The 144,179-nt window shown below is 38.2% G+C and overlaps 1 pseudogene; it reads left to right on the plus strand.

The window, feature by feature from the left end:
- Positions 1–36,705: 36,705 nt before the first annotated feature.
- Positions 36,706–119,600, plus strand: LOC149142179 (uracil phosphoribosyltransferase pseudogene; annotated as a pseudogene).
- Positions 119,601–144,179: the final 24,579 nt, after the last annotated feature.

Below are 144,179 nucleotides of genomic sequence, written 5' to 3' on the forward strand. Positions count from 1 at the left end.
TTTCATATTTTACGAGTCAGATGAAAAGAGCTTAAAGAAGACTCGTCTTTTGAGGAACGAGTGATAAAATGGGTAGCAGCTGATTCCAGGTAAGGGTTGGAATTTTCCAATCTCGGCAGTGTCACAAGGATGGCTAGTGAAATCACTCTTCGCAGCTGTTCCTCAAAATGGGTAAACAATCCAATGGAGGTGGATGATCGGCCAATGGAAAAGTGGAGGTGACGGTGCAAACACGACCAAGGCTTTAATGGCTGAAATCTTCATTCACGGTGGTTATTTACCGGAGGATAGTTCATTTTTTAACGAGCTTAAACGTGGATTGAAACATTTTCTCGGTCTTATGTTTATTTTTTAACGAGCATGAACTATGTGCTAAAAATTCTCGATAATTCAGTCATATGATAAGAATGTCTCATATAAGATGCCATTTTGTATGGAGCTTGCGCCTTATAAAGCTTTGCCCCGAATCCTTTCTTTATGCAAGTTAGGAAACGACTAATCCAAAAAACCGATAAATAACCGCTCTTTGCTTGCACTCCAAAAGGTTTGCATGCCCCCAGGTATAAAGTATGATTTCAAGGTTACCCCTCAATTTGCAGACAAAACATTTGTTCTATCAGGAAAGGCCTACCTCTTTCAGGTTACCAAAGATTGTCTCATTCGCGTAGCAAACAAGACACTTCTCCGGCGATGTTTACCAAGATAAACAAAGGTGAGTGACAACGAGCGCCAAACACATAACTTTGACAAGAGAATCTTATTCTAGAATAACCCCTATCTCAATCACGGACGGGGTACAGACTAGTCATATTCTCCCGCGGAAATCTACCCTATACCCGAAGTTTTCCTGCCGAAGCAGACCAGGACGCATGCCCCCTAGGTTCCAGTCATATCCCTCTGAATTACTCACGCTCATCAGGAGGACGGACCGTGGGTTGAGACATTTCTTGCGTGAAGAGACCATTTAGGGATGGTATATGACTATTTGCGATGCGTGATCCGGGAAATGTAAGCTGGTCCACGAGCTTGACCACTCTTCCTTCGTGCGGAAAACACATTACTCTAAAGAGTGAGGAGACGATGGCTCCCATGCAATAAATATAGTCTCGTCCAAGGAGTACGTTATAATCCAAGGGTCCTTGAATGACCATTACGTTCATTTGAACTGTCTTCCCTTTCAATGTTATGGGCACATTGGGGAGGATCCCTAAAGGTCGACTGGTTCCTTTATCAAAGCCTGTCAGATTTCTCATCTCAGGCAAAAGCAATGGCGAACCAAGCACTTTCCAAGTAGTAGAGGAAAGGATACTCACAGAAGCCCCCTCATCTATGATGGTACCAGCCATGACCATTCTATATATTTGGACGATAATTCTGAATGGTATGCTTGCTGGTAAACGGGGTCTGCCTAGTTGATTCCAGTCGAAGGAGACAACTAGGTTGCTTGGAGGTGGGACCGAGTAGACGGCCGGGTACGGCTCTGACGAACTTCCTTCCTGCGATAAAGGAATGGGTAGGTTGCCCCCGTGTTCGTCGGAGTCTGTGTTGATGAAGAGAATTTGGATGGTGTCATCCTTGTTCTCTCCAGTGACTGTGTCATTCGAAGATAAAACCTCTGAAGGCAAGACCGGGTCAACTGCCGCCTCGACCTTTTGACTTTCATCGGGTATGGATTCAGCTGGTTCATCTTCAATGACCGACGCTTCAGCTGACCACTTGAGCGGGCCAGCTAGATTCTCAAGTAACGAAGGACTTGGCAAGAGTTTTTTATATCCAGGAGGAAGTCGCAACAGTGAAACCGGACGATCATCCAAAACTCTTTTAGCTTCGTCTAAGAAGGGACAATGGTGGATGGTGTGATCACCTTCGCACAGTTTACAAGGAGATCTAGCTCTCCCTTTTTGTCCTGGGACTTCACTCTCGCTAGTTGATGGTGTGCTTTCAACATGGCTATCAGAGGTTGACGCCACCGGATTGTGCAAACGGGGAGACCAGTCCTTTAGTATCCGAGGGATGCAAGGACAATCTCTGTGAAAGTGGTCTCCCTTGCAAATGACACATGGCGATTTAGGCCTTGTCAGTGCAGTGTGTGGATTTTCGTTAGACGACACTCGTTTGCCCCCATTCGCTTTTGGCTCCTTCTTCTTCTTCTCTTTCTTCTTCTTTTCCTTCTTCTCCTTAGGAACTTGACTTTTGGCTTTTCCAGCCCCATCAAGCGAAGAGGAAGGAGGAGAGGAAGAATTAGAGGAAGTAGAAGGTTGGTGGGTAACTCTGGACTGGTCTAACTGCTAATTTGATTGTTCAGGAATAGTGGTGTTCTGAATGACATTGGTTGAGAAGAGCCAGACTGGCAAGCCAATTGTCAGTCCTGGAAGCGACAATGTGGCCATATGGGGTGCACCAACATCTCCCCAAGAGGAGAAGGGACTAGGATTTCCACCAAGGGGAATTCCTTGGTTGGTAGACTCCATTTTCTCAACCTAAGATCAATGTAGGAAAAGGGTATGAATATTCCGTTTAAAATAAATTTTACGACGCTTGGACACAACTTGTTTTTTCAATTTTAAAGAGTCGAGAAAAAACAAAAGATGACTCTAGTCTCCTTCGATTTTTAATGAGCCTGAAGTGACAAGTGCTCAGATGGACCTTTTCCGTTAAGGAGTCTGAAAAGGAATGAAAGGGACTGCTCTGGAGATCTAGGTAGAGGGTGTGCCAAACCAATCACAAAACTGTAGAATACATTTTACGGTACGGCAGTCAATCTTCTCGAATGATGTGTTCGGTGCATTGCGATCAGTAGGGCGGCCGACACGGCTTCCTATGGATAAAAGGTTTTAAGCCTATAGGGGTCTCCCAATATATACTCCATGGTACGTGGGAGCACAATCCGTACTGGCACTTATCGTCTCATAGTGGAGGAATCACCCAACCATCAGTGAGGACAACAGTTACCAGGCTTTACGATGCCGGAACACATCTCTAGCCTAGACCTCTATGTTGTGCGTTAAGTTCCAAAGCGTTGTTAGATTCATTCAATTTATTTTAAGTTGATCTTTCTTAGAAGTCTGCCTTTTTGGATCACCACGAGATGTATATGTAATTCCTAAATGCAATCTAAAGATGATAAGCAAGCTTTTATCTCTTTTCAACAATGAAAATCCTAGCTACAAGGGGAAAAGAAAGACACAATCTTTTCTCAAAGAGCAAAGAGCACACTGTAAATGCACTTTTCCTAAATCAAACCATACAAACTATCAATATGCAAATGCACAAATGCATGTATTTGTTTTCACTTTCTTAATATTTATCCCTAAAAAGAAAGTTGATGTACAAATTTGAATTTGCTTTCAAGTAATAAACACAAACAAGCTTCTTTTTTGAAATCAAAAGGGTAGAGAAGATTACGACACTTTATGATTTTGAAATAAACACTCGTTTCGACACTAGAAAGAGACAAATTCAAACCAAAGCAAAAGTAAAAAGTATAATCAACTTTCAATAGTAAAGAAACTTTCTCCTAAGATCAAAATCAACACTTACGACAGATCTAAATCTAAGGACGACAGTATGACTATTTTACTTTTCAATGGAAAACTGTAAATGATGTAACAAACACACAAAGAACACCTACAGTATTTTTGTACAAATGAGGCAGAATTAAGGCAAAGAAAAGGGGTTTTTAGACAGGTACACACACTGATAACGGGCTGCAAAAATCAGAGATAAAACTGAACAAAATGAAGCAAAGAACCTCAGCTGCACAGGGCAAGGGCTGATCAGCGCACCTGTTGCACAGAGAAACTGAATTGTAGCGCAGGTATCCCTCTCAGGACCTGCGTTGAAATGCAAAACCTCTTCACAGAGCCGGCGCTGGGGCAGAAATGAGACTTCTATCCGGGTTCTGGGTCACGGTTTGCAGTTTAATCTATGGATTTTGGCCGAGTAAAAGCAATCAGTAAGGTACAATCAGAGGGATGATTTAAAGGAGGACTAAGAGCTGTCACAAAGGGTAATTAGAGCATTTGTGGATCAGCTATTCAAATCATAAACAAATCCAGTGAGTGGATTGAAGTAGCAGCTACTTTGCATTTGATAATGGCAAATGCAGTTCAATTGCTACTTCTGTGTTTATGAAGCAAACAACAAGAGAAACACAAACAAACTAACTAGACACGCTCCCCAGCGGAGTCGCCATTTTTTTGTTGGGAAAAGTATCTATTCAGAACGCCCCTATCCCACTCTAAGGTGTGACAGTGCCTTAGCAACAAACAAGGAAAACTACTTGTGTATTCTTCTTTATGAAATGTAAACGAAGAGGAAGGATAAACTAACCTGTGTCTTGCGCTAGTTTGTTGATCCAATCGCTCTCCTCTTCGACAGCTTCCAACTACCTGCTCCCTTACTGGCCCAGCTTCACCAAGTTCCTGCAAGATCACAAAAGAGAGAAACTACACAAAGACATAGATTTACATTCATAAATAGCTTAGGATCAGATTTAAGCTAAACATGCAAATATAACAAAACATCACTGATACACAAGCATGTAGGAGAAACTCAAATAGTTTTATTGATATGATAAGAAGATCCAGGAGGAGATACAACCAAGTGAGTCCCGATCCAGCATCTACCTCCCAGCAAAGGAATCCCTTCCTCACCTCCAACAAAGCATAAATCACCCAATGCACTAATCTCAATCTCAAAACCAACAACAATTCTCTGCAAAGTACAAAATTCCAGCCTCTGGATCTCTGGGATGAGGGATCCATATATAGATGTAAGCAGAGAGGATGATTCAGCTTATGTTTTGACTTGTGGCTTCTCTCTGTCAGTTCTTGCTTCCACTTGGAGACTGAGAGCCTCTTACTCATCACTGGTCAAATTCAGTGAGGCAAGTGTCATTGGAGAAGATTCTGGAAGCTTCCATTGTCTCTCCACCTCATTGAATGACTCTGCCACTTGTCATTTCCCGCTCAACGCACCTGGGTAGTGCATTCAAGTGCATTGCAATGCACCTAGCCAGTGTATTTGGGTGCTCTGCAACGCAGCCAGCTAGTGGAGCATCTGAATTGATCCTGATTTGACTAGTTTTGAGCAGTTTCTGGTGGAGAACTTCTGGGAGAAGCTGTCATTGGTTGACCTTGTTTCTTTAGGAGCTGGAACAACATCTTTAGGGACTTAGGATCCCTTGGTTTATGGACATTTCATGCTTATAGCTGTAAGGCACAAAAATGTCTATAACACCCGACCAGTAGATGGAGGGTGTCTAAAAGATCTTCCTGAATTCCCCTGAGCAAGATCATCTTCAGAGACTCAGGGTCAAGTGTACACCTGACCCTTTTTTAACTGAGATGGAACCTCTCCTCATAGTCTTCCAGGGACTCATCACTTCCTATAGTCATTTGGAAAATTTCTTCTTTAGTATCTTTTGACCTACAATAGTCTCGATACTTGTTGTTAAAAGGTTGCTGCATCTGAGCCCAAGTTGTGATACTATTTCCAGGTAATCCCATGAACTAGTGCAATGCTACATCCTTGAGAGTAGAAGGGAATAGTTTCAACTTTTGCTCATCTTCTGCATAGTCATAGGTTCGACAAATAACAACAAACTCAAACAAGAAGATGTTAAGATCTTCTGTATTCAGACCATGGAAATGAGGTAGGGAAGAAGGGCTTATATTCTTCATTTTAGTTTCCCCCTTCGTCTCCCGAATGGGAAAGGTACCCTCTATTCTTTCTCCATTCCCCCTAGCTTTTCTGTGTTCAGCCATTGGTTCCAAAGGAATGTTTTCTTCTTCTTCTTCTCCTATAGGTTCTTCAAATACATTTGGCTATTCACCTAAGGGCTCTTCTTGATCACAGCCACCGAAGAAGAGAGAAGGTTGGATGTGTGAAGCAGTGGGGGTGTTGGGCCAAAATTTACCTGAATTATCTCTATTCCTATGAGGCATGAAAGGAAATATTTTTGGGTGGTTTTTGTTTCTTTTTCCCCACACTGATAGTACTTGCAAAACTAAAATTGATTGAACAAACAAATTGCAACTAACTGAAATGAACTTGCTGAAATGAAATGCAGAACTAAAGAGGAAATAAAATGAAATGCAGAACTAAAAGCAAGGAAGTTACTAATCTACTTTTACTGAAATGGAAATTGCAGAATTGACGAGGACAACAAGGAATTGCAGAATTGAAAGAAAGGAAATGACTAATATACTTCTGCTGAAATAAACTATTAGCAGAATGTTGCAAGAGAAAAATAGAAGAAAGCAGTAATCACAGAATACTTTGATGCTTCCCTGAAAACGGTGCCAAAAATATGGTGAGCACCAGTATTGCAGCAATAATGCTGCAACTCTTGGGATTCCTACTTTACTTTTATCAACTTGGTAGTTTGTAACAAACTTGGAAGTGACGGTGATGTATGCAAAAGTACTAGTTCTTGTTGCAGGTTGTCACTTGGTCAACCAGCGCAAGATCACTAGGAGCTCAAGAAAAATTCTATGGATTCCAGAAGAAGCTATATATGATGAAAGGAAAAAAAGAGAGATTACTCTATTGATGTTATTCTACTTTCAGAAAGGAAGACTGAAATGTAAAGCAAACCAAGGAAATCCTAGTTAACCACTAATCCTACTTTTGCAGAAAACACTATGAAAACCATGAAAAGAAAATCCATTATCTACTCAAGGAAGTAAACACCATCTAACTAAGCTATTTCTAGAAGGAAATAAGAAAAAAACATATTTTTGGATTTTTATGTATTTTTATGTGAATTTGTCATGCATGTAATTTATTTGTTTGTGAATGTGGAAGTGGATAGGTGGCGATGGAGGGTGGTTTTGGGGATGTGATAGGATGTAGGATGGTGTGGATGGGTCCTAGGAGGTCTCAGATGGCCTTCTATAGGCTTTTCTCACAATCATCCTTCAAAAGGAAGCCTACAGGAAAATATACAGGAGGACACAAGAAATCTACAGGAGGAAAAACAACATTCTACAAGAGGCCTACAGGAGGAGACCGAGCGCAGTTTTCACTATTTTGAAGGTGTGAGAGTGGTTCAAAAAGGTAGATGAATGTTGGAATGAAGTGTTAGGGCACCTAGGGTCTACCAAGAATCATTAGGAGAGAGAAAGATGATTGGATTTGCTCAAGGAGAGAGAGGAAAGTCCATGGAAAATGCAGGAAACTAAGGCAGAATTGAGGGGAGACTTGGGCGACCTGTAGGGCATAGATTATATGGAATATGGAGTGGCTGATAGGCTAGACTGCTTCTAGAAGATATCTGCTGCATAAAAAACTGACAGTCAACCAATGAGATTAAGCAAGCAAGGAAATAAGTGCATCTAAAAAACAGAGTTTTTGCATCAAAGTAAACTATGATCTATGGAAGAAAATGTTGATAACCATTGCATGAAAGAAGACTATTGCAAATAAGGAAATGAACATGATGAAGAAGTTCTAAAGCAAAGCAAACTAAACTATGAACAAATTGGAGAGCTGCAAACACTAGAAGTCTTATGAAGGAGGAAAATCTATGTTTTTGGGGTAGCAAGAGGGTCTTTGCCTCAGATCATTGTCCCAAAGGGAGGAAGAGAGGCCAAGGCATTGCTACTATTCTTTTGGATCTTTTCTTTATCACTGCTTAACCTGCTATTGAAAACACAAATGGAAGAAAACTACTGAATCATCAAAAACAACCTATTCTTAACCATAAAAGAAATACATCTAACAACAACCTAATCTACAAACTGAAATGAAACATAAAAATACAAGAAAAGAGGAGCTTGGCTGCTTGGATTGGGCTCTAACCCAAGAGCTTTAGCCCTCTGAGGTAACTCAGTGCTAACTCAAAAAGGATTCCATTTTTATTCTCAAAACAATAATAAGATTACATGACAAATGGTATCCCATGTGATTTTCGCCGAAAAATCTCTCTAAATTGATATGGATCACAGAAGCCTGAACTCTATTAAGGTTACATGAACTGTCAAAATAATAAGCTCGAAGTTGAGAAGAGTTTAGAAAACTACAACAACAATTCAAAAAAAATTCGACCAACTCCCTAGTGAGGTCCTAGGCCTCTCTACTTATACAAATCAAGCTCCCAACAGCTTCCTCAAAATCAGGGAGGCTTAGCTCCCAAAACTAGAGATAAACATCAGTTATCCTCCACTTTGCTTGGTTGCCTGCTAATGCATGACTTGGCTACTTGTACTCTGAGCTGAATGAAGGCAAATTCGAAGTGGGGAGTAATAAATTAAGGGGATTTGCTCCTATAAGTCCTCTCCTTTGTCCACTTCGAGTTATTGTTGCCATTTTTCCACTAGATCCTTGACTTTGACCACAAAAATCATCAATAATATGCATTAAACACATATTAAACCTCATGGTATCATAATTAACTCAACTCACTCTATAAGCATAAATATAATTTTAAAATCATGCAATAAGCTAAGAGAATGGTTGATTTGACTAGGTTAGGAGGTAAAATGAGCCCATATAATTACCGATTTATGAGGATCATCAACTGCTATTGTATGTTACATTGCTCCATATGAATATCGGATGTATCATATCTTAGCATGAATTCAAAAAAAAAAAATTCAATTACTTCGCATTAATACTCATTATTTTTGACTTGCTTCGAATCCCCAACCATTTTTATAGCAATATTATAATTGAGTCTTATTGCCACCACATGCTGTGAAATGATGTTGTGAAATGATATGGCTGCAAAACAATGTGATTGTTGCAAAATGTGGGATAAGAATAAGATATGCTGCATAGTTTGATTATTAATCCTCTAGGGTGGTCATAATGATCATGATAAATGAGCTTAGGTGGGGGTATTGTAACAAATTAATACCAATGTCAAAATATAATAAAATATATTATGTTAGGCATAAGTAATTTGGTAGATAATAGGGTATGGAGAGTGATATGTTAAACAGGGTTATTTGATTTAAAAGTGGAATAGGTAAAATAAATCAATTAGGTGGATAGGAGGGTAGGAGAAGGATTAGGACATGAGATAGATTAATAATATGTTATTTAAGTAGAATAGCCACACATTATGGTCAATGTTAGGTATAGTCATTACATGTCATTAGTTCCTACAAACGTTAAGAAAGAGAACTAAGAAATAGTCAAGAGTACCTAGCTCGTGGATTTAAGAATTCCTTAATTTTTTCTCTTTTTGTATTCATAGAAAAATCCATTCTTGAACGATAGTCTGAGAAAATTGATATCCATATATTCCTACAAAATTAATGGTATTGATGTCAAGCAGTGCCAAAAACCATGTCAATAATATTTCTTTTATTATTATTATTCTTTTTCTATTATTTTTTTCAACTCTTCTAGCCGAAATCTTGGTTTTCTAGTGAAAGCTCATCTAATTGTGCCTGCAAGAGTTTTCACAACTGGAAATATTCACTCTAGTGATGCGAGACAAAATATGGTTTTCTCACACTACTAGTGTTGATAGCATATGGAAACCAAGTTTTCCCCTTTATATCTTTTTTCTTTTTCCTTTTCTTTTTAATTGATGAACCAAAAAATCAAGGAGTAATGGATGAGAGTGGGACATCCACTCATTCTATCACTTTCATGTTGAATTGAACTACCAACCCCTGAATGAATTATTCTTTTGATTGAGTTTTTGACACAACCTAAATCGATGCCCATTTTCCATTAATGGAGATCGTGCCTCTCCAATGATATGGAGTCATATGAACCTATTCTAAAAAATAGTCTCAATCTCGTAAGACCCCAACCAACATGTGTAGAATTTACCTTTAAAATAATTGTATCTTGAGTCGAATAAAGGAGCCCAATCCCCTTCTTCAAATTTCTTTTTCTTTATAAACTTTTCATGCCATTTTGCATGTTGTTGTTGCACAACTATCATCTGGTGAATGGAATCCTATCAAATCTCATTGATCTCATTAAGTTGATCTAGTCAATGTTGTTGTGCTTCAAAAATATCCATTCCCACTTGCAAAGTAGTCTTCAATGTTTTTATATCAAATTCAATAGAGAGAATAACTTCCTTTCCATACACAAGATCGTATGGAATGAAACCCATAGTGTTCCTCCATGTGATTCTATAATTCCACAAGGCTTCTGGGATATTTTCAACCCAATCTTTATGATTTTTGTATACAGTTTTAGTTAGGAAATTTTCCAATACCTAATTAGAGCTTTAACATGTCCATTTTCCTGCGGATGGTAAGGGATTGACATTCGGTGCTTAATCCTGAACTTTTTGGTGAGATTTTGAATACCTTTGGAGGTGAATTGAGTTCCTTGGCCCGTTAAAATTTCTAGAGGTATTCTAAATTGAACAAATATTTCCTCATACAGAAAATTATCCACTTCTTGTTTTGTTGCTTTTGATAAGGCCTTTTCCTCCACCCACTTAGTTACACAGTTCATACATATGAAGATGGAAATATTCTATCTTGATGGTGGATTAATTGGCCTCACAATGTCGAGGGAAAACTTCTCAAAGGGTTTCAACATAATCTAAGGTCACAATGGCATCTCATTAGACTATACTTGATGACCCATCCTTTGATACTTGTCGTAAGTCCTAACATATTTCTTGGCATCCCTAAAAATGGTCAACCAATAGCACCCTTGTTATAGAAATTTGTTTGCGACCCTTTTATATGCAAAGTTCCCTATGACAAACGATTAAAATTTCATAAATTTTATCCTCCCGGACACATCGCCTGATCTCCTTTTTTCCCCTTGGAAAAATCGTAATTTTCATTAGTATAGGAAAATTACATATCGTAGATGTGATTCGCATATGCTGTATGTAAGGCTGAGTGTCTATCAAGTAAGAGAATATAAAAATAGCTTAGTGATCTCCACGTAGGAAGGCTCGATCTTCAATATTTTTCATAATATAGATAATCAAAAAGACTCCTCACAGGGAGTAAGTATGTATGTCATATATATACATCTGATAATTTAAAGAAAAATACTATAAACATGTGCAAAAAATAGGCTCCCGTTGAGCCAGTTAATCTATATAATCCATATATGGATGGTGTTAATACTGAACATGGACACCGTCCCTCTGCTCCTAAATCAACCATGTGCCATGAGGCTGGATCACAGCTTCCTTGGATAGCTGGTCGACAGATTGGTTGCATTCCCTATAGATATGACGACAAAAAAATAGATCAAAATGTGTAACGAGTCTATGTGCCTCCGCCGGTATAGGTCTCAGCGTGTAAGTAGAAAAATTTGTTGTTTTGTTAAGCCAGTTGCGGACAATTTTTTAGTCCCCAAATATTTGAATATTCCTGCAGTTTTTTTCCAAAGCAAATTTAATGAGATGTTTTAGAGTGATCAACTCTGCAAAGTTTTTGGTGCCCCTTCCCAGTCCCATTTGAATTTTATAGTGGTGGGAGTCAGATAGGTATATAATTTCTCCTCCCCTACACCCAGCATCTTGTGTTGAGCCATCAAAAAATTCCCAGTGATGTTCTCGGTTGATTTCTTCAAGACCAATGTACCTTGGGGGGGTTATCATCATCTTCAAGTATGGATTCATACTCTGTGATGTAGGAGCATTCAGGCCTAGTCAACAATGTGATGGCATGATCACATGTTGTGACTAGCAAAGGGTTGGAAGACAAGAGTTTAGTTAATTTTATTTATTTAAATGTGTGAGAGTGTTTATTTATTGTCAAAAATGATTAAAAAGGGTATAGTGGAAAATTGATCCTCCCTATGTGGAGATCAAGCCAAACAGTTAGATTTATTTGGTTTGAATAGAATATGAGGGATTTGAAAGCTTAATTTACCGTTTGGTTTAGAAAAGAATGGAGTTGAAGAGATTCTTTAGGAGAGAGTGAGATATTTCTGGATCTGAACCAATTTTGGTTCATGAATCAACTTTTGTATAAATTGTGATCTTTTTGTATAATTGAGGGGTTAGATAAGTTAGCGAGAGAGAAGCTAGAGAGGTTAGATAGGTTAGTTAGAGGTTCGAGAGAAACTAGAGAGGAGAGAGCGAGGGTTTCAAGATTGAAACAAGACTTTTTATTTATGTAATCGAGCTAGAGAGGCAAGACCCTGTAAATTCATTATATTGAATAAATGATTGCGTGTGTGTGTAAATGGGCCATTTTTATTGAAATCCTTTGCTTGTATCTATATTGTTTGCCTGCGGAATAACTGAGGCATTATGCTCTGTTTGTTTTATGCATAAGTCATGCGTCGCAACGGTCAATGGTAACTGGAGCTTTATTGTGGTAACAGTGTTTGAGCCGCTTAAAATCCATTCATCGCTTCAAAAAATATCATAGTTATCCGTCGTATGGAGTAATAACAATGTAAAATAGAGTTTGGCAGAGAATGTGTTTATAACACAAAACCTATTAAAACAACCGAATTCAAGAAAAGGAGAAATATATGAGAGAAGGAATGGTGGTCGTTGGATCTATAACATCAACGGACGAGATCTAATCGGGTCGAGTAGGACACTTTATCGCATCGACAGAAGCCTTTGTGGATGGATCGGGCCTGTTAGCCTCGCTGGCAAAAGTCCTAAAAATGGATCCATATATGCTCTTAAAGTCTCCAAATTTGCTTAAAATTATGCCAATGGATCCAAAAATGCTCTTGAAATCTTCAAGATTTGCTCAAAGATCATCCAATGATTAAAATCAGCGCAATAGGAGAGCCCTTGTAAGGGCGTAAATACACTATAGGGAGGCAAAAACGCTTGAAAACCATAAAAAAGCCACAATCCTAGGCTTAAATAGAGGAATTAACAACAATTGTTAGATTTTTCCGATCAACGACCTAGATCTAAGCTGCTAATCGCAATTGGCCGAGTAGAAAGGACAACTTAAAGTTGGGCGCATGACATTGCCTATCAGCGATCACCAATGATCGGATCGGCGAGGTATCGGTGATTTAAATAAAGCCCCAGGCATTGAGCAATTAGCAATTGTGATTTATTGCATCACTATATCGCATCAGCACTATACCATGGGGTGGGACCTAGGCACAGGCAGGTGTCTGACCCGATGATCCGGACCCGACGACATTATATATGATATTTGATAAATTTTCAGGTCCTTGAAAAGGTTGGTTTTAATGCACTTTCCATGTATTTCATTATATCACGAAATACAAAGGGAAACAGGGGTAGTGCGATAGCGATGGATCCTGGACCCGATGGGTTTCTGGGAAGCGAAATATATATAATCTGAAGTCCGCCAAAGCCATTTTTTCATACATTTTCACTGTTTTTCACGTATTTCATAAAACAAGGAAAATACACAAGAGAAGGATTTTTTACGACTTGCGATGGCAACAAGGGCGGAATCGAGAGATTAATAAACTATATTTGAGGACTTTTGAAGTACGAAATACATAGAGAAGGTGGGATTTATCAGTGATTGCAGCGTTTTATATATAAAAACAGAAAAAAGTAATTGGAAACATTTAAAGGGATTTCATAGGCCTGAAGAGCCATTTCACCACGGAGCAGAGGCCGAATCAATCCAAAGTAATCGTGGAGCCACAGCAAGCTAGCGCAAAATAGAAATATGATGGAGCATTACAGTGCATTAATAGCCCAGCACAGCTCATCAAAACAAACATTATGGGGCATCTCTGGCACGAGAGAGCTCCCAAGCAGCTCAGCAAGCTACCCAAAATATTTGAATGCGGTTATTCTTCTGTCAGAAGAAGGAACTTCCGAGCCATGCTGCCTAGTCAGAGATCAAACAGTTAAACAAGACAAAGGGATAGATTAAGACCTCTCAAGCCTCAAAAGGCTCAGGATAATTGTAAAGAGCCATAAATAGCTGAAAACTAAATATAACAAGGGTTCAAATTCTGGAGATTGTTCCTCCTATGTTCCTTCAAGCTTCTCATCTTCATTCTAGCAATATAAGCTTCTTTTGCTACTATATGTTCAATGTCCATTCTCTTTGTTGTTCTATGCTTGCACTTGAATAGGTTATTCAAGTTTCTATTGTGTCTAATGCCAGATAACTATCATCTTATCTCTGCATTGATAAATTAGATTTGCAAGTCTCATTTACTTCCTATAGTTGGCCATTCATATGTGTTTATGTATGCAATCTGCTAGTATGGTTAGTATTCTCCATCTATCCCTTGAATTTATAAATTATTGAGCATTAGTGGTCTAAAGCCTTGTATTGGTGAGAGTGTTCATGCATGTCTTGAGTGAGAATAGAGCTGAAATGGTTATCTAACTAGATCCAAACCATCATCCCTTCCAATAGTTCTGAGAACAATATTGAAGATTATATGTTACCAGGCATCTCCGAGCTATAACCTAGGAGAGCTTCCTAGAGTCCTAACATAATTGGCGCCATTACCGGGGAGAGGAAATTGAAGCTCAGCTTCCCTGGGAAATGACACAGATCCAACTTTGATGATAGATAAAGTCTGGGCACATTTATGGTTGTAATCATCTATCTAGCGACTCCACTTCACAGTTCTGGCTCAGTTTGTGAGGCATACTCAAAGAAATCCTCAGAAGCTGCAAGCTGACCCAGTACCTGACCCTAAAAAAATAATCAAAGAGAGAAAGGTGTTGCAGAAAGGAGCATCAGGTTCAGGTAAACCTAAACAAGCTTCTATATCTCTTCAAGAAAATCCTACAATAGAACAAATACATGTTGAGAGTATAACATCTAATACTAGCAATGAAGAAAAACTCTCATAGATTCATAAAGCCCCTTATTCTTTAGGTTCTCCTTTTGTTGTAAGCTCAAAGGAAACCTCACCTCCTAGCCATCATACTCCTTTAGTCTTGTCAGTCACCCCTTAGCTCCCTATCATTCAGAATGCCAGTACTCTTATAGCCACCACAGCTATGGCAGGACCACAAGAACCCACCAAAATAGAAAGAATCATAGCTGCTAGGTATAGATCTCTAATATTTCCCACTCCTTTGAATGCCATGCCTACTGGAGAGTATCAGAAATATAGGCCCCAGTTCACTGGAACTGAAGGTGTTACTGCTGAGGAACATCTTGAGTCATTCTATAGTTATGCTGATAACCTGGACATTAGTGAAGATGATGTATGGATGTGAGTCTTTGTCCAAAGCCTAGATGGAGAGGCTAGAAAATGGTTTAGAGAACTAACTCCAAGATCTACAGCAGATATTGAGGCTTTAGATGATGCATTTCTAAAGCAATGGGGAGATAAGAAGGATCTCCTCTACTACCACACTAAGTTTGGCAACTTAAAAAGAGAAAATGGTGAGTTGTTGTCTGATTTTAATAAGAGGTTTAACTGTATGTAAAACAAGATACCAACTGAAGTAAAACCCACTACTACCTCTGCTAAACTCACATATGCCAGTGCTTTTGATTCTAAATTCTACCTACTGTTGAGGGAGAGGCAATGTGCTACTTTGGCTGAAATGTAGGATGCAGCCTTGGAAGTGGAATCAAACATCATGGCTGCAAAGAAGCTCAAGGGAAATTTTGATAGAAGAAGACAGAGGGGCGAGTTCTCATCATCCTCTAATCCTAAGATAGATAAAATGACCAAAATGATAGAGTCATTAGCCTCTAAAATCTCCAAATTAAAGGTTGAGCAGCACCCTGGGAAAGGGAGAGTTCCTAATACCTTTTCCCCTAGAAATCCAAATCCAAATCCATATAGAAGAACAAATGAGTAGTTGCAAATTTTTCAAAGAAGCAAAGATGCCAATGAATAACAAAGGGTGAAGGCCCCTTTTCAAAATGCAGTCATGGAAGAAGAGCAGTTTGAAGAAGATGATGAGATCCATTGTCTGTAAGACAAAAGAAATACTTCCTTTTTGACCATCAGCTGCTTATGAAAAGTCATTATTCAATGACCAGGTCAGCCAAGAATGGGATGGTGAAGCTATTCTACAAACTGAAGATCAACAAAGATATAATCTAAGGTCAAAGATGAATAAGGCCAAGGAAGATCCTATTCAAAGAGTTGTTTTTCCTGTAGTACATCAAGCTAATAAGCAGAAGCAACCAACATTCAATCCTCTCATCCTCAAGGCTCTAGCTCATGAGGGAAGAGGTCTTGACAAGTCTCATTCTCCTTTTAGTTTTCAATCAGAAATTCATAAACTAAGAATACCTATGCCTCTAATTGAACTAGTGAAGAATGAGTCCTTCAAAAGATCCATCCTAGAAACCCTTGAGCCTAAATCCATCCAAGCCTCCATTGACTATGTAAAAGATGACAAGCCAACTGTTATTATCAGCCCAATGATTGAAAATTATGAGGACAACTCCCCATCATTCTATGTCTCTATGACCATTCATGATAAAATCCTTCATAACTTCCTTCTAGACACTGGATCCAGCCATAATCTAATGCCCAAGGCAGTCATGGATGAGCTGGGTCTTGAGATTACCAAGCCTTATCATGACCTATTTTCTTTTGACTCTAGAAAAGTGAAATGTGTGGGATTAATAAAGGACCTAGCCATCACTTTGTCTTAGCTACCCATGAAGAGCATGATGATGGATATTGTGGTAGCAGATGTATCCCACAAGTTTGGCATGTTACTTTCTAGAGGCTAGATCAAGAGATCAGGTGGATCATTACAAAATGATCTATCCTATGCTATTGTCCCAGTTTTCAGAGGTGATAGAAAGAGGTTATACAGAGAAACTCAGTTGGCTTACATCACCAGTGATGAAATGAATCCCACTAACCATCCCATCTATGCTGTTGACATTGATTTTGGAGCATGTATTCTTCACATTGAAGAACCCCAGTTGGCCTCCACGCAGCTTAAAAAACCAGTTTTCTAGATCGCTGAGGAAGAAGACCCACAGATTTGGGACATGTTCTTTGATGGGGCTTGCTCTAAGGAAGCTGTAGGAGCAGGTTATGTCCTTGTGTCCCCAACACAGGAATACATTCATTTATCTTTAAAATTAACCTTTCAGGTCACAAACAACATAGCAGAGTATGAATCTTTGATTCTAGGCTTAAGCACTACTAAAGAAATGGGCATCAAAGGCCTGAAAGTGTTTGGAGATGCAGACCTCATTATTCAGCAGGTAAATAAAACTTTCCAAGATAAGCATCAAGGCTGAAGGCATACAGAGATGAGGTATGGAGGCTCAAGGACTCTTTTAATAATTTCAGCATTTCTTACATTCCAAGAAAAAAGAATCATCTTGCCGACTCCCTTGTTGTGTCTGCTAGCGTGTTTATTCCTCCTTTTCCTACTAAATTGATGTATGAAGTTTAGGTGAAATATAGACCGTCCCTTCCTGACAATATCAAATACTGGAGAGTTTTTGAAGACGATGATGAAATTGATAGGTTTTTGCAAATCGTTGAGGAATTTTCTGAAATGCACATCGATCAAGAAAATGAAACCATGGAAGAATGCGGCCAGTCCAAGTTAAAAAATGAGATCGGCCGAGGAAGCATCATCCAGCTGCCTAGTAACCATATACCAAAGGGATTTGTGCATCTAGAGAAACTGTTCAATCATAAGGGTGTGCCTTATAAGCCTGCCGAAATAGAAAATGAGTCTATTATTCGTAAAATAATATAGGGAGCCCATCCCATCCGAAATACATAAATCTGTCCACTCATTTGTCCTCTAGCCAGAATTCTGAGTATTGCACCCTCATGAAGCAATTCACTGATATTTTTTCCTAGGAATACAGTGATCTTAAAACCTATGACACAGACATCATTCAGCATAAGGTTCCACTGGAAAAGAACACCCTCCCTTTTAAGTAGAAATTAAGACCTATCAACCCTATCTTATTGCCTTTGTTTGAAAAAGAAATCAAGAAGCTGTTCGATGCAAAAATCATAGTTCCCCTAAGGTATTCAAAGGGGATAGCTAACCTTTTGGTAGTAAGAAAGAAAAATGGAGAAATCAAGCTTTGTGTTGACTTCAGAAATCTAAACAAGTGCTCTAAAAAAGATAACTATCCGTTGCCTAAGATGGAACACTTGCTGCAAAGAGTTTCAGGGGCTAGAGTCATGTCTTTCTTATATGGATTTTCAGGTTACAATCAAATTGATGTACATCCTGGAGATCAGGAAAAGACTATATTCACTACTCCTTGGGGCACTTTCATGTACTCCAAGATGCCTTTCAGACTAATGAATGTTGGGGCTACTTTTCAGAGGGCCATGGACATAACTTTTGTGGGAGAGAAGGACAAGTTTGTCCTTATTTATCTTGATGACATAATAGTCTTCTCTAGCAGCCATAAAGACCATTTACAACATTTGAAGAAGGTATTCCTAAAGAGCAGACAGTTTTGAATTTTAGTGAACCCAAAGAAGTCACGGTTTTCTCTAGAAGAAGGAAAACTTCTGGGACATATTGTTTCTATTGAAGGTGAAAAAATTGATCCAGCAAGGGTTCAAGCCATTCAGACATTGTCCATCCCAAGGTCAAAAAGGGACATTCAATCCTTCCTAGGTAAGATTAACTTTTTAAGGAGATTCATTCCAAACTTTGTAGAGTTAGTAAAGCACATCACTTCCATGTTGAAGAAAGGATTAGAAATAAAATGGACAGATGCTTCAAGAAGCTCTTTTGAGGCAATCAAGCAAGCTATCATGGAAGCGCTCCCACTCTAATCATCCCAGATTACACTAAGGAGTATTGTATCTTCTCTTTTGCCTCTTATGATACACTTGTAGCAGTTCTGTTGTAGAAAAATGATGAAGGCATAGAGCACCCCGTGGCCTTTTTCAGAAAAACTCTAAGGGATGCTTAATTAAGGTATGACCTTATTGAAAAACAAGCTTATGCTCTCATAAAAATATTTAAAGGCATTCAGAATTTATATTTTTCATTCCAAAGTAGTTGCATATGTACCTTCAGCATCAGTAAAAGATGTCTTAACTCAGCCAGATATTGATGGAAAGAGAGTTAAATGGATTGCAAAATTCATAGAGTTTAACATAGAGGTGAAACCCACCAAGCTTGTCAAAGGCCAGGGCTTGGCTAAACTTGTGGCTAAAGAAAATTGCAGCTTGTTAGACATAAATTCCATTGGTCTAAATTCAGATGATGAGTAGACAGAGGGAGCAGCAGAAGAACAAAAGCAGAATCAGTCTCTGGCTAACAATCTAGCCACATGTGTATGGTATTCTAGCATAGTTCATTTTTTGCAAAATCTAGAAGTCCCTCCAGGGCTTAGCTCAAGTCAAGCCCGAGCCATTAAACTCAAATCATCCAAATTATGCATAAATAAAAACTTGCTTTATTGGAAAGACCCATCGGGAATCCTCTCGAGATGTCTAGATAAAGAACAAGATGTGGAAGGCATACACCAATTCCATTCTAGCATCTGTGGAGGGCATCATTATTGGAGGACCGCAACCCACAAAATCCTAAGGGCCGGATATTATTGGCCTACTCTATTCTCTGATGTGTTTTCTTTTGTGAAAGCTTGTGACAAGTGTCAGAGGTTTGCATGAAGACAACATCTAAAATCTCTGCCCTTGACCCTAGTACATGTCAATGGTCCCTTCCAGTAGTGGGGCTTGGACTTTATAGGTGAGATAAACCCACATTCCAGTGGCCAACACAAATGGATCTTAGTAGCCACTGATTATTTCACCAAGTGGATTGAGGCTATACCCACTAAGAATGCCAATCATCAAGTTGTCATAAAGTTCTTGAATGAGAATATTTCACTAGATTTGGTTGCCCAACCAAACTAGTCACTGATAATGCAACAACTTTCAAGGAAAACGAATTGGTGGACATGACTAAATCCATGGGCATTCAAGTGGTGCATTCTACGTCATATTATCCTCAAGGCAATGGCCTGGTAGAATCATCTAACAAGAGTCTAGTAAGGGTAATCAAAAAATTGTTAGAGGACAACAAAAAGAGCTGAGATTCCAAGGTGAAGTTTGCACTATGGGTTGACAAAGTTACCATAAAAAATTCCATAGGGAATTCTCCATTTAAACTAGTTTACGGCATTGATGTTTTTTTCCCTATCCAGTTGATTCTCCCTGTGGCTAAATTCTTGAAAGAAGAACAAGATGAAGAGAATGACATAGTAAGAAGAATGAATAATCTAGTTGAACTACATCAGATCAGAGAGCAGCTAGTTGAGAAGTCAACAGCTCATCAGATGAAAATCAAAGAAACCTTTGACAGGAAGGCAAAAGTGGAAAATTTCCAAGTTGGCGATTGGGTGCTTAAATGGGATGCATTTAAGGAAAAGAAAGGTAATCATGGAAATTTTGACTCCTTATGGACAGGTTCGTTTGCCATCGATCAAATTTAGCAGAACAATACATTCATTCTACATAGTCTGGAAGGAGGAGATACTTTTGGTAGCCCAATAAATGGGTTATTCTTGAAACTTTATTTCATTTAAGATTTTAAAGCCTTGTCATTGTAAATATGTTTTTCCAGTTTTTATTTTCATTACAAAATAGGCTCCATTCCCAAGGGAACATTAGAAGGAAGATTTGATTTTGTTTTTTCAGGAAAGGCATTGATCTATGATCCTTGAAACCTCACAGGGAGGATTTCATCCCTAGAAGGAGCCAGTGTTAGCCTCACTGGCAAAAGGCCCAAAAATGGATCCATATATGCCCTTAAAGTCTCCAAATTTTCTTAAAATCATGCCAATGGATCCAAAAATTCTCTTGAAATCTTCAAGATTTTCTCAAAGATCATCCAATGATCAAAAGCAATGCAAGAGGAGAGCCCTTGGAATAGTGGAAATAAACTATCGGGAGGAAAAAATGCTTGAAAACCATGAAAAACCCACAATCGCAGGCTTAAACAGAGGAATGAATAATAGCCATTAGATATGGCTAATCAACAGCCCAGGTCCAAGCTACTAATCACATTCGACTGAGCAGAAAGGACAACTTAAAGTTGAGTGCATGACACTACCAATCAGCGATTGTCGATGATCGGATTGGCGAGTTGTATTGGTGAGGTATCGATGATTTAAATAAAGGCCCATGCATTGAGCGATTAGCGTTTGTGATTTATCGCATCGCTATATCACATCGGCACTATACCATGGGACGGGGCCTAGGCACAGGCAAGTGTGCGACCAGATGAGCTAGACTTGATGGCATTATATACGATATTTGATAAATTTTCAGGTCTGTAGAAAGGCTAGTTTTAATGCAGTTTCCATGTATTTCATTATATCATGACACACAAAGGGAAAAAAGGGCAGTGTGATAGCGATGGAACTCGAACCTGATGGGTTTCCGGGAAGTGAAATATATATAATCTGAAGTCTACCAAAGCCATTTTTTCATACATTTTCAGTGTTTTTCGCTCATTTCATAAAACGAGGAAAATACACATGAGCTAGCTTTTTTGTGACTTGTGATGGCAACAAGGGTGGACCCAAGAGATTAATAAACTATTTTTGAGGACTTTTGAAGTCTGAAATACACAGAGAAGGCAGGATTTATTAGTGATTGCAGCGTTTTTTGTATAAAAAAAGAAAACAGTCATTGGAAACATTTAAAGGGATTTCATAGGCCCAAAGATCCATTTCACCACAGAGCAGAGGCCAAATCAACCCAAAGCAATAATGGATTCACAACAAGCTAGCCCAGAACAAAAATATCATGGAGAAGCACATCGCATCAATAGCCCAGCACAACTCACCAAAACAAACATTATGGCACATATTTGGCATAAGAGAGCTCCCAGGCAGCTCAGCAAGCTACCCAAAATATCTGAATGCAATTATTCTTCTGTCAGAAGAAGAAACCTCTGAGCCATGCTGCCTAGTCAGAGATCAAACAATTAAACAAGACAGAGGGATAGATTAAGACCTCTCAAGCCTCAAAAGGCTCAGGATCATTGTAAAGAGCTATAAATAGCTGAAAACTAAAGGTAACGAGGGTTCAACTTCCGGAGATTGTTCCTCCTCTGTTCCTTCAAGCTTCTCATCTTCATTCTACCAATATAAGCTTCTTTTGCTATTATATGTTCAATGTCCATTCTCGTTGTTGTTTTGTGCTTGCACTTGAATAGTTTATTCAGGTTTCTTCTGTGTCTAATGCCAAATAACTGTCATCTTATCTCTGCATTGATAAATTAGATTTGCAAGTCTCATTTACTTCCTGTAGTTGGCCATTCATATGTGTTTATGTATGCAATCTGCTGGTATAGTCATTATTCTCCATCTATCCCTTGAATTTATAAATTATTAAGCATTAGTGGTCTAAAGCCTTGTATTGGTGAGAGTGTTCATGCATGTCTTGAGTGAGAATTTAGCTGAAATGGTTATCTGACTTGATCCAAACCATCATCCCTTCCAATAGTTCTGAGAAAAATATTGAATATTATATGTTACCAGGCATCTCCGAGCTACAACCTAGGAGAGTTTCCAGGAGTCCTAACAGGGTCGTAACCCTTTGTAAACTCTGATAGTGACATAGCAATGAAACATGGACCGTTGGATCATACACTTGATCAACGACAGAGATAAGGTGCGCACATTTACTAGAGAACGGTTTCCAAATGGTGGTAAGTGGTTATCAGGTGGCCTCAAAAGCCGTAAGAGGTTTTCCCAAATCGGACCCGATGAGGTAATGAACAGTAATTTAGTTAATTTGAAATCCGAGCATGATCGGACCATCCGTCAAATTGAAAATCGGACAGATTTCAGGTGCGAATAAGTGCGGAAGTTAATTTCCAATCCGGACCCGATGGGATTATACAGCGAATTGGAATTCCACTTGAAGTTCGGGTTATGTGATCGGAAATCAGGAAATATAAAGGAAAGTGTTGTGGAGTGACTAAAGGGTGCGGACCCAACGATATATATAGTTCCGGCTGTATAAGTTTTGAGTTCCAGCTTTTGAGTTTTGGAGCAAGTTTTTCCCCGCATTTCCTTTGTAATTCAATAAAGTTGTATAGGCCGGGTTTTAAAGGAAAGAAACAATAATGCTTCCAACAAAGATGTGTGAACATAATTAATAATCCAATTTTCTGATAGTTTTATATATCGAGGGATTTGCCTTATGAGTGGGTTTCCTGCGTCATTTGTGGTATCAAAGCTAGCTCAATGCTCTGTAAAGATTGGTTTGGAAAGTGAAATTTAATCTCGGCATAGGTATAATTGCACTGAAGAGAATTTGATATAGATGGGGATCAGACTACAAAGGACACTGAGATCAGAATGGGGAAGCAGTGAACTTCTGAGGAAGGTCTGGTAAGAATGTTTATTTTGATAATTTTGCAGAGATGTGTTTTGAATGTCTAAAGAGCAACAAAGGATTGAAATTTTAAAGGAGAAGATGTTTCCTTTTAGGGAAATGAAAATTCCATGTAAGTTGATTGCATGATTGATTTGATTGAGATGAAAGGTAAATTGAAAAGAAATGTTTAGAAGTTAAAGTTAAATAGAAGAGTGGTTTGCTATGGCATTGAAGTCATTTAAATGATTTTAAGAATTTTGTGAACACTGAGAATGACTGAGGATTGTTTAAAGTATGGTTGAAGACAATCATATTGATAGATAAAGGAACAGTTAGACAGAAGGTTGGATTCAATAGATCTTAAAAGAGAGTCATTACAAGTAATGAGTTTTGGAATTTGTAGAAGCAAAACAGGATTTTATTACAAATAGGTTATTAGAAGGAATTGATAGTGTTTCCCATGAATTGGTAAAATAATTAAAATTCAGATCTAATCCTAATTAATCTTGAAAGCTGAAGAATCCATTGTGAAAAGTAAGAGGAAAAATAATTGTTGGCTGTATGGAGTCTTTTGAATGGAAAGTCTAAATTAAATAGTGAAGAGATGAATCCTTTGGCAAATATTTGACTGAATGAATGGGAATTAGTTTTAAGACATCTTTGAAGGAAATATTGCAGGTTTGAAAGGCACTTTGATGTATCTTGAGATAAGATTGTTCAGTTCAACAAAAGTAGTGGAATTGCTGAAAGATAGAATGAATTGTACCAGCATCATAGCATATGAGCTATGTTAAAGAAGATAGAGCAAGAATAATTCTCAGATGAGTAAAGGTGACAATACCCAACAGTAAATGAAATTAGTGAATGAAGAAGAAAGCGAGCAATTGAATATGCAAAGCCTAGAACAAGGAGTGTTCAAGAGAAGCTGAGAATAACTTCCAACTGTGGTTGGGTAGAAGTTGTTGAGGTAGATCCACAATTGTGATTGTGGATAGGAGATAACAATTCCACCAAGATGAGCAATAGGTAGAATCATTAGTCAGTGAAAGGTTCAAGGAAAGAACCAATAGGTGCCAAAAGGCTAAACTCGGGAAAGTTTGATGAGGCATGAAGGAGACTTGTTACAGTTGAAATGGAAAAGGCTAGTTGCAGCTCACTAGTGAACAAAGAAATTTCACTAGAGGAAGAAATGGAATTGACTATTGATAGTCATGACAGGGGTACAGAGGAAAGTATGAGACAGAGGAAAAATAGTGTTGAAGTAGTTGGACTCAAAGGAATTAGAGAAAACTGGAAACAAGGATTTTATGTCGGAAGAAGAGGTAAATGGCCTGTCAGAGAATTGCTTGCTGAGAAATTAATACTTTGAACAGTTGAGAATGAAGGAGTATAATACATCCATGAACCAGAAAAAGGATCTCTCCTTGGGGAAGGAGACTGTGAAGACAGTGATGACAGTGATGAAGAACTGATGTATGCATATCATAATGAGAGAAATGTGTTGGTGAAAGAGGAAAAGGCAAGACAAACACAAAAGGAGATGCATAAATACTTTCAAGACTTCAATAGATGGAGGAAATTAAAAGGTATGACTAAATGGTTGTGTCTTTTCTTAATGAAAACTTATTGGATCACATTTTAAGGAATTTTATCATGGATAGAAGACCAATGGGGAATGGAAACAAGAAAGGAAACAGATGCATTGCAGATTTGTGAAGTGAAAGAAAGAAAGATGACATAGAGAACTTAGCTGAAGAAGTTAAGCCAAGGAAATCTTTGAAATATCAAAGCCTTATCATAAAAAAGTAGGAGATATTGTTGTCTTATTTGGACAAACTGAGTGTTGGAAGAAATTGTGTAGAATAGGAAGGTATTCTACAAACTTATGATGAAGTTGCTAAGAATAGTCAAGAAGTTGCAGTCCCAGAAGTTTTCTTTGATGAGGAAGAAGTCAGAGATGTTGCGGAAGAATTTCCCAATAACTTAGTGAACTATCAAAATAGTTCAAAGAAGCATAAGGATCTGATCATTGGGGGTTCAAATGAAGAGACTTGTATTTTTGAAACTAACATGTTGTGTATGTTTTCAGGTTTGACAGGTGATGAACAACAATTAGACAATGTGCTTATGCATGTTGATGAAGAAGTGAGATTACTGGAAGAAATTGTTGAAACAGAAAGATATTTTGAGCATGTATTTAATAATCTTGAGAATGGTGGTATTGACATGGAAATTGTCATAATTAAAGAAGATGAAGATAAGCAAATGAAATTTTGTGATGATAACTAGGATGAAATATCTTCAGTAGAGAATCAAAATGAAAGTATTATGGAAAATATGAAGGAATATAAGATGATGTTGACAGATACAGAAGTTCAGGAATTTTGTGATTTTAAAGAGGATTATTTTTATGAATTTGTAAACCATGAAGAAGCTTTAGAAAACCAAAATTTTGTTTCTGATGTAGGAGAAGATGAAACAACATCATTTTGTTGCAATAGTATAAGTATAGAGGATGAAAAGATACTTCATAATGATATGCTCCAAGAAATCCTAGCTATTGAATTGTTGAATGATAATCTTGTGTTAGAACAAGGAACACTGTGTAATGCAGAGGAAAGTATTGGAATGAGAATTGATGACAATTTCATAACTTTTGCAGAAATACAGTATAAAGAGGATGGCAGAATCACCTATGAAGATTGAAAACCATAGTTATTTTGAATTTGACAATAGTGATGGAAATTATGTTTTATACAAGAAGGAGGAGTCATATGCAAATGACATGCTCATTGAATATGAAGGAATTTATATTTTTCTGGGAAGGTTATTAGATGAACCTGATAACATAGAGGAAAGGATTATCTTTGATGATAATGAAAGAGAAGATGTAGAGTACAAACAACAACTTGTAAATGGTATAGGTGAAGAAGAATTGGACAAAAATTTCATTATTTCTATGGTGGAGAGAAATGTACAGTAGGCAGATGTCAATGGAGTTCAGTTGAGAACAAATTCTAAAGAGGAAGTTGAGGAATTGTGGAAGATGAAATTAGATGAGAAGAGGTATAGAAAGGAAGAGAAATTAACAAGAGGAATTTGTATCAGAAAGGAAAGAGGACAACAGCAAAATAAGATTTGGAAATCTGGAAGAACAGAAGTGACAGTGGCAAAAGAATTGAATCAGCAGCATGATGAAAGTGATGACCAGTTACAAAGTAAAGTTTGGGATACTGGATGGACAGCAGAAGGAACACATGACCAGGAGGTCATGGAAACTTTCAACTTTGGGAGTCTGATGTAGGAGCATTCAGGCCTAGTCAACAATGTGATGGCATGATCACATGTTGTGACTAGCAAGGGGTTGGAAGACAAGAGTTTAGTTAATTTTATTTATTTAAATGTGTGAGAGTGTTTATTTATTGTCAAAAATGATTAAAAAGGGTATAGTGGCTAATTGATCCTCCATGTGTGGAGATTAGGCCAAATAGTTAGATTTATTTGGTTTGAATAGAATATGAGGGATTTGAAAGCTTAATTTAGCATTTGGTTTAGAAAAGAATGGAGTTGAAGAGATTCTTTAGGAGAGAGTGAGAGATTTCTGGATCTGAACCAATTTTGGTTCATGAATCCACTTTTGTATAAATTGTGATCTTTTTGTATAATTGAGGGGTTGGATAAGTTAGTGAGAGAGAATCTAGAGAGGTTAGATAGGTTGGTTAGAGGTTCGAGAGAAACCAAAGAGGAGAGAGCAAGGGTTTCAAGATTGAAACAAGACTTTTTATTTATGTAATCGAGCCAGAGAGGTGAGACCCTGTAAATTCATTATATTGAATAAATGATTACGCGTGTGTGTAAATGGGCCATTTCTATTGAAATCCTTCGGTTGTCTCTGTATTGTTTGTCTGCAAAATAACTGAGGCATTCTGCGCTATTTGTTTTATGCATAAGTCATGCGTTGCAATGATCAATGGTAATTGGAGCTTTATTTTTGGTAACAGTGTTTGAACTACTTAAAACCCATTCGTCACTTCAAAAAATATCATAGTTATCCATCATATGGAGTAATGATAGTGTAAAACAAAGTTTGGTGGAGAATGTATTTATAATGTAGAACCTATTAAAACAATCGAATTCAAGAAAAGGAGAAATAGATGAGAGAAGGAATGGTGGTCGTTGGATGTGTAAGATCAACAGACCAGATCTAATCAAGCCAAGCAGGACACTTTATCGTATCAGAAGAAGTCTTTGTAGATGGATCAGTCCCTAACCCTTTGTAAACTCTGATAGCGACATGGTGATGAAATGTGGACCGTTGGATCATACGCTTAATCAATGGTGGAGATAAGGTGTGCTCATTTACTAGAGAACAGTTTCCAAATGGTGGTAAGTGATTACGGGTGGCCTCAAAATCTGTAAGCGGTTTTCCAAAATCAGACCCGCTGAGGTAATGAACCACAATTTAGTTAATTTGAAATCCGGGCGTGATCGGACCATCTATCAAATGGACAATCGGATGGATTTTGGGTGCGAATAAGTGCGAAAGTTAATTTCCAATCCAAACCTGATGGGATTATACAGCGGATTGGAATTCCACTTGAAGTCCGGGTTATGTGATCGAAAATTAGAAAATATCAAGGAAAGTGTTGTGGAGTGACTAAAGGGTGCGGACCCGACGATATCTATAGTTCTGGCTGTATAAGTTTTGAGTTTCAGAGCAGGTTTTTCCCTATATTTCCTTTGTGTTTCAATAAAGTTGTATAGGCCGAGTTTAAAGAAAAGCAACAATAATTCTTCCGACAGAGATGTGTGAACATAACTAATAATCCAAGTTTCCGATAGTTTTATATATGGAGGGATTTGCCTTATGAGCAGGTTTCCTGCGTCACTCTACCAAAAGATGGGCAGTGATTGAAGGCCAATGAGGTATGGTGTCCTGAAAAACGCAGCAATTACAGGGAATCCAGATCGCCCAACAAATGAGGAGAGGAAGATTTCTAGCCTTGGTCAGGGTTGCGGTGGTCCACCATGTGGTCCAAGCTTCCATTATTGTCATGCCCTGCGATATGCATTGGGGGGTGCTTGTCGAAAGGATGGATTCCCAGAGGTCCTAAATGATCGAGTAGGTAAGAAAGAGATGATCTATTGATTCAAAGCTATTCTTACAAATTCAACACCAAGTAGGTCCATGTTGAGCTCTTTTGATTAGATTGTCTCCTGTGGGTGCCTTATTTCTTAGAACTATCCACATGAATAATCTAGTTCTGGGTGGCACCTTTAATTTCCACAGGTTTTTCCACTAGTGTTCGATAGCCTATGGTTTATGAACAGTAGCTAAGTAGAGATATCCCTCCTTAGGGGAGTATACCCCATTTTTAGCATGCACCTAGATTATCTCATCATCCCTTTCAACAATTCTGATGTGTGATTATGTCAGTGTTGTTATATAATCTTCCCATTTTTTATGCCAGATTTGTGGGATGTACAGGCTACGAGTAGATTTTCAGGCCTGATAAAATAAGGTGGTGTGCTCCAGGTCTACAATGTGACTAATATGTGTGATGCCCAAATTAGTAAGGTGTAGCATGAGATCTCAAGGTAGTATTTGGGCGTTACCGCATCCTATCCAAGGGTCTAATCCGATGTGAACTGATGTGCCAGATTGGATTTTCCAGGTGAGTCCTTCTTTGATAATAGGCATGGAGTTTATCACAACTTTCCAGATGATTGAGATCCCTATTTTGTTCCAGTTTGGCTGGTGGATCCAGTCCATCAGATTTAGGAGGGATATGTATTTTGAAAAATCCATCCAAGCAAAGATTCTCCCTAACTGATTGCCTTTCCAGAGGAAACTGCAATAGAGGTTTTGTATTCTGGAGAGAATACCTCGGGGGATCCATTCTAGTGACATCCAATAGACAAGGGTGGCTTCAAGAACAACTTTTATGAGTACTAGTCTCCCTACTCTAGAGAGGTACTTATGATACTAGATGTTGAGCCTTATTTCTAGCTTGGAGATTAACCATGTCCAATGTTCTATCTTGTCGCCAAGAGGTTTCAGTTTGTACCCTAGGTATCTAAGGCCATCCTCCATATGCGGAAGAGTGAATGGGAATCTATGGAGTGCATATTGTATCTCATGAGGGGTGCATCATGTGGCTATAATGGTGGATTTAGTGTTGTTGATGACCATACTTGTACCAATTTGAAATAATGATATGGTGTTCTGTAAGATGGCCAGATCCCCAATACCACCATTGAGGAAAATCAACACATCATCCATGAATAGTAAATGAGCCAAAATGCATCTGTCGATGATCCTGATTCCCTTAAATCTTCCCCTATTATGTTCTTCCCTAATAAGTCTGTTGAGCCCTTCCATGATAAGAAGAAATAATAATGGGGGCAGAGGACAACCCTGCTTGAGTCCTCTTTCTGAGTGGAAGAAATGTGATGCTGATCCATTGACAAGGACACTAAAAGATATATTTGTTATACAACACATGATCCATTTTATAAATTCAATGGGGAAGCCAAGATGTGTTAAGAGAATTCTGATGTATAACCAACTTGCTCGATCAAAGGCTTTTGGGAGGTCTACCTTGAGGATCATACCTTTCAGCTTCTTCGTTTGTATAGAGTGCATCACTTCTTGTGTTGTTCCAACAACTTCATGAATCTACCGATCTTGGAGGAAGGCAAATTGTTCTAATAATATGTGGGTGGATAGGATGGGTCGGAGGTGATTGGCTATGATTTTGGCAATGATTTTGTAGATGCAATTGCAAAGGGATATGGGGCGGAAGTCATCAAAGGAGACGGGGTTCTCTAATTTAGGGATAAGTGCAATGAAGGTGGAATTGAATGCCTCATACATCTTTCCAGTGATCTGACAATTTTCAATGACCTTAAGAAGATCTTCTCTAAGGATATCAAAGAAAGTAGTGTAGAACTCAACCGACTAGCCATCTGGTCCTGGGCTCTTGTCTCGCTCGAACCATTTCAAGGTAGCCTTGAGTTCCCCCATTGTGACCTCCTTGTTGAGATCCATGGCATTCTTCTAGTCCAAAAACCGAGGAAATAATTGTGCCACTCTAATGACTTCAACAAGTGTGACATTGGGGGGTGCCTTGTAGAGCTGCTTGAAGTGAGATGTGGCCAAGGAGGCTAATTGCTGGAAGGTATTCACTCTAATCCCCTGCTCATTTGCCCGTTTCCAAATGGAGTTGATGGATTTTCGGCCATTTTAATATTTGTGAAAGAATTTTGTGTTATCATCTACCTCAAGTAACCATATAGTTCTACTTCTCGGCCTCCAAGTTTCTTCCTTTTCCTTCAGAATTTTACTTCTCTTTGCTACTAAGGTAGTGATCTTCTCCTTCTTATCAGTAGTAGTGAATCCCCCCTGTGCTCATCTTCCAAGGAAAAAATCTCTGTTTCAGTGTCCCTTAGGGTTTGATCATCCAGTTCTCTCTTGTTCTGAGCCCAGATTTTTGATAATATCTTTAGCTCCTTTAGGTTATGTGCAAAACCTTCTGCTATATTCCCACCAGCAGTAGGAGGGTGAGTCTTCCAATAATCAGTTACCATTTGAATAAAGGTTGCATATTTCAACCAAGTAGAGTTTAACTTGAATGGAGCTTTGGGTTTGTTCATTCCACCTCTTATTTCAAGGTATATAGCCATGTGGTCTGATATACCCCCTGTTCCAACACATTGCTTGTAGTGATAGCCCATACCTAGCAGTCGCTCCTTGATGAGGAAGTAATCTAGCCTTCTAAGGAGGCTGTCCTCCCCAATTCTTTTGTTCCTCCAAGTAGGTTGTATCTTTTGCAAATGAAATATTGATGAGGCTATGATTCTCTAGGATGTTTTCAAATAAAGCATATAGGGGGTCGATTTGGGCATGATGTCCCCATGACTCTGAGAATCCAATAAAGAAATTTAGGTCTCCTCTAAGGATTATGTTGTCCTCTTATAGAAGGTTTGAGTTCAGTAAATTCTCCCAAAAATATCCAAAATTTTTGCATGGCTCATATTCATTGATAAGTCTGATGTCAGAGCCAAGTTCAGATGAGAAGATGTCTACCCTAATATGGCCAATGCCTCCCAAGATGTTACATAGTTTGATAGTCTGAGTGTTGAATCCCATTTCAATGCCTCTAGAGTGGCCATTAACATTAAGGGATTGAAATGTCCAACAAGGTAGCATGGATTATAGCAGGTGTGAGGTGACTTCTGCAAGACCTAGGGTTTCTTGTAGGAATATTACATCAACCAGTTCAGTCCAAAGAAGTCTACAGAAAGCTAGTATTTTCTCAGGGCTAGCTAACCCTGTACAATTATAGGATAGCAACTTCATAGGGGAGATGGATCTAGGGTTTTCTGTCCTTTAATAACCTAGTCAATAGCAAGTTGTTGGCCCAAAGCAATCTCCTCCCCTGCCTGCTACTTGGCTTTGGATAGGGAGGAGGGTCTACCTCTAGGTGGATTTGGGAGGATGGATGGAGATACCAATCCAATGCTAATGGATTTAGCAGGCTATGATCGAGAAAGGGATCGAAGCGGATAGCTGTGAGATAGAAACCCTTGTTCAGAGTCTGAGGATCTGGTGGATGGGGTCACCTCCGGAAAGGATGGGGGGGTGCTAGTGTAAATGGGCGGGGTTGCATAGTGTAGGCCATTGATATGGGGGGTGAAGTTATAAATGAAGAGCTCTGATGATCATCCAAGGATGTCACTATGATACAATATGAAGTAGAGAAATGTACAGAGCGACATACCCAAAGGTAGCACAGCTGCCACAACCGCCCTTGCCCTAGTCATAGGAGGAGAGGGGGGCCAATATGGTGCTTTGTCATGCTTCTTCGGATTCTCCTTAGTTGTTGTTGTCACTTTTTCTTTAGAGGAGGTGTGGTTATTAGGTTCCTTTGTAGCCTTTGTTGGGATTGTCTTTCCCTTTTCTACTGCTCTTGCTTTTCCATTCAGGGGACAGTCCCTAAATAAGTGCCCCACCTTATGGCACCTCCTGCATCTGAAAGGGACCCCCTCATAATCAAGGATTTGAATCCATGAGAAATGTCTCCAGAGTAGAGTGATATGCTCTTGCATCCCTTCCTTGGTGTCTAGATGAACCAGTATCCTTGCATATGCCATTATGCCTGTAGTGAGGTATGATTTATTGTGCTCCAGATATGTGCCCAGGGCATTTCTGATGCACTGAAAGTGTCATCAGACAAAAAATGGAGTGGCAGGCTTGGTATTCAAACCCACATTGGTCCAACACCTAATTTCTACCTCTCAGGGTAGAAGAGAGGGTTCCATCATCTCAGGAGCACGGGGGCTTGTTCAATGTGCTATAATGAAGATAGAACCCAATTGGTGTGCTCATCTCTGGCAAAGCGCAGTGAAAACCATCCCCGGACAAAGGTTTGTAAGAAAGGTAGCTCAGCCAAATGATGCCCACATATTTCTGTTGTCCATTTCTTAAGCCTTTCCGCAGAGTAACTCCTCTCGCGAACCCTACCTACCAAGACTCTATCTGCGGTATCCATGGTTTCACCCCATTGGATATCTTCGCCCAAATGGATTGCTACGTCTAATGTCCTGGATTTGACACACTTATGCTTCTTTCCCAGCCTATGGCCCTTGTTAGTGATGTCCTCCTGAGAGCCACTGAGATGAGGGTTTAAAGGGTTCAGACGAGGCCCATAAAGGTTAGCTTCCGAATATGGTGGTATGCAAATAAAGCTATCGAAGAGGGGAGTTGCTAATAGTGTCGTGAGAGGGGTATCATGAGGGAAGACCAAGGGTTCGCCAAGAGGGGTAGATGTAGGGAAGAATGATCTGGTGGACGAAGGGTATGGTGGGTAAGTCAAGGAGCTCATGGTGTGGTTAGGACCTATACATCGAGCCAAAAATTGTAGGGAGGTCAGCAGGGGGGAGGGGTTGTGGAAACCGGCCAAGTGGGGGGGTCCTCTGGTAGGGTAACAACCAGGCAGGAGGGTCTCAAAATCAATGGAAAAGGTGCAATGACATCCGACAAGTCATTACTGAAGGGGAGCATACCGTCCGTGTTCGAGGGGGGGATGTCCAGATGGAGAAATCCGCAAATGGGTCTTCTGAGTAATCAACCATATCCATCTCCATAACTGTCTTCCGAATACTACGCGCCACCTACCACCAGGAGTTGATAAACCATCATTGTTGTTGTAACTGACTACAAATAGGAAAATAGTGAGAGGCATGACAGAATCACGGGGAGGATAAAACATGAGGGTAGCAACCGGGGAACGAGAGCAAGTACAAATGGTGTCTAAGGGATACGACATCAAGGTGGTAATGGAGCTGGTCGAAATGGAGGGGTAGGTTCTTTAGATGCGTGGGGTCTGTAGTCAAACCCTAGCCCATATCAGGCACTATTCGTGGAGGTTTACGGGTCTCCATCTCCTTTTCCCACAAGTTGGAATTATTCTACTTAAGACTCTCCTTCTCAAAGAACCCAGACAAGTCAAAGTCACTAGAAATTTCTCTCAACTGAAAGGCATTGATGAAACCAAGTTGCTTATACTTTGACACCAAATTCTCCTTCCATCGTGTGCTCTCCTGATTAGGCCCAGTTCAAAATAAATATCCCTGAATCCAAGCATGTTTAGCACTATCTCTTACGAATTTCTATCGCTCTCTAGGAAACAAATGTTGTGGAAGCCTTCCTGCAGCCAAATAGTTACCAATATATGTGAACCAAGGTAATTTAGTAGACAAGGTGAACAAGTTCTCATCAGGAAAAACATCTTCTATAGAATCAGACTTATCTTCATTATAGATTCTTGATAAAAAGTCAACAACAACATTTGCTTTTCTAGGTTTATCAAAATTATTAGTGTGCACAAAAATAGGGGATCTATTAATGTAATGACAAAATTTGTTAATGGCGTAGACTACAATAAGGAATTCATTTTCAGGGACTGTATAGTTCAACTCTAGTGGGATTAGTTTCTTATTGATGTAGTAAATGACATACGATTTTTTATCTTATTTTTGTCCCAGTACAGCCCGAATGGTTGTGTGTGAAGCATAAGTGTGGATATGAAAAGGTAAAGACCAATTAAGACCTTGAAGGATGGAAGTAGTGGAAACTTTTTGTTTAAGTTAATCAAAATATTAATGGCATTGTTCATTCTAGGAAAATTTTGCAATCTTCGTCAAAAGATGGAAAAGGGGAGATGGTATCTTAATGAAGTTTTCTATAAACCTACGATAGTATTCGACGTATCCTAAGAAGTTGCGAACATCCTTTTGTGTAGTAGGGGTAATAAATATTCGAGATAGCTTCTAACTTGGTAGGGGTCCACTCTATTTCCTTCACACAAAATATGGTGTCCTAATACAATCCCCTAATTAAGAAGCATTTAGAACTTTGCATTACTAAGAGTGAGATTGGTTTCTTGACAATAGAGTAACTTTTTTTGTATATTTTCTAAGGCTTCTTTAAATGTGTCTCCATAGACAATAAATTTGTCCATATAAGTTTCAACACAATCATGGGTTAGATATGAAAATATACCAAGAATAATCATTGGAAGGTAACTGAAGCATTACACTACCGAAACAAAAGTACTCGGTATGCATATGCAACCCATGGGAAAGTGAAGGTAGTCCTTTCTTGGTCTTCAGGGGCCACTTGAATCTAATTGTAGTCACTGAAGCCATCTAGAAAAGAGAAAAAAATATTCCCAGCCAGGGTATCCAGAACCTGGTCAATAAAGGGTAATGGAAATTAATATTTCAAAGTAACCTAATTTAATTTGCGTTATTCTACACATATTCACCATTTTCCACTCTTCTTGGGAATAATAACCAAAGAGGAAACCCATTTACTATCAGAGATAGGATAGATAAATTTGGCATCCAACAATGTCCGTAACTCTTCTTTCACAATATCTTTTAGGGCAAGATTCATCCTTCTATAAGGTTGTCTAATAGGTCAGATATCCTCTTTTAGAAAAATATGATGAGTACAAAGGTCAGGAGAGATACCATTCATATCAATTTAGTTTAAGGAAAAATCATTGTTGTTTTTCCGAAGTACTTCCATCAATTTATTTTGTTGGGAAGGTTCTAAATGGGAATTGATATTAAGAGCTTTTCCAATATAGATTTCAATGGATTGGGTCTGATTATTAATGTCTGATGAGGCCAAGGAATATAACTATTTTACCAAGCCAGTGGGTGAAAACGTTTCCTGAAAAGGTTGTTCCAATATTTGACCATGGAAAAAGGAAATCATCACGAGGGTTGATTATGGTAGTGAAAATTAATTCATCCTCGATATCTTCCTTTAAAATTATAACGCGTTCAAGAGTCAGGACGGGTCAAGTAAGTTCCTCATCACTATCCTCAAACCATAAAGGGTTTTCAAATTCTGATGAAGGTTTGGCTGGTGGGTACAAGGTAAGCTTCTTAGTGGAGCCTCCATGTGAAATAGTCATATTTCCATACCTACAACTAATATAGGCATCTGTTGTAGATAACCAAGGTATCCATAGGATTAATGGATAACTCCCAAATTTTGTGTTTGGTTGGAGGATTATAAAATGAACTGGATACTCCCATGAATATATGGAGATGATTATATCTTCCACCACTCCTTCTGGTTTTATAGTAGAACAGTAAACCAGTTGGAGGACAGTGAGGGTTGATCTTAAGCCTGACAAACCAAGCTTCTCCATAGTTTCTTTGGTCATTACATTAATAGTTTCCCCTAGGTCAATAAAGGTATTTTATATAGGGATATTACTAATCTTAAATGTCACAATAGGGCTCACTGGGTCTCCATATTTTGCTGTAATCACCTTTCTAAACATCAAGTCAGATAGTTTTCCCATGACTTGAACAATATTAGGGTCCTTATTTTTCCTTATTTTCTTATTTAAACATAGCTCTTGTACTATTTTCACATATATAGGAACATCCTTAATGGCTTGAAGTAATGGTATTTTTACACACAAAATTTTCATTTCCCTAGAAAATCAAATTCGGGTTGTACACAAGGATTTTCTAGGCTTGGGAGTACAATATAAGAGCGCGAGCCTCTGAAGAGCAACGACAGGATTGAAACCCTGTAGAACCCTAAGCTTGGCTCGACAAGCTAGCCTACAACATTGACCATTACAAGACAGATCTGCAACAAAGCTCTCACCTAATTCGCTCCATGCACAACTCCGGGGGGGGGGGGGGGGGGGTTCGACCCCCCCTTCTTTTACGCCTTTCATTTTCGGCAGCATCCCTATGGAAACCCCCAAATTCCCTACCAGCTCCAGATCTGAGGGAATCAGCCACGAATCAGAGCCAAAAGGAACTGCATCAGCAGGGCACAATCCCAAGTGACACAGCGAGCAAGAATCGTCCCTATGAAAGCCCATCTCGAAGGAAATACCAAGACTAATCATTGAATATCCATGGATAGACGAATATAGAGACCACATGAGAAAACACGCCCTGATCTGCAGATTCATGGGGGTTCGACTGAACGAAAAGGCTCTATGCTGGTGGATAAACCAGAAATGGAAACCCAAAGGGGATTTCAAGCTCCAGCTGGGATCGAGAAGCTTTTTCACTGTCATCTTCGCCCACAGGGAAGACCGAGATCGTATCTTCGAAGGAGGACCATATTTCTACAACTCTGTCGGACTATACATCACGTACTGGAGGCCAAACTTTGCTCCAGAACAGGAGGATTTCAAAAAGGTTCTAGTATGGATTTGCCTTCACTCTATGCCTGTGGATTACTGGAACAAGCGAATCTTGGAGGCCATAGGAAACAAGTTGGGAATCTTCATCAAAGCCTCAGATCTAACATCACAAGGTAAGTACACTGCTTATGCTAGAATCTGTGTTTACTTGGATATTTCAGGAGCCCTCCCAGGCCATATGGAGCTGATCCACAGAGGAGTGCACTAGAAGCAAACCATTGATTATGAAAATATCCCATTCAGATGCCGAACCTGCCGCCAGCATGGACATCTCAGCCACGGATGCCCTGTCAATCAATCACAGCCCAAAGCACAACAGGAACAAGGGGAAACTCCAGCACCTGGCTTCACCCCAGCTTCAAGAAAGAATAAAGGGAAGAGAAGCAAAAAGGCTCCAAAACAACCCACCAACACTACCCCCACCAATAAGACCCCCACCCAGCAAAATAGCTTTGAAATTCTGGGAAATCTTGACTCATTGGAGCACCCAACAGCTCCTCAGGCCCCCACTGATCATAATCTAATAGATTCAAGCCAACCCATGCCTACCACCAAAGCCCTAAGCTCAATCTCTGACCCAACCCATGCCCAGGCACCGCAACACCATCAGGACTCCTCTTCCCTCCAGATTATCACCAACCAAACCTCAAAGAAAACCCAACAACGCATAGAAATGCATTTAGATCAACCCTCCACAACCCCCTCAAGCAATCCTCTAGAGGAGATCCTTGGTGATCTAGATCTTCAAAAGGTCAACGAGCAATGGTCCAAATTAGGATTTGATGCCATTCCTCAAGAACATTTGGAGAAGATAGAAATGTCCTACTTGCAGCTGGAATACATCAACCAGAATGTAGCCAAAAGACAATGGGGAAATAGCAGCCAAACAGGAATACAAGCCAACATGGATCTGGATCAATATAAACCACAGGGACCAAGCAGAAAAAGAGGGTGAAAATCCACAAGACAGTAGATACAAGAGCTGGGCAGATGCCTAATCAATGAGGGGAAAATCAGGGCATTGGTCCTTTCTACTCCAAAGACTTCTCAATGAAAATCACAACCTGGAACATCAGGGGGCTCAATGGTACCTCCAAAAGAAGGATCTTGAAAACCGCCTATTATCGCAGCACCCATACATTGTCCTACTGCAAGAATTCAAATGCTCTTCCAAGGGCACAGAAACTCTCAGAAAACTTGTTTCCAACAGTCATCAATGCATCAGCATAGATGCAATCGGGCAAGCAGGAGGGTTGATCACATTCTGGAACAAAAGAAAATTCATAGTAAAAAATGCTCTGTCCACCAAGCACTCTCTATCGGTGATTTTTAACATGCCAGATTTAGGGCAATCGATCTGCGTTACCAATGTATATGCACCCCAACGACTTCAGGAAAAGCTAGAGATGATGCTAGACCTGGATGAAGTCAGACAACACCATGGGGCAGATCACTGGATTTTAGGAGGAGACTATAAGATGATTACCAATCCAGCAGAGAAAAAGGGGGGACTACAAAGACTGGATAAGGACTCGGAAGCATTCAACACTTTTATTACTGCTTCCAAACTCATTGACATCTCCACCATCAATGGTCTACATACCTGGAACAATAAGAAAGGAGGAAACCGACAGATAGCTTCAAGGCTTGACATATTCCTCGTGTCAGAATCCATTCTGTTGCAAAACATAGACATGGAGGCCAGCATTTTGCCCATAGGAGGATCTGATCACTGGCCAGTGCAGATCCACTTCACCAATTTGGATAAAACCCAAAATAGACCTTTCCGATTTGAGGCCTTTTGGACAGAGCACCCATCATTCATGCAAAATATACAAAACTGGTGGACTCAAACCACCATAAGGAGCGACAACATCATGTACATAATCCAGTAGAAGCTCAAAACCATAAAGACCAACCTCAAACAATGGAACAAAGATACCTTTGGCGACATAATGCAAGCCAAAAAAGAACTTGAGGTAAAAATGGTGAACCTCCAGCAAACTTTGATCACAGAAGGGCCCAATGAGGAACGGAACACTCAAGAATTGATTCTGCAAAGGCAATGGGAAGAAAGACTAAAATAGGAAGAGCTACTGTGGAGAGAGAAATTGAGAGTGCAATGGTTAAAACAGGGCGAGCGCAACACCAACTTCTTTCACAAGTCTACCATCCAGAATAGAGCTTTTAATCACATCCTATCCCTCAAGACTGCAGACGGAAATCAAGTCTTCTCAAGGGATCACATCGGATCTGAGCTCAACTCCTATTTCACCTCTCTTCTCAGTAAACCCCTTCAAGATCGATCCCAAGCCATCAAGGAAATTTTGGGGGCCATACCCAGCTTAGTTACAGAGGATCAAAACGCCCTGCTTCTAAGAGAGTTTACTGAATAGAAAATTGAAGAAACCGTCTTCTCCATGTCCACGAACAAGGCCCTCGGACCTGACGATTTACAATTGAATTCTTCAAGGCATGCTGGCCCATTATTAAAGCTAACCTTCTTATTCTTGTAAGAAACTTTCACAGAAACAACAAAGTCCTTCCTACCATCAATGCCAATTTCCTTACCTTAATTCCCAAATTGAACCAAGCTGACTCCCCTGACAAGTTCTGCCCCATAGCCCTTTGCAATGTCCTCTATAAAATCCTTTCCAAATCGATGGCCGACAGACTTAAATCCATCCTCCCCTCAATCATTTCTCAAGAGAAAACTGGCTACGTTGAAGGAAGACATATCACTGACAGCATAATCCTCACCCAGGAAGTATTGCACTCTCTCAAAACAAACAGATCTCCAAGCATGTTAATCTAGCTTGATCTGTCCAAAGCCTTTGATAGAATCAGCTGGCAATAGATGAAAGCAATCCTCTAATCTTTTGGATTCAGTCAGCTATGGAAAAACTGGATAATGGAACTGGTTTCAAGTGCCTTCTTCTCTATTCTGCTAAATGGAGGACCGCTACAACCCTTCAGTCCATCTAGAGGTATCAGACAAGGAGACCCCCTATCTCCTTTTCTCTTCATCATAATGGCAGAATGGCTAGGAAGATCCTTAACCAAGGAAAAGCAGCAGAACCAACTCAAAGGCATCAAACCGGTACACCAAGGACCCACTATAACGCATCAACAATTCGTGGACGATACCATGCTCATGGGCGCCCCCACAGTACAGGAAGCTCGCACCATCAGCAAGGTGTTAAAACCCTTCTCGGAAGCCTCAGGTATGGAAATCTTTCTAACCAAATCCAAACTTCTTTTCTTCAACACATCCATTCATGTGCAGAGAAATCTCAGCAGAATTATGAATATTCAAAAGCACTCCCTTCCAACCAAATACCTTGGTATACCACTTTCGGAACATGCCTACAGATCGAGCAACTGGGAAGCCCTTCTCAACGAAATGAGAGCTAGGCTAAGCAACTGGACCCACCGGGCACTAAACATGGCCAACAAACTGATACTGATAAAGTCCATCCTTCAAACCATGTCAGCCTACATGTTCTTAGCACTTGCAGCCCCTAAGGTGGCTTACAAGACCATCTGAAACATTCAGCGCTCCTTTCTATGGAATGGACCCTCTAAGAAATCCAAATGGACCCTCCTTAAATGGACAAACATCTGCAAACCAAAAATGGAGGGAGGTTTGGGCCTCCGAGACCCTGAGATATTAAGCAAGGCCGTAGCAGCAAAAATCTAGTGGAGGTGGGTTGAAAATCCTGACTCCCTCTGGGGTTCCCTGTGGAAAGCGAAGTATACAACCCAAATCAGGGACAAAGACCTCATCCAGCTTACAGGCACCACTCAAGGATCCCCAATCTGGAACAAAGCTTGGGAAAATAGACATATTGTTCAGCAGCATAGCTTCTGGGAAGTACACCAAGGCAACACAGCCCTATTCTGGGAAGATGCCTGGCAGCCGCTTCCAACCTTGGAACACCTAGACTGGAACACTCTTAAAAGAGCCATGCAGGAGGAAGGTAAGATTATGGTAGCAGACTACTGGCAACTGGCAAGCGAAGCAGCCATATGGCAGAATTGGATTTACAGAGAACAATGGCATACCCCAGCAGGCCCAAGGAATGTAGACCTTTTTCTACAAGACTTGGACAAAAGAAGAATCCTCAGATCCAACAAAGAGGACATCCTAAGATGGGGAAGTAACCCCAAAGGCACGGTCAATCTCAAAGAAGCTTATAAGCTCTTGGCAGCCTCCCAAGATCAGCAATCAGACCACAAATGGAAAACCCTATGGAGCAGAGGAACTTGGCCAAAAATCACACTTTTCTCTTGGCTAGTCCTGCGTAACAGGGCTCTCACATGGGACAACCTTCAGAAACGAGGTTTTGTAGGCCCTTCTCGATGTATTCTCTACGAGAATGGTTTGGAAACGCTCAATCACCTGCTCAATACCTATCCCACGGCTTGCTCTCTGTGGGATGACATGGCCATGGTCTTCAAACAATCAGATAGAGACAGAAACTCCATCCAAATTTCACTAAGCCAGTGGAGATCTTCCATATCCTCCAATCCCCTGGTCAACAGTGCCTGGAATCTAGTTCCGGGCACATTAGTTTGGATCCTATGGAAAGAGAGAAATGCAAGAATATTCAAAAACATAGCCATAGGAGTTCATATACTGATAAAGGAAAGTTCGACAGCTAATCAAAGAAACAGTCAACGCCATGGGCATACAGAAGATAGAGGGCAACGCATCTCCAAACAAGGCAAGAATAATACAGATCCTGCATCTTCAAACAAGGACCAACTCTGTTGGAAGGAACCAGACCTCAACAGGAACGACATAGGACAAATGGACCCTGCCCCCCTTTAACACATTCAAACTCAACTTCGACGGGGCTTCAAGACAAAACCCGGGCATGGCAGGCTATGGGGGAGCAGTACGGGATCACACAGGAGCAATTCACCTCATCTATCACGACAATCTCGGAGTGAACACCAATAACGCAGCAGGACTAATCACTCTCCTCCAAGGCCTCACTCTAGTTGGTCGATACAAACTCATACCTCTGATAGTGGAGGGCGATTCAGAGATAATAATAAGGCTGATCAGGAAACTCCAGATGGGCACAGGTGCACAAAGTAACCCCAAGCTAGAGACTGTCAGCAATACTTAAAGATCTCTAAGGCCAACTCTGCAACATGAAAGGGATCACCTTCCAAGCCGTTCAAAGGAAAGCAAACAAGCTAGCTGATGCATTGGCAAATGAAGGGATCGACTCCAATCTGGCAGAGTACCACAACCTTTGGCAGGATTAGGAGGCAGGAGAACTCAGAGCCAACTGCCACAATATCCATCAATCGGATCTGCAAGCACAAGCCTAGGCCACAAGGGGTCCTCGTTACAGGAAACCATGGCAAACTCAATCAAGGCTCGATCGATTATGAGCAAGTCACGCCCAAGGGAGATCACAGCCAACAGGATTGGGCAAAATCAAGCAACATCCCTGTTTATATCCAGGAGGAAGAATGCATTTATTTATTTAGTTCATATCTGCATTCTTCCTCATCCCTGTTTTTCTCTAGGAGAATCAAGGGCCCTCATGTACTAGCAACTGTTACCAAAAATGCCCCTATTTTTTGTGCCGTATATGCAATAGCAAAGGGCGAGCTGATTTCGGTCTGCTCAGCTACATGTACAAAGAACAAAAATGACAATCTAGAGGATTCTAATGATCATCTCAATGACTTCTCAGACGTGATCAACTTCAGCTTTTCGAGGACAGGCGGGGTGGAGTCAGAAATTGAAACACCTGTTCAGCATTACTCTGAGCGCCTACCTTTGCAGAGAAATGAATCTCCTTCGAATATTAATGAAGTTATGAGAAGTCACGGAGTATTAAATTCAGCCATCGCAGTTTCAAATGTCGAGAATCGTAAATCCGGGTCACACCGGTCTCTGGAAACGAAAATCCACTTTGCAGAATGCTCGATCACAATCTTCAGACAGCGCAGCTCTGTGCTAACCAGACTTTCTAGAAGCACCAGAGCGTGTTGTGCTACAAGGACAGTTCTACTGGCCAAGCGACCTCAATATTCAGTGAATATATCCAATGGAAGCAATATCTCCGGGAGGTCACATTGACTCCCAGGAATCTATGTATTTTTATCCAACAAAACTAATATAATCTGTTTAACTTTAAAATAAAAAAAGGATCTTCCAGGCTTAATCTCTTAGGAAAAATAACAAGTTCCTTTTCAAGAGATTGTTTGGTGGTTTTATCCTGGATTGTAGGAGAACACAATCTTGTTTCCAGAGAGTTTTCCTCATCATCCTATTTTTAAATGATATGAGAGGTTTGTTTTTGGAGCACCTTCCCAGAACATAAATGAATATCTTCACAGTCCATCGATGACAACTTATAAGCAGGGAAAAAGGATAGCTCAACATTTTAGGTGTGAAAATTTCATTAGCACAACAACTGGAAATTATGTTTCTAATTGTCAATTTGTTTAACAATTTATCTACTGTTTGCTATGGAAAATATCAAATAATTCACATTGAGATTTTCAAAAATAAATTCCGGAAGAAAATAACTCTGGAAACTAAGAAAATATATCACACACACATAAAAATATGACAATTATTTTTGGACAAATTTCCTCGGAAAAACCCAACTTGGGAAAACTGGTGCAGCAACTAAGGGTTTTATTATTATGCAGTAGTGAAATATGAGTACAATCTATGGATGCCCAACTAGAAATGCAAACAACAAGTATCTAAGAAAAATAGTTAGAGAGAAAAAATTATCTCACTCCATAAGATATTCTGACACCTTCCTCGGTTCGAATGGGATCTAAAAAGTAACAAACTCTTTAGATTGGCTACAATAAACAACTAAAAAGGATGTTGATATTAATTCGTAACTAAAATGCCAATGCCCTAGAGAGATGTCTGTATGTTGCTTCGTCCTTTTAGCGCTATGTTTGCCCACATGTATCAAATTCAAATGATAATGCCTATAAAATATATGCCAACAGTATCGAACAATGAGAGCTAGAAACTCCATTTATTTCATAATATATACATACATATAACTTATAAATCAAGGACTCTTTAACTAATTTCTAACTTCTTCATAACAAAAAATAGAAAATCAATGAAAGATGTGTTATACCTTAATAACTTGTGATGGCCATAGGTTTAAGAACACAAAGGTGAGGAAAGGGAAAATAATTTTACAAAAAATTAAAAAAAGAGTTAATTTTGTAGCAAAAATGGTCCATTTTGTAGATTCAACAATATGCTCATAGGAAAAGTAGAAGAAATTTTGAATATCAATAGTGCTCCAATTATTCATTTCTTTAATTATGGTATAGTTGGATTCTCTATTTTCCTCAATTAACTGCATGCAGATTGCTAACAACAATGCTTCTCTAATACCTTGTGTATGAGGCATATCAAATATCTTGATGATGTCTAATTCATCATCCCAAACAATGTCACACCAATCAGAAGTGTTTGTGATCCAATCCTTAACAATACTATAATTAAATTTTCTTGATCTAAAGAAATTTTCATTAATTTTTTCTCCTTTTTAGAGAATTCCTCAAAGGATTTAGAATTTTCTCCCTTTTCCCACATTATAATTTTATCAAAAAAATCACTTAATACACTGTCATTTTCCATTAGAGCGTCAACCTAATCAGTGAAATAGATTAATTCATGGTGAAATTTATAGGTCTTGCTCAATTGTCTGAAAAAATTTAATTCAACATGTTTAGGTTGTTCATTTACAACAATGTCTTGATCTCCAAAAACTTTGATCTCTATGGATACTTTCTTAAGTTAATTTATATGTTCATCCATAGAAGTAATGTGTTCTCCAAACATTATAGAAACTATTTGAATATTCAACTCATATTCTTCTTTTAAAATATTGATTTCCTTTGCCTAATATTGTTGCAATTTTTTAATCTATTGAGCTTGTTGACTTTCCATTTCTTTCATCCTTTTTTTGGATTGTTCCTTTGTTTTATCTTTCTCATTTTTATGTTTCTCTTCAAACTGATTCATAGCCAAGGAAAATCCTTCTCTTAATATAGTGCTCTGAGACAAACACACTTTTTCACTAAAAACTAATCTATTTTCCAATTCAATTTGTAATTCTTTGATTTTGTTTTGCCTTTTTCCTAGTTCTTTAGATAATTCTTGTATAATACCTTGATTTCTAGAAGCAAAAGCCCATAGGGCTAATATTGTTTCTATGGCCCTTTCTTTTGGACCTCTTGTCTCTTGCCAAATCATTGTTGACGATGTTTCAATTGTAGATGAATCATTCTTTCTTTTTTTAGATATTATGATAATATATTTTAATTTAGAAATGTAAAAACAATCACTAACAGACACTTTTTTCTCTTCTATTTGCTCCACTTTAGTATGTTTGAAGAAAGAAAATAAAATTGGGACATTAGTTGCTAGAGGATTGATAGGGACTCCTAGGGAATTCACCTCTATTAATATGACAAATGAGACAAGGCTCCATAAAACTTCTTGAATTGGTTCTTTTTGGACAACCTATGGAATTTATTATGGTATAGGAATCATAACTACTTCATAAGAGGCTACCTCAGTTACTTGAATGGAAGAGACTAGGCTTTGTACAATTTCTTGGAATGGTTCTCTTATTAGAATTTATCTATCTTATTTTCCACGCTCTATCTATATTTCATCGATATTCTTTTGATCATCACACGTTTTCATCTGATCAGATGATCCTTCAACATATATTATTACATGATATTTCAAATTGATTCCTGGTATTTGAAATTATTCCATTTGAAAGAAAAGTTCATCAAGTTTCTCTATTTTCTTTGAAGGCTTTGATTTCTCTAATTCCTTATCTATTTCTTGTTGCTCCTTCTAAAACATTTGTTTATATTATGATGTTAAGATTGAATAAAATCTGAATGATCAATTTATTAACCATATTCCTCCTAAATAGATTGTTTTTGTGGTTTGGATTCATTTATGCCACCTATGAAAGAAACCTTTACCCCTTTTTCTATTTGTAATTTTTCAAGAGATGCACCAAAAACCCTACTTTGTTCAAGATAATAGAGATAGGTGTCTTGCATGTAATCTTGTAATTTTGTCTATCTTCAATGCTCATAAGATGTACTCTAGAAATAACTTGATCAAAGGAGTTCAAATTTATTAACAAAATCAAATGATAATTGTTGCTGGACATAATTCTTTGAATAATTTACCAATTTCAAATGAGAATTAGCAATGTTTTGAGGACTATATTTGTAAAATGGAAGAGAATGAAACCAAAATTCTTCTAGACCATTTTCCTCTAGTACTGCATTTCCTCTATCTTTTATAATTAATTTCCTAATTTTGATAGGAAAAGTGAGTCATAACATTTTTGAATTTTTATGTAAAAGGTTGATAATACCATGAACAATTGTTTAGATAGATATTTCCATAACTAGAAGCCTATTGGAATAAATCTTGGGAGAAAATGTGGGCCAACATCACATCCAAAAATCCTGAAATAGAAGAATTTTTCTTCTACAACTAGTCTCTAATATGCTATAATCTAGATTGAATCTCTTTGCTAATCCTAGGTGGAGATTTTCTAGAAAGAAGGTCAATAAGTAAAGCACGAAAATGTTGCAGATATCATTGAAAATCTCTTTTAACAGGAGCTCAAATCCATCAAGTGGCTGAATAAGCCCACATATCAATTTGGAAAATTACTACCCCAAACACTTGTAGAACTTCTTAAGGACTGCACTTGGATGATTTCCCTTTCCCCTCTTGTTTGAATTAACCTAAAATCCAATATTAAACTATAAATTCGTTAATAATTTGTTATATCATATATTTTCCCTTTTTAGTTTAGTTTTAATCATTTCTTTAGGATAGAGTAGCACAGGTAATCAAGCCTTTGTTTCGAAGAGTATCACCATACCAAACAAAAATGGGTCTAATTGGGACCTTGATCGAGTGATAACTTCCTTATTGCAGGAGGAATTTTTTCTCCTATAAACACACGCCTAGGCTTGAATAGATGTTTCTAAGTCTAGAAGAAGGAAGAAGAGGAATTCAATGGTGGTGTAGCAATTTTTTGCAGTTGAAATGTAATTTCAAATGAAGTTGTTTATGTGGCGTTTATTGATGAATAAAATATTAACTTGGGAAAAAATTACAAAAGAGGGTTAGGAAGGGCCTTGCAGATGTGCTTTTTTCAAATTGAGTGAGGAGACAAATTATCATTTGATCCAATTGTGACTATTCAAAATAGGGGTGGCTAGAAGTGGTGGTACTAATAGGATTGAAAAATGTATCGTCAGGGGATTACATTATGTTGAAAAATGCAGCAAGAAATTATCAACTTTATTTTTCCTTGATTAAATTGAGAAAAACCAAATTTGCACATTACCAGACAACCTGGATACAATTAAATTGTGTGACATGGCTTGTGTCGCCCAATTTACTCAGTAAATTAGATTTGGAGGAGTTAGAGTTTAGTTAAGCATCCGTGATTGCTAATTTTTAGCAATCAAATTTAGTTATCTCAAGTTGTTTTCAGTTAAACTAGTTTTGACTGTTGGAGGAACTAGTGGAAGGTTAGTTATGTAGTGCATGTAGAGAATTTGAGTTCCCCAGTTGTGGTGGATATTCCAAGGAAATGTAACATCAATTGTAGCAAGTATTGAGTGTAACGTTATTGCATGCAGTTTGATGATCAACCTTGGGAATTGCGCAATCCATTTTGGAGAATTCCTAAATAATAGGAGCCTGACTTCTCAAGGAATTGTGCAAGGAAATAGGGGCTCAAGCAGAGTTAAACATTGACTAATTTTGGGTCAAAGATTCTCAGTGGAAAGAGATATAGCTTATTCAGTTACATATTGTGCTCAGTTGAGAAAAGTAATTGTAATACATCTCTATTCATTAGATTAATGCAAGCAGGAATTGGGTTTTTCAGCAGATTGTTTTCCCTAAGAAATATACTATGTGAATCTGTGTTATTTATCATTGCATGTTTGTGTTTGATGTTCTAAATTGTGAATTGAATTCTACAAAGAAGTAAAGTAGGTTTGTGTCTTGTGATTTTGATTAAAAATTCATGAGCAGTTGCAAATCTACACCATAATTTCTACATGGTATTAGAGCGGGATTCACATTAGAGAAGTAATTTCAAAGTTGTTTCTCAGGAGGTTCAAATTTGCAGTTCAATGAAGTAGGATCTCTTCATATATAAGAAGATTAACTTCAATAGGTTGAGTCTAGAGTATGCCTTGGAAGGTATCTCTAATTTCATCACATGGAGGTAGTATTGGATGATAATGGATTGCTAGAATACATCAAGAGAGATGTTTCAAAACCAATAGAATATGATGTCCAAAATCTTGCTCAGTGGAAGAAAGATGTATCCAAGACCAGGAAAATAATATTGGAGAGACTACGGGACCACATTGTCACCAAAATCCATGGGAAAGAAACTCCTTATGAAATGTAGTAGGCACTGACATATCTGTTCCAGAATAGCAGCAACCATAGGAAATTGATGCTCAAGGATAAACTTTGAAATATCAAGATGTAGAAGAATGACATTATTCAACAGTATCTGAGTAGGTTCATACAAGTTTGTTATGAGCTTGCAATAGTTTGTATTATGATTTCAAATGATGATTTGGTAATCCCAACCCTTCTAGGTCTTCCCAAGGGATGGCATAACTACCAAGATTCGGTGAACGGGGGGGGAGAAAATACCAAATTAGGAATTCTTATGGTCTGATTTGGTATAGGAGGAAATAAGGTGGAATACCAGAGATGGGACTTCATCCAAGGGCAACAATGAAGAAAATCTTTCATTAGTTGGAAGGGGAAAAAAGGAAAAGGGAAGAAATACCAAACCAAACATGAATCTAGCAAAAGGAGAAAGAAGAAAGATTTGTCCAAAATTAAATGCTTCCATTGTCATGAATTCAGGCATTATGCCACGAAGTTTCTACACAAAAACGCAAGCAAGAAGACCTCAGGAGGAGTAGCAAGTGAAGCCTTGGCTTCATAGTTCGAGCTTGGCTTTACCCTTATCGCATGAATGGCCAGCACAATGATGGGGAGTGTGTGGTACTTGGACTTAGGTGCATCATTCTACATGAAAGGGTGTAGAGACCTTTTTAGTGACATGGAGGAGAAATATTTTTAGATTCACATCAAGCTAGGGGGTGATGGAAGGTACAATGTGACCAGGATGGGTACAATCACCTCCCCTCTCAAGCTCAAGGATGTCATGTTTGTTCCAGGCCGAAAGAAAAATCTCATCTTTGTTGCATTTTTAGAAGACCATGTTTATGATGTGATCTTCAACAAAGAAATATCATTCCTAAGACACATAGCCATGAAACAAGTGAAGTAGATCAGGGTTCGTGTGAAGAAACTATATAATCTAGATGTGGAATATTGTGTTGCATTAAGCACTAAGGTGGAGAGAGTGCGGGCCACAATGTCAATGGAATTTGGCACAAAATATTTAGCCATTTTAATCATGGTGCCTTGAAGATTATGTAAAAAATAACCACGGGCCTCCCCAAAGGAGCACTTGAGAAACAACATGTATGCAAAGGATGTACCTTGGGGAAGTACACAAAATCCAAATTCATCCAAATTCCATGATCAAGATAACAAAGCACATGTAGCCTTGGAAGGGATCCACTCTGATGTATATGGACCTTTCTCGATAGCCTCCACTGCCAGACACAAATATTGTTGTTATTTTTATTGATGATTTCTCCTGGAAGTGTTGTATCTTCTTCATGCAGAAGAAAGATGATACATTCTCCAAGTTCGTAGAATTCAAGGCACCGGTTGAGAATTAAATCGAAAAGAAGGTGAAGTCTCTATGGAGTGATAATGGAGGTGAGTACATCTCGGATGAATTCAATCATCTATGTTCAGAAGAAGGAATTTAATGAGAGTTTACAGCACCCCACAACCCACAACAAAATGGGGTGGCTAAGAGAAGGAACCGTAGCATTGTGGGAGCTGTGAGGGCTATGTTGCATGACCAAGGCCTACCACTGCATTTGTGGGAAGAGGCATGCAACATAATATTCTACTTGTAGAACCAGAGTCCTCATCAGATTCATGGTATGATTACACCGGAGGAGGCTTTCTTGGGGAGAAGTTGAATGTGTTGCACTTCATGATTTTTGAAGACTCTGTTTACTGCCATGTCTCCAAATAATCAAGGAAGAAGCTTAAGATGATAGAAGAACTAGGGGTATTTGTGGGTTACATAGAAACCCCCCACAACTACTGTGTGTAGTTTCCATCCCTCAAAATGATGGTTGTGTGAAGGGATGCAAATTTTGATGAGGAGAAAGTGATGTAGTGCTCTCTTGAGAGGGAGCTTTAGATCCTACCAGAGGAGGAGCTTTTAGCCCCAAAGGAGGATAATTAGGAAGTTGCAGAGAATCAACAAATTGAGGAGCAGAGAGTGGATACATCCACTCAAGCAAAACCATCTAGAGAAGGAAGAAAAAGAACCAAGGAATTTGATAGACTTGTGTAGGATGAAAGGGGGAATGTGGGAGCTCCTTCAAATTTGTGCAGGTAGAGATAGTCACTTCAATGGTACACTGGCTACATGTCTCCAATGACTAAGCTTGTAGATACTAAGCCATCCTCTTTTGAGGAAGAAGTAGAGAAACTTGTATGGGTTGATGCAATGGTGGAGGAATGCAAATCCATTGTAAAGAATAGTGTTTGGAAAGTGGTCCCAAGACCAACAGATAAATTAGTTGTGGGTTAGAGATGAATCTTCAAGGTTAAGAATCCAGCATATGGAAGCATAGAGAAGTATAAGGCCATATTTATGGCCAATGGATACTCTCAAGTTGAGGGAATTGACTATGAGGAGACCTTTGCTCTTGTGTCGAGGTACTCATCCATTAGATCAATTCTTGCACTGGCTGAGAAGATGGGATGGAAGATCTATTAGAAATTAATTAATGGAGAAATGAAATATATAAGATATTAAGGAAACACAAATACATAAATTGCATAAAAAAATAGAGACAAAAATATATGTGGTTCACCCAATTTGGGCTATGTCCATCGAGAAAAAACCAGTCCTTCCTTTTATATTATCTAGAAAAATGAAGAGATGCAACCTAAAACAAATCCATTGTAATTTCCTCTTCCCTCTCACACAACAACCTCTCTATCTCTCTCTCACTCAAAATCATAAGCCACAGTCGCAATACAATTCCCTCATATAAATTGAGGGTTTCCTTCTACAGAAAAGAAAAAAAAAAAAAAAAAAAAAAAAAAAAAAATCCTAAATTGACATAATTTCTACCATTAGATCATCGGCCTAATGAACATCCTAGATTGAATAAGAAATTATAATGTTTTACAAGGAAAATTTTCATCTATTTTTAGCTTTGGGGGTTCTGCCCCTGAACCCCCGCCGGGGGGGCTCATAAAATTCGTTATCCCCCCCCAAGGGAGATTAAACAGGTGGCGTTGTAGTCCCACTAGGAACAGGAATCCAATGCAGTTGAAATAAAAAACCTTTGAACAATTAGGAAGATAATTAGGCTCCAGACCCAACAATCTCCCACTTGGAGACAGATCATATAAACTCCATCATTGCTTCACTTATTAGACAATGAATCCACTTAGACTTGGTTGTTTATCACTTCACTATCATACTTGAAGACTAATTTAAACTTACCAGAGTCTCAGTTTCTCCCTCGTTACAACTTGTATTAACATAACTGCAGGATTTTGGCTAGTGTGTATCTTTTCTAGCTTCAACTATCCATCTTCCAACTATGACTGTATGAAATGGTACTTGAGTTGTATATGTTTAGTCTTGGAATGAAATTTTGAGTTCTTTGTAGGATGAATGACACTCTGGTTGTCATTATATAACTTGTCCATCTCTTGCTTCTTTCCCAATTCATCCATAAACCTTTGTAGCCAAATCATTTCTTTGCTAGACTCTATAGTAGCAACATACTTTGATTCCGTTGTTAAAAGTGCAACAAGGCTTAAAATTTTGAGACCTAAATGATAATTGTTCCACCTACAATAAACACATAACCTATGGTGCTCCTCTTGTTATCTCTAGCACTTGCCATATCTGCATCAACATATCTTTGAAGAGAAATGTTTGAACCACCAAAGCATAATTCTTGATTTGTGGTACCCCTCAAATACCTGAGAATCTGCTTCACTGATATCCAATGCTCTTTTCTAGGATTGTTCATATACCTACTTATAACTCCCAATGCACGTGAAATATCAAGCCTTGTGCATATCATTGCATACATTAAGCATCCAACTACTGATGCATATGGAACTTTACATATATTATCCATCTCTTCATGAGTCTTGGGACACATCTCCTTACTTAGTTTGAAATGTCTAGCCAAAGGTGTACTAACGTTTTTTCATTTTGCATATCAAATATTTCCAACACCTTTTCTATGTACTCACTATGAGACAATGTTAATTTATGATTTTCCTATCCCTAGTTATTCTCATACCAAGGATTTGTTTTGCAGCAACCAAATCCTTCATTGCAAATGAATTTGCCAATTTTCTTTTGAGTACATTTATTTCTTGAATGATATACCCTGCAACAAGCATGTCATCTACATATAGAAATATAATATAGTTGCTATCATTTTTTTAAGATAAACATAATAATCGGAGTCACATCTAGTATAACCTTGCTCAAACATAAACCTGTCCAATTTTAGATACCACTACCTTGGAGCCTGTTTTAAGCCATATAAGGTCTTCTTCAATTTTCACACTAATTTTTCCTCCCCTTTGACCTCATATCCTTGTGGCTGCTGCATATATATTTCTTCCTCCAAATACCTATGGAGAAAGGATGTCTTTACATATGACTGCTCAAGATGCAAATATTTTATTGCCACTACACTTAAAATAGTTCTGATTGAATTCATTTTAACAATAGGAGAAAAAATTTCATCAAAGTCTATACCTTTCTTTTGTGCAAACCCCTTCACCACAAGTCTAGCATTATAACTCTATTTACCTCCATCCTCTTCCTTCAACCTGTAAAGCCATTTATTCTGAAATGTTTTTTTACCTGCACGCAACTTAACTAAGTCCCAATTCTAGTTATGCATCAAGGAGTCCATCTCTTCTTCCATGACTTGCTCCCACGTCTCTGTGTTTTCTATGTGCATTGCTTCTTCATATATTTCTGGTTCACCGGAATTTGTCAATAATACATAATATAATAGAGGAGAGTGTTGTTCAAGGGGTCTACTTATCCTAGTAAACATAACTTTCAGGTGTTTGAGGTGCCTGTTGTTTTTTTGGTTGTTGTTGTTGTTTTTTTGTGGCTGTTGATCATTATGATTTTCATGCACCTTTAATTTTTATGTGAAATCATTAAGCACTGTATATTCTTTGTTTTCTTTGATCCTTATACAAGATCTTTTCATATATGACATCTCTATTCCTAATGATTTTTTTATTTTCATAATCATATAAGTGATAACTAAAACCATATACACCATATCCAATAAAGGTACACTTATTTTATTTTTCATCAAGCTTTGTTCTATTTTCTTTATTGATGTGGACAAAGGCTTCACAACCAAAAGTCTTTAAAAATGAGTAGTTTATCTTTTTACATGTCCATGCCTCCTTTGGAATACCACCATCCATGGAACTTGAAGGTCCTCTATTTATTAGATAAACAACAGTATCTACAACATTTTCCCAAAATTGTAAGGGCAATCTTTCATGCAATCTCATGCACCTTGTACACTCCATGATTGTCCTATTCATCCTTTCTAACACACCATTATCCTATGGTGTTCCTGGAACTATCTTCTCTTTTTGAATTCCATGCTATGAATAGTAGTTATCAAACTCGTTGTTATAGTATTCACCTCCATTTTTTGATCTAAGAAACTTCAATTTATTTCATATCTCATTCTCAACCAAAGCTTTCCATTTCTTGAAAGTATCAAATACATGATATTTATTCTAAATATAATAAATCCAGGTTTTCCTAGTTACATCATCAATAAAAGTAAAATAATAGCAAGAGCCACTGAGAGATGATACCTGAGAAGGTCCCCATACATTTGTATGCACAAGCCTTAATTTTTCACTTATACTTTCCTTCCCAACTCTTATAAAACGAACTCTCTTATGTCTACCATAAGCACAATTTTCACATAAATCCAAATCAACATGCTTCAAACCTGGCAAAAAATTTCTTGAGTGAAGAATTTTCATCCCCTTCTCACTCATGTGCCTGAGCCAATGATGCCAGAGTGTCATATTTGCTCATATGGATGTTAAAGAATTAACAAAATTAGAAATACTATTGCATAAATACAATGTACCAAACTTTTCTCCTTTTGTTATTACCAAGGCTCCTTTAGTGACCTTCTAGGTTTTGTCTGTAAAAGTAGTTACACAACCTTCACCTCCCAATTAACCTATTGAAATTAGATTTTTCTTCAAATATGGAACATGCCATACCTTCTTCAATAGTCATTGGTTTCCATTATATTGCTTTATAGAAACATTACCCATTCCAATGATTTTACAGGGTTTATCATCACCCAGATGAACCTGTCCAAAATATCCTTGAACATAGTCATGAAAATGTTTCCTATCAAGTGTGGCATGGAATGAGGCCCCTAAATCTACCACCCATGCATCAATAATATTATGCAATGAAAGAACCAAATCATCTTGCAATGCATCACCTGCAACATTCGATTCATGATTTTTCTCTTATTGTCCATTGGGCCTTCTTTTCCCTTCCAAGATTGGTTGATCCATATCTTTTACTTCATGGATGCATACATAATTGCATTTATAAGAGCACGTAACTAGCTAACTTATAAACATGAAAATAAGTAGAAATCAAATGAAAACATGAGATCAAAGGAACAATATGATTTGATTACAAGGTTCACCCAGTGTAGGCTATGTCTCCGGGCCCTACTCAATGTGGGGAGACCTCTTTCATTAAATGGCAGTAGAAATAAAATTACAATAAAATTATATAAATGACCCTTATACCTCCATTTTCCGGCATGTACGGAAAATGCAAAGCTTAGCTGCAGAAGTGGAAATAACCATTGGATTTGTGGCATGAAATCATTTCAAATGACTATAAACTTGACCACGTTATGACACCGATACTTCTACACCCCCAAGGAATATTTATCGGCATCAAAAGATACCGTTGTGTCAATGTTTTTCTCCTGGAAACTCACGTTAGGGTTCTACTGGTTGTATTTCTACCCTATTTGAAACCCTTCTCCCCTTCCTCCTCCTCGGTGCATTTTAATAGTTCTTATATAGTGGTAGCAATGACGTTTACAAAGGATGGGTTGTTGGTCCATTGGTTGGCAAAGTTGTATTAAGGCATGCGGTTTGGGGAGGTCACGGGTTCCATCTTGTGGGACATCCCATTATGGTTTCTCCACATTATATTTTTGGCAATAGTTTGTTGGTTCATAACAGGGCTTCCTGGTCAGCAGGCTGCCCACTAAGTTAGGCGGGTACAAACCCCATCGGCCCCTTGTCATAGTTGACACCTATTGGCAGGGTCCAGGTCACCTGAGGCCTGATCCATATGGTTCCAAACATATGTATTATATAGTTGGAGGGTGGTGGGGTTGATGGCCTGCCACCCTAATTTTAATATATATTTTGTTATATAGGTTGAGGGTGGCGGGGTTGGTGTTTCGCCACCCTATTTTTTTAATATTTTTTAATATATTTGGAACAAGGAGGTTAAAAAATCCATCTGCCAAAATTTGGGTCACCATAAAAATTAAAGAGGTAACAAATTCCCCTGTCCTGGTGGCTCGATTTCTTGTGGTGATCCTTTTCCAAATTTTTGCCTTGTTAGTGACTTCCACTTGGCCTAGTTTGACCAGAATTTTGACTAGCCATAACTTTCACCTATGAACCTGGATTGAGGTGTCGTTCATGTCATCACAAAGCTTACGTCTAGATATTTGATCTGACCCTAGTTCCACTGCAATATAATGACTTTTTTTATGAACTTTTTCAAAGCCACTTCTATTTCTAGAGCCACCTGGATCATTCCTTCCCACTAATGAGATTTTGGGCTACTAAAATCTTTATCAGTCAACTGAAAATTGAGGGAATTTCTCCCTCACTTTCTCCTTTTCAATCCATCAGGCCTTACTTGGATGCATTCCCTTGAAACCAACACGAAGGTACTCCACGTCTCCCCATCGTGAAGTCCTAGTCTTCATGTCAAGAATGATATCCTCTAGTATCTTGTCCAAGTATTTGAGTGTAAAGTTGTCCACTATAGGAACTTGTCCAACCTCTTCGGTGTTCATGATCAAAGAAGGCTCATAAAGCTTCAAGTTTTCAACATTCACCACTGAGTACATCTGCATATGTGCTGGAAAATCAAGGTGAAAATCATTTTTTCCAATCTTCTCTAATATGGTGAATGAACCATATCAGATTGGTCTCAACTTCTTTCCTTCCCCTTTCATTCTATCTTTATTAATGTCAAGCCACACTCTGTCTTGAACTTGGAATTGGTGATCGACATAGTGCTTGTCATGTCAAGATTTCTATTGGGCTTGAATTTTATCCAACTGATCCTATTGGTTATGGTTTGGTATGAACTAGGTTCGATCTATATTTCACACCAGCAAACCCTCAATCACTGGCCCTTTCAACAATGGCCTGCAAGCATATCGCAGTCTCACCCGAAGTGACCATGGGAGGATGCAGAACCAGGTTTCTACAGCCTTGAAGGATGATGCAATGTCGTGTTTTATATTATATTTTGTTATTAACATACATAAATTACTTCATTGCATTCATTTAGTCACTTAAACATGCCATATAAAGCCGTAAATCATCACTGTACGTAAATAAAGTGCAACTGTAATAAATTTCTATGCTACAATAGAAGGAAAGCAAATATACACATGAAGACACCAATTTTACCATGATTCAGCCCAATGTGGGGCTACGTCCACAAGAAATATTACTTATAATAAGAAATCTTGTACAAAAAATAGATCTTCACCTGTGCACTAAGTTGTAGGTCATCTACACACTCAGCTATAGACTTAGGCCTCTACACACTCAGCTGCAGTGCCTTGCCTTCTTTTACCAAACAATAGATCACAAAAGTTCAACCTTAACACAGACCTGGATCACAATATGATTTTCTTCTTATTAAATGACCATATATTATATACGATTACATCAAGGGTTACATCGTTACAATACCATGATTCAAATACCATGGACTCCCTAAAACAAGTAGCTAAGACTGTTGATCCTTTACATTATCACATGATTTTACAAAAAGGAGGGGCTTTGACCCACTTCGACACACTTATACCACATAGTATATTCCAATTTCTTCGTTGCACAGTCCACTGTGCGCTCCACTCCATAAAATGTGGAGCCTTTACCACAAACTAGGCCAAGTTAGGTTGCACCCAACAGGCCACCAACACTCACATGTGACTTGTCCCAAGTCACTTAGCTACTTTACCTCTTATTTTTGATGCAATACTATTTTAAGTTTGTTGAACTATTGTAGAGTCTCTGTGAATTTATTTTCTTCGTTGAGCACCTCTTCCAGTAGTTCTTCTGTCACATGTTTTGTAGCCTTTTGTACCATCATTGTCTCCCTCTGTCGAAGCTCTTGAAGCTTCTCATCTACTGCCTACGATAGTTGGAGAGCCTCATCCTGCCATGGATTATTCCTCTCTATTAAAACATGTTCTTCCTTCTTTAGTTCCTCAATCTTCTTCTAGAGGGTCTTCCCCTCATTGATTTTGGCGAGCTTCTGTGAGATTGGTAAGCTCTTTACAAATGCCTTAATATCTTCCCACCATTGTTTCTTCTGTTGAATCTCTTCCTGCAGTTTCTGTACATTTGGATCTTCCTGTAGTGAAGTCCAAATATGTAAACTTTTGTCTAAAAGTTTCCCACAGTCTGCCACTATTGCGGAGATTCTGGCCATTGCAACCTTTAGGTCAGTCTCCCTATGCTCCCCCACTTCCTATGGCGTGGTTGGTTGCAGCTTCATCTGTAGCTCACTGATATACATTCCATACTTAAATTGTACTGCAGTGATCTTTTCCTTATACCCCTTCACTACAAGGTCGAGCTTCATGACCTTGTCCTCTACTTGCTCTTCTTCTCGAACATCGAGGTATGGAACTTCTTTTCATGTGGCTTCGACTACTTCCTTGAGCTTATGTTTCTACTGGACTGCTTGATCCCTCTCGTGGATCATCTAGTTGAGCTTCTACTGAAGTGAAGCCCGCTCTTCCTCTACTTGAATATTCAACTGTGAGTTATGTTGTTCGTGAAGCTTCAACTCTTCTATTATTTCCATGTGCAACTCATGTAATCTTTGCAATGGTACTGCTGTGATGTTCACGTTGACATGCTTCCACCCTTTTTCTTGTTGTTTTACCTCGATGGAGTCAAACTATAGTGTTACAGCTGGTATTGGCACTAACCTTGCTACAAGTTTAGGCTATGTTTTCCTTTCTTCTCCGACCCTATCCACTACCTGCGCAGGTTATCTAACTATTTGTGCCAAAAATTTATGTTCTACAATCCGCTCCTGCACACCTATGAGAAGTGTGTCGTAGCAATCTTCCCACTTATTCCATGACTCTATTTTCACCTCCTGAATCCTATCCCCAATCTAATCAACATACCCATCAATAAGGACCATTAGCGTGATATCCTTTGTCTTATATGCCTTCTGCTTCTTCTTGATATCATGGAAAATTCACCTTGTGCCTTCCTCTATTTTGTGACAACTTGTGCTTTTTCTGTCTTTTAAAACTCCTTATTATGCTCATCTCCTTGAAGAGGATCCTAGAGAGCCTCATCATGTTTCTCCTCTTCCTCTTATTCATGCTCATCCTTATCTTTTTCCTTTCCACTTGCTTCACCATGCTGTGAGATGTCATCCTCTGTCGCGTTGTCTTCCGCATTTGCCTCTACATTTGATGCAATCATCCATTCTGAGGGCCACTATTGTCCTAGTGTGAGGATATCATTTTCTATGACTAGGTATGGAAGGGGATGTCATTTCCTCTTTGTTTCCTTGCGAACCTATATATAGACTTTGTGAAAATCATCATCGAACTTTTCAACAATGCTATATTGTTCATATAGGCTCGGCGAGAAGAAAGGGTGTTGGTTCACCAACATATGTAAATCCATGTGATATAACACGAAAAACATCGTGTTCTCCATTTCTCGTGATGGTTGGGAGGTATACCATAGTGAGGCATACCATGCAGCTTCATAAACATCTAAAGCTACTAGAGGGAACTGCGAATCCTCCGGCTCTCTCCATGCCAGCATTGCAATAATCAAAATTAACCATGCATAATGGAATGTTGTACCTTTCTCCCGGACCTTGCAGCAGTCATTCAGAAACTCTTTGCAAAGATATTCGGTCCAGTTTTACTGAACCCCATTGGCACACTATGTAGCTAATGCAACCACCATTGCATGGACTTCATTAGCCCGACACTTTCCCATTATCTTCCAAGCCAATATGTGTGTTGTGAAGTGAACTTCCTAGTCCCTGAATGGGTTTATATTATATCCCCTCTTTCGTTTTGTCAGACCAAACTTCTTCTTCATGTTCTCAGCTATGGCGCGGTCTTGATCTTTTCTAATGAATTCTTCCGAAGGGTTCCGCCCTTGATATGGAAGTTTGGTGATTCTCCATATCAATGTTGGATCTATGGGATATTATTTCCCATCCATAAGCATCCAACATGCACCAGCACAAGAAATTGTCACACACAATCCGTGCTCCCCAAACTTTTGCTGAAGTGTGGCACATTCAACATGTTCATTAGTGGTGACTACGCCAATCCATTTTCCTATTGCTACGGCTCTAACCTCATCACACCACTCTCTAAATAGTTTACCTGTTTTAGATACCTAGCTGGTCCGAACTATGGGTATTTCTTCCTGTCGTTGAAGTCGTAGTCTGTGAAATTCATCTGTGGTATTTTCCCAGGTAATTTCCCTGTAAATGGTACTTCCTTTGGAAATAGGGGTGTGAAGGTTCCAAACTTTGTATCCTTCGAGTCTTTTACAAGTTTGGCATTCGGTTTTCTTGGTGGAATATATGATGGAAAAGGTGATGGAAATGTTGCGACATCTATTTCCATCTTCTTTGTGTGCTCCACTTCTTCCTCATTGTCTCTAACTTTCTCAACTTCTTGTTGAGGTTCGACAAGTTTCTTATCTTGTTTCTTCTTTGTTCTCTCTTCCTTGGTTGCTTTATTCCGTGGAGATATTTGTTTTTTTTTGTGATGACGCTTTTGAAATCATACCAGTGGTTTTTTTGACTGCTTCCATGATTCGAGATAAACCATTCTCATGAAAATTATGAACAATTTCTTCCCAAGAATGCTCAGATGACATATGACAACGAGAATTTATGCAACTTCTTCATGTTATCAACACTCGAACTCTTAATTCAGCAAAGTTCCAAATATGGACGGGATGTGGCCTTTTATAGCAATTATAATATCTAAACCCATCAATAGCTTAGACTTTATCTAGATTGTGTTCAGATTCTGTTCGCTAATTGCACATCTACCTGTAGATCTTGCCAATCTATCCTCATAAATGCAACTTTCAGTGTGTTTTAACAGTCATAATTTTTTGGAAAACTTCGATGCATCCTATATTATAGTGAAAAACCCTTCTTATGTCATAAATCCTATGTACTTCGACATAATCTAGATTGTTGTGAAGCAACTCCCTACAATGAAGCTATCTGCAGCGTAATTTATAGTCCAATACCCACTTTCAACTGCAGATGGCACTAAGGATTTTTCTCATTTCTTCTTTAGAGTGAGGTTGTAGGGGTAGGGTTGTCCCTATACAGCTTTATCATGTTTCCATTTACTCTTCCTTGGATCAATTCTCCATTTAACTTCGCTAATTGAATTGTGCCTCCATTAGTAATATGCTTGATAATATATGGGCCCAACCAATGCATCTTGAATTTTCCTGTAAATTTCAAAAACTTACAGTCATAGAGGAGAACAAGGTCTCCTACCTAGAATTTCTTCTACTTAATATTTCTATCATGCCAAGAATTTTCTCTTTCTTTTTTTACCTGTTGATGGAATCTTGCTATAAATTTGTCTTCTTCCAAAGAAATCAACTACAACATTCTTTCCTCCATTATATTAGGGTCTACCATATCTGTAAAAGATGCAATCCTCAAGCTAGGGATGATGTACTCCATGGGCATCACAACTTCTTTCCCATAAACTAATCTGAAGGGTGTTTGACATGCCAACTTTTTACATGTGGTCCTATAATCCCATAAAGCTATTGGGATTCTAAGGTACCAATCATCTCTATTCACATTGCATACCTTAGTTAGTGCATTCTCCAAAATATTATTAAATGATTCTACTATTCCATTGGCTTGAGCGTGAAATGGGGTACTCATTTGATGATAAACTTCGAATTCTCAGTCAATGCTTCAATAGTTTTATTCAGGAAGTGGGAACCTATTGACAGTGTTGGACCTGCCAACATTCATGGAATCACCCAAATATGGAGTCCCAATTAGACCTCACGTCGTTTGGTGTGGGATTCCCATCTAGTATGATGGTCATGTTTCCATTGTCTTAAGGATTTGCCTCAACTCTTTCTTGTCAACATAGGAAAGTGGTCTGCTTTGTCTTCGAGAAGTGAGGTTTGAATGCTTGGTGAGTGTAATTGTCACTTGTGTCAATGTTTATTTCACTGTAGAGGGAGAGGGTGGGAGTGAGTCCCAAGTTGGTTGGGATGACGTCCCAACTCGGCTAGGAACACAAACACAAGAAGATGTGTAGAGCTTCCAGAGGAGAAGTCCACACAGACATGACAGTCACAACACACAAGGTAAGATAACACGTACAACACTCACCCGATGAGTCTGAATGAGTGCAACAATTGTTACAACAAGTTTTATGTGAAAGGCATGTCTGGTGTCCAGGAGAGTTGTCTACATGGGCGAGACACTGTTAACAGCATATACAACACATTTCCATTAGTAGATTATGTATTACAACAAGTGAAATGGTTCAGATGTAGAACACAGGTTAAAGCAACATGCATCACAAGTGTTAAAGATTAGTATTGCAACAATCACAATACATGTGTGAAAACGTGCTATCATGTTAGCAGACTTCTGAATTAAGCGAAAGTTCAAAGACACATCGTTACACCATATATCACTAACCCTGAGTACAAGGCGCTCGACCAATACTTACTCCTCAAAGAAAATATTACAGACTCTCTTTGCTTTGTGGGAGGAGCTGAGGTGAAAAGTCCTTGCATGTACAAATGAGGGGGTATTTATAGCCAAGGGTGAAACTAAACCTTGTGCTTGTTCGACTACCCTCATGATTGTTTGACTTCCATGACTTTTCAACTTTACATGAAACTTTGTACAACAAGTGGGTCTCTTGGACTTCCACATTACATTACATTGATTGAAAACATAGCCCATAGTAGAGGTGTGGGTGACATGACTTGACATGACAGTGTTGGTACATTCGTGCTGCTGCTAGAGTGCGTGTCAAGATACAGTGTTGTTGGGTGATGGATGTCTTCATGGTGTATCACAACTTTACCTCCACATGGAAAAGTGCACAAAGTATTCGATGGCCTTTGGTTCACTTGATGAAGCTTTGGCATGTTTTTCCTTGCTTGCATATTGGAAAGCTTGATAGGCTCATCTGTTTGCAAAAGGTGCATGTTTGTTCGTTCGTCCATCCATGAGCACATCTTGCATGTTTGCTCGTTCATTCATCCGTGAATACATATTTGCATGATCATCTGGTCATGATCACATCTCTTCGCATGCATCATTCATTCATCCATTGGTGAACTTTTCCTTCTGCATGTGCTCCCTTCGTTCATCCAATTCATCATCGCGCAATTTTTGTTGGTGTACCTGTACCTGTAGTCACTCATGACGAGATGACATCAAATCCAAAACCTCCTATTCAATCATGAAACATGATCATTATGGATTTAGGTGACCAGGAGAGGCATCAAGGTTGTGAAGTTGGATGATGGCTCCAGGCACTGCTGATGAAAATTGTGCAAGAGTCACTTAGTGATGGAGATGGGCAATCCAAGTCGACAATGACTGTTTGCGAGGTCTAGCTCGGCTAGAAGGAAAAATTGCACAAATTTTGGGAGGGACAGTCTAGGTTGTAGGAAGGCAAGGTAGGAAGGATCTGCAGAGTTTCTGAAATGAGTGGGAAGAAGGGGTTGGAAGGCCGAATTTACACAATTTTCTGGAGGAACAGGCTGGGCTGCAAGGAGGGTCAACAGCCAGAGATTCGCAGTTTTTGGGAGGAACTGTCCGGAAGCCTGGTAGCCAAAACTACGCAATTCCTAGAGGGAACTGGTAGTTGGTTATTCACTCACTGGTAGCGAAAACTATTCAATTACTAGAGGGAACTGTTAATTGGCTGCTGCGTCACTGGCAGCCAAAACTGTGCAATTCTTAGAGGGAACTGGAAGTTGGCTGTCGGGTCACTAGTAATAGAAATTGCGCAATTCGTGGGAGGAACTGGTAGTTTGCTGCTAGGAGCTGCTTGCGAGGGGGACTACACTAAGGCTAGGAGGCTGGCTTGCTGATCATCTCTGTGCAATTTTTGAGTTGAGCAGACAGCTGGGCAACAAAAGGCCTACTCATGAAAACTACGCAATTTCTTGGATGAGCAGCGAGTCAACTGTCGGGATGATTGACTGGGAAAAATGTGCAATTTTCTGAGGGATATAGGGATGAGCACTTGGTGTCTATCTGACTTGTCTGTGTAATTTCCTAAGTCAGTTGAGTGGGCAATTTCAATAGCCTCTACGCAATTTTGGAGGGGAGTCATTCCCGGGGTGACTGTCGGCTCCGACTGTCTAGGTGGCCAACATGAGATCTGATTGAATTTATTACAATCAATGCAACTTGGAAAAACTTGTTTATTGCTTCTACACTGATCTGTGTGACAGTCGATCGAGTCGATGATGAGGTGATGTTCCAACTGTCAGAGGAGATTCTAGTCATCAGAACTTCAGCAAAAAATGACTAAATGTGTGAACGGTTGAAAAATGCATAGGTGATCATGCAAACACACACTCACATGACTTGACAACGAGATGACTCAAACCATCCAGACACACATGTTCAACATGACGGACCGATGGTGCAAGTGGCAAGTGTGACAACCATGATTAATCGTTGATTAATTGTGACAGTGCTTGTGCGACAGTGAGTGTGACTCTATGTGTGAGTGTGACAGATGCTTTCATAGTGGACACAACAAGTACACACGAAGCAAAGACTTTGAGCATAACCAGAACATGGTGTCAAGCATGACTTAGACACCAACATGCAGAACTTGAATGAAATGCATAAGCAAGGTGGATGCAAAGGCTTACACGGGTTCACGAAGTGAACATGGGGTGTGTAGTCATCAAGCGAAACTCTCAAGGGAGGCTCCAAAATTAGGTGCAGGCCAAAATTTTGGAGGGTGGTTGTAGCCACTACAACAAAACCTTGGTCACTCATCAAAATCTTTAGACATACAAATCTAGACAATATATACTCAAAAATAAACTCTGCAATAGTATCTATGCTGCAGTCCCTTACTGGTTGTGCTTTAGCCCATCTTGTCAAGTAATTAGTTGTTGTAATTATTTACCTCGCACCATTCCTCTTTCTAGGTGGGTTGATGAGTCCAACAAAATTAATAGCCCACTTATCAAAGGCCTACAATGTAACATGTGGTAGCAATGGAATTTCATCTCTTCTTGGAGGTTTTCCTTCTCTTTGACACATATCACATGCTTTCCAATATTCCTTTGTATCTTTGTGTAGTGTAGCCCACCACAATCCTACTCTAAAAAGCTTTTGCACAGTAGATTTTCTTTCATAGTGTCCACCAATTGCGCCACCGTGAGATTCTGCTAGAATCATCTATCTTTCATGTTTGGGAACATATCTTTGCAATATTTCATCTGGTCCCATCTTATATAAGTGTCATGCTATTAGTGAAAAATTATCTACCTTAACCACTAATTATTTCTTTTGCTGTGTAGTATACTCTGAAGAGCTATCCTTGTGGTCAAAAATTAAATGATATCTACAAAATGGTCATCTGCAACTCTGATTGCAAATAATTGTGCATCAGAGAGATTATCCTCTATGCTAGTTGGTTCTTCCCCTGTTTCCAATCTTGATAGATGACCAGGTATTGCATTCAATATTCCAGTTTAACAATGATTTCAAAGACATATTCCTATAATAACAGTAACCATCTACAAATATTTTCTCCTAAGAGAGGCTTATTAATCAAATATTTCAGTGCAGAATGATCTGTAAACATTTTAAAGTGTGATCCTAGCAAATAATGTCTAAAGTTCTACAAAGCATACGCCTTGGCTATTCCTTCCCTTTCTATAGTAGTGTAATTATTTTATGCTTTAGATAACTTCCTACTTGCAAAAGCTATAGGATGGTCAATTTCGCCTACACCAAGTTGTGTCAACACTACCTCCAAATCTATACAAGAGGCATCCACATGGACATAGAATTCCTTATTTTGATCAAGGAACACTAATATAGGTGCAGTTACCATTCTTTCTTTCAATATGTCAAGGCTCCTCTGACATTCTTCATTCCACTGAAAAGTTACATCCTTATTTAAAAATTTCTCCACAGGAGCAGTGATCTGTGCATACCCCTTGATGATTTTTTTGTAATACCCAGTATGTCCCAATGTAGTGTGAAGCTGCCTTATTGTCTTAGGTGGAGGTAAATTCAAAATTAAAGAAATCTTAGCAGGGTCCACCATTAGTCCTTGCTTGCAAACAGTATGTCCCAACAATATGCTGAAGGGTATACAAAATATGGACTTCTTTAAGATCAAAGAGATCTGATATTGTCTACATGTATTGAGCATAAGTCTTAAACTTCCAATATGTTTGATTAGCAATCCAAATACTATCCAATCATCAAAATATACCTCTAAGCATTTGTGGATGTATTACTTAAAATTTGCAACCATCATTCTAGAAAATATAGATGGGTCATTCTTTAATCCAAAAGGCATTATTGTGTATTGATATGATCCCCATTCTATAGAAAATGTGGTCTTATGTCGATATTCAAGTGAAATCCTAATCTAATGATAACCTACAAATCCATCTGTAAATGAGTAAGCTTCCTGGCCTCCTACATTGTCTAACACTTCATTTGTGAAAGTGGTAGGGAAGGGATCATGTAAGTGTGCATCATTCAATTTCCTCATATCAACACAGATCCTATTGTGTCCTTGAGTCTTCTTCTCTTGCACCACCATAGGACTCACCCATTCTGATTCTTCCATGGGTTCAATAATTCTAGTTGATATCATCTTATCAAGCTCTATCTTTACTTTCTCTTTATACTTCGGTTCAACATATAAGGTCTTTGTTTGTTTGGATTCGCATCAGGCTTAAGGGAAATCTTCATGAATCCTATATCTCCTATTGATGAGCCCCAGAAATGGGTAATTATATGGGTTCATTTTACCTCTTAATTCGACTTAATCCACCATTCTCATTAGTTTATTGCATGTTTTTGATCATATTTATGCTAATAGAGTGAATTGGGTTAGTCATTATGCCAAAATGTCTAATGTGTGCTTTATGCAAAGTTTTGGTCAATTTTGAGACAAAATCAAATGTTTAATGAGAATTTGGTAGCCAAATTCATTAAAGAACAAGGGAGAGGATTTGTAGGAGGGTTTCCCCTTCATTTATGAGCCCTTACCTTGAATTCTCCATCAAAAACTTGGAGCACAAAGCCAAGGGGCAGCGAAGCAAGTCAAGTAGGATTGTTGTTATCTTTAGTTCCAGGAAGGCGAGTTCCTTGATTTTAGGAGGACATTTAGAGGTCCCCATTTGTATAAATAAGAAGGCTTAGGGACTTATTTTATTTAGTCATATTTTAGTTAGATGGTAGCCATTTGATAGTCTATTTTCGCACTTTAGTGCAGCCTTGTACTCAGCTCATTTCTGAGCTCCTTTTGCAGACAATTTTGTGATGTAACTATTATTTTTTGATCAATGAAGATGAATCCAGCTTTGAACCAGCTCTGAGCTTTCTTAGGAGGCTGCAGCTCTTGGGGTTGGGCCCAACCCAAGTGCCCAGTACCTTCTTTGTGTACTTTTATGTGTTTTTCTTGCATTCATAAAATAATTTTTGTTATTTAGGTTAAAATCTTGCTTTGTTACTTAGGTTGTTTCTGATGATTAGGATAGTTGTTCATGCTTCAGGTTGATTTGACAATTTGGTAACAGAAAAGATCCACAAAAAGGCTACCAAGCAGTCCTTGATCTCATTTCTCCCTCCTTGGGACCATGAATTGAGACCAAGGCACACTTGCTGCCACAAAAACACTGTTTTTGCCTTCCAATGCAATTGCTAGTGTTAGATTTTGAATTGGAAAAGTTGATATCAGTTGTGTTTTCATGCTTAGATCTATTCTTGCTCAGTTTCCATAGCTTTCTTGCATGATTTCCTATCTATAAACTAATGTTCATCATGTTTCTGGTTTCTAGGTCAAAATTGGGTCAAAATAGATAAATCTCTGTTTTTTAGTCTTTGCTTGGATCAATTTTGGAAAGTAGTGTGTAGAACACCTGTAAGACACTCCTACCTATCCTCCCTCCATCATACAACCTGCTCCAGCCCTCACTCAAGATTTCTTTCCCTCCTTCGCCATACTTTCCCAACTTACCCTAATTTCTACATTTTTGTGCAACATTGCTTTCTTCGTCCTTGAACAAATCCAACCATCTTCATCACTACTGAACTTCATTTACCAGGTCCTAGACCCCTTAACATCCCTATCCATCCTTCATTTCCACTTTCCCACTGGTTTTCCACCTTCAACCCTCTAAAAACCACTTTCGGCCTGTTCCTGTAGAATTTCTGTAGATCCCTTGCAGCCTCCTGTAGAAGTTCACACGAGCAATTTTTTGAGATCTGAGCACGGTATAAATCTCTAGAAGGGTGTTAGGGACCCCTTAGGTCCTCTCCACACCTTCCCAACCTCCTGCAAATGCCCACTCCACTTCCTTTCGCCAATAAACCTCTGCATAGTAAAAAATAGTTAAAACACATGCATAATAATTCTGCATAAAATTACTCAAAAAAAAAAAAATGATTTTTCCATATTTTCCTTTAGAAGTAGCTTAAACACATGCATTTTACCTTTACAATAGTCAATTTCATCCATTTCAGTAGCTTACATCTCTTTTCTTTCACAAGTAGGGTTAGTCGGTAAAACTAGGGTTTGCTAGGGTTTGCATTTCCTTTCAGCTTTCATCTTCTTTCTACAAGTAGACTAGCACCTTTTGAGTTAGCTTTCATCCATCATAGTTAAAAGATTCTTCTAAGAACTCATAGAAGTTGGCTTAATCTCTTAGCGAACTTGTGCCAGCTGATCAAGTGACAGCCTGCAGTAAGAGCTAGTACTTGTGCGTATAGCACCATCGCTTCCAAGTTTGTTATGAACTACCGGGTTGATAAAAGTAAAGTAGGGAGTCCCAGGAGTTGTAGCATCATTGCTGCAATACCGGAGCTCACCACCTATTATACCCTTGATCTCTGAAAACTTAGTGGGAAATGGTTCCTGGTATTAATGAAGTAACTTCGTAACTTTGCTGACTGTTTCTTCATCCCAATAGTCTTCTATTGTTGCAAACTTAGGTTCCTTCTCTGATCCTATATTCACCTTCTTGGTCTTTAGTGGCTTCGTTATATCTGGTATTTCTAACTCAGGTCAATTTACTTTGCGGTATCCTTCTGATTCTGCTATGTCGATGTTGCAAGGATCTTCTTCTTATTCTACAGTAAGGTTATATAATTCTAGTGCATTGTCTATATGTGCAACCCAATTAGGTTTTTTCCATGTCAATCAAGTTTCATTCTTAAATATCCTCTTCTTAACTATCTGAAGAGCCAAATCTATGTATGGAAAATCATCCTCAAAGCTAAATGTTAATACGAAGCCATCAACCATGTTTTCCCAGTTAATGTACCATGTTGGAGCTCTATTTCTAAGTATTATTTCTTAGGGGTTGTCTCTAATGTATAAATGAATACATGTACCCATTCTTGTTGTGGAATCTCCTTCCATGATATAGTGCTTAGCTGGATATTCTTCTAGGATTAGTTTCACCATCATATTTAATCTCTATTTCTATATCTATTTGTCCAAGCCTTATCCACATCAATCTTCAACATTCCTGCCAACCTTCTATATTATTTTTTTGTGGACCCCACCATGTAGCAAGGGTAGGTTTCAGGTCTATATCTAAGGCTAACAACCTTTGATTCTCTAGAACCTATTTTTCATAATCATCAAGAAAATTATTTACATCACCCAAGCCATCATAAGAAGGCATATTACATACCTCAGATATCATACAACGAACTAATTTGGTAATTCTTACACAGTGCTTTGTGGATATTTCATGCAGCCTATTCTGCCAGTTTTCCAATTCTTCTTTTGAGTATGAGGTACAAGAACTATCATGCTCCCAAGTCAACTTGCCTTCTACAGTAGGGTTAACCCAATCTTGTTCCTTTGTTGTCATTTGATAGATATTATCTATATCAGCTGCGCAATATTATTCTCTAACTAGTTTGGTATATCTTACCCTTCTGATGGATCCAAGGGAACAATTACTCTCATATTATTCCCTTCAAATATCATCTGTCCCTTCTTTAGATTAATTATAGCCATATTTTCGAAATTCCCAATCAAGTCCAAGAAATGCAAGATAGGGGTTACTCTCATCAATGATCTCTATTACTTTAAAACCAGTAGTACTGTGAAGTCCTTCAATGTCCACTATTACACCTGGTAGTCTTCCTAAGGGGGAGATCTTGCATTGATTTTCCATCCTTAACTGAATAGGTGACCACTATAGCTTCAACTTACCCATTAATTCCCACATCTGCTTCACTAAGACGTTAGCATCAAATGTCAAATATAGGATAACTTGATCCATCTCATATACTCCTCTATGTGCACTAAGCCTCATCTCTCTTCCAATTCTCTTTTATCGATGCAAATTATTGACTGCACGTATCTCAGTTCATAGTGATTCTTTGGATGCATAGGAATCTATCAACTCTTGAAGCCCTTATACAACCATTTGATCTCTTAATAATTTTATATGTCTACAAAAAATACTTTAAAATACCTTCTTGATTTGTTGAATCCCGATCTTGTGTCAGAGCTTGATCCTGTGTCGAAGCTATGTTCTGCATCGAAGCTTGATTATGTGTCGAAGTTGATGACACATTGCAACTAGTTTTTTGTTTTGGCTACATACTGGAGGTCAAAGATCTAACATCCATAAAGCTTTGTTTTTCTTCCATAAATACTTATTTTTCCTTGTGAATATAAAAAACAAGAACTTTCTCAACAATTTTTCTAACCCATGTACTTTCATATTCTTTCTTCTCATCTACTTTATCACTTTCGGTTGCAGCTCCACTTCTGGTGAAAATAATAATTCGAGGTTTTTCAATCCTCCTTTCAATAGTCATCATTTGAATATTTTGTGTTTCCTAGTGATTCATTTTTTCTTGCATATTTACCATAAGTACAAGGCATTCTTCAATTACATGGTTAAAGGATTTGCAATACTTAAATATCGGTGTAGGGTTCTGACAATCTCTCGTAAATTGACCTGCTTGGCCACAGTTATAGAAAATAATCTTTCCATGTCCTCAACCAGCTCCAACACCTCCACCTCTTCCTTGGTAGCCTTCTCGACCACCAAGATGTCCACTACTTTCATTTCCATGTTCTTCTAATTGCATTCTATATGTATCAACAATGTGCCCCATCATTAGTTTGTAAGCTCCACAATTATTCTCATCATGTCCTACTGATTTACATAATTTAAAATATAGGTTCCTTGGAGTCTGCACATATTTCAGTAATAGGTAACAATCTTTTGAGAGATTTCAGCATTCGTTCTTACATATCTCACACCACAGGTTGGATACTGCATTTAAATATTTCCTACAATGGAAGTATTTGTTGGTTATGGTTTGGGATGACCCGGGTTTGATCTATACTTCACACCAACAAAACCCTCAATCACTAGCCCTTTCGGCAACGACCTGCAAGAAAATCATAGTCTCACCCGAAGTGACTATGGGAGGATGAAGAACCAAGTTTTTGCAGCCTTTAAAGATGATGTGATGTGGTGTTTTATATTATCTTTTGTTCTTAACATACACAAAATACTTCGTCGCATTCCTTTAGTCACTTAAACATACCATATAAAACCATAAATCATCAGTGTACTGAAATAAAGTACAACTATAATAAACTACTATGCTACAATAGGTAGAAAGAAAATATACACATGAAGGCACAAATTTAACGTGGTTCACTCCAATGTGGGGTTACGTCCATAAGAACCTTTTCTTATAATAATAAATATTGTACAACAAACATTTATTGACCTACGCACTAAGCTGCAAGTCGTATGCACACTCAGATGCAGAATCAGACCTTTGTGCACTCATCTATAGAGCCTTGCCTTCTTTTCCCAAACAACAGATCACAAAATTTCAACCATAACACATATTTGTATTACAAGTTTATTTTCTTCTTAATATTTGACTCTATATATATTATTACATCAAGGGTTACATCATTACAATACCATGGTCCAAATACCATGGAATCCCTTAAAAAAATAGTGAAGACCATTGATCCTTTACATTATCACATGATTTTACAAAAAGGAGGGGCTTCAACCCACTCCAATGCCCTTATACTACGTGGTATATTCCAACTACTTCGTTGCGCAGTCCACTTCGCACTCCACTTCACAAAATGCTAAGTCTTTACCAAAAACTAGGCTAAGTTGGGTTGTGCCCAACACCTCCTGCACTGCCTGGTGAATCATCTGAATTTGTTGAATGAACGTTCATGCTTTGACCCTATCATGTTTCCCACTAGAATTTCAATCTCTCCTAAAGACCATTTCTAAGGGATCCTTTGGAAAATATCCAAAGCGTGTCTCAAACGGTGAGCTCTGAGTGGATGAATGCACTGCCCAGTTGTATGCATGTTGTACATAGGGAAGTTGTTTGTCCCACAACTTGGGATGCTTGCTACAATAGACTGGGAGTAAATGTATCATTGTGCGGTTGACAACCTTTGTTTTTTTGTCATTGTACGGATGAAATGAAGTTCTCCTCTTCAGCTTGGTGTCCATCTTTTTCCACAAACTCTTCCAAAACTCTCCAAGAAAGTGAGTTTCGATCAAACACAATGAATGTGGGCAGCCCAAAGTGGACCCATACAAATTGGAAGAAGAGATGAGCAATCTGCTCTGTAGTGACCTGCTTTTTACAAGGCATTAAGACACACATTTTTTAAATTGATCCACAATGACATCCAAATAGTCATGACCTCTCCTAGACAAAGGCAAACCACCAACAAAATCCATTGACACACTTTCCCATGGATGAATTAGAACAAGGAGTGGTGTGTAAAGCCCCAATTTTATATTAGTGGGCTTACTAACTAAACACAACAAACATCCATTTACATATCGAGTCACAATATTTTTCATGTGAGACCAATAACACAACCTCTGCAAACGACACAAAGTTTTACCTACACCAAAATGACATGAACCAAGACAGGTGTGTGCCTCTCTAATTACATGTATTCTCTCATTGGTGGGGAGACAATGTTTTCCAAGGTGGTACAACAATTTCCCCTAGAAATGGTAATTATTCGCTTGTGATCCACAAGTTAGCTTTGCATAAATATCCTTAAAAACATTGTCATCAACATAACTTTCAAAAGATAAAGAAGAATTTTTCAAAACTATAGATGTAGAAATATGAGGGAGAGAAAGCAAATCTACTACATTGTTGTTGGTGCCCTTCTTGTATTTTATTACCATGTGAAACTGTTGGAGGAATCCCATCCATATAAAATGATGTGCTTGTTGAAGCTTGGTTTGTGACTGGAGGTACTACAAGGGATGGTGATTTGTGTGAACAATGGTCTCCTTGCTAATTAAATAGTGCTTCCACTTCTTCACACTTTTAACCAGGCATACAACTCCTTGTCATATGTGGGATAGTTCACAACATCTTGGGAGAATGTATTTGAATGGTAACATACATGTTTCCTTTGCTACATCAACACTTCTCCCATGGCATACTCACTGGTATCTGTCTCGATCTCAAAAGGTTATAGAAGGTCAAGTAAGGCCAAAACTGGTGTGGTATTAATATTCTCTTTCAGTGTATTGAAGGATTTCTATTCCTTTCCTCCCCACTGAAAGGTTTGTTTCGCACTTGTCAATGCATTTAAGGAGGGTGCAATGACGAAGAAGTTGGCAATGAACATTTTCCAGTATTGTATTTCACCTAAAAATTGGTGGGTTTAGGCCACTTTACAATCACATCAATTTTAGAAGGATCTATTTTTAATTGTCCACCTTCGACAATGTGACCCAAGTAAACCAAAGAGGTCTTACCAAATTCATACTTAGACATTTTGACATACAAATTTTCTTTTTACAAAACATCAAAAAACTTTTTAAAATGACTTATGATCTTACCATGTTCTAATGAAAACAAGAATGTCATCAAGATACACAAGTACAAAACCATCAAGAAAATGTTTGAAAATATCATTCATCACCCTCATGAATGTGGTTGGAGAATTTCATAGTCCAAATGGCATCACCAATAATTCAAACAACCCCATTTTTTCTTGAATGCATTCTTCCATACAACTTGTTCTACAATCCTGATCTAATGATAGCCACTGCGCAAGTCCAATTTTGTGAAATAGACAACATTTTTTAGTTGATCTAACAAATCATTAATGTGAGGGAGAGGGTACCGATTCTTCATTTTTATTTTGTTTAGTGCTTTGTAGTTTGCACACATCCTCCATATGCCATCCTTCCTTGGAACAAACACAATAGGTGAACTACATGGAGAAGTACTTGGTCTTATGACCTCTTGGTTCAACATTTCATGCACATGCTTCTTTATCTCCTCCATATCAATGGATGACAACCTGTACATACCAATTTTGGGTAAATGAGCATCCTACTGCGAGTGAATCTCATGTTGGATCTCACATTTTGGAGGCAACCCACTTGGTTCCTGAAGAAACTCATTATAGTTAGAAAAAAATTCCTACAATTGTTTTTTATGAGTAGGATCACAATCTTGAAAAGCTTCAAATGTCTCTACATATTTTTCTCTCACAACCATGAACATGCACCCTTTGCTGGAATTGATCAATCTCTTCATCTGACCTGCACTTACAATATTGGCACTGATTTTGGCACAATGAACTCTAACAATGTATTCCACCTCATCTTTCGTGAGATGATACTTGTTTTCATGGTGAAAGAAAATTTCTTTCCTACCATACAAATATGGACTCCCCAACACAATAACATAGATATCCAAGGTACAACATCAAGATCAACCTCATCTACTAGTTTGGATGCAATCACAAATATAGCTCTACACTACTTGGTTACATGTAATTTGGCTTTATCACACACCCAACAAAGAGGGTAGGGTTTCGGATGAGGCCAAACAAGGTTTCCACTTTAGTGTGTTTCATTACAACTCTAATGTGGAATGATTCAATCCTCTTTCATTCATTAACAAGAGACTCATTTTAAGAGCTTGTACCTATATGGAATTCATAATTTTCATTAGCATTAAGAGAAAGAGTACCTTGTATGCCCAATTTTGTGATTTTTGTCTCATCACCGGAATTGGATCCAAGGTCTTGTTCTACGGTTGCCACCGTCTTTTTCTTGTTCTTTCCACCAAATTTCTTTGGTTTCAACTATGGACGTAACTTCCAAAAGTTTTCATCATTACGACCTTCCTTATTGCAATGTATACTAGATGGGTTTGCTCCTTCCTCCTTCTTGGTTGTAGTTTCCTTCTTGTCCTTTCCCTTTCCTTTTCCTTTGAACTTGCCATTATGAGGTTTGAAAGATGATTTCTTCGGTTTCTCTTCTTTGTCATTATTTCCCCTGCTTTCAAGGTGAATGGCCTTCACACTGGCTGCATCAACAGCTGTAGGCTTACATAGCAACAAGAATGCCTAATGTAACTATGTAAAGCACCAATATACTTTGTTACAATCTCTGGTGAATCAAGTGAAATACCCAAATTCAAAGCTTGTTTTCTAAACTCATTTGTGAAGCTTTGTATATTTTGAACCTTTCCTTGTCTCAAATATTTTCATTCCATTAAAGCCCTTTATCGATAACCTAAAGGATAAAACTGATGTTTTAATGTAGAAACAAAATTGGACCAAGAAGAAAGGAGATTACCCAAGTTTTTTCTGCCTTTCTGCAACTTGCTCTCCCACCAGATGAGAACGGTGCCACTTAGTGAAAGAGATGCTAATTGGATATTGGCCTCATCCTCCTTGATCTACTAAATCCATAAATAAACCTTGATCTATCTAATCCAATTATTTAATTTATTTGCATTACATTCTCCATTATATGTGGGCAAATAAAACTTTACATCTAACTTAAAAAATGGTTTCTTAAATGCCTTCCTATGATGTTTGTTAGAGTGATGAGAAGAGGAAGAATAAGAAATGTCACTAGAGGATGGAGAGGGTGGTTCAAGAAGCTCTCCTCTTCCACCTCCATGATCTACCAAGGCATGATCATCTGGTTCTTTTTTCTCAGGCTTGATTGTCTTCTCATACTCTGCAAACAACTTGTCAACTTTCTCTTCCATGGTGAAGAAATCTTGTGATAATTTCACCCTTCCTCCATTTGAGCTTCCTCATCTTCCATGTTTTGTCTGCGTGTTGCACGCCCTGCTTTGGGATCAAAGGATTTGAGTTTTCATTCTCTTCTTTAAAGCTTTCCTGGTTAGCATTCACTCATGTATCTCACTTCAAGAAGGCTTGCTCTGATACCAAACTTGATCCAAATATTTTACTTCATGGATGCATGCAAAATTTTAGTTAAAATAGCATGTAACCGGGTAACTTAAACACATGAAAAGAAGTGGAAATCAAAAGAAAACATGAGATAAAAGGCAGAAGATGATTTGATTACAGGTTTCACCTAATGTGGGATATGTCTTCGGGCCCTTCTCAATGTGGGGAGGCCTCTTTCATTAAATCATATCAAAAATTAAATTACAATCAAATTACATAAATGACCCTTATAACTCCATTTTCCAGCATGGACTGAAAATGTAAAGCTCAGCTGCAGAAACAGACATCACATTAGGGGAGTTTTGAGATCTAAAATGGGCCTCCTAAGGAAATTATAATATAATAGTGAAAATAATAAAATAAGATTAGATTACATCAACAAATTTTAGAGGGAAAAAAGAAAAAAACTAATTTTTCAACTCGTATTTTCAAATTATCTCCTTATGGGTTTACTCAAATTTCAAGAGGCAACACTTGTTGCATGTAGAATTTGATTCCTCATCAAAGGAGCACCCATGTTGCATACTTTCGATGGACCCTGCTGAATGAAAATGAGAAATACATGAATAACGTGATTGAACTCATGTTTTTCATGTATTTCTCATTTATTGTGTAGCAGGGTCCATTAAAAGTATGTAGCATGGGTACTTGTTAGATGAGGAATTAAATTTTTCTCCCAACGAGTACTCCCGCTCGAAATTTGAGTAAAACCTTAGGGAGATAATTTGAAAATATGAGTTGAAAAAGTAGATTTATTATTTTATTATTTTTTAATCTTTTTACTTTTTTATTCCAAAAATGTTGAATCATCCCCCATGGTTGACATCATCATCTTGAATCATATTAGTTCTTATAAAGTTTATTTTGGTTGTAAATTTGTCTTAGGAGGCCCATTTTAGGTCTCAAAATTCCCCTAATGCCATTGGATTCATGGCATGAAATCGTGTCAAACGACTATAAACTTGACCACATTATGACACCGAAAATTCTGGATCCCCAAGGAATCTTTCTCAACATCAAAATATACCCCTGCGTCAAGGTTCCACTCCTGGAACCCGACGTTGAGGTTTCGTTGGTTTTGGTTCCACCCCAATTGAAACTATGATTCCCCTCCTCCTCGTCAGCGCACTGTAATGGTTCTTATGTAGTGGTAGCAACATAGTTTACAAAGGACGGGTTGTTGCCTCCTTGGTTGGTGGAGTCGTATTAAGGCATGTGATTAGGGGAGGTCCCAAGGTCCAACTCATGGGATCCCCTGTTATGGTTCCTCCGCGTTATATTTTAGGAAACCTTTTTTTGGTTGGTAACGAGGCCTCCTGGTTGGCGAACTAGCCCATCGGGTCGAGCGGGTCCAAACACCAATGACCCCTCGTTATAGTTGACACTTATTGGTAGGGTCTGGGTCACCTGCAGCCCGACCCATATGGTTCAAAACATATGTATTATATAGTTGGAGGGTGGCGGGTTTGATGGCCTCCCACTCTAATTTTAATATATATTTTGTTATATAGTTGGAGGGTGGCGGGGTTGGTGGTCCACCACCCTATTCTTTTAATATTTTTTTATATATTTGGAAAAAGGAGGTTAAAAAATCTATTGGCAAAAAATTGGGGTCAGAAGAAAAATTAAATAGGCAACAAATTCGTCTGCTAGTGGTCATATTCCATGAGACGATCCTTTGCCAAATTTTTGCCTCATTAGTGACTACTGCTGGGCCCAATTTGTCCAAAACTTTGACTGGACATAACTTTCACATACAAAATCGGATTGAGGTATCGTTCATGATGTTGGAAAGATTGAATCAAGATCTTCAATCTAACCTTGGTGCCACTGTAATCCAATGACTTCTATTCTTGAAATTTTTCAAAACCACTTCTATTTCTGGAGCCACCTAGATCATTTGCAGTATTTCTTTAGGTTTCCTTTCTTTCCACATTTCTAGAACATTATCCCTTATCTAGATTTGGATCAACCTTTTCTTGACTTACTGTGATTTCCTGGGCTCCTTCCTCTTTCTGTTTTTCTTCCCCTGGTCTCTACAGTAAAAGCATTCCCTGATGTCTCATAGAATATTTTCTACTCCATTTCCTTGCTAAGGATGGCACCAACAACATCATCAAAATTTACAGTATTAGATCCTGGGATAAAGTTACTAATAGCCATAACTAGGTCATTCCAAATTTCTGGAAATAGGCATAGAAATAATAGAGCCCTAACTTCATCATCAAAATTTACCCCTACAGAACTTAAATGAATGGTAACCATGTTAAATTCATCTAAATGATCAGCAATAGATCCACCTTCTGATAACTTCATATAAAATAGACACTTCATAACAAATACATTATTTGAGGCCGAGGATTTTTCATATAGTTTGGCCAACGTTGTCTTTAATGTTAGAAATAATTAATGGAGCAATGAAACACATACAATATTGTGGAAACACAAATATAAAAAATTCATAAAACAAGAGAGACACAGATATTTGTGGTTCACCCAATTTGGGCTACGTCCATGGAGAAATAGGTAGTCCTTCCTATTATATTATCCAACAAAATGAAGAGATACAACCAAAAACATATCCATTGTAATTTCCTCTTCTCTCTCATAAAGTTTCCTCTTCCTTTCTAGCCCAGAATAATAATACACAACCACAATACAATTCCCTCATATAAACCTAGGGTTACCTTTGAGGGAAAACAACCCTAAATTAATATAACTTCTACCATCAGATCATTTGCCTAATCAATGGCTTAGATTGACTATGAAATTACAATGTTTTACAAGGAAAATTTTCGTCTATTTTTAGTTTTGTGGGTGCTACCCTCGAACCCCCACTGGTCCCCAGACCCCCCATCCAGGGGGGATGGTCCCCCCCATACCCACCCACGTGGAGGGGTGTAGAATCTTCCTGGGGTATACATATGGCAGAAACAAAGACCTCTGAATCAGGAAGATAATTAGGCTCCACACGCAACAATTAAACTTCTTGTCATTTCCTTTGAAACTTTGAATGTCTTCAATGATGCCAAACATAGTTGTATTATTCCTAGTTCCTTTCTATTGATAATATCTCATTCTTCGTTTGTTATACTTTTCAACTTCTTTGATTTTCCGCTCAATGGTAGATACATATCTTTATTATACAGATAATCTTCCATCTTCATCTTCCATAGCTCGTAGTTTTTATCGTTAAATTTCTCGACCCTAAACCTACCATATTCCATCATTGCTCCCACTTGAACCAGGAACCCTTCTCTCCTGCGAGTTTATCATCCAAATAAACCTTCGACTCTGATACTAGTTGTGAGAAATTAATCAACAGAGAAATGAAATACATAAAATATTGAGGAAACACAAATACATAAATGCATAAAATAAAAGAGACATTGATATACCTGGTTCACCCAATGTCCATGGAGAAACAACGAGTCCTTCATGTTATATTATCTAGCAAATTAAGAGATACAATGTACAACAAATCCTCTATAATTTCTTCTTCCCTGTCACACAACCTCCTCTCTCTCTCTCTCACTCATAATCATAATCCACAGCCGTAATACAATTCCCTCATATAAATAGAGGGTTTCCTTCTAGGGAAAAAAACCCTAAATTAACATAACTTCTACCCTCATATCATCTGCCTAAAGAAAAACCGAGATTGACTATGAAATTCCATTACTTTACAAGGAAAAATTTCATCTATTTTTAGTTTCAAGGGCGCTTCCCCTAAACCCCTACTGGGGGGGCTCATAAAAGTCGTCGTCGCCCCCCCCTAATGGTGATTAAACAGGTGGTGTTTGCACCCTGTTAGGAACATGGATCCAACATAGCCTAAATAAAAAACCTCTAAACAATCAGGAAGATAATCAGGCTCCACACCCAACAAGATCCACCAGATGGATGTAAAAACTACATTTCTCAATGGAGTTATTGAGTAGGAGATCTACATCGAGCAACCAGGAGGTTTTTAGTCATTTTATCAAGATTCTCATGTGTGAAAACTAAAGAAAGAATTGTATGGTCTCAAACAAGCACCTTGTGCTTGGTACACCATGATCGATAACTATATTGCTGGTTTGGGACTTACCAAAAGTGAAGCATATGCAAACCTCTATCACATCTTGGTAGAAGGTAAATTTATTATTATTGTGTTATATGTTGATGATTTTATTTTAATTGGTGATGAGTAGCTGATCAGATCGTGCAAGGAGGAATTTTTGAGGGAATTTGAAATGACAGACATGAGTCTCATGTATTACTTCCTCGAGTTGGAAGTATGGCAAGGCGAAGGGGAACTATTTGTCTCTCAAGGAAAATATGCAAATGAGACTACAAAATTTCCACATGGAGAGTTGTAAACCCATGGAGACACCTCTAGAGACCAACTAGAGGGAGGAGGATGCCACTTCAGGTAAGGAAGTGGATGCTACCATTTATCGAAAACTAGTGGGTTTAATGATGTATCATGTGAACACACGACCAGATATGTGCTATGCAGTCAACAAGTTGAACTAAGCTATGGTTAGGCCAACCAAATTATTTTGGAAGACAACTAAACATGTTTTATGGTAACTCAGAGGCACTACCCAGTTTGGACTATGGTACAAATAGACAAAGGGAGTGAAGTTGTGTGGCTTAACAGATGCAAATTGCGCAGGGATTCAATCAGATCGAAAGAGTACATCAGGTGGAATTTTAATTCTTGGCTCCATAATTGTTTCCTAGTACAACAGGAAGCAAATATATGTGGTGCTCAACTCAACAAAAGAAGAATACATGATTGCAAATAAAGAAACATGTGAGGTGATCTAGATGAGAAAGATGCTTGTGGGACTGATTGGTCAGATGATGCACCAAACTATGATCTACTTGATAATTATAGTTGCATCAAGCTCTCTGAGGATCATGTATTACATGATCGATCCAAGCATATAGATATTCAGTATCACCATTTATAGGACTATGTGGAGAGGCGGATAATGCTGCTACAATACACTCTGACAGAGGAACAATATGCTGACATTTTTACAAATGCTTTGTCAAGAAGGAATTTTGAGTTCCATAGGTTCATGATAGGGGTGGTTGATAATCCTTTTATTGTTGAGAGGAAGTGTTGAAAAATGCAACAAGAAATTCTCAATTTGATTTTGTCTTGATTAAATTGAGAAAATTCAAATTTCCACATCAGCAGGCAATTTGGATGTAGTTAAATTTTGTGACATGGATTGTGTCACCCAGTTTACTTAGTAAATTTGAGTTGGAGGAGTTATAGTTCAGTTAATAATGTGTGATTGATAATTTGTAGCAATCAAAGTCATTTATCTCAAGATATTTTCAGTTAAACTAGTTATGGTTGTTGGAGGAACTAGTGGAAGGTCAGTTGTGTAGTGGGACTTCAAATTAACTCAGTGATCATCTAGTTAATTGATCAATCAACCCAAAATAACTAGTGCATGTATAGAATTTGAGTTCCCCAACTGCGGTGGAGATTCCAAGACAATGTAACACCAGTTGTAAACTAGTCTTAAGTGTACAGGTGTTGCAAGCAGTCTGATGATCAACCTTCGGAATTGTGCAATCCATTTTGGAGAAATTCCTAAATAATAGGGGCGTAATTTATAAAGGAATTGCACAAGGAAATAGGGGCCCAAGCAGAGGCAAAAATTGACTAAGTCTGGTTCAGAGCTTCTCAGTGAGTATAGAGATAGGTTATTCACTTGCAAGTTATGCTCAGTTGAGCAAAGCAATTGTAATACATCTCTATTCATCAGATTAATGCAAGAAGTCATTGGGGGTTTTTAACACGTTTCTTTCCTCGGGAAAAATATTTTGTTCATGTGTGTTATTTATCATTACATGTTTGTGTTTGATGTTCAAAACTGTGAATTGAATTCCGCATAGAAGTAGAGTAGGTTTGTGTCTTGTAATTTTGATTAAAACTTCATGAGTAGTTGTAGATCTACACCATAATTTCTACATATTGAATTAGGTTTGAGGAATTGGGAAAGGAATCCAAAACAAAGCTTCCATTAATAGTGGCCTAGGGGATATGGGTGTCTAGAAATATCACATTTTTTGAAGAAAAATGCATTCCTCCGATAAAGTGTGCAACCAATGCACTCAACATATTTAGTCATTTCCCATAGGATAAGAAAGAAAACTTTGTTAGGTTAGTCGTTGAAGAACAGATTGATAGGATTATTTACTTAGGTTTTTTATGGAAGGTCACAAGGGGGTCTTGTTGTATTTGAAGGGTGAGGGATTCTACTCTTTGTATATAATCATTCCATAACTTTTATTGTAGGATTGGGAAGGGATCAAATAATTATGTAGAGTTAATGGAACTCAAACTAGTACTATTGCTGGAAAATGAAAAAGAAATCAACAATTTGTAAGTGTTTGGTGATTTTGATATTGTGATTAGATGGGTAAAATATGAATGTATATATCACAATTTGTTTCTTTTATTTCTTATACTATTCTAGGACATGTCCCCAAGCAATAGTACAAATATGGTATAGATATGCAACTTGCATGGTAACTTATGGGGAAACAAAATACTACCATTGCTAGTTTTAATGTTATTGTAAGGGCAAACGAATTTTGAATATGATAGGCCTTCACTCCAACGTCCTAGAAATGCATGACTTCCTACCCAAAACAATATTGAATTGGAGATGAGCAAGTTAATTTAGGGTCCTGCAAGAGGTTAAGGTTTGAGAGTGTTCTTCAAGCATCTTGGTCTTTGGCATGTGTATAGGGAAAGAATTATGGAAGCCAATGGTTTATACAAAGATGAAATTCTAATGCAGCATGGAGCATGGATGATAACAAAAAAATAGGAATAGGGACATTTCAAAATATTATCACCTTCCTTTTCATGAATTAATGATGGGAGCAAGAGATACTCATATTTGAGGTCGTTCTCTTTATCAATAATTACCATATTATTTATTTTATTACTGGATGTTAAATATCGATTTTTTTAAATGCATAAGTGGAATTTTTTTCTTTATATATTAGATCTAATGAAATTGAGAAAGAGCAATTTCATAGACTTTTTTATTTTATAAAATTTTGAAATATTTTCAATAAAGATAATTAGCATAAAATACTTAAAAAACATATAAAAAATATAATTAGATAACTTTTTTAAAAACAATAAAATTATAAATTTTTTCAAAAATAAAATATAAAAAATAAAGTTCCATCCATTTTAAATTAAAAATTATACACTTATTTTTAGAATTAAAAACCTTAATAGTACTTTTGTGAACACAATGCCCCCCACACACACAGACCATTTTAAAATGTATACTTTTAAGATTTTTTTCCTCTTTATTAAAGTATAAGCCAACCAACGAATGCACTCAATTAGTCATCATATGAATTAAACATTAACTTTGTGTGATTTTTTTATTATTAAAATACTTAAATTTAACTTTTTAGTATATTTAAAAGCCTAAAGAGTTATAAACAAAAATTTTATTAAAATAATTTTGTTATACTATCGCTTCATAAAGTTGTTACATAGTTTTATGGGTTTCCCATATGAAATGTCTAAAAATTATTTTACTAAGTTTATTGAGGTCGTGAAGCATTCATATGTGGAAATGGTTAGAGTTACCTTATGATAATTTAGTAATAATAAATAATTTTCTATTTACACTGAAATTAATTTTAATAAAATTATCAAGGTGAAATTTTATATTGGATTTGAATAATATAGATTTATTTTAATATTGAATTTATTATTATTAAAAAAAAATATTGGTGTTAGTTTTTTTTGGAAAAATATTAAAAAAAATTATTAATAAAATGTATAATAACCATTATTAAGGTAAAATTTTATATTGGATTTGAATAATATATATTTATTTTAGTGTTGAATTTATTATTATTAAAGAAAATATTGGTGTTAGTTTTTTTGAAAAATTTAAAAAAATATATTAATAAAAATGTATAATATTTTAATTTATAAGGTGGGTTTATATGTAGTTACAATAGTGTTTAGAAAGGTAATAAAAGAAAAATTTAAGAGGTTATTTAGTTGAAAAATACACTCATAAAAAGTATTTCTTTTTTTAGGTCACACAGTCAGGGAAAATCCCTAATTACTTCTCATCATTTCAAAGATGGTACCAACAAAGTAAACCTTAGAATCTTGAAGGAATCAAGATAGTCAACAACAAGGCTTAAACCATTACATAAATATATTTATTATGAGTTCAACATGTTACTTGTGAAAGTTGAACTTGGGTGAGGAGGATCACAACATTCCTCACGACCACCTGAGCTAACCTCAATTGACACAGAAAGCGTATAGCATAAGAGTATCAAAAGGAAAAAAGCCATAAGCACTAAATAATAATATCCACATAAGATGGGGCTCATTATGATAATTTGGGATTAGGTACCTTCCAATCAATGCAAGAGTCTATTGGCTCCTCAAGAAGTGAATCATGCCCATCACCAAACTCTAGAGGATTGGGCTCCTTAAATATATCAATCGATAAAGAAGGAAGCTCAGTGCGCCATGTGGTAGGGGCTAGTACAACATGGGCCTATTCTCAATGCTCAGTCCAACTAATCTATTGACCCTATGATAGCCACTCTATTATGACTACCTCAAGGAAAGACTAGTAAAGCCATATGACTCGTGATTTATTCATACATAAAACATCTCCCTAAGGTCCAAAAACTATTGTAGATGGTCCATCTCCATATGACACTAGTGATTGTAATGAAATATGCATCTACAAACTCACATGAATTAATGTCCCATCATACCATAATCTAGGATCACTTTAATTAATTTCTTTAATAAGCTTAATGTGTGAAAATTTAACTTAACCATGTAAATCCATAAGGAATAAAAAATTAGAACAACAATTTAAAACAATAGGTAATAGTGCAACAATGATTTTATCATAGAGTTCGTCCTTGATGGACTACGTCTCCAAGTTTGCCACAGATGAGGAGTGGCTAAATTTCATTAAATTCAAAAGTCTCCTTTTACAAACAACTTGGACCTCAAAACTGCACCAAAAATCTCTGCACAAAATCTATAGCACGCTGAAAAAAAACTATATTGAAAATTGATTCTTCAATCTTCTCCAAATCGCCTTCAAAGTTTTGCAATTTTGCCACTTGCAATCTCGAACTAGGAACTAAATGTTTGTTGTGCACTGATTAACCTATTATGTGGCCTTGCTACATTGGCAATAATACTTAAAAAAAATTGTTGGGGACCTAACCAACTTGATTTGGAGTCGTCATCTTTTCAACAGATTACAAAATAATTTTCGTAATTGAAGTCTTGTATGGCTAATGTGCCCTTGTCGCAGTCGAATAATGATGCTCAATGTTATGTTTTTTTAAACAATAAAACTAACCATGGCAGCACCGTATATCATATTACCACGAATATAACCTTCATTTGGGTAATCAAATCATATAACAATATGTTGCAATATGTTGTGGCACCTTCATTGCAATGCTCGTCAGATGGATACACCGTGGTTGAACCATTATAATGACCGTGGAATATATTTGGTAGTTTTAATAGACATATCTGTGTATGGTATGTCATTCCCCAATTAGGCAGAGGTTTAAGTGTGTCCTAATTTTAGCGCGACGACCAACTTTGGTGGCTCCACCACCCCTTTTTCCATCCAACAATTTATACTACAATGAATACAATATGTCTACCATGGTATAACAAGAATCACTCTTGGTGCAAGGGTAAAGTAGTGTGTTCATAGGTGGTATATCTTCGAGGTAATACCGACCGAGACCTCCACTTTTTAACGAAATTTTGACCAAGCGTTAGCATGTTTCTCGAGGTGCCATGTTCCGCCCTTTGATTGGTCCATGTGGAAGCCTCTCATTGGATTGTTCTTCCCAGTTATATGCCACTATATTTTCATCTCAGTGCCATGTGTATCCACTTGCACCGGCCATGTGTTAATATATAGCTAGTCTACCTGTCAGCACCACAGTGCCATGTGGTGCTCCCTGGTGCTACCATGTGGCAGTGTTGCACAATATTTTTGCTATTTGACCATATCTTCAGAGTGTGATATCTTGCACATACAAACTTCAATTGAGGTCATTCAAGTTGCATTAGATTCACGTTTTTAGCACTAAGAAATAATGTCGGTCTCATTCGAATCTTGAGACTTTGAAAATTGACCTTTTCCTGGATCCTCCTAGATCATACCATGAAAAAGAACAAGCAATATTTCGTTTTGAAAATATCACATCATTGCAATTAAAAGAAAATAAATACCTTCAATGTGCATAAACAACCAGACATAGTCCAAGGGGTTAACTCAACTAGTGGTGGTTAATGTTACAGGGCATTTGGCTAGTTCTATGACAATAGGTTCCTGGTTCGATTCCTCATGGGTTAGGCCCAATTGCCTATGTTGAAGGATTTACTAAGAATTCCAACCTCAAATGTGGGGTTTCTCCATGAATTTTTTCTTGCAAAAAAAAGGTACCCAAACATAGTTAAATTCTATAGTTGATCACAATTTATCCCCTAAGGCAATTGCTCTCCATGAGATGGGCACTAGAAAGTATGACTAGAAAATAACCTACACCAACTCCCAAGTACAGGTAGCTAAAAGGAAAATCTAGAATGTATTCTTCATAATCTTAGTATGCCCCCATTATGGGCCACATGATTTTGAAACTCCCACATAAGACAACCTTTCCCCCGCTTGTAAGCACACCATTATCAAAAAAACAAATAAACCTTACTTTCTTAAGTTCTAAAATAAGCTTCTATAGCCTTCGCAAGATAAAGAGATAGGTATTTTTATTTCTTTTCACTCTCCATAGATATTGACATAGTGAAATGGACCATGTCAACTTCACATGCTCACCATAGGAAATAACCCAATTTGACCTTTCTCTATTCAAATGACAAGTCCTCCAGTTATGGTCCAACTATTGTAATGAAGTTATGATGCTCTAATAGTATCTCTTATATAACTAACTATTGTAAAGTATAAATAAATTTATAGTGAATGTACTAAAGGAAACATAGAAAATGCAAGATGAAAATTTTAATTCATAAATTCCAACGCGATCTGTGTGTAGTAAATCCCTATTCAATGAAACATCCTAATGCTACCTCTTGAAAGGTAGAGATGTAACTAATAGTGGAGAGAATAGCCCACCAACACCATTAGAAAAAAACTCAAATACAACCCTCCCAACGACATTCCAAACTAAAATGATTCAACTACAAATAACACCTTTTGGCTACAAAACTATATGATAACCAAGCTAAAATGAAAAATGAGTAAACATTGGTAATAAGGAAAATATCTCATCAACTAAAGAATATGAAAATTCAATGCCTTTAAGTAATAGAAAATATTATGCAAATTTCCAAGAGGTTGCTTACGTCTAACCACTTATTATCAAGTAAAATATAAGTGAGAACAAACATTCTTAACAAGATCATAGTTCAAGATAGAAGGCCCATGTTCACAATCACTAAGAAAACCAGGAGAGAAGAGAATAGTCCCCAACCAACCATAGTTCAATCATAGCATTATAATACTAGCTAACATATCTATTTTTGTTAACATACAAGATAGCTTATAATGCCAAAAAGAGAACCATTTGAATGAATGCAAATATTATCTTTATGGCTTTTTTATTCATGGCTCTTGGCCTTCCACCCTCCTACTTCAACTACCCTACATGACTCTTGAGCTTCTAACTCTTATTACAAAATTATTCTTGTTCTCACTTTGACTTCAAATAATTAAGAGAATAACTACTTTAAGTAAACAAGGAATTATAGCATTTCCGACACTAATGAGGCATTATTAAACATTCTTGATTAGTGACATATAATTCTCTTGCTTAGATGTCCATATTTCACTTTTCTTTGCATGCTTACAAATCTTGATTTCAAGTTTCCTTTACATTTTCACTTTGCTAAAAGTTCACATTTACTACTTGATTGAATATGGTATTCATCATCATCTTCACTCTATCACTCTTTAGATATGAAGCTTTCTCATCAATAACTAAACTTCTTAGAGTCTAACAAGTTCCCTTATTATCCATCCTAGTTTGATTTAGTTTGGGAATTCCTCCTTCACCTATAGTACTTGAGTTAAGTTTCATTAGGTTTTGGTCCTTCATTCATTCTTATTCATCCCACCTATGCACCTTTCCTCTCCATTTAGTTCTCTTCATTTTATACTTCTTTATTATTCATCCCACCTATGCACCTTTCCTCTCCATTTAGTTCTCTTCATTTTATACTTCTTTATTATGGGCTTAGTTTGTAATCATGTTTTCTTTTGGATTTGGCATAATACACTTTGCATGCCTCATATGAACCTTCTTCCTCCATTTAGTTTATGCACATTAAAGTGTTGTAAGAAAAAGATAACATAACTTAGCTATGAGATAAAGGATCATAATAACAATTAAAAGATAACTAGCTTAATTTTAAAATACATGCTCCACAAACAAAAACATATTAAAATGAAAAAATATAATTCATAATTAAGCATAAAGTGGGGTTTAGAATAGCCCATGTTTCCATTCAACATGTTATTCTTTAATTCATGTTCAAATCGATGCATATGTGTTCTAGTTCCTTTAGACCCGGTGCTCATAGACATTTTTTTCTCTCATATGACAGTACTTTTCATAGAATGTATATGTAGAGTCTCAAATAAAGCCCACTACCATTACTCTTCAACATTGATATATAAGATGTATATTGTTACATTGGAAATCTATTATGTTAACCCCAAATTTGACATGTGTGGTAAGGTGACTATGATTTCAACTTCCATCATAGATTCTTTGTTGTGGTCCACTTTTGACTAAGTACAAGTGTAAGGCAAAGTTCAATAAAAGGTGAATCTACAAAAATCATGTTGCTCTACAAGTTCCTAAGTATGTGAATGCCAAGTGTTTTCTTGTACATCCTTTGTACCGAGTGTCTCCTATCCTTTATGTATGTCTCTAAAAGCATGAACCAATTTGTAAGAATGGGTTACAATGGGAAAAATCTTTGATAAAACAAATCTATAACTACTTTAGTTGTCTCCACACACGCACACATACACACAAAATAAAGAGAGATTAGTGTTATGCTCTATCATGATTTTTCGACATGACTTACTATGTAATGATATTTTTTGTTAATACAATGGTGACCCATTCTACTCACGTGCATGTGGTTATGAGGGATCTTGATGATTTTATTGCCTCCATATTATAATGTTCCCTAATAATAATAAATGAATAATATAATATTAAAAATAAGCAAGTAAATGATAAACAATAAAGAAAAGATAATAATGGTAAATAAATAATAAAAAATTAAAGAAAATATAATAATAATAAATAATCAATACATAATTAAAATAATATAATAATTATAAATAAATAAAATAGTAAATAATAATAGTGGAGTTCTAAATAAATATATATAAAGATAAACAATAAAAATAGTAAAAATAAGTAAAGTTAACAATAAAATAAAATAAGAAAGAGTTAAATTAATAGAACTATAAAATAGTAAAAATGAGTAAAGTTAACAAAAAGTAAAAATGAATAAAATAAGAAAGAATTAAATTAAGAGAAATATTAAATTCCGTAAAAATCAAAATAAATAAATAAAAGTTGCATGTTGACACATGGAATGTGTGCATATGGACCCCTTTCCATTGTTTGGTCTATTTAATAGATGTTGAGGAAGATAAGATTCATCATTCTTTCATGCATTCTTTTCAGAGAAAAGTGTTGTGAGACAAAATATTACTTGGCAATAGTATGTTGATTGAGGGCTCGGAGGTGGCCAACGGTAGAAAGATTATGTGCAGCGGAACCTACGGTTGAGTGGAAAGTCATCCCCAAAATTTGTTGCGGTTAGCAGGATTCAAATACCGTTCAACTCCAAAATTACAAGTAAGGAATATCATCGCTACAGGTAAGTTGTCTTTGCTCATATTTCTAAAAATTCTATGCTAATTAATTGAATAGAGGTATGTTGATTATAAAATCGCATAATTGATTTAATTAATTTCCTATTTTAATTTTGGGGTTGTTACATATGATATTAGAGCGGGTTCCAACTCTATATGGCCTCTAGGCAAAAGTTTAAAAAATAAATTATTTAGTTAAATTTATCGATAATTTTACTTCCAATGATATATATATACATATACATATACATATATATACACATACACACACCAAAACACCATTAAAATATTATTTAAAATAATTTAATATTAACTCCACATATCTCTTGTTTATATAGTATGAGAGTCGGATACACATATGGTATTACTCTTCAAATAACTGTGATGGGTTATAAATTTTTAAAACCTATTTTGTGCCTTTAACAAATCAATTGTCAAAAAAATTTCCCCTTTTGCAGAGAAAGCTTTTAAAAGCTTTTTTTTTTGGAATTCAAACTTCCATTTGTGGAAGGTTTCATATTTTGAGGTTTGGAAATTGGTTTCAAATTTTTTTCACAAAGCCACAATCTCCTTGAGGGATTTCTCTCAAAGCTGCAGGCCCATTTAATCTTAGTCCTTGCTCAGAAAACAAATTAACTTCAGGAATTTTAAGTTGACAAAGGCTTGCTTGCTGAGGCTTTTCATAAAACTTTTGAGTCAAAGCTTTGAACAGTTAAGAAAATTGCTCATAAGAATCTATAAAATTAAATTTAAATTTTGAGCCAAATCTCTTAGGCTGGTTGAGAGCTGTCAAAGATCGATTTTCTGTGAAGTCGAGAGCTGGAAGAGGCTCCTTTAGAGTTTTTTCAAAGAATATTTTCTTCCATTATTGTCGTACACATTTTTTTCTAACCGAGAGCCCTAAGGGCTGGTCTCTTTTACCTAGTGCGAGGGGCCTCTTTGGGCTTAAAGGATCTGCAATCACAATCAAAGCAATTTTTTTAAAGGATCTGCAATCAAATCAAATTTTTTTTAACGGTTTGAGATTTTAAAATCCGAAGAAATAAATTCTGAGCATTTTCTTACCAGCTTTTACAGACAGATTCTCCTTACCTACTAGCAAAATTTCCCGAAGTCCATTGGAAGTCAACCCTTAAGAATTAATTATAAAAAGATTCAGTGTTTATTTATTTTTGGAATTCCACATTTATCCTTTGCTTATTTCCACATCGACATTGAAATTAGATTTTGGAGTGTTTTCTATCTTCCATTTTCATGTTGAGGGGGAAGTTTTCTTATTTTAATCATTATAAAATTTCTCCATCATTTATATTTTAGGAGGGGCATTTTTAATTTATTTTTTATTTTGTAACCCCTTTAAAGTTTGATAACTTTTTCACATTGGTCAAAAGGGATCTTGGTCATAAATCTAAGTTTGATTTCACTAACCTTTCTTCTTTTTCTTTTTTTTTTGACTTTGAAACTAATTAATTTATACATGAGTAACATTAGCATTCATTAATTTTGCATTTAGTTTTAATTTAATTATTCATAACTTGCCACCACTTTATTTGATTATTATATCTTGTTCTAAATAGATTTTTCTATAGTTGAATATCTATTTAGCTAATAGATCTAAGCTGCATTTCTATTGGAAGTTGTTTATCATCATTGTGGTAATTATTTGTGCCTTGTAAATCATACATGATCTTAGCGCTATTGAAATCATGTTATAAGTAAAATGACAATCTAAATCTAATCAATAATTCACTTACATAAAGAGCAATTTCCATTTAAGGCGATTGTGTTATTTTCATTGTTTCATTGAATCATAGTGGTACTTCAATAATAAGAACATAATAATGATCACTATCTGGTTTAAATAAGGATGATGCCTATAACGAAGAAAATATTGTCAATGAAGATTTATAATCATATTAATGATTAAATTTTTAACGAATTGTAGGAAGTATGGTTGCATTAAATTACAAAGGCGATAAACCCATTAGAACGAATAAGATAAAAATAGAAATTAGGAATACTTCACTAGTGAAAAGGGGGAAAATGGCTTAGCCTAAGGATAGTATTTTCATGGTATTTCCCAGATTATTGATAGTTGAACAGAACGTCAAATTTAGGATTGGTGCAGCTAATAAAATCTTATATGATTCCTTTAAGGAATATAAAATTGAAGGGTGAAGGGAGTTATGAAAGCATGACAATATCTATGGCCAGTTTATGTGATAATACTAAGGGGTCCCTCTCTCAAGTGGCAAGTTCTCTTAGGGATATTGATGAATGAATTGAGCAACATGACTGATGAGGGTCATAGTGATGGAAAAACTCGCAATAGGCTAGGCATAGACCAAGAGAAAATTTCAAAGGTTTAAATAATAAAGGATGAGCAGTTGTCTACCTTTTGGCAAAGGAAATAGACTATGAGCAATCACCTAGTATGAAGTGTAAGGAGGATTGTTGGTAGAAATTATATAAGGAGACCTTGGGAAGGACTACGCATAATTTCAAAAGAAGTTAGAATAAAATAATAGAGGAGTACTTGATGAAACTACACTTATTAGTGGATTGGCGATATAATGAGACTTCATATAGAACAACTTATTCAATTGTGCCATTAGTACTGAAAGAAGTTATTGTCGAAGCACACTAGGCCTGTAAAAAAATTATGATGAATGATAATGGTAGTAGTGGCTCCAAGCTCTTCAAATTTTAAATTAAATACGATATTTGACAAGTCAAAATAATTCCTAACCCAACTTGAAGAAGGGTGCATCTAAGGAGATCAAGTGTTATTGAGATAGAATATTGATGAGATAAGCACATTTTTTTTAGAGTGAAAAACAATATGACTAAGTGAAGGATAAATCAACAAGGATCCACCATCCCTTGTGCAAGTGAGCATGAAAAAAAGATTTGAATAATGATGACCTAATGTTTGTGTCCCATTGACAAGAATGGAACTAGAAGGGATAAGAAAATCATGTATAGTGATCGTGGAACCTTAATTTTAATATTGATGTTTTATGGAATGATTATACAACCAACAATATATTAATGATAAATTTCATTAAATTTCTTTAGGGAATGAAGAATGCATTACTGGAGGTTAGGGTTTGAGATGATGAGGCTCATTGAAATTTAACCATGTACTTAAAAAACTGTACCTACCCTGTAAATAGTCAACTTCCTAATTGAAAGAAATGGAATGATTATTAAGTAGTTGGTATCTTGATGAAAATGTGACCTTAATAGTACTAGTGAGATAACATAGATCCTAGAGGGATGTTGAACAATCTTAATTCATAGTTAGTAATCATTGTTTATAAGTAAATGAAATTAATTCATGATAATAATGCTTAAAGCGTAATGTTGTTCTATATTTGATAAGTATTGAGATGATTACCATATTAATGATGTTTCATGATGTGATGGTCTGTAATAAATGGATATAGTTATGATGAGAGGTTAATTATTTATATGTGGTGCTTATTTATTTATTTGTTATGACAATGACATTGAATTCTCATAATGGATATGATATGCACATAGGGATCATGATATTATGATATGATGTATATTGACAGGTGGTTCATCTATTATGTGATTTCATGATATATATATTTGATGCAAATATGTTGATGTTATAACTTATGAGGGTATTTTTATTATGTGAAGCATGTGATAATCGCACACAGATTTTATGACATTCAAGAGCATGCAGTTCTTTGCTACTTAGAATGTTGTGATAATAATGATGTTATGTTATCAGGATGACATGAAAGAGTTGGAATATGGATTATTTTTTATGATATTATGATTATAACTAGTGCATTGGTTTCATGTTGAGGTGTGGTAACTGATAGGAACTCCACAAATGGGCAGAGAGGGTTGGTTTATTTGATGATCTCGTGGGAGCCCATACTCGCGAAGGAGAATATGTAACACCATATGGGCTAGGGACAAAGTCAAACAACACTACATATGCCAATGGTTCCTTTGTCTTGTATATCTATTGATGGATATCTCTTGAGGGGCTATGGGACCATCTTTTTGTCTAGGTAAATCCTCTCTGTGGATAGAAACGACCCCTCTAGCCCAATGAGTGGTACTAGCAACCTAGATGACAATCTAATAGACACTTTCCTAAGTTACAATTGAAAAGAGAGATGAAGAAGATGACCTACCTCATTCTGATGCTATCACATTGTCCTTCTTTGAAAACCTTGAATCACTTGCGTCACGGGCTCGTTCTTACTGCTTACAACATTTATGCACCTGCACCAGAGATCAAGACACAATAAGACATGCAAATACAAATAGAATATTCAAAAGTAACCTACTTAACAGATCAAGGAGTGTTAAGACAACTGATACATAAACATACACATTTGTGGAAAATGGATCAGCAATTGTATATTAATAGAATAAAGGACGAAGCACACAACCAAGCCTTGATGTCAATAAGCTCTCCTTGAATGAATGTCCAAGTCCAAGCTAAGCACTCCAAGCACTCTTTCTCCAAGCAAAATGAGTAGTATATAGGCACAATCTTAGCATAAGGGTGCAAATAGACAAAGACCGACCATTTGGGAATGGGAAAAGATGAATATACAGGCAGGGAAAGGGAATTAGGATCTCTCCAAAGATAGGAGAAGGCCCTCATATCAAGGAGGTAGCTCATAGGAATAAGACCAAATGGCCAAGTTGAGACAACTCTACCTCATCCACACCGAACAACCTCCAGCTCGTCGCTCTGGACGATTCTAGATCACGAAGCTTCTCATCCTCTTTAGGAAAACTGCCTTTTAGGGATCATCACGGGTATACAAGTAGCCAAAGTGATGCCATCGCAGGGATAGTATAGTGCAACTAGCAACCATCATGGTTTTTAGTATCATAAGAGCGATGACCCTCAAATTAGGGTTTTAGAGCTAATTCCTTCAGGGGAAGCTCAAGGCATTTTCCAATCACAACAATAGGGAAGATATGAGTTGTATATCAAGATGAGTACATTGTGTGATTGGTATGTTTTGGGCACTTCAGAGTATGTCATGGGGAAGTGCAGGAGGTGTGACAAAATACTCTGTAACAGATGCCTCCAAAAGCATTAAAGAAGAACATGGAGTGATGGCTGAGATGTTTTACGAGCTTTTGCAAGGACAAGAACAAACACTATCAGGAGACCTTCAAATCAAGGATGTATATATACATATATATATCTGATATGAAAACATGAGTCCGTGGTATGGACACAGCCATCTAGATAATAAGGACTATGTGAAAGGATCCATGGTATGGGCGCAACCATCCAAACGAAGAGGATCATCATAAATTTAAAGTCTCGTGGTATGGTCACAACCATCCGTATAGCAAAAACATGTGTACAATCATGAATAATACATAACTCCACACAACCCGAGTTATATCAAACAAAACTCACTGTCTTGCGCTTCATCCGAACTTGATAAAATTATGATTTCTAACATGCGAAAGAATGTGTCGAAGTCAAACATGCTAGAAAACCACCTGATTACTGGCGAATGATGTGGATCGTTAACTGGCACGCGAGAAACCACTAGTAATGAAAATAGCTCTCAAGGTACGCAGTACACTCCGTGAATGTGAAAAAATGAAGCTGAAGTTGAACACTCGTGGAATCACTCGATTGAAGGCCAATGATGAAAACATGTCATCGGATGCGAAGAACTTTCCATTAAGGCATGCAAGCTTTAAGGCACTGAAATGGAATCTCTAAGTCATCTTCCCGGATAATGAGCTGAAGTCGGCAAGAAGTGACTCATCGAACTAGGGCCATGATGATTCCCCCATCATTGACACAAAACGAGCAATAAAGTGGAATTAAATGAATAGGATCCAAGACTGTAACAAAAGGTCAAATAATGTATAGGTAATAGAATGCAGATAGGACTTCTCTTGAACATCAATGACATGACTCTGGAGTGAGGCAACATTTGACTCAATCATAAGACTAAGGGTCATGATGATGGAATGGAAAATTCAGATGAGAGGTAAAATAGATCACCCAAACCTGGGAGGACAAGTGACTAAGTGAGGATATACCAAACCCAACACGAGAAGAAGAAGAGTGTCATGTTCAATAACGACATGCTGCCTATACAAGAGATGTTTCAATTTCATTTTTCCCCACTATTTCTAGCAAGTACCTCTTTATTTTTACACAAGATTGAAGAGGATACCATATGCTTGTCGTATAAGTTCACCCTTCGGATGAATCCATCCTAGTAAGTTTTACGAGCCCTAGGAAGGAGAAACTCGGTCTCATCATGGTGACAAGTCTTTTGTCGTTTAATTTTTTCGAGTCTGATGGAAGAAATAACTCAGTATCTTTTTCATATTTATAAAGTTTTAAAAAGAGACGAAAAAGAAAACTCCACCATGTCCCTTTTCATAATTTGTCTTTCAAACCCGAAAAGGTGGAAAACAATATTCGAGAGAACCTCTTGATCATGTCAGCTAAGGTGTGCCTTTTTCTTAAATAGTCAATCTCAGGCCGAAAAAGGGGTAAACGTATCATGAGACGACATCAATTCATTTAATTTAATGAGTTCAAAATGACATGTATTCGCCAATATTTTCATGTTTCAAGAGTCAAAAAATAGCTGAAAGATGACTCCTCCTAGAGGAACGAGTGGTATAAAAGGCTAGCAATTGGTTCCAATGATGATGGAACTGCTCAAAACATGTAAATATCAAGAGTCTGGCTAATAAGACCACTCGTTGCAGATGTTCCTTAGGCAAGGGTAAAACAACCAAGTGAAAGCATATGATTGGCCAAAGAGATGGTGACGATGGAATGAAAAAACCAAGGCTCATCCAACAAAACAGGTTGATAAAAATGAAAATCACAAGATGTAAAGTGGGAATGATTTCATTTTTACACAAGCTTGAAATGGAAACAAACTATGTCTGGATTTGGTTTCATTTTTACACAAGCTTGGAATGGAAACAAATTGTGCTTCAAAATGGTTTCATTTTTATACAAGTGTGAAACAAAGATAAACTATGCTTGAGATGAGTTTGCATGCCCCCAACATAATGAATCAAATTGAGGTTCATGCCTCCCAAGCTTCATTTCATTTACCTAAGTAAACCATTAGTTACTAACAAGTAGATGGAATGAAGGTTCACTTATGAGATCAAGTGATAGACTCGACTCGGATTTTACGAGATCTAATAAAAGACTCGAAATGGAAGGAGATTTGTTTCATTTTTTAACGAGCTTGAGACAAGTAAAGGAAATATGCTCATGGGACCTAATTCATTTCTTAACGAGGTTGACATAGTAAAAGAACTATCCTCATATCCCTTGTTTCATTTTTTAAGGAGCTTGACGTAAGACAAGGAAATTTTCTCCACACAGGTGATCACAAACCAAAAGAGGCCATGGATTCCAAGAGGTTCTCATTAGATGGGAGAAAAACACTCTGGAAGGGATACATGTCCAGGGATCAATGGAAAAATTGGGCTCGAATTCCCCCAGTACATGGCGTACTACATCACCTACTAGATCATCAGTAGATGTGAGCATGGAACAGGTGGCCACATAATTAACTTGTGGTGGGGGTGATACCTCCTGCACATAAGAACCATTTAGGGATGATGTTTGATGGGGAGTTGATTCAGGACCAATGAATGCAAGCTGATAAATGATCACAATGCTTCTTTCATGCGAGAAACACATCACTCGAAAGAGGGAGGAAACAAGAGCTCCCATGACATAAACATAGTCATGACCAAGGAGTAGATTAAAATCCAATGGGCCATGGACAACCATCAAGTCTATATATATAGTCTTTCCTCCAAAAGTAATAGGAAACTTGGGAAGGATACCTAACGGTTGACTGGTTCCTTTCTTAAAAGCTAACAATTTTGGGTGACGAGGATAAGATGAGGAGAACCAAGAGCCTGCCAAGCAGTTGAGGATAGGATGCTAACAGATGTGCCCTCGCCTATGACTGTGCTAGGTAAGGCCAAATGGTAAGCCTGTACTGTAATCTGGAAAGGCACATAAGTGTTATAGACATTTTTGTGCCTTACAGCATTGAACATGAAATGTCCATAATCTAAGGGATCCAAAGTCCCTAAGCATGTTGTTCCTACCCCTAGAGGAACAAGGCTAACAAACCATAGCAATTCACAGAAGTTCTCCACCAGAAACTGCTCAAAAACAAGTCAATTCAGGATCAATTCAGTGGCTCCACTAGCTGTTTGCGCTGAATGTCAAAGCCAACACTGGCTACCTGCGCTGAATGTCAAAGGCAACACTGGCTACCTGCGCTGAGCGAGAGTGGACATGTGGCAAGTTCATTTCTCAAGGTGTCAAAACCCAGGAAGCTTCCCAAATGACACTTGCCTCAGGGAATTCGACTGGTGATGAGTAAGAGGTTCCAACTCTCCAAGTGGAAGCAAGAACCTCCAAGTGGAATCAAGAACTGATAGAGGGAGAGGACACTAGTCAGATCTCAAGCTGACTCATCCTCTCTCCAAACATCTATATATGGATCTCTCCTCCATGAGATCTAGAGGCTGGAATTTTGTTATTGCAAAGAATTGCTGTTGGTTTGAGATTGGAATCATTGGGTGCTTAATGCTTTGAAGGGGGTGAAGATAGGAATTCCATTTGCCGGGAAGGAGATGCTGGATTGGAGCCCTCTGGGTTGTATCTCTTCCTGAACCTTGTTATTCATCAATAAAGCTATCTTGGTTTCTCCTATATGCTGATGTATTCTTGATGTATGATTGCATTAGTATGTTTAGTTTATTTCTAATCCTGAACTAGTTATGAATATGAATCCATGTCTTGTGTAGTGTTCTCTTCTTGTGATCTTGCAGAAACCTCTTGAAGCTGGGCGAGCGAGAAGGCAAGTAGCTGGGAACTCTCCAAGAGAAGAGAAGCCAGATCGAGGGACAAACGGAAGACACTGGTTAGTCCATCCATCTCTCTCTTCATTCTTAATTCATAAAGGAAGAATACTAGAATAGCTGTCTCTGTTTGTTGCTAAGGCACTGTCACACCTTAGGTGGATAGGATCATCCTGCATAGGCATTTTTCCCCACAACAAATTGGAGACTCCACTGGGGAGATCTGTTTAGTCATTTTATTTGTGTTTCTATCATTGTTTGTTTCATAGACTTGACAGCAACAATCGAACTGCATCTGTTGTTCCCAGATGCAAAGTAGACAGTTGCTGCTTTGATCCAATCACTGGACTTGTCTATGATCTGAACAATGGACTCACAAATGATTTGATGATCCTTTGTGATAGATCTTAGTACTCCATCAAAGCATCCCTTTGATTGCACCTTGCTTGTTTCTTTGATTTGGCCTGAAACAGTGGATTAAATAGCAATCTGTGACCCAGAACCCAGTGAGAAACTCTCGTTTCTCCTTCAGCGCGACAGCTGTGAAGAGGTTCTGCATTTCAACGCAAGTCCCGTGAAGGCTACCTGCGCTGAATGTCAAAACCCCTGTGCTGAGGTTGCGCTGAACTAGTTTGGCCTTGTGCAGTTGGGGTTCTCTGCTCTATTTTGCCTTGTTTTGATCTCTGATTGTTGCAGCCTGTAACCAGCATAGGTACCAGTCTGATAACTCCTTTTCTCTGCTTAGATTCCGCCTCCTTTTGTACAAAAATACTGTGAGTGTTTTTATGTGTTTGTGGCGTCATTTACAGTTTTCCTTTGCATGAGTGAAATAATCATCCTGTAGCCCTTGATTCAGATCTGTTGATTGTGATCTTAGGAGAGAGTTCATTGGCTGTTTGTAGTTGATTATACATTTGCTTTTGCTTATTGGTTTGAGTTTGTCTCTTTTAAGTGTTGAAACAAGAGTTCATTTTGGAAATCGTTAAGTTTTGTAATCTCTTCTACCCTCTCTGATTTCGGAAAAGTAAACTTGTTTGTATTTTAAAAGCAAATTCAAAGTTGTACAAAAAGCTTTCTTTTGTAGGCATCAATACTAAGAAAGCAGAAAACAAACACCTGCATTGTGCATTTGCATTTTGATAGTTTGCATGTTTGATTTAGGAAAAGTGCATTAGAGTGTACTGATTGCTCTTTGAGAAAAGATGGTGTCTTTCTTATCCCTTAGTAGCTAGGATTTTCAAAGTTGAAAAGATATAAAGCTTGCTTATCATCTTTAGACTGCATTTAGGAATTGTATCATACATCTCGTGGTGAACCTCAAAAGGCAAACTTCTAAAAAGATCAACCTAAAATAAATTGAATGAACTTAACAACGCTTTGCAACATAACGCACAACATAGAGGTCTAGGCTAGAGACGTGTTCCGGCGTCGTAAAGCCTAGTGACTGTCGATCTCGTGGATGGTGGGTGATTCCTCCTGAGGGACGATAGCGCCAGTACGGATTGTGCTCCCACGTACCATCGCGTATATATTGGGAGACCCCTATAGGCATAAAACCTTTATCCTTAGGAAGCCGTGTCGGCTGCCCTACTGATCGCAATGCACTGAACACAGCATTCAGGAAGATCGACCGCCCGTACCCTAAAAAGTATTATGCGGTTTTGCGAAAAGTTTGGCACACCCTCTGCCTAGAACTCTAGAGCAGTTTCTTTTGGCCTTTTTCAAATTCTATAACAGAAAACGTCCATCCGAGCATTTGTCACTTCGGGTTCGTTAAGAAGGAGACTAGAGTCACCTTTAGCTTTTTCTCGACTCTTTAAAAGTGAAAAAGCAAGTTGTGTCTAAAAGCATCTAAAAAATTCATTCAATTCGGAAACACATTTTCCCCTTTTGTATTTTGGTTGATCGAGTAATCCGAAATCATGGAAGAAATTCAATTGAAACCCCGTCATTCGTGGAGGCTTACGAGTCAACCGTATTTGTCTCTGGAATCGAAAACAGTACGGACAAAGCGAACTCGTTTAACCGGTTCGAAATATCATATCAAAGTTAGAACAAGTGTTCCAATGACATCTGAGATTCCGGTTACTCCAAACATTTCTGGAAACCCTGCCTCTATAGAAGAAGTTCAACAATCACAGAGGGACAGTGATACTGATCCTAGTCTGAGAACAAACACTTGTGTTACTGAACCAGTTCCATCTGTAACCGGTACAGAGAGTATTGTTCTTCAAACATCTGTCGCTGTTGATTCAACCCCTTCTTCGGCACCAGAAATATTTTACGGACCTGACGGTCTTCCCCTTCCACCTGGTTTGATTGCGATAGAAGAAATTGTAGAGGATCCGCAAGCAAGTACTCCAACACATTTTGGAGTAGGGGTCACTCTATTTCCTTCTACATCAGAAGTTAGTCTATCACTAGTGGAAGTTCCTGTAGAATCGCTAGGCAATCTATTGGATAGACTCAAAATGTCTGAACAACCGTCAACATCTAGCACTGTGTCGAATGACACAGCGACAGCAGAAGCCCCTACCGTCACTCCGACAATGTTTGCCGGCATACCATCTGTCCCGAATAGCTCACAACCGCTAGAAGGAGTCCACCAAGGGACTATTTCGACAGTGTGGTCCGTTCCAGTTTGTTCCTCTGGAATAATATCCGGCAACTCTTATGTTGAGACTCTCCAGATTGACCCATTTGGAGGTCAATTTGGGCAATCCAGTCCCCAAGGACAAACAATCCCCTTGAGTTCCGGATTGCTACCGTATGGGGGGCAGTATGCCCTTTCATTACCCCCTCCGGGAAGGTATCCATACGGGAGTTCACAACAGTATTCAGGTTATACTGGAGTTACATCAAGTGGTTGGGTACCTATGCTACCGCAGCAACCAAGGGTTGTGTATTCTATGCAACAATGTGTACCTATGTCGAACATCCTGACCACACCAACTATTGTGACAGTGTCGCAAGTTCAAACGTTGCCTGTTGTATGTCAACCTCAGATTTCTCAGGTCATAATGCAACAGCCCCTTGACCCTGTGACTCAACCACAATCGCCTACTGGTGGGGCGACACAGGTCCAAACGGGTACAATTACCCCCCACCTTGGTCCAACGGTTAGTATAGCACAACAGAACATGGCTTTGCAACCGTGGTTGGTGCAATACCAACAACCACAATTCCAACAAGTGTACCAAGGTTCTGAGCATCAGATCTTTGGGAACAATGGACAACCGTATATTCAAAACGGTCAAAACCAACCGCTTTACAGTGGTTAAGTCCACCAACCGTATCAGTCATACCAACATCAATTGCATTATGCTGGTATGCAAAGGCAAACTGCTCAGGAAATTCCATCATACCCTGGGTATGCTTCACCTAACCTGAATCAACAGTTACCATTCGTGGCAAATTTAGAGTTACCCCATTTACACCGGTTAACAAACGATCCAATTGCTTACGCCCCTTGGTGGCCAGCGATTCCTCACAAACTTCCTTCGGACATTCCTAAATTTAATGGAAATCCAGGCGAAGACCCATCGAATCACGTGATGACTTTTCATCTGTGGTGTTCATCAAACACCCTAAATGATGATTCGATAGGGCTTCGCCTTTTCTAGAGGACGTTAACGGGTCCGGCGGCAAAATGGTATATTGAATTACCTAGAGCCTCGTTCGATAATTTCAGCTCCCTAGCCACGACTTTCTTAACCCATTTTCAATTACCGATAAGGTATGAAACGAGAACGAAAATCTTAACCAACTTCAAGCAGACAACGGCCACTCATATATCCGATCATATACATGAGTGGCGTCGTCGTCGTAGGATGGTGAAAACGTACATTCCCGATCAGCTATTAGCTGAATGGTTTATCAAGTCATTACTTCCTGCCATAATAGAAGATGTGGCTAAGGGAGGAGTCGTAACGGAGGAGCAAGTTATTGCTCGCGCACAATATCTAGACTTAGTCTATACTCAGTCTGGCACACTCTACGACAAAATACCTGACACCCCTAGACCGGAATTCTCAATTCCTCCTCCTCCTAAATCAAATAATGACTCTCATGCCAGCGATGGTGTGATTGGCACGGCAAACGCGAAATCGACAAAGGCTTCATCTAAGAAAGCCCGTAAGACTTCAGATCAAAATGCAAAAGAAGAAATTCTTGCTTCGGAAGTAAATGCCGTATCAGCAGATAAAGGCAAAGAAACCAATCAACCAGGAAGCAAGAAGAAGCAAAACAAAGGGAAGAAGAAGAAACATGGTGAGTCATTCCTTGAAAAAGCTTCTTCAAACCCTCCTAGGAAAGGGAAACCAAAAAGTCCATGCATGATATGTGACGAGGATCATTGGACATCCGATTGTCCATACAAAGCTGAGCTTAGAAGATTCTTCAAAAGTTCGCAAACCTCAGCTGTGTTAACTGATCCGTTTCCCAATCTAGGTCAAAATCTGGATGATAGTGGAATTGCTTCCCCGTCGCAAGTGCTTATGTTGTCGATTTCAAAACAGCAAAATGATGCTTTGATTTCGACAAGGAACAAAGATTACGGGAATCCGCACCTGTCGAACGGCAAGGATAAAGATCAACCAAGCAGTTCGACAACAACTTCGACAGAAGTTGTACCGCCCATCATTCTTGAATTAATGATAAAACCGCCAAACGGAGTAATACACAAGTCGACATTTAATCCTCGCGCCAGAGCGGTGCAACATTATAACATAGTGGAAGATTTGGCCCAATCGCCATCCGCTATGTCGACTCTTGAAGTACTACAAAATTGCCCATCCCAAAGGCAGGCTTTGTTATCGGCTATTGGTGGGGTTGATCCTAAGGATTCCAATCTTGTATCCTTTGACCACAAAGGATACGATCCTTAGTTACCAGCTCAACTAGCTTTCCTTATTCAAGTGAAAGCCCTCAACAAAACTATTCACAGAACAATTATTGATGAGGGGGCATCTACATGTATTATGTCGATGAGTTGCTGGAAAACTATAGGATCTCCGACCTTGTCGTGATCTTCGACGACATTGAAAGCATTCGACGGAAGGACCTATACCCCGTGCGGTATCCTTAATAACTTGAAAGTTGAACTAGGGGGGAAACAGTAGAAATAGATGTTGAAGTCATCGATGGGAATCTTGACTACAACATCCTACTGGGAAGACCGTGGATATATGCCATGGCAGTTGTAGTGTCAACTTATTTTAGGAAGATCGCATTCCCTTTTCAAGGAGGGATTACGATCGTCGACCAACAAGACTTCCTCCCTAATGGTTCACAAGTTACAGGAAGCATTCCCATGATCCATGGAAGCAACCATTCGCTTCAAGACATCGGAGTAGGCCTACTGAAAGACCCCACATTAATGGGAACTTTCGCACTTCCACCTCCAATCTATAAAGGAGAAGTAGCGTTGGTAGGAGCCTGCAACATGATATCTTCCACGAAGATCTCAGAAGACGATATCGACATGGATCATGCAATGGTTTTGCCCCCAAGCCCTATAGAAATATTGTAGCAATCAATGTTTCGGGCATGGGAGGCGAACCCAAATCAACGCTCATCAAGCGTTTGGGTAGATAGGTCTAGAGAATATGGTACCCCATTAGATCCTTGGTCGAAAGTGCATGGGACTGACGAAGGAATCCTACAATCAATGTTGATTGAGGGGGCACCATGGAATGATTGCCACCATCGTTCCCTTCTTCCGGATTATGAAGAAGATACTCAAAATGACCTTTACCACCCTTCATTTTTTGGAATTCCTATCAAATACTGTAAATACGGTGGATTCCGAGCGAAACTTATCCAATATTGAAGAGACTATAGCCATAAATATCTCGACTAAAACAAATGTTGTAGAGAATATTTATGTCGGCAAAGGATGTTCTCCTTCAGAACTGGAAGTATATAACGCTCTTTTTCGCAAGTTCAGAGATGTCTTTGCTTGGTCATATGATGAAATTCCAGGCATTGACTCGAGTATCATTGAACATGAAATTAAGATGTATCCTGATGTCAAACCAGTAAGACAATGACTTCGGCAGGTGCACCCCAAGAAAGCCGCTGCCATAAAAGCAGAAGTTGAAAAGCTTCTCCATGCTGGTTTCATCTACCCGGTTCCTCTAACCGATTGGGTATCGAATATTGTCCCTGTTATGAAGAAACAAGGGACAATCAGAGTGTGTGTCGATTATAGGGATGTAAACCAAGCTTGTCTGAAAGACAACTACCCTACACCCTTCATCGACCAGATAATTGATGAATGCGCCGGATGTGAAATCTTTTCATTCATGGACGGATTTTCGGGTATAATCAAATAAATATCCGCCCACAGGACCAATCAAAGACTGCATTCATTTGTCCATGGGGCACATTCGCTTATCGAAAATTACCCTTTGGTTTAAATAACGCAGGGGAGATGTTTCAGAGGGCAATGAATTATGCCTTCCATGACATCAAGAACATCGTTCAACCATACCTCGACGACCTTCCGGCTCATTCGCGAAAGCGGACTGATCATCCATAGCATTTAAGAGCGATATTTCTACGTTGCCGACACTACAAGATAAGACTCAATCCACACAAATGTGTATTTTGCGTCGGTTCTGGTCGTTTACTTGGCTTTGTGGTCTCTAAGGATGGGATTCGTCTCGACCCTTGCAAGGTTCAGGCAATCATTAATTTGCCTCCACCTTCAAATTTGCTTCAGATTCAGAAACTCCAAGGGAAAGCAAACTTTCTGAGGAGGTTCATTCCAAATTACGCAGAACTTGCTAAAGGTTATACTCGTCTTTTGAAAAAGGATGTACCTTTTGTCTGGGATCAGGTGGCGCAAGCTTCTTTTGATGCTCTGAAAGATTCTCTAGTAAAAGCATCATTAATGTATGCCCCGAACTATCAAAGAGATTTTAACCTGTATCTGGCTGCAGCAGATACGACCATTGCGATGGTTTTAGTTCAAGAAGTCGATGGAATTGAACATCCTATATATTATTTAAGTAAAAACTTAAATGATACAGAAAGAAAATATTCTTACGTTGAAAAGCTAGCACTCGTTGCTGTTCAAGCGATACAAAGATTTCGACATTATGTCCTCTTTCGGAAAACTACCATTCTATCAGATTGCAACCCCATGACTTATATATTGTCGCGACAGTTTCTGGGGGGCAAATATTCAAAATTGATAGCGATCCTTCAAGAGTTTGATCTGGAATTTGTAAAATCCAAATCAAAGAAAGCTTTAGTCTTCGCAGAATTATTGTGCGATCTCCCATCGTCGTCCAACGATGAAACATCCAAGAATCAATCGTGGACGAAAGTTTGTTTCTGATATCTACAAGCAATGAGTGGTATGGAGATATAATCATTTATCTCCAAACCCAAAAGTTCAGGCCTGACACCTCTCACTCAGAACAGAAACGTATACGATACCAAGCAAAAGACTACATGATCGTCGATGATACGCTTTACCGTCGTGGTATCGATACAGTTCTGAGAAGGTGCCTCACCCATGAGGAGGCCGAAAAAGCCCTGAATGAGTGTCATTCAGGCGCGTGTGGGGGGCATCAATCTGGATATGCTACAACACAAAAAATCTTACGAGCAGGATACTTCTGGCCAACCATGTTCAAAGATTGCATAACCGCAGTCAGAAGTTGCCATGCTTGTCAAATTTTTGATAGCAAAACCAGAAGACCACCCGCACCTTTACAGCCAATAGTTGCTGTTGGGCCTTTCGCCAAATGGGGCATCGATTTCATGACATGTAACCCCACCTCGACTGGGGGGCATGGGTATATCATAGTCGCCGTTGACTATTTTACCAAATGGGCCGAGGCGATGCCTACATTAGATAACACTGGTGAAACAACTGCCCTTTTCTTTTTCAATCATGTAGTCGCCAGGTTCGGCGTACCACAGGCTATAGTTACAGATCATGGATCGCATTTTCGCAATCACATGATGGTTGAATTAGCTGCCAAGCTAGGGCTATCTCACGACAGCTCTACCCCGTATTATCCGCAAGCCAACGGACAAGTTGAAGCAATCAACAAGGTCCTGAAGCGTATGTTGCAAAGGATGATCGGGGTTCACAAAAGAAGGTGGCACCTAATCCTGTACTCAGCCTTATGGGCTTACCGAACATCAGTGAGAAATGCGACCGGGTTCACACCTTTCCAACTGGTGTATGGCCTGGAAGCAGTCTTACCAATCCAGTGTGAAATTTCGTCTCTTAAACTCGCAATTGATCTCCTCCCCGGAACTTCAGAAGAAGAGGCCCGTTTCTTGGAATTAATCCAATTGGATGAAACCCGTCGTGACGCTGCTTTGGCTAACGAAGCCCATAAGAAACGAGTCAAGGCGCAGTTCGACAAAAATGTCAAACCCCGTGTCTTCTCAGAAGACTTGGTCTTGCTTTATGACCAAGAATCCGATAAATTGGGAGCAGGTAAATTTAATTCTTTATGGATGGGCCCCTATATTGTTAAACGAGTGTTAGCAAAAGGAGCCTACGAGTTAATGGATTATGACGGAATTCCACTGGCGCAACCCCGTAATGGGTTGTACCTCAAGCGTTACTATGCTTAAATAGTAACCTGTATGCTTTTGTTGTATTTTGTTTTCGCTAAAGTGTTTGTTTTGGTCGAGTAATCCACCTTTTTACATTTATTGCAGATGTCAAACCTTCTGGAGACATGTGTTGGATATGCCGACGGAGCGAGTCGTAGTTCGCGGAACCTGTCCTCCGCGGCCTGGGCCATTTTTGATCCAAGCGGCGAGTTAGTAAGTTTCAGAGGTGTATGTATCGGGCAATCAATGAATAACATCGTTGAGTATAGCGCGTTGATAGAACTACTCTCTGATGCCATCACCCATGGTATACGCCGACTAATCATCAGGCTAGACTCACAACTCGTAATACTACAACTCAATGGTATATATTCCGTTCGCAACCCAGCTATTTATCGCATGTTCCTAAGGGTTAAGATTTTGGAAAGACAATTTGATTTAATTCAATACCAGCATATTTCCAGAAACTTAAACACATTAACCGACTCATTAGCAAACTATGTGTTAGATAGACATTTGCGACATTTATAAAAAGAGACACATCATCAATGTTGTACATATGAATCATATGACTCAACCAGAATAAACCCCGAAAATCAAAATATATATATAAGTTGTTTATCGTTCATACATAATGTTCTGTAACCAAGACAAAAATCGGTCACATGACCCAAAAACTCAAAATGCTAGGGGGCACCCTAGTCTAGTGATGCTCATGATAGCACGTCACGGCCTGTGCAATCATGCGTAAGAGACGAGTCCATCGTCTAGGCACACCAGTAGTATGCCGCTGCAACTGTAAAGGTAACTCATCAATCCTCACATCGGGAATGCTGAGAGTAAGGCTCTCAACCTGCTCCTGCACAGCTGTAAGGGTCTCGGCCACATAAGGTCGTGGAGAATAACCCTCCCAGCAGTCTCCCCTGCTGGGGCAGCGACTGGCGCTCTCGGGCGAACTGCTGGACGAACAGGACCAACATCTGCATGCACACATGAGTTTGATTAAAGTCTTGATAGAATAAAGCACAAGGACATTATAAATAAGAACAGTAAACAGTAATATGGTCGAAGATTTTACCAATAGCGCCCCATTGTTCGCCATCCAGCAGTACCAAGTCCGGATCACCTCGGAAATCCATACCAACATATGGCTACTCGGAATAGACCATCTCCTGACGCTCGAACCACCTGAAGAGTGAAAGAAATCTGAGATTGACCAGCATGCCTAGACATGTGATCAACCCATCTCTGCATGCGTGGCTCGGTAGGAGAAGGCAAGTCGAGTGCGATATACTGAGGCTGCATCAATGGTATTTTCTCCAAGGCAAAGGCAGTCAGAATAGAACCAAATCCAAAGTTCTTCAGCTTCCCGTCCTTTACCTTGTTCAACTGACTTTTCATCTGAAGAAGTACTGCATCACACCAGTTGAATATTTTTGGTTGGAGGCACTCCAAGGCGTGCTGCACATAAGATCTGTTGGCAACATGAAGAGATGCGCTACCGGCCATCCTACCAATAGTATACAGAATGGACCTGAGAGATCTATCAGAAATCTCACGGATAACGACCTTGCCGTCTCTGCTCGGCTGAGATCCTTCCCTGCAATACTGGCAGACATAATCTCTCACGGAGTCATTCCCTCGGGCCAAACCTGACAAAGAAATGGGAGCACCCCGCCTCGACAAGCCAGTCAAGAAGTAAATGTCTACTATGGTCAAGTGGAAAGATTTTCCCCTAATCTGAAATACTTGGTTGATAGGATCCCAAGCATCAAGCATATACTGCAGTAAGGAGATCTGTGCTCTCATACTAGAGATACGGAAGAACTTCAGCAGGCCACAGTTCCGCAACGCGTTCACCGTGACAGGGTCATGGAGGGCAATCATGTCCTCTTCTTCATGTTCTCGTTCTCGCCATGTAAGGGTCATTTTGCTCAAAAGTCCCTGCAAAACAAACAAGAGAAAGAGTAAGATCCTGGATTTGATGAGAAACTGGCAAAATTTTCATCAAAAACTGTGCAACAGAACTGTTTTTCTATGCCCAACGCAACTGGCTAGTGTCCCACCTGCGTTGAAGGTCAAACTGCCTTCATGCAGCTTGACATTCAACGCAGGTTTCGAGTGAACTACCTGCGCTGATGGCAGAGCGCCCTAACAAAACCCCAGGGGCTCAGGGAACAGGAAAACAGCACAGAATGGAAAAAGGAAACCATGAAAAGAAAGAGCTAGGGTTTAGCTCCTACCTGGTCCAGACGGCGCCGAAAATCGTCCGCAGAATCTCCCGAAATCAGCTGATGAAAATCAAGGGGGAAGAGGCACCTCCAAAGCTCCAACAAACCAAGTTCAAATGAAATGGTAAAATGAGAGGTAAAAACACCTTTTAATTGCTTTTTACGTAGTTCAAAGCGAAATATTAGGGTTCTAATCTCATTTTCAAGCAAATGTTATTCATTTCTAACTAGTTTGATGCAGCAATTGAGGATACAGTACTATCTTTGAAAAGCGAAAAGCTAGTTATGGTAAAAATCAAAATTTGACCATATAATATCGAGCAGTTTTAGCACACAGTTCATGCTCGTTAAAAAATAAACGCAAGATCCGAGCAGTTTTAGCGCATAGTTCATGCTCGTTAAAAAAAATAAACATAAGATCGAGCAAATGTTTCCACCCGCGTTTAAGCTCGTTAAAAAATGAACTATCCCGGTAAATAACCACAGTGAATGTAATATCATCAGCCATTAAAGCCTTGGTCGTGTTTGCACCGTCACCTCCACTTTTCCATTGGCCGATCGTTCACCTCCATATGATTGTTTACCCATTTTGAGGAACAGCTGCGAAGAGTGATTTCACCTAGCCATCCTTGTGACACTGCCGTGATTGGAAAATTCCAACCTGTACCTGGAATCAGCTGCTAACCCTGTTTATCACTCGTTCCTCAAAAGACGAGTCTTCTTTAAGCTCTTTTCAACTGACTCGTAAAATATGAAAAGATTGTCGAGTCCTTGGCCTTCCAGCTCGTTAAAGGACAGGAAGTGCTATCCCTCCTCTAGATTTTAATCTTTTTGGACCTGAGGGATTATTGCACAAAAAGATCGAGCGCTTGTTTTATTCGGCTCGTTAAAACTATCGAAAACTCATCCCTTCTGTATTGTTTTATACTTTTTCGGACCTAAGGGATTAGATGACGAAAAAGGACTTTTGGAGTTAACTTTATGTACCTTTTCAGACTCTCTAAAAATGAAAAGGACCGAGTTATCCTTGTCGTTAGACTCGTTAAAATCATTAAATAGCGACAAACTTGTCTTTAGACGAGAACGAGTTTCACTATCGCTAGGCTCGTTAAAAATAGCGATGGGCTTGCCCGAAGGGCAGGTTATAGAACAAGCATATGTTATCCTCCTCAAGCTTGACAAAAATAAAGAGGTACTGGTCAGCAATGACTGGGAAAAAATTGGGAGAAACTCAAGAAAACTTTGATGGTAGCAAGTCGCTCTTGAACATGACACTTTTCCTCCGTACCACAATCGGGTTGGGTTGTTTCATTCACCGTCACATCCATGGTCTCGCCATACCATCCATATTTGGGGTAATGCTACCAATCCATCGCATCAGTGTCGCCATATGTTCAAGAGAAGTCGTTCAGAAAAGTCAACCGTGTCCCATCCACTGCCATACATTATCCTTCATCCTTTCATGACCGCCACCCTGAATCATATGTCACAGATCGTTTTCACCTCCATAAAAATCATTAGCTCCGTTCCGTGTCACTGATGTGGGATTCATTAAGGCCCTCCTTTGACGGATCGCTTCTTGTCGACATCAGCTCATTATCCAAGAAGTTGATCTAGGAACAACCCCTTCAGTACTTTGAAGCTTGCATGCCTCAATGGCAAGTTTCTCACTTCCGGCGACAGGTATACATCAATGACCTTCGACCGAAAGATTTTTCGTGGTGTTCGACGCCAAGTCCTTTATTCACACCACGTGAATTGTACTGCAGTACCTTGAGGGTCATTATCATTATCGGTGATTCCTCTCGCGCTTGTTAACGGTTTACCTCATTGACCGGTAATCAAGCGATGTCTTTCCATGTTCGACTTCAGAACATTTCTCACATGGATCGACTTGTACTTAGAGTGAAGATCGAACGAGTTTGAAGACCCCAGATCTGGTTTCATCCATCTGGGATGCGATATATATTCAAGAAAGATAAAGACATTGACATGTACATCATTGCAGCAGATAATCATCCTACTCAAGGGATGATAATTTCATCAAAATTATCAGTCTACCATCAGACGATTGTCTGTTCTATGTACAGAAAAATGAATTTATAAAGCTGAGCATGGGAATGCCCACCTCAGCTAGATCATGAAAGCAGTATGAAAAATAATGTATTGTATTGTATCTTATTACAGGTCTCCTCCCAGCATTGGATGAACTTCGGATCCCCCTGATAAAGCATTTCACCCGATAAACAGCCTCATACTTTAGGGGGAAACTGTTATATACATTTTTTTTCCTTACAACATTGAACATGAAATGTCCATAATCTAAGGGATCCAAAGTCCCTAAGCATGTTGTTTCTACCCCTAGAGGAACAAGGCTAACAAACCACAGCAATTCACAGAAGTTCTCCACCAGAAACTGCTCAAAAACAAGTCAATTCAGGATCAATTCAGTGGCTCCACTAGCTGTTTGCGCTGAATGTCAAAGCCAACACTGGCTACCTGCGCTGAATGTCAAAGGCAACACTGGCTACCTGCGCTGAGCGAGAGTGGACATGTGGCAAGTTCATTTCTCAAGGTGTCAGAACCCAGGAAGCTTCCCAAATGACACTTGCCTCAGGGAATTCGACTGGTGATGAGTAAGAGGTTCCAAATCTCCAAGTGGAAGCAAGAACCTCCAAGTGGAATCAAGAACTGACAGAGGGAGAGGACACTAGTCAGATCTCAAGCTGACTCATCCTCTCTCCAAACATCTATATATGGATCTCTCCTCCATGAGATCTAGAGGCTGGAATTTTGTTATTGCAAAGAATTGCTGTTGGTTTGAGATTGGAATCATTGGGTGCTTAATGCTTTGAAGGGGGTGAAGATAGGAATTCCATTTGCTGGGAAGGAGATGCTGGATTGGAGCCCTCTGGGTTGTATCTCTTCCTGAACCTTGTTATTCATCAATAAAGCTATCTTGGTTTCTCCTATATGCTGATGTATTCTTTGATGTATGATTGCATTAGTATGTTTAGTTTATTTCTAATCCTGAACTAGTTATGAATATGAATCCATGTCTTGTGTAGTGTTCTCTTCTTGTGATCTTGCAGAAACCTCTTGAAGCTGGGCAAGCGAGAAGGCAAGTAGCTGGGAACTCTCCAAGAGAAGAGAAGCCGGATCGAGGGACAAACGGAAGACACTGGTTAGTCCATCCATCTCTCTCTTCATTCTTAATTCATAAAGGAAGAATACTAGAATAGCTGTCTCTGTTTGTTGCTAAGGCACTGTCACACCTTAGGTGGATAGGATCGTCCTGCATAGGCATTTTTCCCCACAACAATAAGATGTAAGTCAATATCCTGCCAGTTGAATCCAATAAAAATAAGTGACTAAACTACTCAAAGGGGGTGTCATAGGAACGTGAGAGTTTCTCTCTTTTGCTATGGGAAAAGGAGAATTACTCTCATGCACCTCGGGAATGAGAGGATTTCCCTCCAATTCTTTCAAAACTGAAGAAACCATAAGAACCTGAGAGGTATGGGGTTCACTCTCTATCTGAAAGGTATGGTTAACTGAAGATGGAGCCAAGTCTACCGTTTTATCAACCAATAATTGATCGAGAATGAAATCATGAGACTCACTTTCAGAGAGAGCGGGATTGACCAAAAATGACTTTTGATCAATCATTAGATCAACTAGAAAAGGATCAGGGGAAAGATTTTGATACCCAGACGGAAGACAAGGTTGAGAAGTTGTAAGGTTTTCCAACTCTTTGTAAGCTTCATCCATAAGAGGACAAAGGTGAATGGGATGATTACCTTCACACAACTTACAGGAAAATTTAACTTTTCCCTTTTTATAATGGACTATACTACCACTAGTTGAAGGTTTATCACCAACATGATTGCCATAGACTGATGACAAAGGTCGACGTGAACCTATGGACCACACTTCTAAGATCTTGGGAATTCTAGGACAATTCTGAAGAAGATGATCACCCTTACATAACATTCAAGGGAATTTTACTTTTGCGGGGTGGTTGGAAGATCTCTCTTCATTAGTTGCATCGGTAACAATAATTGTTTGGTTTCCCCCTTGCTTATTTTTCTTCTTCTTCTTCGTCCTCTCCTTCTTCTTCTTAGCTTCCCGGTTACTAGATTCCAAACTTTCACCAGGCGAAGAGGAAGATCGAGGTGAAGAAATAGGCGAAGAAGGCAGGGGTCAACTTTAGGGTCGACATGAGGTTGATGTTGTTCAGGTGGAGGAGAACTTGCTTGAAAAATAGTTTCAACACTTGGAAACATCGAGGTCGAAAATAACCAAACTGGTAGACCAATGGTAAATCTAGGAAGGGACAACGTTTCCATATAGGGAGTACCAACATTTCCAAAAGAAGCAAAAGGACTAGGATTCCTGTTAGGGGAATTTCCTTGGTTGGTAGACTCAGGAAATTTTTCCATTGGTATCAACCTAATATCTACTAAGGAGTATTTCCACATGAAGTATGTTTCCACAGTAAATTAATTGATTTTAGGACTTTAACAAAAATAAGTGAAAAAGGGGTAATCTAGGAAAAAGAGTTTACCAAGTATCCGTGAACCACAATATACACCTTAGCTGAAACTAAGGACTTAACATATGTAAGCCAATCTCCCCGAATGATGTGTTCGGTGTATCACACTTACAAGGCAGCTCACTTGGTTACCTATGGCTAAAAGATATCAACCTAGAGGGGTCTCCCAATATATACTCGACGGTATAGGGAGCACAAGTTCATGTTAGCATTGTCTAATGCAGAACCGTTTGATGAGAGCGTCCCTATACACTTATCATACTGAAGTGCCTCCGATATACCCTAAATTACTGGATAACCTTCTATATACTTCCATACTAGGACGCGATTTCACCCTCGGGATACACAATAGGCAGTTAGTGAAAGCTTCTATGTTTAAAGATGCCGGAACATGTCTCTAGCCTAGACCTCTAGATATTTGCGTTAATTTCCAAATGCTCTTTAGGTTAATTGAGGTAAATTTTAATGTTTATCTTTAATTAATTTTTGGTTTTAAGGCTCAAAACGATGTCACCTGAACCCCTATGATGCAATTATATGATAAAAGGAAAACTTTTCATTTCGCTGAAAGATAGACTAATCAAGGGGAGAAATTTCAATCAATAATGCATCAGAGAAAACACATCAAGCAAAAGTTCCTCCCACTAACTTTAATTTTCGTCTCCCAAATGGCATGCCGAAAGTGATAATGATTTTGACTTTTCACTATCCTAAATGCAACGTTTTCGAAAGCAAAACAATTTTGACTTTACTAAGATGAATTTATACGAATTATGCTTTTCTTTTCGTTTTGAATGATTTGATGCACCTTATATAGTTTTTATCTTTCAAACACCAAAAGATGTGTTCTATTTTCAATGATGAATCTTAAGAAATAACTTTTCAATGCAACTAATCTAATGCATTTTCACGAATAGTAAATTTTGAAATACAAGCTAAAACAAATGCAAAACGATGTTTTCAATGATTTCCACAGAAAACAACACTCAATCAATCAGAAAAACAAATATCTCAATGACACCAACAAACAAGTGATGACCAATTGACTAGAAACCCTAGAACTCAATCAGATTTCACTTCAAATCCAATGAGACAAATTTTGCAAATTAATCAAGACAATTAATCAAAAACTAACAAATCCAAGCATACATGATAGGAAAAGACCTTGGGGGCCAAGACACACTCTATTCTAAGGAAGAAGCCTTAAAAATTCTCACATTCAATGATCATTGCTACTTTATATACCCAAACTCGTGATGATTAGGTTATCATCGCTATGTTGCACAGCCAAACCCGCGATGGTTGAGGTCATCAACACTACTTTGTATAGAAAAAGTAGCGATGATTTCAGCACGACCAAACAATGAAGAAATTTTTTTCCGTCGTCACTGTACAGATGAAAACTCGCGATGCCATTGCGACTATTAGAGCTAAACTCGGGATGGGCGAGGAATATGGGAAAAAACAAAAAAGATTCCAATAAAAAATCCAGACTTAGCACTCTAAGGCAGTAATCAGTGATGGTATAAACCTAGACTGATGCAGACAAGCCGAGAAGTCAACGGTTGGTCTAACTAGACATAGGATCTAATTGAAGGAATGGATGGAATGGTTTATAGATTTCCTAGTGGAGTCACCATTTCGTTGTCTAGGTAAATCATCTCTGCAGACAGAGACGATCCCTCTATCCCAATGAGTGGGACTAGCAACCTACTTGAAAATCTATTGGACACTTTCCTAAGTTATAATTGAAAAGCGAGACGAAGAATATGGCCTACCTTGTTCTGATGTTATCACATCGCCCTTTGTTGAAGACCTTGAATCACTTGCATCACAGGCTTGTTCCTACTGCTCACAATGTTTATGCACCCACACTAGAGATCAAGACACAACAAGACATGCAAATACAAATAACATATTCAAAAGTAACCTACTTAACAAATCAAGGAGCGTTAAGAAAAATGATAAATAAACATACACATTTTTGGAAAATGAACCAGTAGTTATATATTAATATAATAAAGGAGGAAGCATACAACCAAGCCTTGATGTCAATAAGCTCTCCTTGAATGAATGTCCAAGTCCAAGATAAGATCTCCAAACACTCCTTCTCCAAGCAAAATGAGTAGCATATAGACACAATCTTAGCAGAAGGGTGCAAATAGACAAAGACCAACAATTTGGGAATGGGAAAAGATGAATATATAGGTAGGGAAAGGGAGTTAGGATCTCTCCAAAGATAGGAGAAGACCCTCATCTCAAGGAGGTAGCTTATAGGGATAAGACCAAAAGGCAAAGTTGAGAGGACTTGACCTCATCCACACTGAACAACCTCTAGCTCATTGCTCTGGAAGCTTCTAGATCACGAAGCTTCTCATCCTCTTTAGGAAAATTTCCTTTTAGGGATCATATTGGGTATACAAGAAAACAGAGCGATGGCATTGTAGGGATAGTATAGTACAACTAGCGACCATCACATTTTTCAGTATCATAAGAGCGATGACCCTCAAATTAGGGTTTCAGAGCTAATTCCTTCAGGGGAAGCTCAAGGAATTTTCCAATCATAGCAATAGGGAAGATATGAGATGTATATCAGGATGAGTACATTGTATGATGGGTATGTTTCGGGCACTTCGAGGTATGTCACAGGGAATTGTAGGAGGTGTGACAAAATACTATGCAATACATCTTGAGGAGGCCAAGTGCCTGATATTGGATTGGGATGCCGAAGTGTGGTGGGGGTGTAAGGACTTCAATGCCTGGGGTTGTGCACATTAGTGAGTGTGAAGGGAGTGCTCCAGCCTTTTGAGTTGCCTGGAGTGCTACTACATGGAGTACTAAGTTGGGTGTCTGCGTAGGGCAAATGAGATGTTAGCTGAGCACAAGCCTTGGGCTATGGTTCAAACTGATGAGGGTTATTCTTGGTTCCGAAAGTGGAAAAATGACAAATATTCCTTGGGATTCTTGGGTGTTGTGGATACTTTCGATGTCTGCTAGTTATACTAGTTTAGCAGAGGATGTAGGGAAAATGTGAAGTAATAAATAACTAAATAAATAAAATGTTAATGATTCAACTTAACTTCAGGACGAAGTTCCTTAAAGAATGTAATGTCCCCTAATAATAATAAACAAAATAAAATAATAGTAAAAATAATTAAATAAATGATAACAATAAAGAAAAGATCATAATGGTAAATAAATAATAAAAAAATTAAAGAAAATATAATAATAGTAAATAATCAATAAATAATGAAGAGAATATAATAATAATAAATAAATAAAATAGTAAATAATAATATTGGAATTCTAAATAAATATATATAAAGGTAAACTATAAAAATAGTCAAAATAAGTAAGGTTAACAAAAAGTAAAATAAAATAAGAAAGAGCTAAATGAATAGAACTATAAAAATAGTAAAAACAAGTAAATTTAACAAAAAGAAAAAAGGAATAAAACAAGAAAGAATTAAATTAAGAGAAATATTAAATTAAGTAAAATTTAAAATAAAGAAATAAAAGTTGTGTGTTGACACATGGAATGTGTGCATGCGGACTCCTTTTCATTGTTTTGTCTATTTAATGGAGGATGAGGAAGATGAGATTCATCATTCCTTCATCCATTCTCTTGGGAGAAAAGTGTTGTGAGACAAAGGATTCCCTGGCGGTAGTATGTTGATTGAGGGCTCGGGGGTGGCCATCTGTAGAAAGATTATGTGTAGCTGAGCCTATGGTTGTGTGGAGTGTCGTCCCCAAAACTTTGTTGCGGTTAGTGGGATTCAAATAGTATTCAACTATGAAATTATAAGTAAGAAATATCATCGGTACAGGTGAGTTGTCTTTGCTCAGATTTCTCAAAAGTTCTATGCTAATTAGTTGAATAGAGGTGTGTTGATTATCAAATCACATAATTGATCTAATTAGTTGCCTATTTTAATTTTGGGTTTGTTACACATTTACTTTGCATATGATTCATTCTAACTTGAATGAATGCTATTAAAATATAAGTAATGTATTCTTCACCCCTACTAAATACACATTAATAACATGGGAACTGTTAGAATCCGTCTTATGTCAGTGTGAGATTGATTCTTCTTCAAAACCCTATTTTGAAGAAGAAATCATTAAATGTGTTGTTTTAGAATATGTAATTTATTCTCCCGCTCTTCAAATGGCAGCAGTTTCTTCAGCTCCTATCTCTGCAAAAACACAAACAAAAGAAAACAAAACATCATCAGCAATTATGTCCATTTGTTTGATCTAGTCTAGAAGCTGTCTTCAGTTGTCATTTGGTTATACAGCTCTCCATACATTTGGTTGCTCAGATCTGGTTACTTAGCCAAGGAATCGCTGGAATGAAAGGCATACTTTAATCTCTTGACAAGCATATGCCTGCGGCCTTGTTGCTTAACCTCTGCTGCAGACTTCTTGGCACATGGATTTACATTATGTAGGGAATTCCTGAAGCAGCTCTTGATCTGAAGGTTCGGCTTGGTATGCCTGCTACACAATGGATCAGTGTTTATAATGCTCGTCGGCCGATGAAAATAGAGATACCACTATAATGTGGCTGATACAAGACTTACACAGCATGTTGAGAAAGGAAATGAAGATGGCCTTTTTATAAGTAGTGAGCTTCTTGCTCAAATTTGTGGGCTCTTATTATGGATGCGGGAAATGGATTCACTGCACAAGTTTATGAGCTTGATGATAGTCATGATTTCAAGATAAATAAGAAAGCGCGATGGCAGAACTAGGGAGGCTTCTTATCTATGAGGCATCAAGGGATTGGTTTCCCATTGTTAGCGGTGAGATCCAAACACCACTAGGAGTTGCATCTATTGAGTTCATTGATCCAAGAGAGCCCGTGATGATAGTGCCAGTTTTGAGAGCTGGTCTTGTATTGGTGGAGCATGCTGCATCTATTTTGCCTGCAACAAAAACATATAATGTTGGCTATTATAGAGATGAGAATACACTTCAAACAACCTTATATTTGAAAAAACTGCTAGAAAGATTTCTAGAGGGTTCTCATGTGCTTGTAGCGGATCCAATGCTTGCAACTGGTGGGACAATTGTTGCCACAATTAATCTACTGAAGGACAGGGGAATTGATCCCAAAGATATACGGGTGGTTTCGACTGTGGTTGCTTCCCCTGCACTTCAAAAATTAAGTGATAAATTTCCTGGGCTTCATATCTATACTGGAACTATTGATCTTGGTCTGGATGAAAACAGTTTTATTGTTCCAGGTCTTGGGGACGCAGGAGACCGCAGTTATGGCACTTAAGATCCTTTCATTTGGTTTTGATGCTTATTGGCGTGAAGGACAAAACCTTATTCCCAGTTTAACACCATATCTTATCATCATCTTTTGTGTAATGTGTCTCTATTGCTCCCTCGGTTTAGAGTTATTTGGTGGCCTTGTCTATGCAAACAATCCTAAACTGGAAGGGAACGAAACATTGAAGCTTTCGTGTTATCGACATTTTTGTGCCTTACAACATTGAGCAGGAAATGTCCATAATCCAAGGGATCCAAAGTCCCTAAATGAGTTGTTCCTACCCCTAGAGGAACAAGGTCAACCAATGACAGCTTCTCCCAGAAGTTCTCCACCAAAAACCACTCAGAAACAGTTAATTCAGGATCAATTCAGAGGCTCCACTAGCTGTCTGTGCTGAAATGCAGAGATTACACTGGCTAGGTGCACTGCAACGCAGGTGTAAGCACTACCAGGGTGCGCTGAGCGGGAAATGACAAATGGAAAGTTCATTCAACGAGGTGGAAAGACCCTGGAAGCTTCCAGAATCTTCTCCAATGACACTTGCCTCAATGAATTCGACTAGTGATGAGTAAGAGGTTCTCAACCTCCAAGTGGAAGCAAGAACTGATAGAGAGAAGCCACAAGTCAAAACATGAGCTGACTCATCCTCTCTGCTCACATCTATATATGGATCTCTCACCCAGAGGTTCAGGAGGCTGGAATTTTGTACTTTGCAGAGAATTGCTGTTGGTTTGAGATTGACATTAGCACATTAGGTGATTTATGCTTTGTTGGAGGAGAGGAAGGGATTCCTTTGCTGGGAGATAGATGCTGGATCGGAACTCACTTGGTTGTATCTCCTCTCAGACTTTATTATCTTATCAATAAACTATTTGAGTTTCTCCTACATGTTGTATACCAATGATGTTTTGTTATGCTTACATGTTTAGCTTAATCTGGTCTTGAGCTTTTTATGAATGTATATCTATATCTTTGTGTAGTTTCTCTCTCTTGTGATCTTGCAGGAATTCGGTGAAGCTAGGCCGGTGAAGGAGCAAGAAGCTGGGAGCTACTGAAGAGAGGAGTGATTTGGATCGACAAACTAGCGGAAGATACATGTTAGTTAGATCCTTCTTCCTCACTTGCATTTCATAAAGAAGAATACTCGAATAAGTTTACCTGTTTGTTTCTAAGGCACTATCACCTCTTAGAGTGGGATAGGGGCATTCCGAATTGGATACTTTTCCCAACAACAAATTGGCGACTCCACTGGGGATCGTATCTTGTTGGTTTATTTGTGTTTCTGGTCTTGTTCTTCTCATAAACTCAGGAGTGCCGAATCGAAATGCATTTGCCATTTTCAAATGTAAAGTAGAGATCTGCCACTCTAGCCCACTCACTGGGCCTGTTTTTATGATCTGAGCAAACTGATCCAAAAGTGCTCTAACAGCCCTTTGTGATAGATCTTAGTCCTCCTTTAAATCATCCTCCTAATTGTACCTCATTGATAGCTTTGATTCGGCCAAAAACTGTTGATTTAACTGCAAACCGTAACCCAGAACCCAGAAACAACTCTCGTTTCTGCTTCAGCGCAGACTCTGTGAAGAGGTTCTGCATTTCAACGCAGGGCCCGTGAAGGCTACCTGCACTGAATGTCAAAACCTCTGTGTTGGGAGTGCGCTGATCAATCTTTGCCTTGTGCAGCTGTGGTTCCCTGATTCCTTTTGCTCAGTTTTATCTTTGTTTTTTGCAGCCTGTTATCAGTCAGTGTACCTATCTGAAACCCCTTTTATTTTCCTCAATTCCGCCTCAGTTTTATAAAGAAACTGTATTTGTTCTTTGTGTATTTGTTACATCATTTGCAATTTCCCATTACAAAAGTAAACTAGTCATACTGTCGCCCTTAGATCTAGACCTGTCGTAAGTGTCTTTTTGATCTTAGGAGTGAGTTTGTTTGCTGTTCACAGTTGATTGAGCTTTTACTTTTGTCATTTGGTTTGAATTTATGCATTTCTAGTGTCGAAAAAAGTAAATCATAAAGTGTCGTAATCGTCTTTTTGATTTTGAAAAAGGAACTTGTTTATGTTTTCACTTGAAATCGAATTCAAATTTGTACAACAGCTTTCTTTTTAGGCATCAATATTAAGAAAGCGAAAACAAATACATGCATTTGTGCATTTGCATTTTGATAGTTTGCATGCTTTGATTTAGGGAAAAGTGCATTATAGTGTGCTCTATGCTCTTTGAGAAAAGTTTGTATCTTCCTTTTCCCCTTGTAGCTAGGATTTTCATTGTTGAAAAGATATAAAAGCTTGCTTATCATCTTTAGACTGCATTTAGGAATTGTATCATACATCTCGTGGTGATCCAAAAAGGCAAACTTCTAAGAAATATCAACCTAAAATAAATTGAATGAACTTAACAATGCTTTGTAACTTAACGCACAACATAGAGGTCTAGGCCAGAGACGTGTTCCAGCATTGTAAAACCTGGTGACTGTCGATCTCGCTGATGGTTGGGTGATTCCTCCTGAGGGACGATAGCGCCAGTACGGATTGTGCTCCCACATACTGTCGAGTATATATTGGGAGACCATATAGGCATAAAACCTTTATCCTTAGGAAGCCGTGTCGACCGCCCTACTGATCGCAATGCACTGAACACAGCATTCGGGAAGATTGACCGCCCGTACCTTAAAAAGTATTCTGCGGTTTTGCGAAAAGTTTGGCACACCCTCTACCTAGAACTCCAGAGCAGTTCCTTTTGGCCTTTTTCAGACTCTATAACGGAAAAAGTCCACCCGAGCATTTGTCACTTCGGGCTCGTTAAAACATCGAAGGAGACTAGAGTCATCTTTAGCTTTTTCTCGACTCTTTAAAATTGAAAAAGCAAGTTGTGTCTAAAGCGTCGTTAAAATTTATTTTAAACGGAACAATCACCCCTTTTTCTTGCGTTGATCTTTAGGTTGAGAAAATGGAACCCACCAACCAAGGAATTCCACTTGGCGGAAATCCTAGTCCCTTCTCCTCTTGGGAAGATGTTGGTGCGCCCCATATGGCCACATTGTCGCTTCCAGGACTGACAATTGGCTTGCCGGTCTGGCTCTTCTCAACCAATGTTGTTCAGAACACCACTATTCTTGAACAGTCGAATCAACAGTTAGACCAGTCCAGAGTTGCCCACCAGCCTTCTACTTCCTCTAATTCTTCCTCTCCTCCTTCCTCTTCGCTTGACGGAACTGGTAAAACAAAAAAACAGGTTCCTAAGGAGAAGAAGGAAAAGAAGAAGGAAGAGAAGAAGAAGAAGGAGCCAAAAGCAACTGGGGGGAAATAAGTGTCGTCTGACAAAAATCCACACACAGCACTGACTAGGCCTAAATCGCCATGTGTCATATGCAAGGGAGACCACTTCCACAGAGATTGTCCCTGTATCCCTCGGATACTAAGGGACTGGTCTCCCCGTTTGCACAATCCGGTGGCATCAACCTCTGATAGCCATGTTGAATGCATACCGTCAACTAGCGAAAGTGAAGTCCTTGGACAAAAAGGGAGAGCTAGATCTCCCTGTAGACTGTGCGAAGGCAACCACGCCATCCACCATTATCCCTTCTTAGACGAAGCAAAAAGAGTTTTGGATGATCGTCCGGTCTCACCATTACGACTTCCTCTGGATATAAAAAACTCTTGCCGAGTCCTTCGTTAGTTGAAAATCCAGCTGGCCCGCTCAAGTGGTCAGCTGAAGCGCCGATCATTGAAGATGAACCAGCTGAATCCATACCTGACGAAAGTCAAAAGGTTGAGGCGGCAGTTGACCCGGTCTTGCCTTCAGAGGATTTATCTTCGAATGATATAGTCACTGAAGAGAATAAAGATGACACCATCCAAATTCTCTTCATCAACACAGACTCCGACGAGCACGGGGGCGCTCCCCCCATTCCTTTATCGCAGGAAGGAAGTTCGTCAGAGTGATACCCGGCCGTTTACTCGGTCCCACCACCAAGCAACCTAGTTGTCTCCTTTGACTGGAATCAACTAGGCAGACCCCGTTTGCCAGCAAGCATACCATTCAGAATTATCGTCCAAATATACAGAATGGTCATGGCTGGCACCATCATTGATGAAGGGGCATCTGTGAGTATCCTTTCCTCCACTACTTGGAAAGCGCTTGGTTCGCCAATGCTTTTGCCTGAAATGAGAAATCTAACAGGCTTTGATAAATGAACCAGTCGACCTTTAGGGATCCTCCCCAATGTGCCTATCACATTGAAAGGGAAGACCATTTAAATGAACATGATGGTCGTTTAAGGACCCTTGGATTATAACCTACTCCTTGGACGAGACTATATATATTGCATGGGAGCCATCGTCTCCTCACTCTTTAGAGTAATGTGTTTTCCGCACGAAGGAAGAGTGGTCAAGCTCGTGGACCAGCTTTCATTTCCTAGATCACGCATCGCAAATAGTCATATACCTTCCCTAAATGGTCTCTTCATGCAATAAATGTCTCAACCCACGGTCCATCCTCCCAATGAGCGCGATTAATTCGGAGGTATATGACTAGAACCCAGGGGGCATGCATCCTGGTCTGCTTCGGCAGGAAAACTTTGGGTATAGGGTAGGTTTCCACGGGAGAATATGACTAGTCCGTACCCCGTCCGTGATTGGAAGAGGGGTTGTTCTAGAATAAGATTCTTTTGTCAAAGTTATGTGTTTGACAGAACAGAGTCACTCACCTTTGTTCATCTCGGTGGACATCACCGAAGAAGTGTTTTGTTCGAAAGATTAACAGGACAATCTTTGGTAACCTGAAAGAGGTAGGCCTCTCCCGGTAAAACAAATGTTTTATTGGACTAAGAAGGGGTAACCTTGAAACCATACTTTATGCCTTGGGGCATGCAAACCTTTTGGAGTGCAAGCAAGGGGCGGCTATTTATTTTTTAAATTTTTAGGTCCTCCCTTTAAACCTGTAGGTCTAACCCTTTAAACTCGTAGGATTAGTCGTTTCCGAACTTGCACAACGAAAGGATGCGGGGCATAGCTTTGTTAAGGCGCAAGCTCCATAAAAAATGGAATCTTACATGAGACATTCTTATCATATGACTGGATAATCGAGCAGTTTTAGCGCATAGTTCATGCTCGTTAAAAAATAAACATAAGATTGAGCAGTTTTAGCGTATAGTTCATGCTTGTTAAAAAATAAACATAAAATTGAGCAGTGTTTTTCCGCGTTTAAGCTCGTTAAAAAATGAACTATCTCCCGGTAAATAACCACCATGAATGTAACATTATCAGCCATTAAAGCCTTGGTCGTGTTTGCACCGTCACCTCCACTTTTCCATTGGCCGATCGTTCACCTCCATATGATTGTTTACCCATTTTGAGGAACAGCTGCGAAGAGTGATTTCACTAGCCATCCTTGTGACACTACCGTGCTTGGAAAATTCCAACCCTTACTTGGAATCAGCTGCTAACCCGTTTTATCACTCGTTCCTCAAAAGACGAGTCTTCTTTAAGCTCTTTTCATATGACTCGTAAACTATGAAAAGATTGCCGAGTTTTGGCCTTCCAGCTCGTTAAAGCGACCAGAAATGCTATCCCTCCTCTAGATTTTAATCTTTTTGGACCTGAGGGATTATTGCACAAAAAGAGCGAGCGCTTGTGTTGTTCGGCTCGTTAAAACTATCGAAAACTCATCCCTTGTGTATTGTTTTATACTTTTTCGGACTTAAGGGATTAGATGATGAAAAAGGAATTTCGGAGTTGACTTTACGTACCTTTTCAAACTCTCTAAAAATGAAAAGGACCGAGTTATATTTGTCGTTAGACTCGTTAAAAACATTAAATAGCGACAAACTTGTCTTTAGACGAGAACGAGTTTCACTATCGCTAGGCTCGTTAAAACATAGCGATGGGTTTGCCCGAAGGGCAAATTATAGAACAAGCATATGTTATCCTCCTCAAGCTTGACAAAAATAAAGAGGTACTGGTTAGCAATGACTGGGGAAAAATTGGGAGAAACTCAAAGAACTTTATTGGTAGCAAGTCGCTCTTGAACATGACACTTCCACTCCGTGCCTGAGTCGGGTTGGGTTGTTTCATTCACCGGCCACATCACCATGGTCTCGCCAAGACCATCCATCTTTGGGGTAAATGCTACCAATCCATCACACAAGTGTCGCCGATATGTTCAAGAGAAGTCATCAAGAGAAGTCAACCGTGTCCCATCCACTACCATACATTATCCATCATTCTTTCATGACCGCCACCCTGAATCATATATCATCAGATCGTTTTCACCTCCATCAAAATCATTTGCTCCGTTCCATGTCACTGATGTGGGATACATTAAGGCCCTCCTTTGACTGATTGCTTCTTGTCGACATCAGCTCATTATCCAAGAAGTTGATCTAGGAACAACCCCTTCAGTACTTTGAAGCTTGCATGCCTCAATGGCAAGTTTCTCACTTCCGGCGACAGGTATACGTCAATGACCTTCGACCGAAAGATTTTGCGTGGTGTTCGACGCCAAGTCCTTTATTCACACCATGTGAATTGTACTGCAGTACCTTGAGGGTCATTATCATTATCGGTGATTCCTCTCGCGCTTGTTAACGGTTTACCTCATTGACCGGTAATCAAGCGATGTCTTTCCATGTTCGACTTCAGAACATCTCTCACATGGATCGACTTGTACTTAGAGTGAAGATCGAACGAGTTTGAAGACCCCGGATCTAGTTTCATCCATCCGGGCTACGATATATATTCAGGAAAAATAAAGACATTGACATGTACAACATTGCTGCACAGACAATCATCCTACCAAAGGATGATGATTTCAGCAGAATCATCAGTCTATCATTAGACGATTGTCTGTTCTATGTACAGAAAAATGAATTTATAAAGCTGAGCATGGGAATGCCCGCCTCAGCTAGATCATGAAAGCAGTATGAAAAATAATGTATTGTATTGTATCTTATTACAGGTCTCCTCCCAGCATTGGAAGAACTTCAGATCCTCCTAATAAAGCATTTCACCCGATAAACGGCCTCATACTTTAGGGGGCAACTGTTATAGAAATTTTTGTGCCTTACAGCATTGAGCAGGAAATGTCCATAATCCAAGGGATCCAAAGTCCCTAAATGAGTTGTTCCTACCCCTAGAGGAACAAGGTCAACCAATGACAGCTTCTCCCAGAAGTTCTCCACCAAAAACCACTCAGAAACAGTCAATTCAGGATCAATTCAGAGGCTCCACTAGTTGTCTGTGCTGAAATGCAGAGATTACACTAGCTAGGTGCACTGCAACGCAGGTAGAAGCACTACCAGGGTGCGCTGAGCGGGAAATGACAAATGGCAAGTTCATTCAACGAGGTGGAAAGACCCTGGAAGCTTCCAGAATCTTCTCCAATGACACTTGCCTCAATGAATTCGACTAGTGATGAGTAAGAGGTTCTCAACCTCCAAGTGGAAGCAAGAACTGACAGAGAGAAGCCACAAGTCAAAACATGAGCTAACTCATCCTCTCTGCTCACATCTATATATGGATCTCTCACCCAAAGGTTCAGGAGGCTGAAATTTTGTACTTTGCAGAGAATTGCTGTTGGTTTGAGATTGACATTAGCACATTGGGTGATTTATGCTTTGTTGGAGGAGAGGAAGGGATTCCTTTGCTGGGAGATAGATGCTGGATCAGAACTCACTTGGTTGTATCTCCTCTCAGACTTTATTATCTTATCAATAAACTATTTGAGTTTCTCCTACATGTTGTATACCAATGATGTTTTGTTATGCTTACATGTTTAGCTTAATCTGATCTTGAGCTTTTTATGAATGTATATCTGTATCTTTGTGTAGTTTCTCTCTCTTGTGATCTTGTAGGAATTCGGTGAATCTGGGCCGGTGAAGGAGCAAGAAGCTGGGAGCTACTGAAGAGAGGAGTGATTTGGATTGACAAACTAGCAGAAGATACAGGTTAGTTAGATCCTTCTTCATCACTTGCATTTCATAAAGAACAATACTCGAATAAGTTTACCTGTTTGTTGCTAAGGCACTATCACCTCTTAGAGTGGGATAGTGGCATTCCGAATTGGATACTTTTCCCAACAACATTTCGTAGTTGGGATATTTATTCTACACCATGGTTCAAGTGGGTGCTCCCAACGTAACATTACTTGTAGCACTTGACACGGGCAGTGATGTGTTCTGGGTGCCTTGTGATTGCCAAGCGTGCGCTCCTGTTTCTGCAGCTAGCTATGGATTAAATGGTATCATTTTTGAGACTTACAGTCCATCAGCCTCGCAGACAAGCAAGTCAGTTGCTTGTAGTAATACTCTCTGTCAATTAAAAAATGAATGCTCCAAAACTAGTGATCAATGCCCATACAACGTTCAATATCTTTCTGCAAATACATCCACTGCAGGAACTTTAGTGGAGGATATTCTTTATCTGACTCTTGGAGATGGGTCACAAGAAGGAACGGTGAAGGCACCTATCACGTTTGGGTGTGGAAGTGTACAAACAGGCACATTTCTAGAAGGTGCGGCTCCTGATGGTCTACTTGGGCTTGGCATTGATAATATCTCTGTCCCGAGCATTTTGTACAATTCAGGCCTTGTATCAAATTCTTTCTCTATGTGTTTCCCACGCGATTCAATTGTTGGAAGGTTTGCCTTTGGAGATAAAGGGAGTTCAGACCAAAGCAAAACTCCTTTTTATAATACATTACTTTTACGTGGGAAATGCCAATGTCAAAATAGACTTTCAGGCCCTTTTTGACACTGGCACCTCATTTACACAGTTGGCTAATCAACGAGCAGGCAGAGCTGGAAGGACACGTCCTGGAAAATGTTATAGGCTCTATCCATTATCTGTGTATGAGCATGAATTGCTTGAGGCAACGATTCCTGAAATTCAACGTTCATCGCTTGCTACTGCCGTGCTTCATTTAAAGTCATTGGACCTTACAGATGTAGATGTTCTTAACTTTGATTTTCTTGACCAGCCATCACGTAAGGATCATGCGACTTTCCATGTGAGTCCTTGGAGGATGCTTTAAAGCAACTGTACCTAATTGATGCGATTGATGAGGATGGATTGATAACTAAAATTGGAAGGCAAATGGCAGAGCTTCCATTGGAACCTTCACTTGCAAGGGCTCTGATAGCAGCAAATGAGATGGGCTGCTTATCTCAAACTTTGACGGTCGCAGCAATGTTATCATGTGAAAATGTATTCTCCTCGACAAACAGGTGAGATCTATGATGTTTTCCAAAGATGTGAGGCAGCAACTCTCGGCCATAATGCATAAAATAACAAATGAATCTCTAGATGTGCGGCCAAAAGAAAATTCACGAGAAAATGGGGGCATTAGTAAAAACTTGAGGAAAGCTTTATGCATTGGTTTTGCGAATCGACTTGCACAGCGAATGGAACGCCAGGAACGTGATGTGCGCAATTGACCCTCGACATGGGCGTTACCTGATAGCCTCTAATTAAATAGTGGCTGCTCTGTTTAGTGCCTGATTTTCGTGATGTTTTCTCTTATCAATGAGAATGCCAAGTCAAAATACGCCTAAAACAAAACAAAGACACCTGTCATAGCAGAGAAACAGGGACCGATGATCTATTTTTTGACTGCAGTTGCAAAGTGGCATTCAAAGGTCGATTGCCTATTTCTGTCTTTAGTTAGTCTACGCTCCAGGATTAGTTTTCATGGGTCATTGAAACTGGAATAATGGAAGGCTTTTCTATCTTTAGAGATTCTTTTCTATTTTTGTAGCTTCAGGTGAAACAACGCCCCTGTTTTGGGGTCGATTTGTTTTCCCCTAGAAAAGATTATTTAATGTATTAAAAAATCATTTGTAAAAGGGAGTGGGAGAGAGAATTCTGAGTGCTGGTGGAGGAGAACAGAGAGTTCCATTGTTCAGCTGTTTGACAGAGATTTTAATAAAAAATGCAGCTCTGACCCCTGAGATTCCTGTGGTATGACAATTTAGCATAAGTTTTCCTTCTGTTTCATATGTAACCTGTTATGTTTTCATTTCACTTCATGATCATTTCTAATTGAACAAATGAAGTGTTAAGGTAGAATTCATCATTTGTATGCTCTGCCTTTAAGTTTGTTCAATATTTAATGTTTTCTTCTGTTTGACAAGGATTCATCTTCTATGCCCTTGTCAGCTCCTCACCAGTCTTGCCATCCCATTTAATCTCAATTTAATGTTAAATTTCTTGCCTACCTTGCCTCAGGGGATAATCTGTGTTCTTGATTACATTTCTCTGCTCAAGCTGTTACTTTGCCCATGCAGCCCAGAAAAACCCCGTCATTTTATTAAAAACTCTTTTTTATCAATTTACTAGCCTAAAATCAGTTTCTTTTAAAGTCATCTCATCCTCTTTTAGAAAACTTTTTTTTTGCTAAGATAGACCGAAGAGAGCCCTCTCATGCCCCGTAGGGATAGCTACGAGGCTAAGTGGTTTGATGTTGCCTTGGAGTTTACCTTTCTCAGCCTGAGGTGAAATTTCAAGCGCTAACAAGAACTATCATGCATGCTTTGGGTGCAACCTCCTTCCTTGTAGAAGGTTGAATATGTCAATGCAATAGATAATGTTGGGCATACCTTGGACATCTTCCATGGACCTCGATTTTGTCATAGAGACAACAACATGATTTTATTGTTCAAACCTTAACCAATATAAAACAATAGAGATACAGTAGAGGCCAATGAAGGCCAAAATTCAAGAATGGATGGAAGAAAAAATTTCAAGAGTTTTCCTATCAAAAATTTGTCTATGTGGGAGAGGACATTGAAATATTTAAAGATAAATACCTATTTAAGATTCTAAATGGTTTTTTCTAGGAAGAATTCATAGTAACAATGTCTTTAAAAGTGTAGGCACTTTTGTAAGAGTGGGTTAAAGTGGGAAGATTCTTTGGTATATTAGTGAATCTTCTACAAAAACTATACACCTATATATATGAGGATTGTATTTTGTCTATGATGAGGAGGGAATAATATATTAATTTTGGGAGAGGTTAGAGTTATCTTCTATCATATTTTGATGTATGATTTTCTTTGTAAAGATCAATATATTAATAAAATGGCGAGCTACTATAATAATGTATATGTGGTTATGATATATGTTTATGTTTGCATGTTCTTGTGTTTACTCTTCACTTTGTTAATTTTGTTAAATTGAATGAATGTGATTAAAGTATAAGTATGGGTTTTTCACCCCATTGAATCTTAAATACTCTATGTATTAACAACATGGAATCTATCATACATGCCTCTAGAGAGGCCTCCTTTCTTATGAAATGTTTAATTTGTGAACACACTAGACTACATACTAAGCATGCCTATTTAGTATGTTAATGTTTGTACACTGTTGTGTTTACTCTTCAAATTTTTGATTTATTTTTATTAAATTGAATGATTGTGATTAAAGTATAAGTATGCATTTTTCGTCCTATGGTCCCTTAAATACTCTATGCATTAACATGGCAATTATCATACATGACTCTAGTGAGACTTTCTTTCTTCTGGAATATTTAATATGTGGACACACTAGACTACATCAAGCCTATATTTGAAACCTTCCATGGACCTAAGTATGTCATAAAACCAACAATATGGTTTTGTTGTTGATGCCTAAACCAATTAAAAGTAAGAGAGATGTGAAGGAGGTTGATGAAGGATGAAATTCAAGATGAGCTAGAAGAAATAATTCATGAGTTTTGTTATCAAGAAAGTGCTAATGTGGGAGAGGAAATTGTATATTAATTATAAGTACATAATTAAGTGTTGGTATGATATTTTTTTGGAGGAATTCCTAACGGACCAACATGAATGATTGGATAAACTCAAGGAGAAGAATTTTCATTGGCTTCCATTATAGAGAGTTGAGTGGACCACCAAGAACAAACTAAAGATCCATTAGTTGTATCATAAGTTGACCTGAGTAGTTAATTTTGGCTACAAAGGTGCAATGGAAAGGTATTCTTTGGATTTCATGGTAGAATATGATTAGTCATTGACCAAGGCACTTTAATTATTTAATAATGCACGTTGAGAAAGACTAATAGAATAAATAATAGTATGGATAATTTTTTTTATGACAAAACAATGCTTGTTACCAAACCCCTCTATGAAGGAATTACAAGCTCCAATGGGCTTAATGAACCTAATTTACACTTCAAATAAAAAAAGTACAAAATACAAAGTCAACTACACAAATAATCTAGACTAGAATCTCAATTCACGTAAACCTCTAAAGATCATGAGAAAACTTAAAGATCAAAAGATAAAAAAATGGTACACCATAAATAATTACATAACACACAAATATTTTACCTTAAAAACCATTAACTAAGAAACCCATTAAGAAATTGAGCTCCACTTCTTTTATATTCCTAGTAAAATATTACATCCAACTTGTAACGTATGACAACCTTAGTCCACATCTAATACTAATGCATTCATCTTACATCTATCAAATTTCAACATTCCTCATTAGCCTTACGTCATGTTCTATATGTAGGCATAGTAAAAACCTAATTCAAACCATTTGAAATCAGTCGCAGTGGATGAAAAACATTAGTGTAACACCCCTGATATACTCCCCCTAATATTTATAATGTGATTGTACTCTAATTTGAAGTAATATAAATTTATTTAAATGGCCTAAAGAGTGGGACCACATATCCATGATCTAAGAGGGAAGACGAAGATAAATCTGAGTGGTGTTGGGTGGAACCTGTTAGCCTCCTGTTGCAACAGGTGTTCATCTTTCATGATTGATAGTTTTACATGCCAAATATGTCATACTTTGCATGCTGCAATGCTCCATATTTCCAGAAAGAGGTCAAAAAAGAGACCATGAAAGTGTGCCAGTCTAAATGCCACTACTGTATTCCAAATTTTGATGAGTTATCCATTTTGAAGAATTTTTTGTTAAGGGAACTCCAAACAGGCTAATCTTGGTTTCCCTAGGTTTCAATTTCTTGTTTTAGAATATAGAGAATGAATATCTGTTCAAACAGCTTAATCTTGGCAGATGTGTAGATAGGTAGAGAATCAAAGGAGCCCAATTGCTTAATCTGGGCCCTTGGAAGAAATAAGTGTAGATTTAGATAGGAGGGCAGTCCAAAGAAAAAAGGATAAGCAGGGTCTGCAAGCCTAAGTGCATCCAAACCAAAAAGGAGAAAAAATGCTAGGTAAGTAGGCTGGGTAGGTAGTTTTTGAGGTTGCAGAATGTTGATTTGTGATCAATTTTGTGTTTCAAAGTGATATTGTACTTTAGATCACAGGTACAAGGCAGTTTGCATTTGGAGAAGCTCAAGCGAGGCATGGCTAACTCCCCTTTCTTCTCATTCCCCAAATCACTCACTAATTTCCTGAAGAGGTTAAGATCTGTTTGATACCTCTTAGTTTCATCATTTTTTTCATATCATTTTCCTTGGTAAAGATCTGCTTTACTCAAGGAATGTTCATACTCCCTCTATGAATCATTTCCCCCCCTTATAGCCTAAGAATTTACATACGTAGCTCTTTCTTATCACTTGTCATATTAACTACTAATTCTTACTATGTAGCTCCCTATCTGTTCCCCCTTCCCCTACTAAAACTATGTTAATAACTTCCCTATGTACATATTCCCATCCCCTGGCATTTTAGCCCTATAAATATCAGTTTGGGAAATGCTGAGTTCATTTGGGACTTAGCATTAGCCTTTTGCGTCCTAAGCCTAGGATTAACTAGACATCTGGTTAAGTTAATAACCTGTTTTTCACCCCGTTACCCATAACATTTCATCCTTTTTAACCTTTTGCGCTCACAGGTTCGGGCTTAGTTTAAAAATATTTGATTAAATTATGACCCCGGCGCTCAAACCATGAAAAACCCACAAAAAACCCACTAAACCAAAGTCTAACCCCCCCCGCGGCATTATACAAATTCGAATATTCGCACAGGCCCCGTCCATTATCCCTCCGCCGCCTCATCTGTTCCGCCAGCTATCCGATCGCTCGCGCCCGAGATCTACGGTGGGCGGGTCCTTTCCCCTCCGAACCTGTCGAGGGTTAGCACCTGGGAGATGGGCGGTTTTACCGTCGTACTCCCACCATGCGTCGCCCTCTCGACTGTGGCAGAGCCCCCTCTGCCGAAACCACTTCTGCTCAAAAGCGATGCGCCCGAAACCAGATACCACCTTCCCCCCTCCTGCGTCAGTGCCACGTCATGCTGACGTCACCATGCCGCATCGGCCTCCTGCCGACGTGTCCCTGCCATATCACTACCACGTCACCTCCTCCACCGTACTGCCATGTCACCGCCGTACTGGGACCCGCCTGCTGACGTCATGCTGATGTCACCGTCAAAAAGTGCAAAAGGCACAAATCGTAGCTTAGGAAGCCCGGAATCAGAATCTGAGGCAATTTTTCATGCGTGTTTAGCGCCTAGCGCTAATCGCGCATGGCTACGGGAAATAGGCCAAAGTGGAAAACCCCTTCGTGACTCGGCCTCTAGCAAGCCCGAAAGGCTCAAAATGACCAGAATTTCTTCACGAAGCATACAGAAAGGGGAAAACATAGTTTTTAAAGCAACAGAGGGCCGAACAACAGCCATTAAAGTCAATGAGACAGTCTAAAGCACTCAGAAGACATTAAAGAGGCCAGGTTCAGTGCCAAAGTGTACCAGAGGAAGCGGAAAAGAGTATCAGTCAAATGTTTTTAATGAAAACTTTTATTCCCGATGCAGGTGAACATTAAATGACCTCCAAAAAAGTCAAAGAAAACAGTGGAGCTTTAATCAAGGCTCTCCCATCATAGTTAATGCACCTCAGAACCACTCAAGAGCATGGATCAAAACCCAAAGCACAGTTATGGCTAAGTGATCAGCACAGAGCTATAAAGGCAATACATTAATTCCTTTTTGTTACAGCTGCACCCAGCGTAGCTCGAGGATATTTTTCCGCACTTATTTCAGACATGTGTTAGGTTTAGGACATTTATTATAGCAGATCTGTCTGTGATCTGATTAGTGTAGATATTTTGCTTATGTAAACAACCCTAATTCACTGTTTAAAGGGTTGGTTGGTTGATAATCCTCAGGAGAGGCTCACACTATATATCTGATATGTTTTTCTTAATCAAATATTGCTGAAAGCTTGGAAAATGGACTGTTTGATGTGTTGTTAATGGTTTCTGAAGGATAAATTTGGAATTCTTGTGCTGTGATATGAATCAATAAGTGTTCCTCACCTCTGTTATTTCAATTTCATATATGCTCAAGTTACAGAATGGAGGATTGGTTTAGAATTTGCTTAGCCGCACTCTATGCTTAGTTTCTATGGCTTCTTAATGTTTTTCCTCTTGATTTAGGCATAAATATGAATTATTTTATGGCTCATGTTTGATCTATTTCACATATGAATGACTGTTATCTTGGAATTCTTAGTTGCTCCTAGATAGGGCTCATTCATCTTCCCCCTGCTAACCTGAATGAGAGATTCTTAATTGCCTCTCATTCCTTAGCCTTTCAAATCCATCTCTATACCTTGAATCATTGTTTCATGTGCAGCTAACTTGCTCCATATTCTCTCTTGTGACCAAGAAAACGCACCAGCAGTCTTACTCCATGACTCCACGCCCAATGGTTTGAAACTTACCACACTATGCTTTGCCTCTCTACTTAAAAGCATCAATCTTCCCACCAAAATCAAAATAATACCCCTTGAACTCAATAACTAGCCTAAAATAATCTTCAACAAAGCTAAATCAGAAAGAGAGAGCCCTCTCTGATTGTAGGTGGTCTAGAACCTGCAGTCCAAAGATTGGTTTGTGGTTACCTCGGCCGTATCCTTTCAGGAGTTTAAGGACAACCTGAGTGATAACATAACCCTTGCATATTTAAATATACAACCAATAAGAAAAATATATAGAATAATTTTCCCCAAGGACATGAAGATACACATAAGAAAAGGGTAAATAGAGACTTGAGTAGCAAGAGAGGGGTGGGTCTTTGGCTGTTCCTTGTTGGAAGGAATTCGATTTTTGCATTCAGAAAATAAATTTGGAGTGTTGTTTGAGTGTTGTTGTGGCTAGCTAAGGTTGAAGGATTAGGATTCCTTGTGTTGTGAATTTATGGAATTTGCATGTCCAAGCTTGAATATGCTCAAGGAAATATCAAAGGAGATGGGTGATGAGTTCCTGCTTAGAAGGGCTAATAAACCACTTAGGGTGATTTCCTAGATGGTTGATAAACCACTCATTGATTCTTGCAGTGTTTACCATAGCTAATGAACCATATATATCTATATCTATCTATATATATATATCTATATATATATATATATATATATATATATATATATATATATATATATATATATATATATATATATATATATATACTCTAGAGCTAAGCATGGATTCCTACTAAAGTTGCTTGAAGAAATTCACTTGGATCGTGGATCTAGCTCAAGGGTGAAATATTGGTTGCAATTAGTCTATGGTTGGGTGGAAAATCCAAGTCCCACCTTCAATTTCAATCATTATTATATATTTTCATATAAGTATTAGTAATTTTGAGTTGTGAACTTGATGAATGATTCTTTTTATAATTGATGTGCAACTCAGTACTAATCTTACATGGTTTTAGGATATTGATGCATGAAATTAATAGGCCAAAAATGCCTTGAATTTTATATGAATTAATTCAGAATTTCTTCTTGTGGTGATAAGAAATACGTCTTGATATTTTGGTGCAAGAATATGTGTTTCATGTATACATGTATGGTTTAGTGGGAATGGTTTCCCTGATACCTGGTTTTCCTATTAAATCCATAGACTGTTGATTTTATTTACTACTATGAGAAATTGTTGTTTGTGTAAAAATCAGTGTGCTTTTATTCATTGTGAAGCTACATGTATGGTATAATGCTTTCTAGGATTAGTTATATAACTAATTTCTCATGTGTTTTATGTTTCACTTCTTGGCTACCTATGAGTGTTCCACACAACATAATTTAAGGATTCAACAACAGGTCGTTACACGACCATTTTGGTAGAATATTGTGCATAATTGGGGACAAATCCCCTACTTATTCTTATAAGGAGAACTGTTATTCATTGACATGAGAATTGACACATCGGGGTAAGGCCTAAAGTCTTGTTTTATTTACCAAGCATTTGTAATCATAATAGACAAGTTGGGTTAGGGAAAATCCCTTCATCTCATCATTTTCTTATTTAATGCATTTGTTTTATCATCTGGGTTGGACTTAGGCATAGCCCAAATTTTTTGATTTGCTTAATTAATCATTCTTATCCTTATCAATAGGTTAGATCGGGGCAAGGACCTGAGGGATTCATCCCTTTATTTATTTTAATTAAAATTCACTTGTGCAGGGCCCTTTGGGATGTTTAATAAATTATATAAATTACACTAGTCATTGTTTAATGTATGAGGGGTGTGTTGGATGGTGTGGCCCAATTAAATTGGGGGTCTAGGAGTTGAGGCTAAATTCGACCTTGCAATTGCATTGAAGGCCCTAATGGGTGTTAGACTGGGGTTCGAGCTAACTTGGGTTTGGATACATGTAATATGCCACATGAGTACCAAGTGGGTGCCACTTGGGCACCAAATGGGTGCCACATGGTAGGAACTTGCTTCTATGTCATGTATTAAATGATGAAATTTAGAAGCTCATAACTTTTAATTCGTGTGGTATATTTTAATAAAATTTATATCATCAAAAATACCTCGATGAGTCATTCACGATGGTGGTGTTTGTTTTGGCTTCCAAGGGAGTTGAAATTTGAGGATTTTTAAGACCCCTCGAGGATTGGGTAAATTTTTAGGTAATAACTTCCACTACTCAAGAATGATATCGAGTGGGTGCAAGGGTATGTTACAAAATGGTAATATAGTCACATTCAAAAAATGATAATGGAAATGTTCACAAGCACACACCCAAATTAATGTTTGAACTACTAAAGTCCCCTCCAAGTTAACAAATGTGTATTATTGTGATTGATGTAATGATTCGTGGAAAGGACTATTGTTTTATCTTTTTACTAACCAAAATTTGTTGTTACAGATGACTTGACCTCAACATAAGCCAAGGTGATGGATAATAGTGCTTATTTTATTTTTTATTTTGGGTTGGCTAACAACTATGTGTATCTAACAACAGATGGCTAGACATCAAGGTAAAACAAGAAAGAGAAAAAGATGTGCAACATATTATAGTAGTGTGGTACAAACAAATCTCAACAAGGTCCTGAAGAAGAGTTAATCAGGAAGATGAAAGAGGAGGACACTCTTCGAATCCTAAGAGATGAGATAATAATTTGTAAGGAATATAATGAAAACATTGTCAAAGAATAAGAAAGACAAGTACAAGTGAATGTTGTAATATTGTAGATTTTATCAAATATGCAAGGGAAAAGAGAAAAGGAATTTTGTACCAACCATCGTGACATACATAAGCCCAAGTATAGTCCGTTAGATATCCAAAGGCATAAGTTGGATACTAATAGAGAATAAGGTAGCCAATCAAGAAGGAGGAAAATACATGTAGAAGGAGGAACAGATCGGTTCGGTACTCCAGAAAGAAAATCAAGTAGTCCTAATATCTCATTAGACATTGCAACTAAGAGACACCATTTTCAAAGGAAGAGAAGGAAGAGTCACATGCAAGAATAATTCAAGAAAACAAATCCTCCTACCTTTGACAAAGGGGTGAAGAAAGAAAAAAATTTAGAGATTTGTATCTTGGGGATGAAGAAGTACTTTAAGTTTCATGATTATTTTGAGAACATTAAGGTCGGGGTGGCTATCTTCAGCCTAAAAGGAAAGTTTGATATGTCATGGTAGAATATTAAGAATTTCAAAGACATCAAAGAGAAGGAGTTGTCATGCAGGAATTTTGAATAATAATTCTGCGAGAAGTGCCTATTTGAGAAATATTGGGATAGCAAGGCAAAATATTTTATGAACAAAAGTTGGGACACTTGACACTTGGGAGTATACAAGCAGATTCTTGGAATTACTAAGGTATGTGCCTTATAAGAAGGATGAGAAGACTAAGATCCAAACATATCTCATTTGATTACCCTATGCATATTGGAACATTATATAGTTTGATGAGCCAAAAAACATTGAAGGGACCATCTAGAAGACAAAGCACTACTATGAGCAATCCAATCATAAGATTGAGGGTTAGACTAATTGGAAGAAGAACAATAAGGGAAATTTCAAAGGAAAAAGGAAATGGACCTCAAGATATAAGAAAAGGAGACATAATGGAAAGTTTAATGCCTCTACCAGGAATGGATATCAACAGGACTCCACATTCATCAAAATAAATGAAACCCTGAAGTTAGTTGTAAAGAAATTGAGGGGTCCAGGAAAGGACCTATGAAATGTTGGACTTGCAGAGAAAATCATCAACAGAGAAATTTCCCTCAAGAATAGTAGACTAGAAAGAAGATATATAATGTACAAGAAGAAACAACTTTGAATGATGTGGCCCAAAACATACCTAGGATTTATGTTGCATTGGACAATAGGCAAACAAACCAACAAGTTGCGGTTATTCAAATGGAAGGTACGATTAAAAATTTACCTCTTTCAATTTTAATTTACCCAGGGTTAAATTTTAGCTACATTAGTACTAAGATTGCAGAGAATTGTGGATTTCCAAGAAAAATATACAAGGAATAATGGTTGGTTCAGTAATCTATAGGAACAAAAAGGCAAATAATTGACATGGTTGAGCCTTTCCCTATAGAAATTGGTGGCATGACCACTACAGCTAGGATGAATTTGATGTTATTGGGGTCTTACGATGTTCTGATTGGAATGGATTAGTTGGAATCCCACCAAATAAAACTCGACTACTATCATAAACTATTGGAATGTATCAACAATGAAGGTGAACCAATAATGCTACAAGGAATTTAAAGGTCAATTTCACTCAGAATGATATCAGTGCTACAGGTAAAATGTTGTAGTAGAAATTTTTGTTTGCTTTACACTATCCAAGTGACATAAGAAAAAGAATCTGTTTCCCATAATTGATGACTCTGATCAACTAAAATGGGTTGTTGTATTCACCAAAATCAATTTGAGGTCTACATATGATCAGTTCAAAATCAAATAAAAAGACATTCACAAAACCACTTTTAGAACATGATATGGCCACTATGTGTTTGTGGTAGTGCCTTTTGAGTCGACAAATTCCCCAGCTACTTTCATGTTCTTGATGAATAACATGCTCATACCATACTTGGAAAAATTTGTGTTGGTATTCATGGATTAGATCTTGGCATATTTAAAGGATGAAAAAGAGCATGGAAACCACCTAAGAGTTATTCTACAATTGCTAAGGGAGCATAAGTTGTATGAAAAGCTCAACAACTATGATTTTTTCCAAACCCAAGTTCACTACTTGGGGCATGAAATTTCAAAGGAAGGAGTGGTTTTTGATTTGGAGAAGATGAAGGAAATAATGGAAACACCCTCTCCCCGAAATGTAACAAAGGTTGGGTCCTTTATGGGAATAACTATTTATTATTTAAGGTTCATATGTAACTTCTCAAAGATTGGGAATCCTGTCATTGCTTTAGAAAGAAAAGGAGTGAAATTTCAATGGGTAACTGAATGTACAACTATTTTCAAACAACTCAAGAAGTTACTCACTGGTGCACCTATCTTGAGAATAGTTGACCTAGAAAAGACTTATAGTTTGCATTGATGCTTGTAAGGAGGGTCTTGGTGGAGTCTTGATGTAAGAAGGACATGTGGTCTACTATGAATCTAGGAAGCTAAATAATCATGAAATGAATTATGTAACACATGAATTGGAGCTAGAAGCTATAATTCATGCTATAAATATGTGGATATATTACCTACTAGGAAGAAGTTTTGTGTTGATGACAAACCACAATTGAATAAAATATTTGTTTGACAAGACTAAGTTGAATGTCAGACAAGCTAAGTGGTTAGCTTTGTTCATCGAGTTTGACTTTGAGATTAAACTCATCAAAGGAAAAGAAAATAAGGTGGAAGATTCACTTTGTATGAGTTTGCAAGAGATTCACCTGGAAGCTTTGAGCACATGCTCAATTGACATCAAAGAAAGAATTAGAGAGAAACTAATTTGTGATGAGAATTAGAAATACATGAAGAACTATGGGTAGAAAGAAGAAAAAGGATCTATGAGAAAAAGTTACTAGCTAACTGATGATGACATGATGTTGTTCAAGAATAGAAAATATGTGCCCAATGTGGTGGATTTAAGGAATGATGTTATGAATGAGTTCCATAAGATACCTTACTCAGATCATCCTTGTTACCAGAAGATGATAAAAACCATGAAGAAGACATATTATTGGCCTGGAATGAAGAAGGATATTGCATAATACATTGCCAAGTGTTTGGAAATCTAATAAGTGAAGGTAGAATTCAAGCATCCAATGATATTATTGCAACCAATTTAAATACTAGAGTGGAAATGGGAAGTCATATCCATGAACTTCATCATTGGACTTCCTAAGATAGCTAGGAAACATGATGTTATCATGGTGGTAGTGGACAAGTTGAGAAAGTAAGCTCAATTTATAGATGTTAAATCTACTCATAGAGAAATTGATATAGCCCATATATTCATCAAAGAGATATTTAGGTTGCATGGAGTACCTAAAAAAATAATATCAAGCAAAGATACCAAGTTCACTTCAAATTTTTGGAAGTAATTGTTTGTTGGTTTTGGAATCCAAGTAGATTTTAGCATTGCATACCATACTCATACATATGGTCAAATAGAGAGAGCGAGAAGAATTTTAGAAGACATGATAAGGATGTATGTCATGCATCAACCAAGGAAGTGGGAAGATTATTGGAAACCAGGTCACTACTAGGGGGGTGAATTAGTAATGATAAATAATTTTAAAAACGTTTCTCCAATATATTAAATGGCCAATAACCTAGCATATAAGAAGTAAATATTAACATGAAACCACATCAAAAATCAACACATAAGATCCATCACGCATAATGAGACACAAGATATTTCTGGTGGAAACCCCTAAGGGACAAAAACCACCCTATTGTTGTTGCTTCTCTACTTCCCTTTTTTTTTATTAATCAATCAATTTATTTTACAATAATTTAGTTTTCCGTCACCAACAAGGAGCCATTACCCCTATAGTAATTTAGCTAGCCACCACCAGTAAGGAGCCTCTAGCTCTATGAAAATTTAGTTGGCCACCACCAACAAGGAGCCACTACCCCTGTCGTGACAAGCCACCACTTTCCTAAGCTCACAAACTCCTTAAAATATCTAGGGCCACATTTAAAAATATTTCAGACTGGAACCTAAATACAATATCAACATATACACATCACTACAATACCAATTCTCTCTTTGACATAACTTAACAACACAAGTAGATCAGTGACACTCTCTCTACAACATATCAATCTCTCAGTTTAAATAATTTTTCCATAAACATGTAAAACAATCACTGAACATGACACATGTAACAAAAAACTATTATAAATCAATCCTCTTCCCATAATTGATCTGCTATAGGTCTTCTCTATGCCATCAATCTACTCACATTGTCACACTAGCTCAACCTCTGCCAAAAACTAACCATTTAAAATATGATGCAATGCATGGGTGTATAATAATCCATCACATGTAGGTCTTCTCCTTGTACTTTGTATCCATTTTATGTGGATACCATACTCTGCCTCTCAATCATAATCTCTGCAATCTAAACCAGGTATACATCACTATATACCCTTCTTCTTTGTAGGGTTTCTATGCGTTCTTAAGTAGGATAATTTGTTCCTCCATCAACCAAACTTTGTCCAAAACTTAGATATAAATAGTTATGTCCTGGTGATCAATTATGACTCAATAAACCAACACAACAAATCTTTTGATGCATTACCATGGGTAGTCCATTGGTTTTCCCAATGGTTTCTTCATTTTCTTGACCTACAAGCTATAATGCGCCATGTGCATTCAAGGAGTGTTGGAATTATGATACAGGTGTTGTCCTTGATGGCAACTCACTCAGATGAAAGATCACAGTGCATCAGGTTAATGACAAATAATTACAGATCAGACTACAAAGAATGAAGAAAGAGAGGTATACGTAGGTTCACCTTGACCAAGGTGCGTATACACGTAGGTTCACTGAACACAAGTAGCGTATACGTACACATGCACTTTCACAGAAGGAAAAGCGTGTATATCTTGGAAAACTAAGTTTTTGGTCCAAGGTATTTGGTCCATGGTATTTTGATCCATGGTATTGGTCCAAGGTATCTAGTCCCAGGTATTGACCCTAGGTATTTGTTCCAAGGTATTGGTCCTAAGTGGTTTTGGTCCATGGTATTGAGAAAGGCCTAAAACTATAAAAGGAGGAGAAGATCATTAGTCCAGGGGTGAAAGTATCGAATATCTAATGAAGTGTGAGATCTAGTATGCAGGTTATTGGCTTATGGTGTTGTGCTTGATTTGAACTAGGGATGAACCTTAGTGGTTGATGGAGGATAAGATCTAATGGTGGATCGAGATCTTAAGGCTTGAAATGAATTATCTTTATATGGTTTGATTATGTTTATTCTAGATCTGAATACTGACACATGTATTGTTCTATAAATATTATGATTTGGGTATAACTGAAGTCTGGAAGAGCTGCAGAATTATGAATTAATATTTGCAGATGTATACACTGGTTGGCTTTGAGAAAAGCACGTATACACGCAGGTTTGACACATGGAAGTAGCGTATACCCTATAAAGTATGTTTTAGTTGTTTTTGTTTGTTGTTGCAAAGTTCTGGGTTCTGGTTTGGGTTCTAGTTACTGTATTCTGGTGATAGTATTCTGAATGATCAGATTGATGGGTTGTCAAAGTGATTGATTGATTCAGTTTTGGTTGGTTCAAAAAGTGATTGGTTGATGCAAATGTATTTTATGATTTAATTACAGTTATGATGTTATTGATGGATCCAGTTTGAAAAATTATGAAACGTGGTCCTTGGAGGAAGAAATAAGGTCGTAGCCTACGTACTAGTAAACGTATCAGCTAGTGCAAGAGTTAGGGGGTTGTATCTCCCTTCCAGTAGAAGCTGGAGAACGAGAGAAGGTTGTAACCTTCTGTAGGTAGAAGCCTATGTACTGGTATAAGTCTGCACCAGTGCAAAATTGTAAACAAATTTTCTTATTAAATGAAGACAAAGATGACAGCAGCAGGTGGTTTTCTCCCACATTGGGTTTCCACCTTATATCTTAGTGTTCATGTGTGTTACTTATGTGTGATTCTTTATTCTACTTTTACCACATTGTCTAATAAATATCTGATATACTAGTTAAAGTTCAATGCATGATAAATTGGTAAATCAAAAGTTCTTTGCATATACGGTGGTTTCTTTAAGTACAATTGCGTATACACACTAGTTCACTTAGCTGAAGTAGCGTATACAAATCTATTTGGAAAATTAAATTATTGATCTCATAATACTGATTCACCCCCCCTCTCAGTATTATTTCCAACAATTGGTATCAGAGCAGGTCCTTTAGAAG

Source organism: Pinus tabuliformis, chromosome X (genome assembly GCF_031772625.1).
Source record: "Pinus tabuliformis cultivar Carrire ecotype Pingquan chromosome X, CPIR1, whole genome shotgun sequence".
Classification (NCBI taxonomy): domain Eukaryota; kingdom Viridiplantae; phylum Streptophyta; class Pinopsida; order Pinales; family Pinaceae; genus Pinus; species Pinus tabuliformis.